The sequence below is a fragment of the Vulpes lagopus genome, chromosome 9, assembly GCF_018345385.1.
Source record: "Vulpes lagopus strain Blue_001 chromosome 9, ASM1834538v1, whole genome shotgun sequence".
In the NCBI taxonomy this organism is placed as follows: domain Eukaryota; kingdom Metazoa; phylum Chordata; class Mammalia; order Carnivora; family Canidae; genus Vulpes; species Vulpes lagopus.
Window position 1 is genome coordinate 43,157,369 of NC_054832.1, and position 144,179 is coordinate 43,301,547.

Here is a 144,179-nt window from a genome sequence, read left to right on the forward strand (position 1 = left end):
TGGCACACCTGCTGGAGCGGAGCTGCCCTTGTCCACCACCCTTTTTTAATTAAAAAAAAAAGCCAATAGTTTCACCCTGGCCTTTGTCCTCTGTTAAGGTCGCCTGTGACAGTCTCCAGCTCCTCCAGGAGGCCAGAGTCTTCCCCTCGGACGTAGGTGTTTTCACATGCTCTAGTTAGAGGTTGGTCAGAGTTTGAAGCCCCAACCCTTGTCCCCCCCCACCCCCCACATGACCCCTGCTCATTTTTGTTTGTGGTTTTCAGAACCATAGGATTTTAGTTTTGGTTGTGTTTTTGGTTTGGTTTGGCTTGGTTTTTTGTTGTTTTTAGTGATGTATGTACTACACCGTAGCAGCCATTTCCTTTCCCTGTGAACCTTCTCACTTTCATGGGCCCAAAAAATAGTTGCAAAGGACAGGAAGACCGATCCTGGGCAAAAGGCCGTGTCGGGACAGAGGGCGTTAAGGTCGATGCTGCTGAAGGGGGGGAGGGGGTGGTGGCTTGGGACCATCCATTCAGCTTCCTCCGTGTACCAGCTGGGCTCCTGTCCCAGGGCCTGGCTTCTCCAACTGGTCTTCCTGGGAAATGTGACTTTTTTTTCTCACCTTTCTAACTCTAGAAACTGGAAACAGATATTTGAATAAGTCCTGGACACCTCGAAACCCTCTCATTTGTAATAAGGGCGAGACTGAATGATTTATTTTCACAAAAGACAAGCTGGCCTGACCTCAGTTGCCTATCCTTTAATGTGTTCATGTCTCTTTCTCTCTCTCTCTCTCTCTCTCTCTCTCTCTTTTTCTGGAACAGGCCAGAAACTAGCAGACGAGAACAGAAATGGGACGCACTGAAGTAATTCCCTTATAAGTAGTTCTTGAAAACACCTCTGTGACATTTTCGTGCAAATGGATATGTTGGGCAAAATGAGAAATGCTTTGTAGTTTGTATGAAAAATATGAACAAATCCAGAGACTTCCAGGGGGTGAACCTCATTTTTTCTAGAAGTGTTAATGATGTATTGATACCATAAAAGAATGTGTCTGTCGTGAAAGAACATACAGCTATTTCTCTTCAATGGGTGGGGAGGGAATGAGCCCAGGGGCGCTGTGCTGTGTGGGTGTACATACCCTTACCCCAAGGTGAAGAAATAAAGTTGTGTTTGCTCAAATCTGTCCCTGGTCAGTCTGTTCTCAGTCATACTGGGGAAACTGAGTCAGACAAATGCAGACAGTGGTTTTGTTTCCCCTACCCCCCATCTCACCACTCCATCCATATAAGCAGGGCTGTGGGGCCAAGTTAACTACTTTGCTTTGGGAACTTTCAGGTTCACGTAGCATTTGTGGAGGACTCTTCAACCTTGCACGCGGGGCGTCACACACAAGAACTTAAGATCCACACAATAAAATGGTCTATTTTACTATGATAAAAGATAACAGTTGAATGGGGAGAAGACCTCTGACAGGTAAGAGGAGGAGTATTTGCTCTCAGTCCATAATGCCAAAGTGCTGCTGTTGGACTTGTGTGCTGCACTGTCGAGTAAGCGAGAAATCGCACAGTGGGAATCTGAGCCTCGGGAGACAACATGGCGGCCTGGACACCATGAGGGTCCCTACATAAATCAATGGCACCAGGAGCCCCTTTGGGTGCCCCATGCAAGGCCAAGGACCCAGTCAGCACTCAATAAACACTCATTGTAAATGCAACTGTGAGTCTGCAGCTGGAATCAGGTGGTGCCAGTTTTCCCAGAAATGAACACATTGGCTGGAGGAGCAGAGAGCAGGGGAATGACTCGAACACTCCAAGGAGTGACAAGGGAAGATCAAGCCATTCGCAGCTGATTGGACGGTGGTAGGAGGCAGTGTGACTGCTGCTCACTCACCTCAGAGGACACGAATGCCAAAGGGGTGAGGGAACCACTCGAGGGGGCGAGATGACTGTGGTTATTGGGGAGCAACACGCAGTTAGTTGTTATGATTCTCTCAATTTCTTTGTGTAGGACACACCAGCCCAGGCATTAGGAAATATTTTGGGGGTGTGAGCGATCAGCCTGCAATGGAAACCTGGGTAGCCAGGACCTCACAGGCTCTGGCCTGATCCCTTAGGACACCTCTAGGATCTGGATTCCCACCTCTGCCCCATTTGCCTTGGGTTTCTCTCCTCTCTTGGGGTCTTCTCTCTCTCTCTCCTCTCCTCTGTCTACACACAACAGACTTTTTTCTTTCTTTTTTTAATGTTTGGGACAATTTGCCTTCTTTTATCTTAGTGCTTTCTTCATCAGACCATACCTGCCTGCTTTCCTTGCAACCAGGAAGTTTCCTCATCCTGAACTGAGGGCAAGAGGCCAGCTTAGCCTTGTTCTCCCAGAACCCAAGCCGAAGCAACATGGCCCCCACATGCCAGCGAGCCTGACAGCAACTTGCTGCCCCTAAGAGGCGCTTACGAGGAAGTGGTGACCATAACACAGACATGGAAGGTGGGGAAGACTAGGGGATGTGCCACATAAATGTTATGTGACAGGAGCCGAGAAGGAAAATAGGCCACATGTGATCATGATAACACTTCCAACACTGGGGTTCGGCCAATTAGGAGCATCTACTGTCTTCAACATACAATCATGTCTCAATTATTGAGAGAGTGTCCCATCTCTCTAGGGAGTTCTCACTTTCCATTTCCCTCTGCAGTTCTCCTTATTACTATTTAAACGATTCCTGGCAGATCACAACATTGAGTCACGGTTCTTTCTGGGCTTGGGAAAGAAAGAAGTTTCTCTTTAAAACAACAACAACAACAACAGCTAAACAAATGAACAACGAAATAAACCTCAACGACCACCACCACCTTGGGAAAGTTTGATGTCAATGAATACCCTCCGAATGCAGGTCTACTTAGTTGCTTCAGAATGACCTGGGCTGTCTAAAAATTGATATCTGGGCCTCCCTGCTGACCTACAGAGTCAGATTCTCTGTGGAGACATTTATAAATAAGATAAATTATCTGTCCTCCTGGGGCTTATATTCTGGTAGGAGAGAAAGCTAAACAAGTAATTCCATAAAATATTTAGCTACTGACAAGTGCTAGTGAGAAGCATGAAGCAGGACAGGACCTCAAGCAGTGGGGGGCGTACGGTGGCACTGTGTGCATTAGGAAGGCCACTCCAAGGAAGTGCCACGGGAGAGGGAACTTGGATGTGGGATGGGTCATGAACTCCTGAGGGGGGAGCATGCCAGGTAGGCAGAGGGACGAAGGGTGGGGGCTTGGAAATAGGAGCCAACTAGAGGGCTTGAGGAGCTGTTAATGGTAGGACATGGAAGAGGGCAGTAGGGCTGAGGTCAAGATAAGCAGAGGGAAGGTTCTGCGGGGCCTTATAGGGAACACGAGACATTTTTGTTTTCTTGTAAGCGAGATCTGCAGCCACGGTTCGGTGATGCTAGGCTTATTGAAGGACTCCACGCTAGTGACCCAAGGGCTGGGAGAGTGGTCACCACAGGATGGGAGCAGAGGCTACACGGTTTCCAAACCAGTTGAGTTAATAACTCGATTCTGGGGGTGGGGAATCTTCATTTACTTCAGGGAACGCTCTCAGAGGAGCAACACAGGAATGAGGGCAAGGGGATGCCACAAAACAGGAGGCTGAAGGTGCTGTGGTCTGACTGTGTTCCCCTCAAACTGATATGTTGGAAATGGACGTCCACGGTGATGCTGTTGGAGGTGGGGCCTTCAGGAAGTGATTAGGTCACAGGATGGGGCCATCATGATAGGCTCCGTGTTCTTATAAAAGCAACTCCACAGACATCCCCAGCTCTCCCACAGGGTGAGGATTCAGTAGCCTGCTCTCACCTGATCATGATGACCCCCTGCTCTTGGACTTCCAACCTCCAGAACCGTGAGCATGCATTTCTGCTGTTCATAAGCCCACCAAGCCTGTGGTATTTTGTTGTAGCTGCCCTAACGGACTAAGACAGAACGTTCCTTGCGGAGGTGACTCCAGGAGTACAAGCACAGATGCCAAAACCAACATGGCACACCTGGGAAGAAACCCACTCTGGAACTTGGCTGAAACGTAAGAAATATAGGCCGTGTTGGTTGGTCCCCCCACAGCCCCGACGGGAGGGAGAGTTTCACAACGATAGCCTTTCTTGGGAGACTGATGATGGCTGGACTTCCTTCTAGTGTGCAAAAAGTAAATAAATCATTGATTTCCTGGCTTACTTGAAAATGAAGTCGGGGGATCCCTGGGTGGCGCAGCAGTTTGGTGCCTGCCTTTAGCCCAGGGCACGATCCTGGAGACCCGGGATTGAATCCCACGTCGGGCTCCCGGTGCATGGAGCCTGCTTCTCCCTCTGCCTATGTCTCTGCCTCTCTCTCTCTCTGTGTGACTATCATAAATTAAAAAAAAAAAAAAAAAAGAAAGAAAATGAAGTCGGTATCGTCTTTGACAAAGAGCAAGACTTTTGCATTCCCAATTAAACCTGTTGCAAATGTGTCTTAGATGGTGGATACTGCTATTTAAAACCTGTCTTCTGAGCATGTGATGAAGGATAGAGTCGGCAAGAAACCGGCGGCAGCCTTTTACAATTCCACTTATTACGATTGTGCATTTTGCTGACAAAGTCACAGACAGTAAAATTAAGGGAAGCGCAAACTGCCCATTTGGATGGTTCAAGTAATACATTTTTTTTTGCCCCGTTAGCAAAGACTTTGAAAGATGTTAGCACGGTACTCCTTCCTACTAGTCTACCGTTTAGTATGTTCTCCATCCAGCAGGCACAAGGCCCCACCGTGGAGCTGAGCTGAGTATCAGGAATATGCACACACACACCCTCTTGTGCGATACACCTACGTGCGTGCACGCTGCGCACGCTGTAGAGAATATCCACATCGGTTGTGGTCTGAGTCCTGCTTTCATGAACTGTTGTTACCACGCTGTCCTCTGAGTTACATTCAGCAACTTGCTCACCTGTGATTCTGGGTCAAAATACAAAATATGCTTGTAAGAGGTCTTCGGTTAATAATCCAAGGCTGAAATAAGAAACAACTACTCGCAAGAGAGCTGCGGCGTGGTCCATGAGGAGCTGAGAATTTCTCAAACTGTGCTCACTGGCACCCTGGTTGCAGAAGTCGTTACCAGCACCACCACCACCCCCACTCCCCAACCGGGGACAAATGTAAAAAGCATTCAATGCTCCACACACGGGTAATGTTATAACTAATACCCCTTAAAAGATCTGCCGAGTCTCGCAGTGGAATAATAAGGTGGTTTCGTGCTGACATTTCCCAAACTGATTTGAACGCCTTCACCAGACGTCTACTCAGATGAGCTCCTGTTATACCTTTGCCCCTCTCATCTATCACATTTCCCACAAACAAGACTTCAACCAGAAATACATCTTAGCAGAGGTCTCTTCCGTTCTCTTTAATTTACAAAGGTCGACCCCTTACCCTCTCCGACTGCACACCTACCACAAACAGCCTAAGTGATGGCCTTCCCCGCACTCAACGTTGAAGTCCTGATGAGTTGGGAGAGACCTTCCCTGGCAGCTCAGTAGTCTCCAGAATCAAGGCTGCTCATCATGGTCAGCCTGCAGGCTCTCCATGGTTCACCCCCCCCCCCTTCCACTTCTAGATCCCACCACTCTCCTCAGCAAACCTCCTTGCCAGCCGTGCTTATTTATTTATGAGTAAATTAGCTTTCCTCCTCCAGCCTCTGCGCCTTTGTCCACAACCTCTTCACTGCTGGAGTGCTCTCGATGTTTCTCTCGAGTGGAAAAAGTCCCTGTGGGCTGCCCGACCCCACTTCATTCCTTTCTGTAGCACAAACAAGATCACTTCCTTCACGACCGCTTCAGGCTTGGACCTGTGCTGCTGCTTTCCCTCCCCTGGGCGGGTGGAAGGTTACCAGAGGGACCGCGAGCAGCACTGGGGCGGAATCCACGGATTTCCCAGGCCTCTCTAACCCAACTAAGTCTGTCTTTCCCAAGTCTGTTCTAACAGAGGAACTGGGACAAAAATACTTAAACTCTCTTTGGCCCAAATCATTTCTGGAAGTAGATGAGACAATATTATAATTGAAAATGAGCTCATTTACACTTCGGGTGTCTACCCACGTTACCAGTACCCTGATTATTGCCCCTCCCATGGCTCCTGGCCTACCTCAAGGTCCATGGGGCAATTGCTCTGTTGTCTCCACTGCCACCCAGCCTGGGAATTTTGTCTGCACACTCACAGGTGATGAGGGATCTGTCACCACTGCCTCCTGGCCAGCGGGGAATGGAAGATGCTGTCCACTGAAGACACCTCAACTTCCAGATATGTAAAAATGTAAAAGAAGGCATGTTTTGGAGTAAATGAGCTAGTACCTTATCCTCGTATTACAAATGAGAGTCAAACAAGTTAAATTACTTTTCCTTTGCTGTAAAGCCAATGAGCAAAAGAGCCTGGTAATGTCTCAGAATGGACGTTGAAGCTCTCGGGTCTAGCATACTACCTCTCTTCAGTCGAAGGCCTTCCAAATGAATGGAACCAGTAGGATCTACAGTGGCTTCTATAACTGTAGAGGACTTAGATAAAGGCACGGTTTTCAAAGGGGTGACTTTCTCTGAGTGACATTACTGCCCAGCCATGACCTCCAGGACTTAGCTTCAGGAGCTCTGAGGCAAACGCCTCATAGGCAAGCTCTTCCCCTTCTCCGGCATCAATTGAGAAAGCCAGCCTCTAAGAAGGATAGCCTCAGGTGCACACTTGCAACGGGGAGGGAATGTATGGCAAAGAATGGAGTCAGCCCATCTACACACCTGCTCGTCCAGCCCCTGTGTGCCCTGGACTCGGAACTTCAGGATAGGGAAAGTGGTTGGGAGTCTTGGGGTTGCTCGTGTGTTCTTATTTAGAGGTACTTTGCATAGTGGTTAGCCCCCAGCTTTGGATCCATTTGAAGTACTGATGAGCTCTTTACAGGCCTTGGGCAAGGACCTTTTTATGCTGTTTCCTCGTTCGTGATATTAGAAAAATGAACCGGCTTTCTCGTAGACCAGTTGTGGGGATTAAATGAGATCATACATGCACAGTACTCAGCAGAATGGCTGGCACAGGGTAAGGACCCAATAATTGATTCCTGTTATAATCATCAGTGCATTAAAAAAAAATCTAAATATAAAAGCAAGCAGAAGGCATAATTCAGGAGGAGTGCAAGGGGCTCTACTATTCCTCCCTTCTTGCCTGATCCCCTGGAAATTCATTGAAAATGACAGTCAGCCGTATTTTGAAAAAATGCAATCTAACTTGCATCTGCTGAGCTTTCCAGTTCCTAATGTCCTGCTTTTTGCTTATGAAGGGTCTATTTCTGTGGAGTTGGTAGATGCAGCCTTTACCAAGGATGTTAGTGATAATGCCTTTGTCCTTGTTCTTACTAATCATTTAAATTTCAGAAGCAACAAAAGCTACCCATTGTAGGCTGAATCCTCACCTAACGGTCCTGCTATTGTGAATATTTTAGGAGAAAGAAGGTGGCAAACTCCAGCCACCAAGAGATTGTCCTGTCTGCATGTTTGCCCTAAACGGCTATCGGCCTGGACCATCTCTGTATTTTGGTATTTCTTTTTCTCCAGAGAGACAAGTGATTTTTTTTTTCTTTTGCATCTCACATTCTCAGTGAAGGTTTTAGAAAATAAAAGTTTTGAGGCTTATTCATCTAATTACCAAAGATCGGGAAAGGTCATGGGAAGTTTCTTTGGTTCTCTTTTCACATTCTGTGCTTATGGGATGGAAATGCACAGAGTATCAAAAGTAAAAATAATGAACATGTATTGAGTGCTGAGTGTAGGATATATGTTATTATCTCCGTAAATCTTCACAAGGCCTCTGAGGTAGGTATGATTACAGTTGCGATATTTTGTTTTTTTTATGCATTTTAAATTTATTTTGGGTGTATTTTATTTTTTACTTTCATAAGAAGTCATCACTATAATTACCCTTATAAAGAAGGAACTATAGGGGTTTTCTAAATTGCTTAAGGTCACATAGCCAGGGTTTTAATCCAGCCCATCTGATTCCAAAGCCTGTGCTCCTGCTTTCTCGTGCTGCAAACGTTAAGGGTTTTTCTAGCTCTAAAATAAGATTCTATGTTGCTAACTCATTTAAATGCTATTCCTTATTTGGGTTTTAAAATGTTTAGTGAAAAAAACATGTTATAATTTGGGGGAACAGCTGTATACTTCATTTCTCTTTTGTAGCATGGATAACGGAGCGCTCTTTATAAGTAAAATCACGCTCTTTATTCTTCCCTGGGAAGAACTGGGTAAGTGGCTCTTTGCAAAGCAACGAAGTAAGAAATGTATTATCCCCCAATTGGGTGAAATGCATGCCATTAGAAGGAATAAGATCCATAATCTAAGTCATTCTCCATGGTAAAATGTTCTCGTGCCTTAATTAAGGAAGAGAGAACATGAGAGTTCAATACGAGTCAAAGTCTGTCCTGTTGTGAGGCATCTTAATGGATTTTCACACCTGATTTCCATCTGCAGATGCAATCAGTAAGAATGGAAGAGGTCTGAGGAGAGAGCTCTTACGGAGTTCAAGGAAGCAACGCTCCAGATATTTTAGTTAGAGATGAGGTTTACAAGAGCAAATCGATATTTTTTCATCATTTCTACCAGGAGTATTAATCAATATGATCAATATGACTACTTAAGAAACAATGTTTGGACACAAACATCGGAAAGGAAGAGTGGAAGTGAATACTCTATTATATGTTAACTAGCTCTGGACTTAGGAGAGCCAATGTCACAGTCAATGTGATATATAGCCACCATAATCATTATACAGCGTTTTGAGGCCAATTTGTGCATGGGTGGCAATTAAAAATGATACAAAATTGATTCTCTCAAGCAACCCTTCTAGAAATGATATATAAGAGCATGGGTTGTTGGAAACCCATATTGTCAATGCATTTATCTTCCCAGTTGCTAAGTAGCCACTTGTACGTTGTAGTTGATCTAAATAAATAAGATCCATCTTTTTGCTACTACCAGTTGAAAGAATTTATTCAACGAATATTAAGTGCTAAGTTCTGCGTCAAGGCAGGGCCTATAACTGGCTCAACTGTGAATGAGAATGCCTCATGATTTCATGGGATTTACAACACCGTGAGGCCATAAGAAAACCCATGTGGCCAGGATTCAAAGCAAGTGTGTAGGCTGCCAGAGTTCGCTAGTCTTACATACCACCTAAGAGTGCTTCCAAATCCATTAGAAACAGAATTCCTGGGGTGCCTGGGTCGCTCAGTCAATTGAGTGACTCTTGATTTCAGCTCAGGTCATGAGCTCAGGGTTGTGAGATCCAGCCCTCCGTTGGGCTCTATTCAGTGTGGAGTCTGCTTGAGATTCCCTCTCTGCCTTTCCCTCTGCCCCTCCCCCCTGTTCACTCTTCTTCTCTTTCAAATAAATAAGTAAACATTTAAAAAAAAAAGAAGAAAGAAAGAAAGAAAGAAAGAAAGAAAGAAAGAAAGAAAGAAATCGAATTCTCCCTCTGTTCTCTGAGAGTCTTATTATCAGATTTATTTATTCACGTCAACATTTTGAAGGTGTTTGCTCCTTGGCACATATTTACAAACTTACTATTTACGAGACCTTGCAAAGACCTTTGCCTTATGAAAATACGCAGAAACCTGTCTGAGCAAGGACAGCCAGACTTCACCAAAACTTAGAAGTCATCATACAGCACATTTGTCTTTCCTCAGGCTGCTTTTTTTCTGGACCCCTGCTCTGTTCTTTTCTGTGAACCAGCTTCCTCTAAAAGGACCATAGTTTCTGTTCCCCTGTAATCCTGGCTCCGTGTGATTTGGGGTTACCATTTTACTGGACATATGTCACCTTTGTAGCCACTGAGCATCTTATGAATAGACTTTTTGTGTCTGGGCTGTTTCCCAAATTGAAAAGCCAAAACTCTATTTTCCAGCCTTTGGTGGGGAGGGAATAGGCTTTTCCAAACAGAACCACTCTCTCGAAATGGTTTCATTCATGAAGAGATATCATGAAGAACTGGGCGTTGTTGCTGCATAGGCTCTGCATTCTCATGAGAATAAGAGAGCTAGCAGGGATTCCCAAGGCAGTAATGGTGGGTGTCCCAGGGGTAGTGATGATGCACAGAAATGCAGTGTCCACCATGTTACAGACATGGCTAATAGAAGGCCCTAGAAGGGCCTCTACTTGCAAGGCTTAGTGTACAATTTGGGGATTTTTCTTGGACGTAAGACTTCCAGCCTCTGAAGTTTCCATTAGTTTCCTAATGGCTTTAATAAACTCATTTTCTACTTAAATTAGCTTAAGGGGGTTATGTTGCTTGTAAGCAAGATCTTTGATTACAGATTTCAATTTCAAAGCTATGATTTTCAACAGATTCAGAATTCAGAACTATCAAGTGTAATGAGTCCTATCAAGCAATAGGCATACTCTAATGTGATAAAACAGATAGGTCAATCTGATTCTATGATTGTCAGAAGAGACAGGGAGAGTGTGAGAACTGAGAGCCTCGTGCCTTGCAGTACAGGATTTGTGGTCAAAGTGAGATTTGAGTCCTAGCTTTATTGCTCATTAGCTATCTTGATCCAGTTATTTAATCATCTGGCTTTTCATTTTCCTGATCTGTAAATATGGATAGTGAAATTATATTTTTCTTGGCATACAAGGAGTGGCCAGTAAAAGTAAGCTATCTTTATGGGGCTTATTAGGTATTCACTTTGATTTTTGTGATTTTGGATAATGAGTAATTATGTATTGGTTTATTGTTCAGGAATCTTAGTGGAGACGATATGATCAAGATCATCATTGGTCCCACATGTCATACTAACTGGATTAGTCAGAGTAGAATAACTGATGCAACAAACAACACTAAAATTTCAGACGCTTAACACATTTATTTAATGTGTTGCCTAAGATTATTCAATCTTTAGGCAACAGTCAACTCATTGTTGGTCACTTCTCATCCAAGTGGCAATTCTGGGACCTCGGTCTTTATGCCTTTCATCCCTCCCCTTTTCTAGGTTCTTGGGAGTCTCCTGCATTTAGCCAATGGATGGGGTGGGGAGGGGAAAAAAACAATGAATGGTTTTACATGGGAGATCTACAGGATAGGGCTGCCAAGTGTCATGCAGCACTTCTGCCCATATTCTGTTGAATAGAACAGTCTCATAAAGCAGTATGTAAATGAAAGGAAGGTTGAATATATATCCGTGTCTTAAATATATCATATAACTGTGTGCCCAGCAAGAAAGGAGATACAGTTTGGTGAACGACTAGCTGGTCCTCACCCTATTTTATTATTTCGATCTTGACAAATACAAGATAGTTCCGGAATTGGGATGGAACAGCATCCAGTATCTTGCTTAGAATTTTGTCATCTACATTGGTTTCCTCATTTCTTTCATTTGGACAATTGAATACAAATCCCAGCCTGAAGGTATATGTGAGAAGAGCAATCAGATAATTCACATTCTTGCTCATTCTGAATACATATAATAACTGGATTTGGCCATTGCCATACACTGGAGACAATTCTTGTCTTGAAATAAACAGAAAGACCCAGATTCTGTTTATTTATTAATTACCAGAAATACAAATCTTTATATCTGGAGATTAAGCTGACTTTTATGGTGGTTGTTTGATTAAAAGAAGCAAACTGGTTTAAAAAAAATCTACCTCAGCTCTTTGAGTTGGGATTGTTTCTTGGCCTTGTAAATTGTGCTGATGCAAGGCCTCCAAGTGGTCATAATTTTTATCTCTAACTATATACTACTGAGTTCTGAAATGTCAGCATGTAAATTTTTATTCTTAAAAATAAAAAAAGATTAAAAAATACTTAATGTAAAGTTAATGCCAATGCATTGCATTGTATAACTTTGAAGGGATAAATGTGAATTCTCATTAAATCAACAAAAATAATACCAGTCATCTCTTTTTAATGAAAGTGCCACAGACTATGTATTCCCTGTTCAAGGTAGAGTAAAACAACACTAAGCAATAATCTCAGATCCAATTTATGATACCTTATTGATCACTTATCATTCTTGCTCTGGATTTTGAGTTTTGACACATGGGGGATTGTCCACTTGTCTTCCAGGTATAAGAAACACAAAGGGACGAGTGGCAAGGTTGCTATGTTGCTGATGGAAGTTCCTCATGGAACCGGAAAGGCCTCAGGATGACAAATATGTGGCGTGTTCATGGCCATGCAGACATCGCTGATAAATGTACCCTTTCCTGCTGAATCTATTCTTGACCTCAGAATTCTATTCTTATTCCAAGTGGCATTCTCAATCTTTCAGAATCATCACTTCTGATGAAACCCTGTTATGATCTTCATGCTAAACGTTGGTGGCCTGATAACAGATGTTAAAAGGGATGGGAAGTAACAAACATCCAAGTGCCCATTGTCGACACTGGGTGAACTTAAGTGTCCAATTCTCAATATTATGTTGACTAGAGGATCTTTTGAATCATCAATAGCCAAATCAGACTTGGCAGGCCTCAGGGAACCGAAATGGAGTCCAGAGGCCACATAGCAGGTGGAGACATTGTGTATACACCAGCTGCATGGCTTTGGTTTGACCCCAGTAGCTTTGGGGGATAAATGAAGCTCCCCAGACTTGTAGAGAATGACTAGAGTCACACAGCAGACTCTGAAGCAGAAATGCCAGCCAGCACAGTTTTACATTCTAGAAAGAGTTTATTCTCTTTGTCCTTCAGAAGACAGACTAAAGCTAAGATTCCCATGGTTTGTCAAAGAAAGTGACCGGATTGGCTGCCTGACCTGCATTTGTCCTGTCCACACTGAGTGTGTCAAAGGTCTCATCTTGCCCGGCAATCAAGGTCTACTACAATGTCAAGGCTGAAGGGAACCTCAAAGAAAATATGCTCAAGAGGCAAAATATTTTTACCGCAGAACCCTTGGTACAGGCAAAATCAAATAAGAATTCTGAATATAAAAGGGAGATAAATCCAGAAGCAAGAGAGAAGAGGCCAGAAAAGCAAAACCCAGTCCAGCCTACTTGGCATCCTTTCCTTGGAGTCTTGGAACAAGCTCTGCTTTGGAAACCTCTGCCTTAGACTCACACATTTTAGAGACAAGGGAACAGATTGGTAGAGGTTTTAATGCTGTTTTTCACGGGGCTAATCAATGGTGAGTGGAGACCACCCTAATTCAGTGGTGACTGACACAAGCCACCTAGCTCCTCTCTGATGATAACATCAGAGACTATGGGACAGGGACCCACACAGAGACGTTTAGCAGAGGTAAGGTGCATTGGAACGCTGGCAGCAGGTGGGCGTATCACTGCTTTATGCTATTAGCACACCCACCGATTGGTAGGAAGCACCCACAAAGGACCAGTGGGTGTCTGAGTCACAGACAGGGCGGCAGCCCCACTGGAAAAGATTACACGCTGCAGCTGGTAATGCCAAGAGGCCAAGTTGGCAATGCTGACAGACCGGGTGAAACCCAGGAACACTCACTTGCCAGAAAGCGTTCATCTTGTAAATGTGTTTTGTTTTCTGAGCCACTGAGTAGCAGGCACTGAAACTGTTCTTGGGCCCAGTACCTTCCCACGTGTTTGCGGTGGTCCTGCTGTTCACCAAAACATGTTGCCTCTTGGTCTTTGAAGCACATAGAATTAGACTCCCATCTGACTTTGAAGTTGGACACGCCAATAGTATTTGCCTCGGCCAGTGAGATGGGACAGATTGAGAGCAATGTTACTTCCTGGAGGAAGTTTTAAAAGTAGGGCATGATTTGCTGAATTTCTTCCCCACTATTGTAGTAATGGTGAGAAAGGAAGCCAGCTTCACCTTGTTCTCGAAGTGGACACCACAGGGGGAGTGTGGTATGAGTGAGAGACAGATTTTATCATGTTATGTCACTAATATTCTGAGGTTGCTTCTTACTATGATGGAACCAAGCATGTCCTGACTATGGTTTTGCTGGGTGCGAAATGACACATGGCCAAATAAATTTAAGATATTCCAATTTAACCAAAGGTGTGTGTGTGTGTGTGTGTGTGTGTGTGTGTGTGTGTTTAGGACTTCTGGAAGCCTCCACTATGCTAAAATAAGATGCAAATTTCCAGGATGCAGCATAGCATGCAGCGCTTCTCAAACTTATGTGACTCCACCAGTCTTTGTGTTTTTTTCCTATGAAGCATTTCCAATAAAATGTTACCTTAGAAAAATCAATACATATGATACTTAGTGGAAAAACATAATGACACACTCAGCAAATGCATCTTTAAATAGGAAGTGCGTTTGCATGTGGGTGTTGGTGTGGAGTGTGTGTAAGAAAGAGAGAGAAAGAGAGAGAGAGATGAGAAAGGAAAGAATTCTTTTCTGCATCTATTTTCTGTTCTCCTTTATGTGAATGAAGACGATAGAATTTACATCTAAATTTAAGAACAGTTTTATTTGCTTTGGTGCACTCAGTTGAGTAGGAAGATTTCATGATTTTACCTGTTACAGGTAATTCTTAATAAATAATTTGAAAATAAAATAGAATTTCTCACCACGACCAAAACTCTATACTTCTTCCAGAGGTTTATGCTTAGATGAACTAAAATTTGGTGAAATGTTAGATTCAGAATGTTAAAATGCTTTTTCTAACCGAAAGATATACTTTTTCTGTCATTGAGATAGAGGATGTTAGAATAAAATTCCAGAACTCTGTAATGTTGGTATTAAAGAACGTTTTTTATTTGGTTACTTCTAAGGTTAAAGTGGCTTTGTTTTTATTTTATTTTTCAGATACCCAAATCTCTTTTATTGTGGGAGGGTGTGGTGGGGGGTGGGAGGGTACTGGGAGTGCACCCTGGTTTTTAAAGCCTCATGAAAAACCACAGCCCTGTGTTGTTTGCAGCTTCTAATTGTGCTGGAAGAATTTAGGAAGACACAGAACTATTTCAGAGTATTTCGGTTTTGTCTAACACGTGACTTCCCATGTGCATTGGGGGATATGGACAAAAACAAAGTTCTGTTGATTATTCATCTTTTTTCATGGATTTGTCTCTCTTGACTCTACTTCCAAAGCAATCACATTAGCCTATTTAATTCCCAGATCTAAGCTGGATGTGATTCTGGAAATTACTTCCATAACCCATAGATAGATACTCAGAGTCTCGTGTCTTAGGCTGTCTACAAAGGATCTGTCACACAACTGATAAGGTGACATCTAAGAAGGTCAATAGGAATTTCTCAAATATTGTGCTAGATACTAAGCATAATACAAAAGGCATTGGTGGTGTAGATAATCCTCCCCTTGAAGAGTCTAAAATACTATTGAGAAAAAGTGTTTTCCTACATAAAACAATTTGATAGTAATACAAAGCAGTATAAAGCCCGGCATGAATTTTTACTGGTATCTATACAATAACATAAACATTCAGAGAAGAAAGATGAAATGGGTCACTAGCAAAATGGCCTACCCAGGAATATATCAGCAAGAAACATTTAGAAAATTTAATAGAAGAAAGAGATTCAATTTGTGATAGAAAAGAAAGGAAGAAAGGAAGGAAGGAAGAGGAGGGAAAGGAAGGGGAGGGAATTGGAACCTTTATGTGTTGGTGGTGGAAATGTGAAGTGGTGCAGCCACTGTGGACAAGAATTTTGTGGTTTTGTCAATAAGTTAAGCATAGAATTGCTATATGACCTAGCAATTCTTCTCTCCAAAGAATTGGAAATAGGTGCTCAAATGAAAACTTGTACATGAATGTTCAGCAGTTCTATTCACACTAGGCAAAGGCTGGGAACGACCCAAATGCCCAGCAGCTGAAGAATGGACAGACTAAATGCATATTCATATGATGGCATATTACTCAGCCACAGGAAGAAGTGAAATACTGATGCACGCTGCATTGTCAACGAACCTGAGAAACATTCTGAGCATAACTCAAATGAGCCAAAGGACAGATGTGTAGGATTCCACTTACCTGAAATCCACCAGAGGCAGAAAGGAGATCTGTGGTTGCTAAGGACTCGGGGGTGAGAGGAGAAAGGAGAGACACCTTAATGGGTGCAGGGTTTCCTTACAAAGAGATGAAAAGTCTCAGAATGGCCTGGTGGTGATGGTTGCACGACATTTTGAATGTACTTAATGCCACCGAACTGTTCATTCCAAAATGGTTAAAATAACAAATTTTATGTTGTTTATTTAACCACAACATTTATTTTTTTTAAGATTTATTTATTTATTTGAGAGAGAGAAGGAAGGGGCAGAGAGGGAGAGGGAGAGGGAGCCTCAAGCAGACTCTGTGCCGAGTGTGGAGCCCGACACCGGGGCTCGATCCCAGGACCCTGAAGCCATGACCTGAGCCAAAACTAAGAGTCAGACACATGACAGCCCGAGCCACCCAGGCGCTGCTAGCCATGACATTTAAAAAGGCCAAGAAAGGGCACCTGGGTGGTTCAGTTGGTTAAGTGTCTGACTCTTAATTTCCACTCAGGTCATGATCTCACAGTCGTAAGATCAGATCCCATGTCAGGCTCCATGCCAGGTGTGGAGTCAGCTTAAGATTGTCTCTCTCTCTCTCTCTCTCTCTCTTTCTCTCGCCCTTTCCCCCACTGCTTGCACGTGTGTGCTCTAAAATAAGTAAAAAAAAAAAAAAAAACAAAAAAAATAAATTTTAAAAGTCAAAAAAATGTAAAGGCTAAGAAAAAAATTAAGAAGAATAATTATTTGGGAGGGTTTATAACACCAGGTAAGGTATTATAAAATTACAAAAATTAACTGAATATTGTACATGTGCTGGAATAAATGATAGATTAATGGAGCAGAATGTAAACCTTCCAAATTAAAGTCTGTAGTGTTTAAATATTGAGTATGAGGGACATTTGACTGGCTCATTTGGTAGAGCACACGACTCTTGATGTCCACGTTAGGCATAGAGCTTACTTAAGAAAAATTAAAAAAAAAACTTAGTACATAATAAAGGTGTTTTTAAAATTAGAGGGAATTTTTCCTTACTTTGTAAATGATTATGGGGTAAAGTGGTGGATAAAATCAACTGGTTAATAACTATAAAAATGAAATCTCAACACTAAAAATATAATCATACATAGAAAGGTTTGATGATCCAAAATGATGAAATGTATGATTATTTTAAAATGGAACCAAAAGGTAAAAGACATGAGAAAATATTTGAAACGTATATGACAAAGTCTTATTATCTTCAACAAATAACAAGATGCTTAGAAAAATAAATGTAAGACAGTTTGACGTGGGATACAAAATAAAATCTTTCTGATATTCTTTCAGAAACTACAACAAAAAAGTGAGTTGTTTTTCCATGACTGTTGGTTTCGCATGCACCACAAAGGTCACTCCAAATATCTTCCCTTTTCTCTCAATCCCACTAAACTCTGTCCTCAATGAGATGAGATATAGTCTCTTGTTATTTCTGCCCTTTCTCCAGGCTTCCTAGGTATGTCCTTCGTACCTCTCCTTGGTGCCATTTGGGTAGGTTTGTCCCTTCCAACCTCCTTGGCATGAGCGTTGGTCCTTACACAGGAGGACACGTCCACCTCCCCAGTGGTGTGACTACCTCAAGCCATTTTTCATAGAGCAAACACAGCAAAGTAGAAACTGAAACGAGAAAGGAAAAAAGCGTGGTAAACATCACGTGGAGACAGCAGCTCAAAGACTATTTTGAGCACTCTTTTATGATTTTCATAGTTCATTGGAAGGAGCTGGGCAGTGGAGGCAGTCTTGCAATGAAATAGGTATATACTCAGACCCGTTGCTTTTAGTTTAGTTTTTTTTGGGGGGGTGGGGAGAGGGGGAGTGGGTTTCCCCTTCTACTGCATCAAGAATTGATACCCATTCATGAGGTCAGGCCACCTATTTCAGACTGGTTAGACTTTTTACGAGACCATTTGCTTATGAGGAAATGGTGTTCCAGCAAGTGAAAGAATACTTCCCATTGCAAATCAAGAATGCAAGTCAAAACTCTAATATTAAGCAGAAAAATTATTTACATGAAAGCTGATTTAAGCAAGACTTGGGTAAACAATTGTATGAGTGGAGAACTATCTTATTCTGATATTCGTGTCGATGTGAGTGAATTAAAAGTAATACTTTCCTTACGAATCCTATCATAATCAGTACTTTCTGCATACCTCATAGCTCTATACTTTTGTGGACTAACATAGTGTCTTAAATTTAACTGCAGCATGATTGTGCCACCTGAATAGACTGGTAAGTGCTTTTAGGGCAGAGACATACGACAGCCTTCATACCGCATCTACAGCGAAGCCCTCTTTTCTTTTGGTCTCCAAATGTTTCCCTTGGTTGTAACCAACCGTGTCTAAAAAGCATTGGAAAATTCTTCTGGCAAACTGGAGCACTCGTGTTTCTGAAAAGCTTGATAAGAAAACTGATCTAGCAACATGTCTGTGCCAAGCAAAATCTATTCGGCATTTGTTTGATGTGTGTGCTGTTCGTGGTGGTGGTTACTAGATAGATCTATGACTCAACCTACAGATTTAGTGATTCAGTAGGTGCACTTTATTTATTTATTTTTTTTAGTAGGTGCACTTTAAATGAGTTCCATCAGGCACAAGTTGTTCTAGAAATTTTCCTTTAACAGGGTTGTGGAAAAAAAATATTTCTCCCCCAGGCTTTGTATTTAGTTATTATTATTCTGTCTCTTTTATTCTTCAGTCTGTCTTTTCTTTTGCATTTGATTGACTAATTTTTTTAATAGATGATGATTCTTCTAGGCAGTCGATTGTAGTTTAGAAGGCACAAAGCCACTAAAATGATCAACCTTCTATTTTCAACTTGTCTATGAGACTATATGCTTGAAAGTGTATCCCATTTAATTCAATAGGAATTGAGAAAGGAGAAGGTGGGGGATTACTTGCAGAAGCTGCAAAAACCATATGCCGCAATCTGTGAAAGAAATTCTATTGTAGTAAAAGGTTTAAGAAGAGGCCAGTTAGTAAAAGATGCAGATATCAGAAACATTGTAGAATCAGGAGCTGTTCCAAGAAGAAGGCTTTGAATATATTGTTTGCAAAAGTGTCCTGAACCTATTTTCAGAAACACAGCTATCACATAAAACAACCTGCAGTGAATTTTTCTTTTTTCCATTTTTATTGTGGGCAGATTATATCTCCTTTAAATTAAAAATATCCTGAAAGAAACCGTTTCACAACTGAAATGACAGAAGTAATTCACCTCCTAAAATTGTCTTATTTTATACCATTTTGTGTCTCATGCTAACAAACATGACTTAATATGCTTTAAGGCATCAACTGGTCAGGAAGATAAAATTAGTTTCTGAAGGTTAAAAATGAATGTGTTGCCTGTCCATTCCTGGGTAGATATGAACTAGTCTTCATAAAGCAAAGTAAAACTTGAACTTGTTAGTTTCAAAAAGTATTTTTTTAACATATATGCTATATTAAAAAAAAGACAACGCACTTGAATTCAGATCATGACAGACAGTTACATCTGAGATGTAAGAAAAATTCTGGCATTATGAGGGTGTCAACATAATCAGTAAAAAATTATTTTTGATGACATGAAGAGGAAAAGTGTTAGCAGAATGAGAAGAATTTTTGAACAGCAGATACACAGCAAAGTCCTTTCCCCTTGTCTGCCAAATGCACCCACACTTGTCATCAGTGAATGCAATTAAATTTTTTTTTTACAATACAGAAGAGACTTTTGGCAGTCAATGAGGGCTAATTTTTTTCTTCACTTGTACACCCCTTTTAGCCACTGTGAAGATGTGAGCTGAAAGATGCTCATAGCATTGACTTTGTCCCTTAAGTATGAATTTGTGAACAAATGGAGTCAGAACTTGGGAAATTGAAAGAGATCATACACCATTTACATACGAACACAGCTCAGCTGAAAGGTTAAATCACTTAAGGATAAAATACTCTCTTCTAGTATTCTCATGTGCATTTTTTAGACAAGTGAAATTCTAATTTTTAGAAGAAAAGTGACAAAAAAAACCCTCTTCATGACCTCCTCAGGCAACAAATAGCATAAAAGCTTGAGAGTTGTAATCTGTAAAGTGTACTCAAAAAAAAATTACATGGCAAGAATGTATAACACCCTTCAATACATATTCACATTTGTTAGCTTCCACGGATCTCAGATAAACATTGTGATAGATTTCAGTTTTGTAAATGTCGGGCGCCTCATGATCTCTGGATTCTAAATTGGTCTGTGGTCACTTCAATAAAAAAAAAAATGTGATGGTGTCAAATCCTTTCGGTGGCTTTCATTCCTAATACCTCACCACAGACACACAGACACATGCACACAATACTTTCCAAGTGATTCGGCAGAGAATGAGAATATTTTGAAACTATAAAATCATGGGATGCAGTGAAGCTGTCTGGTCTTCATAGTCAACTGATTTATCCATGTAGGGGAAAGGCTACATGTCATGTTTCCATGACATTGAAAGGCTACGCTAATGAAAGGCATTGTACGCTAATATATGAACCTATGTTTTTCTGCAACTCAGGTGATTACCAGATTATGTCTTCTAATACTGTTCGTATTATGGCAAAATAGAAAATATTTAGTTTGTACACCGGAGTTCAAATTTACCATTTAAAGGAACGATGCTGTCTCTCCCATCTCCTACCCCTGATTTTTCAAAACACTTTTGTGGCAAATGTTTTCATCTATTTACTTAAGTGCCTCAAAGCCAATCTTCGTTGAATTAACAGTGAAAATAAAATCCTGTATTGCTAACATTGTTAGGTCACACTCTTGTTAGAAAATACATTTCAATGAAATAATTTGCACCTATCTTCCCATCAACCGTATGATAGCACAGGGTCAACAGAATGCCCGTTCTAAATTAAGTACTCCTTTCACCTTTTCAAAGGCACCTGTGTCGAGCTGGGTGAGCATCGTTGGACATTGTACAAGTGAATCAAGCCAGATTCAGACAGGTAACTAGCCAATATGGGAACTGGGCACACGGCAATGAGGTCCTCGGGCTCCTAAGTACTGCCAGTAGCCTCATCGTGATGAGGTGTTTTGCGAACTAGAAAGAGTCGATATGGGTGGCATTATTGGCGGCCTCCTCTTTCCTCTTCTTGTTCTCGGTGGCACTGGTCTTAACAGTCTTGTTTCTCCCTTGTCTTACATATTGTATCAACACTGAATTATAAGACAGAGGTTTCACACAAGCTCCTCTCTGCTCTGTACCTTCTGGTAACAGAAATGGTGCCATGAACACCGCATGGTAAGGAGAGTATAGAACTGGGAGTCTTCACCAAGTAGGCCTACCATTATCATTGTTTGTTTGTTTTTTTTTCCCTGATTTTTGTTTGTTTGTTTTTTCCTCTAGCTCTACCATTTAGATGGAGGCCAGAAACAATGCAGGGGTCCTTAGGACATAGAAGAGAAAACTGAAAAAAAAAAAAAAAAAAAGAATGGTAGGAAGTGAAGATTTGAGGGTCTGTGAAAACCAAATGTTACCTAGAAAACTGAAAATGTACTCCTTCCTGTATATTGCTAGGTATTAATTACCTTCTGCAATATTGGATCTAATTACCCTGCATTTCCAATAAGGAACAATTGGAGAAGTGAAAAATAACAAATTTGATAGATTTGTTTTGTGTTCCTGTCTACTGCATAGTGATTTTTCTTTTTTTTATTTTATTTATTTATTTTCATTTCTTTCATATAAACAAGATGTTTTTGATAATTGTATCAGAAAAACACACAGAATTGTAGGACCTCAACTAGCTTTTGGCAAAGCTCAGCAAATCTGCCCTTTCTCTTAATCAGTTGCAGACATCCCATAATCATGGGATAGTATACCCAAAGTTAAGCAACACCATCTATCTATCTGATTGATTGTAACTTCATTAAAATTACTTGGCTATATTTTAGTCTTAACTTTTAACGAATGTCATTAGGGAAGGATAGAGTTAATTATCGAAATTACTTTAGAAAATGTTTGCAGATCTTTAAACCAAAAATTAATATTTGTATTCAATTAGTGAGTCACATGATTAGACATTGGCTCCTTTTTGCCCTGTAAATGAAGTAGTTGAGAGTTTCACCATCATACAATGAACATATGTACAGAGTTGAGGGACACTTAAAAACCTCATGTAATTATTTCTGCTTTTGAAGTGATAAATTCAGGTTCTCACCTGCTGGTTATTATCCCTCACCTCAAATAATCATTTAAAATGTATTAACAAGCATATTGTATGTTTGATGCTAGTCAAGGCATAGATTCATTCCTTTAGTGTGTAAATAAGACCTACAAATGAATCAGACAAAAATGACACATGCCAGACCCTGACAGGTGAGCAGTGATTAGGTTTATGTTAACATTACATTGCTTTTGCTGTTTTATGATGTAATTTTTCCTAATTATAAAAGCATGTGGGAAAACCTGGAAATAGAAATATAAAGAATGGGAAAGTAAATTACCCTAATCACATCACCTAGGTATAACTACTGTTAACATTTTGGTGTATTCCCTTTTATATTTTTTGTGTATATTTATAAATTGGCAACTTAATATATGCACAATTTTATTTTAGTTATTAATATTTAACTATTATGTATTAGTTATGTATGCAATTTATCGCGCCCTTAATTAGTATTCACTAAGAAAAAAATTTTAAATGGCCTATAAGCCAAAAGGCTCTTTTAGCTCTTAATGCATATTGTCTATTTGCTAGAAAGATTGCAGTAATTAAAAACCCTACCACTAACCTATGAGAGCAGTTGCCTCACTAAATCCTTACCAGCAATGGGTATTTCTAGTTTTATAAATCTTGCCAATTTGATACATGGAGAATGGTATTTTAGTACTGCTTGAATTTCTTTGAAAAAATAATGCTAAATTCCTTTAATTTCTTATTTTTTTAAAAGATTTATTTATTTATTTATTTAAGAGAAATAGTTGAGAGAGAGCGAGAGCACATGCACTCAAGAGTGAGCAAGCGTACATCACTGTGAGGAGAGGCGGAGCGAGAGAATCTCAAGCCGACTCTGCTCCACGGGCCAAAGGCCAAGGCAGGGCTCTATCCCACCACCCTGAGATCATGACCTGAGCTGAAATCTAGAGTTGGACACTTGACCAACGGAGCCACCCAGGGGCCCCTTCCTTTAATTTCATTTAAGAGTTTCTTTTTCTTTCTTTCTTTTGGCCTACATTTTATTGGGATGTAGGAGTATTTTTTATCAGTTTTTATAATCTCTCTATGTTAAGGGTATTAGTTAAATCCTGATCAAATTTACTTTTGCAGGTTTTCCAGTTTTTACTTTTATTTACATTTTTTAACATATAGAAATTAAAAAATTTTAAGCAGTGAAAATTTTTTTTAAGACTTTATTTATTCATGAGACACACAGAGAGGCAGAGACACAGGCAGAGGGAGAAGCAGGCTCTCTGTGGGGAGCCCGATGTAGGACTCAATCCCGGGACTCCGGGGTCACGCCCTGAGCGGAAGGGAGACGCTCAACCGCTGAGCCACCCAGGTGCCCCTATGCAGTGGAATTCATTGGCCTTTGCTTCTTCCATTTTTTCCTTTGCAACTGTGATGAATTGCTTATTTATTTATATATGCTTCTTTTAAGTTATTTTAAAGGGAAGGATTAAAACATTTGCACATTAAATTCCTGTTGTTTCAATTTTAGTCTATATGCTGCTGAAATGAGCACATAATCTAGTTTTCTTATAGTTTATTGTTCTATTTTTCTTTAAATTTAACTGTTATTCATTTGGAATTCATTTTGTTGAGAATCTATGTTGAGTTTTTCATAATTAGCCAACTTTGTTAAACATAATTTGTTAATCCATTTTTCCTTTGGTTTCAGTTCTTTCTTTTGCTATATATTAAATTCTTACCTATCTACGTGAAATATCTGATGTTGCCCTGTCCCATTCCAGTCATCCATCTGTAGGTCCTTGTGACCACACAATGCTGTTTTAATCACTGGATCTTTGTTATTTCAATACCTATCAAGGCAAGTCCATTTGATTAGTCTTCTTTTTCCTATCTATTGTTTGAGAATCTGAGGAATTATTTTACAGAAAATAAAATCATTGTGGATTTTGATTGGAATTGTGGTAGGCCTTTTAATTATGGTATTCAGGTCATCTCACTCAGGAAAATTGTACTTTTCTCCATTTGTTCATAACTTTTTATATGTCCCTCAGTAGAGTTTAATAGTTTTCTTCATATGGTTCTTCATAAAGTCAGAGTATGGAGAACACTAAACAGTTCAATCTTTAATATCCCGTTTAAGACCTCTTACTTTTAAAGCATTTTATAATTCAATCATTTTGGCCACCAGCAATCTCTGTCTTTCCACTTAGCTCATGGCTACATGTCTCCTTTATGTTTCCTAATTATTTCGTGTGACTTAATATTTTATCCTTCGGCTAAATTAAATACTTTTTATGGACCTAAGCAGTGCTGTATACTGTTTCTGTACTCCACATAATAATTTCGTTATTCATGACTTCATCAGCTGTTGTCTGGGACCCAACCATGTCCAAGCTATTATGCTAAGTGCAGGTATGTCAGCGAACAAGCCCGTAGGACGTAGCCATCGCAGAGCTTATCGTTTAGTGTGTGAGAGAGATCTTAAACAACTACTTGAAAACCTGAATTTGAAAAGTGATAACTAATAGAAAGGAGATCCTTGGGGTACAATGAAAAGACATAGAATGGAGGCCCTTGACTTAAGTCTGGGGTATCTAAGATGACTTCCTTTTAGAAGGGACATTTACCTGAGTTTTGGAGGATGAATATGTGTTAATTTAGCGGAGGAAATGAAGGATTCCAAACATAAAGAAGATAACAACTGAGAGCTTACATTGATTGAGCATTTATTATGTATCAGAAACTGTGCTTAGTGCCGTAGATATGTACTGCTTTTAAATCTAACCATCTCCAGGTGGTGATAGGGAAATTGAGGCACAGAGAAGCTAAGCAACCATGGCAAAGATTTTGTTCCTCTGTCCTCAAAGCCCTCAGAGATCGCTGATAGGGATTCATTAGGCAGAAGACAAGATGGTATTAGCACTTAAAAATATTTCTGCGGGTGTGGTCTGAAGAGTGGGTTATCTGGGGTGGAGCAGGTGCAGAGAAGGCAAGTGGGGGCTCTTTCAGCAGCACGAGCTAGAGACGAGGGTTGTAGAAAGTGGGCTGATAGGGTGAAGATGTAAGAATGTCTCTGAGATGTGTTCTGGAGCCTCACGGAAGGCACTTTTGAAAAGCTGGATACAGGAACGAGACAAAGGGACAGATGGAGCACATTGCGGCACAGACAGCAGTGTGGTTGGTGGTGACAGTCCCCACAGCGAGGGTCACTTACCTGTTCCAGGAATGGAAAGAATGCAGAAAAAAGAAACCTGCTCTCCCCCCATCCCAGGAAAATTTTTAGAAAATTTCTTCTTGGTGTCTGGTTTTCGGTCTCACTGTCGTGTCCCTCGGTGAGTGTTTCCAATGTTTGTCTCAGGCTTCTTGAGTCTGCTGTGGTGTCTTGTGCCAGCCTTGCAGAAGTCGCTGGTCCCTATTCCCTGCAGACATTGCTTCTGTGCTCTTCTCTTCTCTTTCTGGAACTCCAATTACATGTATTTTAGACCTTGACATTTATATCCTTCTCTGCATAATCTCTCTCTCTCTCTCTTTTTTTTTTTCCTTACAGCTTTTGTCGAGATGTTTTTTCTGGTCCCAGCCTCCAAGTAACAAATGCTGGCATTGGCTGAGGTTATCCCACCGTGACACCCACTGTGGCAATAATTACGGTAATGCCTCTCAGCTCCAAACCCCCCTCTGGACCCTGCTTTGGAGGCTCAACCCTGCTTTGGAGGCTCTGCAAACCACAGTTCTGTTTGGTCAGCTGGTTCTCTGCCTGCACTGGAGGGGGAGGCAAGTGTGGAGGAGGAGGGGACTCGCTTCTTCCTGCTTGTCTCTGGTGGGCTTCCTATGGGACTGTTTTCTCTAGCACATTCTTTGAGCATTACTCTGGGCCACGCTCCTAGAGGTGCCTTCCTGTAATATCGCTGAAACCCGTTGGCAGCTCTTCCATCTCTTGCAGAACTGGCCTCATCGTTCTCCCCCCAAGAGACCTCACAGTCTCAGAAGTTTCGGGCCGAGGCGGGGACACACCAGGCCAGCAGGCCAGGGTCTCCCCTTTGGAGGCCAGGGTTTCAGCTGCACCGGGCTCTTCCTCCGAGGTTGCTAAGTTTTAATCATTTCCAAGGCTTCCCTTGGTTGTCCTGGCCCCACTGGATGTGTCGTAGTCCATTCTTGAAGTCTCGTATTTCAGAGTTCCTATCCTGCTCTTTCACCTACTTCATAATTAGTAAATTATTAATTTAATCAACGATATAATATTATAAATTAGTAAATTTATACCTTGTTAACCAGTCTTCCTATTATTAAATTCCCTCTGCCCAGGGACCCCTGGGTGGCTCAGTGGTTGAGCGTGCCTGCCTTTGGCTCATAGCGTTATCTTGGGGTCCTGGGATCCAGTCCTGCATCGGGCTCTCCCCGCAGGGAGCCTACTTCCCCCTCTGTCTATGTCTCTGCCCCTTACTCTGTGTCTCTCATGAATAGTTTTTTTTTAAAAAAATAATTTAAAAAATTCTCTCGAAAAAAAAAAAATTCTCTCTGTCCAGATTACTGATGGCTATTTTCTTTCCCGGATCCAGACTGTTACATCCACCTACTAGGTTCTTGTTTTTGCATTTGGTTTTTTTAAAAAAATAATTTTCACTTTCCTGCTGAAATTTTTCATTTTGTCACCTAATCTCCTTGTACAAAATCATATATTTTTAAAGAGACTGTGTCTGGTGCTTATAATATCTCAATATCTAAATCACTCATGGGTCTACTACCTACTATTTCTACTACCTATTTTATTTGTATGCTTGTTTACCTTGTTTGTATTTGGCTATTAGCTCTTGTCTCCTGATACAATTTGTAATTTTTAACTTAATGATAATTTGAGTCTCTGTATGTGTTCTTTTCCAGATGTTTTATGCTACCGCATCTGGCAGTTAGAGTCAAGTGGATCATCTCAGTCCCATCAGGACTGAGCTCCAAGGCAGGCCTGAGCTTGTTGTGGTTTGCCTTTATTTCTGTGTAACCTTCAGGGGTCTCCACTAAAAGGTAGAGTATTTACATTGATGACCCTCCTTTCGTTGTGGGTCCTGAACTCCAGTTTTCCTACATCAGGCTTGTGAAAGATACAGGAATTTTGTTCACCTTCTCAGTTTCTCCTTGAGAATCAGCAACTTCCCTGTGGGGTGCTGAGTATGGGGCCCACTTCTCTGTGCTTTCCTTCCTTCCGAGATGTCAAGCTGTCACTGCCTTGCTAACTCTCTTCTGCCTGCAATCAGGTTTTTGAAAAATATATGCATTTCATCTAGTGTTGGGAATGTTCTCACCCTACTTAGTAGTTGTGTGTGTGTTTTATTTGTCTTTGTTTTGTGCAAAAGGGTCCTGTTATACTAACCAGGTCAAAGATATTCTCTCTTTGAACAAAAGGGTAAAGAGAACATTGGAACATTGTTTTACTAATGGAAAGAATAATTTTTCTTTCTTATCTCATTCTGATGGACTCGTGACTTATGGAAAGGAGAGGCCCTTCTTGGTCTTCTTACCATGGCTCACCTAATCTCCATGTTACCATCCAGAGTGAATCCTCAAGATACTTTTACTTCCAAGCAAAGATAATTTTTTTTTAGGGGCTGTGATATAATTTATTGGAAAGACATTTTTTCTTGCTACAACGGGAAGAGTCAACAATGATCACATTTGTTCTTGATTCTGGCTTTTAGTCAAAGGAAAGACCTATAAGAAATGATTTGAACGTGTGCAAGGTGATGATGCTGAGCCTTTATTTGCAACTCATCAATAACTTATTCCAGTTTTCCAAATATGCCTAAACATGAAAGTATGCCTCTCATTTTCTTGATAGAAACTCAGCCCTCCTCCCTGGAAATTGTGAATCAATAAGTCTGGACTGTCCTCTAGTGATTCTTCTGAAGAGTTAAATTTGGGAAATACTGATCAGGTTATTATTACATCACAAAAAAAGCCAATTAACAATTTTAGCAGCTTTAAAAAGTCACTAAGCATATTGGAGGAATGATACTGACTCCCATATTATTTTATTATTAGGCAAATTTTCAGTTTGGATGCGGCTGTGTTGCACATGCATATCTAATTTAAGAATTAAGGTAATTATTTTTTGTAATTTAAGTTACTGTCCTGCCCTGCCTGCACAACCCCTTTCACACACCACCAAAATCTATTAACACAAAAATATATTCTTAAAGGATTTGTTTGTTTGGGAAGGTGAAAATTTAGTACAAAAGTGACTGGCAAATAAAGATGGGAAGAAATTCTTTAAATAATTTAACTGAATATTTTTATGTCATGTAAACTGTACATGGAATAGTGTACCTCTCGAGTGAAAATATATGCATTTGAGATATTTGCAATCAATGCTGTTGCATGTTAAATCATATAAGATGAATTTGCATGTATTTCTAAGGTTGTATGAAAGAACTAACAATGCGGCATCATCAATTTTGAGCCACAGTAATAATTCATCAATTACATCTATCATGAAGATGTGAGTCTATTATAAAGTCTATTATAGTATTGATGCACATGTTTCCCAAAGAATTTAGAAATGTAAGTTGTAGTATTCACAGCAGGAGGAATCTTATTATTTAACCCATAAGTCAGACATTCTCACTGATAGGCAAAAGGAGACACAAATTCAACAGAGGTAGTTCTTTCCCTTCTTACTTACCGATCTGTTTGCAATGATACTTAATTATCTGGATAAAACAGGTTTATTTCAACCCTTGTCAACTCTTATTCAAGTTCAATTCCCTACAATCCTGCAAATACTTTTATAACCTTGCACATGGTTAGAAGTCTCCTTTAGAGAAATTGTATGTGTTTTGCAACTTAGAGCACTTCGGTGGAGACGTTTTAAAGAGTAACAGAGTGAGTGTAGCTGTTTTGAAATAACTCTATTCATATGAGCTTTATGTGAGTTTTCAAAGACAAAATTGGGTCAATGGAAAGACCTTGGTAACAAATAGTCAGTGAAGTGAGTGAGAAACATCAGGCTGGAAGATCATTTTACCCTCAATGGAGCCATGCAGCCTTAGGATATAGGAAGTATTGAAAAAGATGTAAGAGTTGGCCACGTGTAAGCTATTTAAGTTAGATCGAAAGGACTTTTACAAATTTTAGTGGCCAAATAAGTGAAATATCAACTCAAGTAACCTAGCCAATGTGGGTCAGGGTTCAAGCTTTTACGAATAGATAAAAGAAGTTTCTGGCATAAAAGGGCCATAGGCCACATAGCACCTTCTCTAAGTCACAGAGTCACTGACATAGCAATTATAAATAGAGTTCAGTGTGTTCCTGCAAGGTCATAGCTGAGAATCCAATTAGCGTTTGAGCTGAGATCTCTTGCCTGGTATGCTACCTTAGGCATCTGAGGTGGTCGCCCCTTCAACTGCTTGAGATGACAAAGTTGTTTCCCTAGTTTGTTAACATCTTCAAGCCTGGAAAAATTTAGAATTAAGCATAAAAGTGCTTTAGAGACCGAAACCCATCTGTCACTCCTTTACTTCATTCAGTTTTTTGCTCAAATAGTGTATCATAACAGATCTCGGATTTCCTGCTATAGGAAATCCTGCATATTCCTTCATTGAACTTTATTTCTCTGCATAGCTTGTATTACTACCTACATTATATTTTATATATTTATTTACATTATTTGACTACCTCTGCCTATTGGAATGTAAATTCCTCGAGGGTGTGGACTTTTATTTGGCTCATTGCTATATCCCCAGGACATAGACACAATAAATTGTTGAATGAATGAAGATACTCATTGGAGTCACTGAAAAAATGAGTCCACACTTGTCAGGTTTCTAAAGAAACCGGAAGAGGCTAACAAAGAAGAAATAGTTCCTTAGCACCATGATGTCTTTGAAATTGAAGAAGAGCATTTTCATTTTGAATTGTATTTATTCCAACAATTAGTCTTTCTTTTCTTACAGTATTTCAGTTCTAAAAGATACAGTAGAGATGGAACTAATTTTTTTAAAGAATTTATTTATTTTTTTATGATAGTCACACACACACACACACACACACACACACACACAGAGAGAGAGAGAGAGAGAGAGAGAGAGAGGCAGAGACATAGGCAGAAGGAGAAGCAGGCTCCATGCACCAGGAGCCCAACGTGAGATTCGATCCCAGGTCTCCAGGATCGCGCCCTGCGCCAAAGGCAGGCGCCAAACTGCTGGGCCACCCAGGGATCCTGAGATGGAACTTTTGTATTCTTGTCACCCACCAAACAAGTTAAACAAACTTATGGGAAACCTTATAGTGTTCCCGACACTTTGTTAGTTTGCCTTGGTGATCTAGATTTGAAGGTGAAAGACATATTCTTGTCCTCAGGGGGTTTCCAGTTCTGTAGGGAAGGCAGCAAGAAAATCTGCACTTAGAACAGGGGGCAAGAATACTGATAAGACATTTGCACAGGGTTCTAGGGGAGTTCAGGATAAAGTGCGCATAGTCTAGTTCAGAGGAGTCAGAAATTATTGCTGGAACAGAGGTCAAGTACACTCAGCATCGACTGATAAACATTATAAAAATAAAAATAATATTAGGAGTCATGATTCATTGAGCACTCATTATGTACTAGGCAATTTAAAACCCTGATGTCATTGTGTCTTTATAGGAAACCTCATATGTAAGTATTATCATTCTTAGTTATGGATGAGGAGAGTATATTTAGAAATATTTAGTGAGTAACTTGTCCAAGACTACACAGGCGGTAAGTGGCAGAATGGAGAGTTGGAGGGAGACGAAGAGATGAGCGCAAAGGAAGCATTTGCAAAATCCACAGCCTAAGAGTGGGGTGAGACAGCAACTAATGGGATTGAGTCAGGTCCGCTCTGGAAGGTGAAGGAAGGGGTTCGATGCAATGTTGGAGAAGAAGAGCAGAGTCCAATCATGATGGATGAGGGTCACATCAAGGATTTTGAAGTTTATACTGAAGTCTGACCCCCAATATTCCAAAGCATTGTTAATTATCTAACTTAATCTGCACAGAAATTTGTGGAAAAGTCCGAGATACAAGATTTCCCCTACTCTAGTAATTTCTCCCTCTTTAGAGTCGAAGACCAATGCAAACAAGTGTTTTGTCTCTAGGTTTGTGAACAAGACTGAGAAGGAAGGAAAGAGAAGTTTAAGAGAGTTTGAAAAGCAGTGTTTCTAAGAAAAATTTTCTCCCCATCCTGGTTTTGAAGATTTAATGAATTGTCGGGAACTAATATTTACTTTCTGTCCCCCGTGTGTCAGAGAATGGGCTTGGGTTTTCCCAGCATCTCATTGACCCTTACAATCATCCTGCAAAGTGGGAATATTATCTCTGTTTTCTGGATGAGGAAGCTGAGCACGCAGTGAGGTAACTTGCCAGAGGTCACATGGTTAATCAGTACTGAAGCCAGATTTTAAACCCATGTGGAGAAGTAAGCGTTTTCTAGCTTAAGCTGCTTTAATCTACAGATACACTGTTTTAAAACCCTTTAAGGTTATAACTTCATAAGGGATCATGTAATCAATTCCGTGGCTCTTACCCAGCATTTGGAAAAAAGAAAATAAAACACATAGAACAAAAGAAAAGAAAATAGAAAGTATCAGAGCTCCTCAGCATTGAAGTTGGCTTTGTTAGACATCTATTTCTGTGTATGGATTTGTGATGCAAAGTATATTTCTCACTATTGGTTGAGGTTTGAAAAGGCTTGAAAAAGCCATCCAGTGAAATAAAGATCCGTTCACACCTACCACTCCACCTCATCCCTACTGTCTTCCTGTGACAGCTGAATGTTCACGGGTAACTGATAGACCAGTTGCACCTCACAACAAGGGTAGTAAAGGAAAGAGAAGCAGAAAGCTCCTTGAGGGGTGAGGAAGGACAGCTGCCCAGTTCTTTAACCTCCCCATTCACTGGAGGGCCAGCTGTCAAGCCTTCTTTAATTTAACCCTTCATCTCCCATATTGAGGGGAAAATATTCGGTTGCAACTACTGTTTCAAGAGAAAATGTACGTGAGGATCATTTATTGAGGTGACAGAGTGAGGGACATTCTTTCCCCCTGGATTTTTGTCTGTCATGGGAGGGAAAAAGGAATAACATATGAATTAGAAGTGTATGTGTATGTTAATATTCATACTTATTGAACACATGTGCCTTTGCAGATTTATTATCTCTACTGTATATAATTATATATAAAATCCAACTAAACTTCATGTGTATGGTGTTAAGTCACAATCTGTTTCTCTTTGGAACCCCATTCTGTGTACAAACATTTTTACAACACATGTGGATTAGTGGTGGGAGTAGATAGTTTAAAAATGTTATGTTAAAGCAACAACTTAAGTCAGCATGTTAAAGGAATGTGAAAATCAAAATAGTACTGTAATTCCTCTGCTAGTGGAAATCCTAAAATGTGGGGACATATAGATTTCTTTATATGTATACAAATGTCCCATCTGTTGTTGATTTCTCCTGGAAGAATCTTAGAAATCCTAAACTTCTCAATAAATATTATTTTATTTTTTAGCAAAGAAAATTAACCACCTACCTAAAAGCAATGCTTGAATTTACCATTTTGCCCTTTCTAGCACTAATATTCGAATATTAGTGCTAGTGCTGCTTTGATGAACCTAGATTTTCTTCTGTAGCCTATTTAGACAAATTTTATAAGTCTAAATAAATTATTGCAACCAGCTAGCTGGATTAAGTGCATTTGGGTTTCTGACTAGTCAGATTTTAGAGTATTAAAAGACAGCAAATGTAATTGCACAGTGTCAACCATTTCCAAATGCACGATGACACCAATCAGAGTGGACTTAACTATGTTGAAATAAACAATTCCATATGTATGTCACTCACATCACAAGATATTTAAATATATTCAAACCAAAGCTTCCCACAGTGTTGCTTACTATAAATTAATACAGAAAGCCCTCAGGGTGCTTGGCCAGTGGCATGGAAACTGACATAGTAAACATTTGTTTACTGTTCTTAGAATGGTGTTCACTGCGCACTGGTGGTGGTCAGTCATTAGTGTTTGGCTAATTTTGCTTTTCTCAGAATGAAAATAAAGAATCATGTATCGGACCTGGCAGTCACGGCGCCTGTCAAACACATACCCTTTTTGGCTTATGCTGCCCTACCTTAAAGCCCTTGCTCAAAAGGCCAAGGTTATAATTTGTGCAGAGAAAAGAAATTTATTGTCTCAAATAACTGAAAATTAAAAAGTAGAACTAAATGCAAGTGTGGTTGGATTTAGAAGCTCACATGTTGGATTTAATAGCTGGTGTCTATCTGTTGGCCAGCTTGGCCATACTTTCTTCCACATTTTGGCTTCATTTTTTGGATCCATGTGGTCACAAGATGGCAGCAGCTGCTCCAGCCTCACACCTCCTTAAGTTAAAGCCAAACAGAGAGGGGAAATGTCCTTTCTGTTTAAATATCTCTTCTGGCTATTCAAATTAAAGTCCTGAGACTAGTTCTGATTTATTCTGACTTAGTTGGCTTGAGTTAAGTGCCTATTCCTGGTTCAAGCTCTGCAGCCAGGGGAATTCAAAATTCGGATTGGTTAGATCCAGGCCTTCTGTTCCATCCCTGGAACTTGGAATTGAGGCCCAATTTCAAAGCACATGGTTTAAAAATTGAGAAGGAGTATTGTTCTTAGAATAAAGAGGAGTGGGCTTCCAGAGAACCAAAAGAATCCACAATGCTCACAGCATTTTGATCTTCTTCAAGTGAATTCAACTTTTTGAGTGGGAATAGGACATTTATGGACATATACCACTTTCAGTCTGGGGGCGGGGGCGCAGTATATGGAGGAAGCTCTAATATTCCCACCGTGTCACTTACTAGCTGTGTGATCCTGGGAAGATTATATCTCTTTAAACTTTGTTCTCCCCAGTGGCAAAATGGGGATAATATCGTCTTTCACATTTCAAAGCTCGTTGTGAAAACTCAAACAGGTAGTGCTCATGGTAAAAATCTTAGTACCTAATATTTAATGAGTAGTTAATGCAGAAATTATATTGTTTAATCCTTACAACAATTCTGTATCATAGCTATTACTACAACACTCATTTTATTTTATTTATTTTTAATTTGAAACTCAAATTAAAACTCAAACAGGTAGTGCTCATGGTAAAAATCTTAGTACCTAATATTTAATGAGTAGTTAATGCAGAAATTATATTGTTTAATCCTTACAACAATTCTGTATCATAGCTATTACTACAACACTCATTTTATTTTATTTATTTTTAATTTGTTTTTATTGAAGTTTGATTTGCCAACATTATTATAACACCCAGTGCTCATTCCATCCAGTGCCCTCCTCAGTGCCCGTCACCCAGTTACCCCCCACCTCACCACCTCTCCTTCCGCAATCCTTTGTTTGTTTCCCAGAGTCAGAAGTCTCACATGGTTTGTCTCCCTCTCTAATTATTTCCCACTCAGTTCCCCTCCTTTCCCTTATAATCCCTTTCAGTATTTCTTATATTCTGTGTATGAGTGAGACCATATGATGATTGTCCTTCTCCGATTGACTTACTTCACTCAGCATAATACCCTCCAGTTCCATCCACGTCGAAGCAAATGGTGGGCATTCATCCTTTCTGATGGCTCAGTAAACAACACTCATTTTAAATGAGAAACCTAAGGTTTAGAGAGGTGAAGTAATTTACCCAGCATCACGTAGTAATTAAATGACTCAATCAGTACCCATGTCTACCTCATTACCAAGTTCATGCTATAGCCAGCGTGACACAGATATAAGGGATTTTACTGGATTCCATCAATTCTAAGATTCACCTGTCTTCTCATTTTAACATCTTGAAAATCAGCATGCACCTTACAATCGATAGTCAGGGGCCAATCATGACACAGTAGTTGTTGCTTGCTTATGTGTGAACTTGGTCATTGCCGATCTTCTTTCAATCGAGTCTGGTAAGTGCGTTGAGCATAAATGCTATGCAAAATGGTATCAAGCCTATTGCACTCTGATTTGGCATTGAAACAGAAAGACGCAGAAACAGGGTAGTGAAGCATAAATGTGATACAGTGAAGCAAATATTCATCTCTGAAGGAATACCCACAATTTCACACTTTCTTATTATCCAATAACCACATGCTTTGTGGTAATCTTAGAAAGGAAGATGCCTCAAAGAAGAAGCTGTGTTATGTTTGCTACTGGCGATGGATGTTACGGGACTGCCTGTCACATGCCTAGATTTACTAAAGCCATAATAGATTTATTTTGCTTATATTTTCCTTTCTGTGTAAGAATATGGTGATAAATATCTACATCCAAGTAAGTTTCAATGATATATTCGATTAAATATAAAATAGAAGTGTTACATTGTCAGAAGCACAATGCCACAATTTAACTGGTATTTTTTTTTAATGCATATACACATTTGTGTTTCTTGCAGTTTGTGGAGGCTTGGATTCTATGGAATACGATATTATTTTATTGAAGAAATAAGAGAAAGTTCTGTATTTTGAGGAGTTTTTCTTGCAGATCCATAGTGAACCAACCATCTTCAGGATTTTTAGTCTAAACATTAAGTCATTAATTCTAAAAATTTAATTGTTGAAAATTTGGAGAAGAGAACCTCAGAAAAATTACAAGTACTTATTATTCATCTAACAAAAATAAAAGAAAAATTACATGATGGTCTAAAACTGTAGACACGAGGAATTGTTCAACCTAGCCTTTGTTTGTTTGTTTTTTAACCACAAAGTGAACAGATAGGAGTATGTGGGCCTCAAAGTATTTTGAAATCAGTTTTTAGCTTGGGGCTTCCATAATTATTATCAGCTCTATTTCTACCTTTATATAAAATAGTAAGTTTTAAAAAGTCTTCTTAATCATTCGCAGCTATAAGTTCATAGGGAGGAAGAAGGGATCAGTTGAAATCCAGAAGCCCTTTTTAAAAATCTTTTTACCATTAAAGATTCCCTTTCTTCCAGATAATTGAACTTTAAGTTACTAAACCTTTTCCCAGAAAACAAATATTACAAAGAAAGGGCATTCATTCTCAACTTACTTAAAGCATTTACTTGAAAACCCCATTTTGATCACCCTGGTAGCTATTAAACTGCAGAAGTTTGCAAGAACTTTTTTATTCAGAGGCTGCAAAATCACTAAACGAAATAAAATCAAATTTGGCTCAGTATTGCATTAGGAAATCTCATTAGCAGAGGCTGGGCACCTTTCCTTGGGAGTGAACCTCTTTATCACTGTTTATTGATGATCTTCTAGGTCTCCGTAGGTTGAGCAGTGAAAGAATCTTTTACCACTAAATCATGTTGGAAAACAAAATATATTTTCTTTTCTAGGAAAATGGCAATGTGCTGTGGTTCCAAATCTGAGTAAATTTGATTTGATTTTGAATTTCATGTCTTTGGAACTCTATAGATTGACATGTTTGTCTTAAGAATTCCTTGACCCGGGGATCCCTGGGTGGCACAGCGGTTTGGCGCCTGCCTTTGGCCCAGGGCGCGATCCTAGAGACCCGGGATCGAATCCCACATCGGGCTCCCGGTGCATGGAGCCTGCTTCTCCCTCTGCCTGTGTCTCTGCCTCTCTCTCTCTCTCTGTGACTATCATAAGTAAATGAAAATTAAAAAAAAAAAAAAAAAGAATTCCTTGACCCATGCAGCTTGCAGACGAGTAACAATGGATATGTTCTCAGAAATTATTACTGTTAATATTACCAGTACTAACTACTCCTTGGATAATACCTTGCCATTTACAGGATCCTTTGGCCTCTATTATCTTGCTAAATTCTTTCATGTTCATGTTTTTCATCACAGAAGGGAAAATACAATATTTTATCTCATATACTGGTATTCATATATTGACTTAAATCTTTTCTATTACAAAGGAATATCTGTGCTCCACCTGGTAGAAACCTTCAAAGATTATGTACTGTGTCTGTGAGAACAATTTCCGTTCACTCACGATGCTTAATCTGCCTGGTATTAGAATGGTCCTGATACAATGTGTGAAAGTAAGGGTTGGAAATCTGGGACACTCTCAAAAATGGTGTGAAGTATAAATTATTGGAAGGGAAGTTGATTAATGCCTTGAAAACTTAAAAGGAAAACAAAAAAGGAGAAAACAAGCTCTTGACCGCACTTCAGAAATTGCCAATATTGTTAACCGAAATTATTAGGTGCCTGGCTATTTTTAAAAATTTATTTAAATAATCTGTCGTGCTGATACAAACACACCATTCATTCCTTTGGTTTTGGGACATTGGTTTGGGATTCTGGGTTCTGCTTGCATTCATCAATTTTTTAAAAAAAGGATTATCTTAAAATGCAGTCTTTCATGAGCTGAGCTTTCTATTTTGAATGGAGCTTTCCTTATTTGTTTTATTATGTATATATGTTTATGCTTTGTCTTATCAGGATGATGAAAACATTTAAATTCTCAAGATGGACTCCATACGTTACTGCCAGTTAAGGGCATGTTCATTCAAACCAGGGTCCCTGGCAAGCTCCAGGAAGCCGAGGCCCCTCAGCATGAATCAGCAGGAGGAAAAGATAGGTTGAGAGGCAGTCAGCAGAAGCTCATATTTGCACATGTTTATTTTCAATAATTAGGCGTAGTGTTAATAGAAACATCCATTTGAAGCAAAGGCTGCTTATTTGCACAAACAGTGGAAATATGTGGTACTGAAGTTTTACTACAAAGACTACAAAATTAACTAAGCAAGAAACAGTCAATTCAGTGGAAATTTAAGAACATGTTTTCAAGTAGAATTAGAAAATAGAACTTGGTGTCTGAACCTCAAAATGTCTAATAGATTTTATTTCAAGAAAATGTCCTTAACATTAGTAGTTCTCTTTTAAAAGCTTTAGTGACTTTTATTCTTTTAGAGTGTACAATTCAGCACCTTTCAGAATGTTCAGTTGTGTATCCATCACCACAATCAATTTTAGAACATTCTTATGGCCCTGAGAAGAAACCCCACACTCCTTAGCCATCACCCTACAATTCCCCAGACTCCTACCAACCTCCACCAGTCAACTTTAGGACTCTATACTTTTGCCGGTTCTAGACATTTCATATAAGTAGTCGCATAAGATATGTGATCCTTTGAGACTGATTCTTTAACCTAGTATCATGTTCTCAAGGTCCAACCATATTGTAGCAAGGTATCAATATTTTATTTATATTGCTGAATAATATTCCATTGTAGGAGTATATTGCATTTTATTTATTTATTCATTAGTTAATGGATATCTGGTTGTTCCCACCTTTTGGTTATTATGAATAATGCTGCTATCAACATTCTCGTAGAAGTTTTTGGGTGGACATATATTCTCATTCTCTTGGATAAATATCTAGGAATGAAATGCTGGCTCATATGGTAACTCAATGTTTAACCTCTCAAGAAACTTCCAGAGTGTTTCTCAAAGTGGCCGCAGCCTTTTAAATTCCCACCAGTGATGTATAATGGTTCTAATTTCTCCATATCCTTTCCAATACTTGTTATTCTCTCTCTCTCTCTCTCTCTCTCTCTCTCTGCTGTGTGTGTGGTGTGTATTTTAACTGTTGCCATCCCAGTGACTGTGAAGTGGTATCTCACTGTGGTTTTGATTTTCATCTCCCTGTTGGGTGACGATGCTAAGTATCTTCTCGTGTCCTTATTGGATATTTGGAGAACTATCTACACAGATCCTTTGCCCATTTTTAATTGGGTTATTTGTCTTTTTATTATTGAGTTTTAGTAGCTATCTGTATACTCAAGACACACGTCCTTTATCAGATATATGATTTGCGAAAATTTCCTCCTGTGAGTGGTCTTTTCACTTTCCCATAGTGCCCTTTGAAGCACAAAAGCTTTTAGTTTTGAGGACATCCAGTTTATCTAATTTTTCTTTTGTTGTTGTCTATAGCTAAGAAACCCTTGCCTGATCCAAGGTTACAAAAATTTACACCTAACTTTTCTTCTAATATTTTCATAATTTTTACCTCTTAGGTTTAGTTCTTTGATCCATTTTGAGTTAATGCTTGTATATGGTGTGAGGTAGAGGTCCAGTTGTATTATTTGCCATGAGAATGCCCAGCAGTTCCAGCACCATTTGTTAAAAAGACTATTTAATTGTCTTTCTATCTTTGTCAAAATCCGTTGACTGTAAATATGAGGGTTTATCTCTGGATTGTCAATTATATTCCATTATTCTATATGTCTCTTCTTATGCTAGTACCACATTCTTTTGTTTACTGTAGACTTCTAGTAAGTTTTGAAATTGGGAAATGTGAATCCTCCGACATTGTTCTTGCCTCCAAAATTTTTTGGCTATTTTGGTTCTTTTGCATTTCCACATGAGCTTTAGGGTTAATTTGCTAACTTCTTCAAAGAAGTGAGATGGCTCTTCTGAGCCAGTTTATTAGTAGGTAGTTCTTACAATAAACTTTCCATGGCATATTTAAGACTTATGGGTTTGATCACATTCTCAAAACTTTTTGATAAGATTTGAACATTCTGGGTTATGACAATACATTGTTTGAAAAACACATGTAGGGCATCCCGGGTGGCTCAGTGGTTTAGTGCTGCCTTTGGTGTGATCCTGAGACCCGGGATTGAGTCCCACGTTGGACTCCCTGCATGGAGCCTGCTTCTCCCTCTGCCTGTGTCTCTGCCTCTCTCTCTCTCTCTCTCTCTCTCTGTGTGTCTCTCGTGGATAAATAAATAAAATCCTTAAAAAAAAAAAAGAAAAACAGATGTAAATATCTTGTCATTCTTCATTTAGGTAAATTGATAGTATGGGGGAATAACCAGCAATACAATCCATTCTGTGGTAATGAAATTCCATTACACTGTATTTTATCGATTTAATTAATAATCTAGATCTGAACTTGAAAGCCACAAATTAACTACATAAAATTCTTGAAAGCATTTTTGTTTTCCTCAAAATGAGGTCCCCAAACCAACTGTAACAACATCACTTGGAAAAATTGTTAGACATTCTTGAGTCCCACCTCAGACTTAGTGATTCCAAAACTCTGGAGTTGGGGCCCCGCACTGTCTTTCAACAAGCCCTCCAGCTGATTCTGATGCATGTTAACGTATGCAACCCCCCACTGCAAGTCACCAGTTCTCCCGTTTGAACATTAGAATAACATTAACTCTAACAATAAAAAACATATTTCCGGTTTTATTTTAGGAATAAATGAATCAGAATTTCTGGGGCCTAAGAATCTGTATTTTTCCAAAAGCATCCTAGGTAAATCTGATTTGTGATTGCTCCAAATTACAGTATATGCCCTTATTTAGATGGGTCTACTAGGAGTTTTGAAACTGGTGAAAAATTTAGTGAAATTGTTAGAGTGTTAGGTGTCATAATTTTTTTTTTTTATTGGTGTTTAATTTACCAACATACAGAAAAACACCCAGTGCTCATCCCGTCAAGTGTCCACCTCAGTGCCCGTCACCCATTCCCCTCCAACACCCGCCCTCCTCCCCTTCCACCACCCCTAGTTCGTTTCCCCGAGTTAGGAGTCTTTATGTTCTGTCTCCCTTCCTGATATTTCCCAACATTTCTTTTCCCTTCCTTTATATTCCCTTTCACTATTATTCATATTCCCCAAATGAATGAGAACATAGACTGTTTGTCCTTCTCCGATTGACTTATTTCACTCAGCATAATACTCTCCAGTTCCATCCACGTTGAAGCAAATGGTGGGTATTTGTCGTTTCTAATTGCTGAGTAATATTCCATTGTATACATAAACCACATCTTCTTTATCCATTCATCTTTCGATGAACACCGAGGCCCCTTCCACAAGGTGTGATAATTTTAACCTTGGTAGCTAAAAGAAGCTAAATATACACTTATGCTTTAATTTTGTAACTTATTTTAATGATAGAACAATTAATTGCAAATGATTTAAAATACTGGCAATATAATTTTTAAAGAAAGTTTTCTTCTTTACTTAAACCCACAGTTGGCAAACTTATTCTATATAGTTTCAAAGAGTAAATAATTTGAGCCATTGAGTTCATATATAGAGATAAAATACAGGATACCCAGTTAAATTTGAATTTTAGATAAATGACTTTTTTTGTATGTCTTAATTACTGTATGGGTCATACTTATAATAAAAAATATTTTTTAACTTACTCCCAATTTAAATTTAACTGAGCTCCTTATATTTTTTATTTGCTAAATCTGGCAACCTAATCCATATGGCCTCTGACTCTATTGTAAGTACTCAATTTGGACATTGTGATAATAAACAGTCACTGACAGTATATATGCAAATAGCATGCATAGTTGTATTCCAATAAAACTCTATTTACAAAAATGGGTCCAGTGCATGGGTGGAGTCCTTTCCTAGACTAACAGGCACATGTAGTACGACTCAGGTATCTTCTTCAGTCCATCTCTTCTGGCCCCCACCTAACCCTCAAAGCCAAATTTGTCTTGCTACACTGTCCTGATTACTGAAGCTTTATAGTAAGTCTCAAAATTAGATATTGTGAATGCTTCAACTTTTTAATTTTCCCCTTAAAATTGTTCTGGTTATTCCATGTCCTTTCCATTTCTACATACATCTTAGGATTGGCCTTTCAGTTTCAACTGAAACCGTTTTTTGGTTACTGATTGAAATTACATTGAATCTATATAGATCAGTTTGGAAAGAATTGGCCTTTTGACAACTTTGATCCTTCTAATCCATGAACACCATATACATTGATTACTCTCATCAGTGTTTTTGTAGTTTTAACATACATGTCTTATTAGATTTATCATACAACTTTTGTTAGATTTATCTCTAGCTTACTTGTTTGTTTTATATATGCCTTTTATATAGTGCCTAAAATATTTAATTTCTGAGGTTTCAGTGCCTAAATAAAAAATACAACTGATGTTTGAATGCTGACCTTATAGCCACTCATTAGATCCAATAGTCTTTTTTTTTGGAGGGGGGGTGGTAAATTCTTTGGATTTTCTACATGGACAATTATATCAACTTCAAATAAAAAGTTTTATTTTTTTTTCCAATCTGCATGCTTTATAATTCTGTTTTTTCTCTAGTTGCCCTGGTTGGAATCTTCCATATAATGCTGAATGGAAATGATGAGAAGAGGGTTGTATCTTTTTAATTTTTAAAAGTGTTTTATATACAATGACATGATATTTGGTAAGGAGGGGTAGGGAAAATTACATATTCTTATGTTCTAATCATCAGGAAAAATCAATGAACAGATTTTAGAAAAGAATAGGTGTGCAAAGTTTTACACTACAATCTGACAACAGTAATAGGAGGGAGGACCTTGGAGATCAATTACCCAACTCTTATTCTACAGACAGGGAAACTGAGCTTCTCAGTTGATGTGACTGGCAAAGTTGGGGCTCATAATCAGGTCTCTAGACTCAGCCCCGTTCTCTTTTCCTTAAAATACAATCTCTTGGGAGAAGATGACATCTCTATAGGCGTTACCTTAAGTTTTAATTTTGGGAGTTGGGAGTTCAGAGTTCAGTCTCCACCTCTCCCAACTCATCACACTGAGAAAACACTCCAGGCCTTCTTTTAGGAGTGGTCCTTTCTGCCTGGGCCCTGCGCTCTGCAGAGGCTCCTTGGAGATAGGTGCTGATTCTTGGATCCACCCCCAGAGTTTTCGACTTAATTGGTTGAGGGTATAGCCTGGGTGGGCATTGTTTGTTTGTTTTTTTTTTTTAACAACTCCCCATGTGATTTTAATGTGCTAACATCCTTGTTCTTAGGGCTGATTCATGCTCAGAACCTTAGGTGGAAGCTTGTTATCATCTTAGAGTCAGATATGATTCAGGTGTTTGCGATTTTAATAGTCACCAGGCCCTGGATCCCCTTCTGGAGAGAGTCTAAGCATGTGGTATATGTTGCCCTTGGTCTACTGCCTATATGAGCCTGCATAGGTCTTACAGGGTAATTTCTGCTGCCGGGGAAACAGTCTTTCTGTGCATCGACTTTCAATGACCTTCCAGCCGTGATTCCCTCCCGGCCTTCACCTGCAGATGTCTGCCTGACTGTTCTCACCAGCTGGCTCGACAGAACCGCTCAGGCCATCTGCGCTGGGCTGTCTGGACCAAGAGGGTTTGGGAAGAGGGCGGACTTTCCTGTGGAGTCAAAGGTCAGCTGGGAGCAAAGATTTTTTAGCTGGTTGTACCTTGGGATGGCAACTTCTCACATCGTGCCTTAAAAGAGGTGTGGAATTGCTAGGTAAGTCCTCTATCTTTGGCTAATCTACCATCCTCCTGATATATATATTTCTTTTTTATATGCATAAATAATATGCATATCTATATATACACATATCTATTTACATGTAAAAAACAATACAAAGTGGCATATTTGCATGCCAGTGGGGGCATACAAATCTTATTTAATGAACGTTAATTATGGAATTTTACCCTCATTTCACTAACCATTTTATTGACTGTAGTAAGCACTACTCCAGGACCAAAGATTTAAAAAGCTAACAAATTAAAACCATCTCTGATGCAGAGAGAGCCTTCTAAGCTGAAGCATTCGTCCTGACTCTGTTTTCAAGATCTATAAACACCATATGTTGAGTGGACAATATTAGAGTGTTCTGGCTTCAACTATGGTCTGTTTTTCTTTCTTTCTTTTTCTTTTTTTTTATTCCCCTGAGACTGACCTAATTGATTCAAAAGAAAAGACCAAGGACATTACAAGAGAAACAGGAATCAAATACTAACAGTTCATGTACATATGGAATTACTTATTTTATCATCAAAAAATATTCACTTCACACAGCAAATGGCCAGAGCAATTCTTTTACCATCTGATTGTTCAGTTAAAGCAGAGAGTCCTGGGCTGCATTCTGAGCCTGGAAAGACCTACAGCAAATTAACTATATAGAAAGTTCTCTTACCTTGGCAAAATGGCAATTACAACGGGATGAAGAACAAGTTTTGCTACTGAGAAACTTAGGAGAAATTTACAGACACCCCATTTTGCGAGATGGTAGGTCCTTTTTTCTCTGGGAAAAAAGTCAAGTTGTATGGATGATGAACCCCAATAATAGTAAAAGTTCCTCGGGGAATTGCTTTCTACTGAAATCTAGCTCCGCAGCTAGGTTTCTACTGAAATCCGGCTCCTTCCTTATTCAAGCCACTTCACTCCCTCCTCACACATACACAGACCTGTCTATTTTTCAGGATGTCCTTGAGTCATGCGTGAGAAAGGCTGACATTTCCGTAAGTTGCTCATCATATTGAAACAGCTGAAGCTATGAGTTCAAGGGCTCAATAGGCCACGATTCAAAACGCTGTATTGCCAACCACGTGTGTTTTTTAAAGAGATAAATATTACTGACAGCAAGCACATGCTTTATTACACTGGTAACACACCCTGCAGGATTGTCTCATCTCAGGACTGCTACACCTGGCTGTACCTCAAACCCTATCCACTTACAGACAATAGAGTTGTTAGCTGTAGCATTCAGCAAGATTCATCATCTGGTAAAATCACCTTTGTCAAGTGCCGAGCCACAGATGACTGCGCACCAGCAGCAGGGACCACACCTGTTGACTCCATGAATAAAGATGAAAGTCTAAGTAAGACCTCTTCGACATAGTCCAGGCAAAAGACGGCCCTTCAACATACTGTGCAGGAAAACGCATGTGCCTGCAACCATCTGATCTCCCAGCTTGCAGGGCGATGTGCACCACATTCCCAAGGTGTGGCTACACGGATGGGTCAGGATGGGTCAGGAATCCCCGTTCCCCCACAGCCAAAGTGAGCACACCCCCTTCCTCCTCGGAGCAGGGCAAATAAGGTTTAGACAAGAAGGGGCACTGATAGAAAGGCGGGGAGGATGTTCCTCTTGCCCTTTGCTGTGGGAACGAGGTACGCAAATGCTTGAACGTGAACACTGTGTCTCTGGCCCTGGAGGCTTTCCAGCCAACGTTTTCAGGAACTCTAATAATAACAGCTAATATTTTTGAGCACTTACCATGCATTAAGCCCTTTTCTAAGTGCTTTATGTAAATTAGCTACTGGAATCCATGCAACAATGCTATTATTATTTACCATCTCCATGTTCCTAAAGAGGAAACTGAGGCTGGAATTTAAGAGACTTGCACAGATAGTAAATAGTAGGTTTATGTTGAAAAGTTGGGCACTCTGAGGCTAGAGTCTGTCTTTGTAACTACTATTTCATAAGGCTGTCTCTGAGTAAGAACTTTATGTACGCTTCTTATTCAATCTCAACAACTCTATGAGGTGGCTGTGATTGTTTTCCTATTTCACAGATGAGGCTACTGACACTAAGAAATCTCCTGTTTAAGAGAAGATCATTTGTACACTTGAGGAGCTGAGTTCAAACCCACACAAGCTCCCCAGAGATAGCTCCCTTAACCTTCTTGCAAAACACCCAAGATTTCTCATAAACCAGGGCCAGCGAAGACTGTATCCCTGTGGTGTCCTCCCACTTCTCTCGTCTGCCCGTGGCATCACCATCTCCACCTCTGTCCTGGGAGGAGCTCGTGTGGGCACCATTAATGACACCCGCTCGTTTCCACCATTCTCAACTCCAGATCATGGCAGGCTACATTTTCTAATCACTTAATCTGCATATGACACCACAGGATTCCTAATAAAACTGTGCACAGTACCTTCATCTATCTTTAATCTCGTGATGGAGGAGACTTAGGCGAAGCAAATCCATCTTGAGACATTGGAGTATCCTTCAAAGTACTGCTTAGACGTTCAGTCCGATCAGGTGCATTTGGAAGGCAAACTGTCTTTTGTTCAATATACATCTGATATGAAGAAGCAAAAGTTTTTCCCCAGAGCCCATAAAAATCACATAGCTTGCAATAGAACATCATAAATTTACTTAGGCCTTTTCATATGTGGAACTGAACATATCAAATATAAAATATACACGTATATCTTTCACCTGCACATGTTTATGGTAGCTGGTCCCTGCAGAATTTCTCTTCTCATTATATAACGGCTGTAAATGCTTTGAGAGACAGAACAAAAACAAAAACAAAAACAAAAACGTTGCTTTCAGTATCTCCCAATGAAAAAAGATAGACATCTTTTGTTTGATGAGAACTATAGTCAAAATAACCATTTAAAGGGTACATAAAAAGAAAGCACAGAGCAAAGTACAATTGAACAAAACCAGACCCTGAGTTTCTTTGGCAGAGAGAGTCCAGATATTGCACAGATGGATCCAGAAAAAGGCCAGAACTATTAGACTTTTAAAATTAGGGACACGATCTCTGATAGGAGGTAGGGGAGAAAGCCTTGGCTGTTGTTCACTTTGGAAGTCTTTATCAGAGAACGAGAGGAGTCTCCTTTTGATACCAGCCCCTTGGGTGGATTTAATCCTTTAATTTTGGATTCCTTCTGTTCTCTCTTGCCAGCCACGGATACTTAAAACAACTCTCAGGTTCCTAATGTCTATGTAAATGCAACTGCAAACTGTGTGAATGGGATATGGGCATTTAACTACATTATGAACTATTTTTTTTCCATTATTTGTTCTTGAAAACCCAAATCTACACTTTTTTGTTTGAACAACATCAAAAAGGAACCGTTGTTTAGAAATCTTGCAGGCCTGTGAAAGGGTCAGAGTGGGAGGAAGGGAAGTCTTACCTTCACGGTTTCTAGTGACATTCTCGTGGAGGATGGGACTCCAGCCATCCAGTCTGTCAAAGATGAGAGTCAGAACCATTGCCCTGAAACATTAGAGGCGCCTGACCCAAGCGGCATCCTGGGATAGTGGAGAGAATATTAAACAGAGAATCAGAAATTATAGATTCACCTTAGCCTGACACTAATTTAACTTGCCTAACTACCCTGCATCTCCACTGTTAAACTAAAACACTGGGTACTCTCCATGGGCCTCTTCTTGAAAGTCTAAGATATAAACGGCTGGTCGTCAGTAGGAGCTATTATTTTTCTTATCACTGTTTGCTTATAACCCACCTTGTTAAAAAAGTTTGAGGTCATGGCTTCAAAAAGCACTTCATCCATAACTGGATACACTAGTTAGATAAACAGGTCAAAGGAAGAAGAGCTAATTACAATAACAATTAGAGCCACTCGCTGATATCAAGGTGGCCTGAAGTACAGGTTGGCAAGGTTTGGGTTCAACTTGATCTTTTATGACCATGGCCCATTGAGGTTCCAAAGCCCAATTCTGTACCAATCCCATACCAATTTATTTTGGAGGATTTTCCGATGAAGCATTGCCAGCTGCCTGTGGTAGCTCGAAGATAGTTTCAGTGTAATGCACACGGGTTAACTAATTCAAAGACATTTAGCTCCTTATAAAAATCAGATGAAGATTAGTGAGAAAAAGGCAACCCTGCATAATGGAAAGATTGGATTCCATATGGAGAATTGACAGATCCTTGCCAATTAAATATTGGAGGCCACCTGTCAAAAATGATTATTTTTGGTTTTAGAATAATTAATTTTGACTCACTTTTTTTAAAAATGAAAATTACATAGAATCTCAGCTACGGTTGATTTGCAAATTAGCCCCTGTACACCGAGGGCAGGGAGAGACCAAAGAAAGAGCAGGCCCCTCCACATTGGTAGGTGGTAGGTTTGATAAGCAAGGGAACTTGCTTAGGAGGCTTGTCTTGGATGGCTGTAAGACAAGCAAATCTCCACACTCACCTGCCAGAATTTTTTTTTAAAGATTTTATCTATTTCTTAAAGAGAGAGAGAGAGAGAGAGAAAGAAACATAAGCAGGGGAGTTTCAGGCAGAGGGAGAGGGAGAAGTAGGGGCTCAATCTCAGGACCCTGGGATCATGACCTGAGCCAAAAGCAGATGGACTGAGCCACCCAGGAGCCCCCAACAAGTACCCTTTTTCACTTTATTCTTAGCTATTTAGGATGGTCATTGTCTTGGAGCCAGCATGTAACTATTGTAACTGGTTGATTAGATCAACCTCGATGAGCATTGAGATGACAGGTAGCAGCACCAGATTATTTAATTATCCATCTGAAAACAATGAAAGGGGGAACGTGTAGCTCCTTACATTTGGTAGCAGACAGGTCTAGTTCCTGCTTTTTAAGCATTGCCTTCAAATCGTTAAGATGGCAGAGAAGGAACCTGAAGCTCATCTCCGTTTTGAGTACCTTAAATGTGATATCCAGTACGTACGCTAATGACGATGAATCTAGGTGAATTCACACATAATCAGCTTCTCTCCGTAGTCCAAGGTGGAGTGGTTATCAATAAGAGTTGCCAATCTTCTGTTGCATCTCTAAGTTTCTAAAAAGTTGTCAGTGTGAAAGAAACATCAGTTGTGGAAGAGCCTGCCTGCTACTTCTATAGCACACTAAAAGTTATAACTTGTCAAAAAAAAACTGATATGAAATTTGGCAAAATCTTTAACAAATTGACATATTGATAATTCGCTGAGACTATAGGATTTTCTCTTTTTTTCTCCTTTCTTAGTTTTATTGAAATAGTTGACGTGCAGCCCCATGTAAGCTGAGAGTGTACAACATAACTACTTGACCTACCTCTATTGTGAAATGAGTACCACAATGAGTTAATGTCGATCTTCTCAGAAAGCTATAGTATTTTTTCCTTGTGATGAAAACTTTAGGATTTACTCTCTCAGCAACTTGCAGATACCAGACAGCAATGTTATCATGCCATAGATCACGTCCCCAGTACTTATTTATCTTACGACTGTTAAGTTCATATCTTTTTATCACCTTCATGCAATTCTCATTCCTCACCCCCAGCATTTGGAAACCACAAGTCTGATATTTTTTCTGTGAATTTGTTTTAGATTTCATGTATAAGCAGATCATGTAGTACTTGTCTTTCTCTGAGTTATTTCACTTAGCATAATTGCTCAAGGTCCATCCATGTTATTGCAAGTGGCAGGATTGCCTTCTTTTCTTAATAGCTGGGAAGTATTTCATTATATATGTCATATAAAAATTATACATACTCATATATACAAATCATATATGTCATTACATACATATATCTTACATTTTATTTATCCATTCATCTGCCAATTGTTTCTATGTCTTGGCTGTTGTACATAATGCTGTGATGAACATGGGGGTGCAGTTATCTCTTCAACATAGTGATTTTATTTCCCAGAAGTGGAATTTCTGGATAGGATTTCTTCTTTTAGAAAAGTCATAGTCTCAGGGCACCTGGTGGCTCAGTTTGTTGAGCACTGGACTCTTGATTTTGGCTCAGGTCATGGTCTCAGGGTCATGGGATGAAGCCTCACATGTGGCTCTTTGCTCAGCATGGAGTCTGCTGGCACTGGGGTGGGGGGCACTTGATGGGATGAGCACTAGGTGTTATTCTATACATTGGCAAGTCGAACTTCAATAAAATATATATGTATATATATAAATAAATAAAAATTTAAAAAAGAGATTCTTTCTCCCTTCTTCTGCCCCTCCCCCTACTTGTTCCCTCTCCCAATAAATTAATAAATAAAATCTTTTAAAAAGAGATTTGATAGAGAGAAAGAGTGAGGATGAGAGCAAGTCAGGGAGGGAGAAGGACAAGCAGACTCCACACTGAGCATGGAACCCAATGTGGAACTCTGTCTCAGGGCCCCGAGATCATGACCTGAACCAAAATCAAGAGTCAGGCACTTAACCAACTGAGCTGCTCAGTCATCTCAATAAATAAAATATTTTCAAAAATAAAACAAAAAAGAAAAGACAAGCGATAATCTCTACTTTGGGCCCCTGCAAAATACCCTTGGGGGGCACACCCATAGAGTTAACAGGGAAAATGAAAAATCAATAATCAAGGCCTACCAAAAGAATGAATTTGATGAACTTGTAGCTGCAGAAAGACAGGGATTCTACAAAAGTCTATGATTTCTTTCGTGAGAAAAACAGCCTTTCTAGATGCCAACAAAGACTGGCACTTCTATAATTGTGTTCACTGTTTGCCACATTTATAAGGAAGAACATATCGTAGAATCTGGCTTCGTCCTTTTCTGATTGCCCAAATCATGTCTTACTATCAAGAGTATTAACTTTGAATTTTATAAGGGATGTAAAAGGCTCATAGTATGACTTAAATGAAATAATCACCCACATGAGTATGTCCAAGTTCTGTTTCTTATGTTACTTTTCTCACTTGGTCAAGAGTTAGTTTAGCTTTTTGGCAGCTTTCTTCAAACAAAGGACTGGAAGGGTGAGCCACATCATCGACAATGATCTATGTGCCAGTTTTAGTTTACCAACAATATACTGAAGCAACCATCAGATGGGGACAGTCTATCCACTGAGTGCTGTCGACTGAATGTCGTGTCTCTCCCTAACTCCCCCACTCCAAATTCATGGTTGGAAGCTAGTCCACAATGTGATGGCGTAAGGGGGTGGGGCCTTTGAAGGGTGATTAGGTCATGAGGATGGAGCCATCATGAATGGGATTAGTGCCTTAAAAAAGTGACTCTGGAGAATTCCCTTGCCACTTCTGTCATGTGAAAACATAGCAAAAAGACAGTCCTCTGTGAACCAGGAATGGGCTCTCAGCAGGCACTGAATCTGCCAGGACCTCGGTCTTGGAATTTCCAGCCTCTAGAGCTGTGAGAAATGATTTCTGTTGTTTACCTCCAATCTATGGTATTCTGTTATAGAGGCCCGAACAGATTAAGACACCAAAACATGACTGATAAAATTTTAAAAAGATCCCAGTCTGAAAAGGTCACTAATGAAGTTTAAGAAATTCTTATCACGTTCCATTTTTCTAAAAATTTTAAGTCTTACTGGTCCAGTCTTATGAACAGAACAGTATGACATATTCCTCTTAAGGATTAGTGAAGGGAGTACTATTGTGTTCTACTTGGTTTTACATAGCCATCCTAAATACGCTGGTAAGCAAAGAGGATAACCATAACAGTCTATAATGTTGGCCCACCAGGAAGCGACTCAAAGAAAATTACCTCCAGATTTATCATATGTGCTACCATTTAGGACTTTTGTATGGGATATTTCACATGTATTTACCACATTTAGTTCTCATTTGCATAAGGTAATTTTACAGATGAGGAAACTGAGCATAGAAGAAAAATAATGTTTTCCAAATTTAGTTAGTATGTCTTAGCCATGTCTGAGGTCATCTTTTTAGGATAGGAAAGCATTTCTTTCTTTCCTTTTTTTTTTTTTTAAGTATCTATCTATCTATCTATCTATCTATTTATTTATTTATTTATTTGAATGAGTGAGTGAGAAAGAGAGAGAGCATGAGCTAGGGGAGGGGTAGAGGGAGAGGGAAAAGCTCCCCACTGAGCAGGGAGCCTGATGTGGGCCTCAATTCTGGATTTCCAGGATCAAGACCTGAACCAGACAGATGCTCAACTGACTGAGCCACCCAGGCACCCCAGGAAAACATTTCTTAATAATGATTTCATTAAAAGTTAATGTTAAAGCTTTTACTGTCCTGGTAGTTTATGGTTGATAGAAATCTTTAAGGAGTAAGTTTAGGAAAGGTAGACAAGAGACAACCAAACAAGGTGGACTAGAGACATTTAAGGAAAAATTATTTAAGTATCACATATGTTCTCTCTCTTGAAAAGTGAATGGTATCGGCTTTCTGTTGGTTGAAATGGTTACCCACTTCTGTTTAAGATATGACTAAAGTAATTTTACCCCCCCAAATCTGAGTACACCATACCAAGACCTGGTTTCATGTTTCTTACAATACAGCCTGATTTCTAATTTCATAATTTATTTTCATTTTCATAAATAATATTTCCCTTGAACTTACTTCCAAAGGGAATTGCAATTATTATATGAGTTTTCAATGAGTTGATTTTCATCTAAATCTGGCATCTCAGAGAAAATTGCTTTGCATTAAAAATGTTGCGGCAGATCAACTATTTGCCTTTCAGCAAGTATTTGGCAAAGCTCTCCCACTGAGTTCCCACAGAGCAGTCTCAAGAGGTGAACATGTCTTGCACATGATTTGTCTTTAGGGATGTGAGAGCCTGACTTTCAACAGGTCAAAGCCTAACTGAGGGATGATGTTTTTAAAGTATGTATCAGAAAACCCTTCAAGAAAAGAAAAATGAAACAGATAAAAATCTCAAATACATCTGGAAAATGACATACTCTACTGTACTTTCCATATGGTGAGTGAAAGAACAAATTACATTATTGATTAACATATTTCATAGATGGATTTTATCTGTTCAGTACTTCTGGAGGAGGTTACTACTAAATAGTGCTATATCCAATAGCTGGAAGTCACAGCAATTACGCATGTCAATTGATCACAGGTGCCACTTTTTAGGATGGCCTTGAAGAAAATGAAGAACACCACATGGATTTCATGTACTTCTATAAAAACCACTCAGCCTTTGTTAACTACCAGAGACTGAACCTGTAGAGGTGTATTTGATAATATCATCACCTTTCTCCACTAGAAATGTTATCACTTCTATGACTCTGGAAATCTCAAGCTACAAGGTACCAAACTTCAGAGAAAGCCTCTGACTTTCAAGCCCATCTCATGCCTCACTCGTACACAGGTACAAGTGTGTGTGTGTGTTTTTTTTTCATAGATACCTCTAATCCCTAACCTCTCCTTGTTCTCCCAGTTTGTTGCTCACTTCATTCTCCAATGGTATGGATGGTGTGGTCATTATACTACTTTCCTCCTTTCATGGTCAGCACCCTAGGCCCTCAACCTATCAGCCTCATCTGGCCTGCAAATCCTCAGTTATGGATCAGTCTACCCATATGTCAATATCTATCTATCTATCTATCTATCTATCATCTATCATCTAGATATTGGGCTACTGGTTGTGCTGGAGGAGATCACTCAAACATAGGACTCTGCTTTTTGAACCCAAACCCAACAATATATAAAAATTAATGTTCTAATTTTCTCCTGAGCCCCAGTGCAATGTTAATGGATGATACATCACCCAATCAGTTTAGCATCCCTTGTCTATCACATCTATGCATTCACTGAGTCTTGTTGATTCTCTAATTACCTTGTACTAAATTATTACAGTTCTCTGAGTATGTAGGCTTTTTTATATATTCCTCTGTGCTTAGAATGCCTTTATCAACTTCTTTCACTCACAAAAACATGATATTTTCTCTAAGACTGAGCTCAGATACTACCTCATCCTGAATCCTGACTTGTCTTTCTTCCCTTACTCTTGGGTTCTTTTATGAGATCAGTCCCCTACACCAGTCGGTTGTGGCCATAGAGCCTTGTAAAACTGAGTCATGGAGGGAAAAGTGTTTTACAAATGGCTTTGCAAGAGGTCAAGTGTTCCCAAGTTCAATCAAAATGGCCAGTGCCTCCCTAAAAAACATTACTGTATTCCAACCGATAGGATGAAAACTATCATTTTTACAGTTGTAGTGGGAAAAGTCTGAGGCTAATTGCAAAATAATGAAAAGATAATGATTCACATGAAAGTGGAAAGCAAAAGATTTTGTGTGCCTTTTGAAGACTGCCCAAGATAGAAGTGTCCTGATACTCATAAACATTCTGTCTCATAGTAATATGGTTACCAGTCTAGACATTCTTATAGGGGAGACAGTGTCTGTAGCTAGCTAACATGAGTATTCTGGGCTGCTCCATTCATATTTTTCACTGTAAGTTAATAAATGTACTGCATGATCTCTGTATAGTATCCCTTTGTAGTCTTATAGAACTATTTTCATATCCTGACTTTCTGGCTGACTTTGGGCCAGGTTATTGAATATCCCAGATGCTCAGATTCTTCATCTGGAAAGCAGAGATAAAGTACCTTCCTCAGTGTTGTTATGGAAATTAAATTAGCAATACATCAAAAGCACTTTCCATAGTGTCTGGCTCATGGGTAGTACTCCGTGAATGGTAACTACTTATTATGAATATTACTATAGCTTTGGGTAATTCCCAGAAACTTCTTTAACCATGAGTGACCATTTTCTTGATGTGACAGCAGACAAATAAACAAATGTCTGTGTGTGTGTGTGCCATCATACAAATAATTGTCTATGTGACATCATGCCAATAAATAGACTTTGTTTAGAAATGGTGCCATTGACAATTATTTCGGATTGATTTGTAAAAACAATATTTCTTGGTGAAATAAATCATTTAACTATGGGTCTGTGCTGTTCCTTAAGTCCCAGGACCCCCCCCCCCCCCGCCCCAGTGTTGTAGACATGATGGGAACTCAATAAAATATAAACTCTCCTTGATTTATTGCTCAGTCAGCCTTCTGGTCAAAGAAAATAAAAATATTGGTTTATACTCTCATGCTCAGAATTTTCATCCTGAATCTTTCACTGAAAATCAGATTTTTATGAATGTTGACCAAAAAAAAAAGTAAAAAATGAGGCAAAGTATAGTTTATCCTTCGTAGGACATCTGTTAATTGTCACTGTGCCTGGGCCTTTTACATCCTAGCCAGGTGGATAATGAATTAACTATAGAAAATAGTCACTAAGAGACTTCACAGAACACTAAGTAAGAGAACAATCTCTGGGGTAAACTTGTAGGGAGTTGGCTTCTCTGTTTCCTAGCTCTGTGATCTTGAGCAAGATACTTCAACTTACTGTGAAATGAGGATGATAGCAGCTAGAATCTCAGAAGAGGAGAAAAATGGAGCCAAAAAGAGAGGAGAGAGTATCAGATTGTCAGAGAGTAGTAGAGGGATTTTAAATAGGGTAGTCAAGGAAGGCCTCACTGAGGAGGCGACTAAAGAGGGTGAACAAGGATGGGAGGTAGAGAAGAGCTATATCAGGAAATAAAGTACCAGGCAGTAGGAACAGAGCTTGTTCAGGGTGCTGAGGAGAGAGCATGAACATTCAGAGAATAATTCAGAGAGGTCATAGAAGGAAAGTGTGTGAGCCTGTAGTAGTCAGTTTGAGTAAGGAGAGCAATGAAAGGTGGTGTGGGTTTAACTATCCTCCAAAATCTATGTTGAAGTCCTTACCTACTATGGGACTGCAAACATGACCTTATTTGGAAACAGGGTCCTTGTTGGTGTAATGAAGCTAAGACGAGGTCATATTCAGCTACGGAGGGCCCTAATCCAATGACTAGTGTCCTGCTAGGAAAAGGGAAGTTGAACATAGACACCCAGGGAGGGAACACCATGTGAAGATGGGGGCAGAGATTAAAGCAATGCATCTACAAGTCAAGGAATGCCATGGATTGCTGTCAACCACCAGAAAGTAGGAGAAAGCAAGGGAGGATCCTCCCCTCGAGTTTTCAGAGAAAGCATGACCATGCTGACACCTTGATTTTGGATTTAGAGCTTCCAGCATTGTGAGGAAATACAGCTTTGTTGTTCTCATTCTGTTTTTGTTCCGGGAGTCGTGTTTATTTGGGGCCTCACATGTGTTTGCTGTCAGATAGTAGCAGGGCCGGACATTCAAAATGGCTTTCTCACTCTCATGTCTGGTGTGTGGTCTGGATGGCTGCACCTTTCTCTTTCTCTCTACCTATGGCCTCTCACATGGCTAACTTGGCTTCCTCATAACATGGACATCTTAAGGTAGATTCTTCTCACGTGTCTTCTTACGCGACAAGTGGCTCCCTTCAAAACAGTGTTCCAAAGAGAGCACTTGCAGAAGAATCTGCACGGCTTCCTACATACTAGCCTTAGATGTCATACTGCATCTTACTGGTCAGTCCAGGTGAGACCTAGGGGCAGCCTGGACTCAAGGGGAGCGGACTGTGCAGGAGTCGCATACCAGGGGGGATGGTTCATCAGGGTGACCTTCCTCAGAGACTAGTCATACTTAAGAAGAGCTGCTGAAACAATCAACCTCTCTTTTTTTCCTCCCCACTCCTAGTCCAGTCGAACAGACATACTTCAGGTCAGACGTGCTTTAGTTGTTGCATTTTCATAAGAGCTAGTACTACCTCCAGAGAATGGAAATGTGGCATCCTAGCGCTGAAATCTTAAAGCTCCTAGAGCTGGAATCCCAGAACCCACAAAGATCAATCCCATGTACCTTTTAGACAATAAGGGGAAAACCCTTGATACATCAAACTGAGTGCTATTTTCCCACTGACTTTTTTTTTTTTTAATAAAACTGGAGGGGGAAACTTGGAAAATACTTCCATAAAAGTGCATAAAATTATAATAGAGACTAGGGAAGCACAAAATATATACGCGGAAAGGAAAACTCTTTACCAGATATTTAACACTAGTATAAAATTGTAACACTTGAGAAATACCCTAGCCCCCAAATCTTTTGCTCATGGCAGCCATCTTTACAGACTCAGAAACTTGATTATTTTTCACTAGTTCTAAACTAACTTAAATCTAACTTTACGTTTTAGGATGTCCTGAGTTTTGTAAAACTGTTCTTTTTACTTGAGCGCTCTTGCCTCCTTCTGGATGGCTTCGTGTAGTCTAACCTTGATGTTAGTCACAGAATTCCAGGATAGGAGGAAGTAATAGCGCCACAAGCCAGTGACCAGAACATCCACATCTGGATTTCACAATTGCAATTCCATCGATCCCAATATAAGTTGACTAAAGAACACTGTGTCATGGAAGCCAACATACTCGCTGCCTGGGAAGAGTGAAGTACATTCTGAGTACAAACTATCCTAGTCTCCGACTAAATATATATTTGACCGATGATGAGCCTATCTTCAGTGTCATTAGGCTTTTAAACTATTATCTGCACATGTGTTCACAATTTTCACATTGTAAACATACAATATATAGGATAGAGAGTACCCCGAGTAGAGGGCAGACCCCAGTAGTCCACTACGTTACCCACTCCTTCCCCCACCCCACTCCCCCCACACTGGGAGAATTCCAGTTTTGTCTAGGATGGCAAAGTGCCTGGGTAAAAATACTTAATGTCTCAGCCTCCCTTATGGCTAGGGTTGGTCATGTGATACAGTTCTGGCAAATGTTTGTGGGGTTTTTGTTATTTTGGGATCTCTCTCTCTCTCTCTCTCTTTGTAAAAATATTTTCCTGACCTTTCCGCATCAAAAGTAAAAACCTTGTTAAGATAAAGACCTTTTCCTCTCTTCTGTCTCTCCTTGTTCCTGGCTGGACTTACGAGAACCGGGAAGTAAAGCTTATATCAAGCAACCATGAGGTACATCTGGACTTTTTGCAATAGGAGTTAAATAGTCCTTTTCTTTCTTTAGGCCACACAACAGCTGGTGTTTCTAATGTTGGCAACCATAGATATTCCCTGTATGTATATAGATGGCAAAGTGGTAGAAATAAGTGCATTTCTAAGTTGATTCACCAATTCCAGACAAATGAAACCCCTTTCAGCAAAGCGTTAAGCGAAGTGGCACTCATAGACTCCACTGCAGTCTGCCAACGTGCTCAGCTACTCCCATCTTCCAATCTTTGCTCCCTAAAATCCATTCTCCACACAGCGAACAGAACAACCTTTTAAAGAAGATTAATCAGGTCATGTCACTCTTCTACTTCAAATTCAAGTGGTTTTCTACAGCAATTAGAAAAAAGGAAATCACTGAACCCCTACGAAGCCTACCAGGTCTGGCCCCTGGGTGCTCTTCGTCTCCTTGATCTGGCCCCTCCCTGCCTCTCTGACCTCATCTCATATTCCAAGACTGCTGTGGGAGGCCAAGCAGGCCACGCATGGCCTGTTGCCAGGGGCCGCCACCCACGGTAGTTCAGGGAAGTAGGAACAGCTATTTCTAGCCAACTTGCAGGACTTCTAATCTTTCTGAGGCTAAGATTCATCATATCTATTTTTCTTTTGGGCACAAAAGAAAAATGTGGTATATGGCCACTGCCTATCTCTATAAAATGGCTTATATTAATGCCATTATATAGACATTTTAAAATTTCCATTCATATTTCACATGGGACCAAATTCTGAAGTGACGTGATAAAATCGGGTCAAACAAGTGCATAAGTGATCCAGTTGAAATCTTACAGAGCAGTAGGTGGCTTTACTCTTTGCAGCACCGCCTTATATTTCTCCCAATGTGCAGGGCACGCGTACAGTTTTTTCTTTGTCAGCAGGTTGACTTTGCCACTCAAGAATCTAATTATTTAATTGAGCCATTTTAATCCCCAAGAAGAGTAGTTTGAAATTGTCATAGCCTTTATGTTTCTGTAGTTAATACCGCAAGCATCAACTGAAACAATCCTTGGGCGGCCCAAAGAGAGTTGAAACGAGCATCTGTTTCCAGCCCACACGACTCTTCACAGAAACCAGGTAGTTTCTGTAATTTGCCAAAGCCAGGAATCCTAATCCAAATTTGTTGAAACCGTTTTGATTTCATAACTATTCTTTCCTACCCAGATTTTTCTTGGCAAAATAAATTCATGGCAAGCGTTGGGATGGTTATTTTTCAGTTTTCCCTCTGACTGCAAAACAAATTCTCTAGAAATCTGAATTCTCGGGACCAGAAACTGTTTCTTAGGGTCAAATATACCAAGCTGGAAGAGGTAAGGAGAGTAGGGAAGCTCTGTGATATGACCTGTTTCAACCTGTCTGGAGGGGAAAAAACCCCACTAACATTGATCAGAAACTTTCACTTCCCCCTTTTCTTCTCTAGTCTGTTTGAAGAAACTTCTTAATGGTTTCTGTTAAGAGAAAAGGCCTGGTCTTCCTCTCTTCTAAGATTTGATTTCCAGATGTACTCAATGATGGTTTAACAAGAAATGCATATGTTTTCATCATAAATTCAGTTCGAAAGGTCTTGCTACTCTGAAATGCAAAGTTGCTGGGTGATTATCTCTGACCAGCAGACTTTTAAAGGATGCTCCAGAGATTATCCTGCCCTGTTTTAATCTTTCCTGTCATCTTCCCTTAATCAAGCACCCTTCACTGAAAGAAACTATATGCATTACGCACGTGTATGGCTTTGCGTTATGATTTGCACTTGTCCGTATGAGTCTTCCAATCAAGGGAAAAGTGTAGAGATTGGATATAAGTGATTTTGAAAGAAGGGCAATTTATTTTATCCACTCAGTGCTGAGGACTGCCTGTCTGATTACATCATTATAGGGCTAAATTTTTAGTAATTAACATTCATGTAAATTGAAGTGCTGTTGGAAGGAGAGGACATTTAGTAATAGGGAATCATGGTTCATCTCCAAGGACCAGACCACTTAGCTGGCTTTTCAGTGCCACCGAAAATGGAAATGTCCTCCCTCCCCGACCATGGCAGCATCACCTGGGGAGTCTTCTTCCCTCTGCATACACAGGACCCGTTTTGTTGCTTGACCCTTGTGTACTCAGTACTTTCTTTGTGTCAAGAAGTAGTGTGCTGAACAGGCTGCATGCAGTATCAGCTGCTTTGTAGCTTCTCAGTCTCTCTTTTCCACTGGCCACTGTTTCAGCAGCAGTTTTGTGGCTTCTACCTTCCTAATCAGGTACAACCTGACGTCTCCTTCTTTCAGGCCTGTAGGGAATACCACTAGCTTTTGGGCTTGGAGCTTCTCTGCTGGGGGAGGTTCTCACAACTACAGAGTGAAAGGGAAGCTAATGCCCATGGAGCCACTCTTGACCATAGATGGATGGAAGATTATGCACCTTCCTTATAGCTGCTGGGAGGACATCTTTGAGAACATTTTATAAGATTCCTCAGAAGCTGTCCATAGTGGTGGCCAACTCAATAACTTGTTCTAGTATTTAGGCTTTCCCTATTGCCCTAAGACCACTTCTCAAATGTCCTACTTGTTCAAAAGCCTTCAACCTGAGGCTCTGCTTTCAGGGCAGTCTAGGCCAAGACACAGAGATGACATAACTCAAGATTCACAGTAGCACTAGAAGGAAGGTTCTCTTATCTCCAGCCTTATTATTATTCCATGAGCTACCTGGTATTATTCTGAAGAATCAATTATTTGTTTAAGTTAATCAGAATTGCTTTTTGTTGCGTAGAACCCAAATAAATCTACTGGATAGGGATACAGGTACTAACCAAAGCAAATACATATTTTTCCAAGGTAATAATTTTTCATTCTCTGTTGGTTTAAATACCACAGAACTCTGCTGTAAGTTATAAGTTCTGTGTAAAAATAATACTGTCTGCTGTGTTGTTAGCTTCCACACAGCTCTTCATGCTTTTAAAACCCAGCTGTGAGAGGCCAGCCAAGAGGAGACTGTTGCCTACTGGTTAAGCACATGGGCTCCTGAATTTGAATCCTGACTCTGTTACTTACTAACTTGGACAAGTTACTTAATCTCCCTGTGCCTTCATTTTTCCATCTGTAGAGGAAGTAATGATACTTATTTTACAGAGTTATTGCCAAGGTTAGATAAATTAAGATATAAACTACTTTTTTTTAATTTATTAAAATTTCACTTTTACTTTAAAAGGAGTCTGTCTGACATGACTCATGCACCAAGTATCTCTTCTAACTGAGGTTTCTTACTTGCCCGACAATGCTAACTTCATTCCTTCTGGTCCTTTATTTCTCTAACTTGGAGTTTGCATCCTCAGCCTTTCAATGGTAAGTGGCTGCCATGTGTTCACCAAAACCCCATGTCCTCTCCCTGCTGGTCACACATCTGCTGCATTTCCCAGCCTGACAATTCAGGGTGGCCAAGTGTCTGAGCTGCGGCCAACAGCATTTGGGCAGAAGGAATGTACCCTACTTTTAGGCAGGGCCTGTGGACACCTCCCGTGAGATCCTCTGAAAACTTGTTTTCCCATTAACCAGCCATATGCAAAGGATTCAGAGGGGACTGTGGTCCCCAGAGGGGGCAGAGTCTTAGAAGGGGCCTGGGTCCCTGAAAGACCCTATGGAATTCCACCTCCCAATCAGGAATATCCTCATTGGTTTTTCCTGAGAAATAAACTTCTATGGGATTAAATCTGTGGGGTTTCAGAATTTATTTGTCACATCATTGCCTTATCCAATACACTGAACAGCATAGAGAGTATGTCTGTCTTGTTCTTCAGTATCAGATTAGTGTCTGGCGTGTGGTAGACCCCGGACAGATATTTATTGCATCAGTTAATGAATATATATGTACAACTTCTATCAGTTATTTCTCTCTCATCTTAAAAGAAGGGATCCCCTTTTCTTGTGTATAATAAATCCTTTTCTAATTCCCTCAGTATTTATCTTCTAGAACCAAGACTTCTCAAACTTTAATATGCCTATGATTCACCTGGGGTCAGTGAAAATGAAAATTCAGATCAAGTGGGTCTGGGGTGGGGCCTGAGATTCTGAATTTCTGACAAGCTTCCAGGTGATGCTGGTGCTACTCCATGGGTCTACTTTGAGCATCAGGGTTCTAGATGAGTATTTCATAAAGTGTATCAGAATTACCTGGGAATGTTTAAAATGCAACCTCCTGGATTTCTATGTACCTCTTACAAGGTCTGATAGGTAGTTCTAGTATAGGGTCCAGAAATCTGTATTTATTAAGTTCTATAGAAGAGTCTAATATAGATCATTTGGGAATCACACCATAAAAAGCATTGTTATAAGACATTTTTGAAAGAAGACATACAGATGGTCAACAGATACATGAAAAGATGCTCAACATCATTTACCATCAGGGAAATGTAAATCAAAACTACAATGAGATATCACCTCACACCTGTCAGAATGGCTAAATAAAAACCACAAGAAACAGCAAGGGTTGGCGAGGATGTGGAGAAAAAGGAAACTTCTTGCACTTGCACTGTTGGGGGGAATGCAAACTGGTACAGCCACTGTGGAAAATAGTATGGAGTTTCCTCAGAAAGTTAAAAAGAGGACTACCTTACAATCCAATAACCACCCTACTGGATATTCGCCCCCAAATTACAAAAACGCTAATTCAAAGGGATGCATGCACCCCTGTGTTTACAGCAGCATTATTTACAATAGCCAAATTATGGAAGCAGCCCAAGTGTCCATGGATAAATGAATGGATAAAGAAGATGTAGGATATATATACAATGGAATATTATTCAGCCATAAGAAAGAATGAAATCTTGCCATTGGCAGCAACATGGATGAAGCTTGAGAGCATAAAGCGAAGCAAAGTAAGTCCGAAAAAGACAAGTACCACATGATTTCATTCAGAGGTGGAGCTTAAGAAACAAAACGAAGAAGAAAAAGGAAAACAGAGACAAACTAAGAAACAGACTCTTAACTATAGAGAACAAACTGATGGTTACCAGAGGGGAGAGGGGTGGGGTGGGGGGGTGGGTGAAACGGGTGATGGAGATTAAGGAGTACACTTGCTGTGATGAGCACTGGGTGTCGTATAGAATGGTTGAATCACTACATTATACACCTGAAACTAGGATATTGGAATTATAATGAAAACGTAATGAAAAAGCACGGTTATAGATCTTTGCTTCATCAATTATCATCTTTTGTCTGTGTTTTGACTCTTCCTTTTCCTAGGGAGTATCTGTAAGATGCATGTCCTTTATTTGTTTATAAACACTTACACAGCACGTGGGTGTGCCTGGCCCCATCCTCTGTGCTTCACCTACCTCAGGTCACTTATTCCTCACACAAAGGCCACCCTTAGCTTGCAGATGATGTAAACAGAGGTCCAGGTGTTTGCCCCAGGGCCCCAAGGCAGGAACTGGTAGAGTCAAAAATCAAACTTGGGTGGTGTGGTTCCAGAACCTCTGCACCCAACTTTTAGTCCATGTTGCCTTCCGTCCCTGGTGTCGCCACACCTTCTTGAAAACAGGGCAGCTCAGTGAAGTCAATTTGTGTAACTCCTTCCAGGACCGTCTTTGATCTTCTTTTGGCATCTGTTCATATTAGCTGCTTTGCAAGTAGGCAAACTTCCTGAGTTCTGTTAGCGTTGAGTGCCACTGCTTCGGAGCTCATGTTAATATCTCTCATCATAATCAGTTGAAAAATGGAAAAACAGATTTCCCTTATTGCGGTGCCTATTTAATGTCAAATAAGTAATTTCAATGCAGCAGCTTCCCAGGATGCATTCATTATGAGTGAAGCTGTCTGTGAAATGTTGGGAAGAATGCAAAGAGAAGCAAGACACCACCTTTGCCTCCGAGAAAGCTTTAGTACTCTTAGGAAGATAGACACTTGTACAAAAATATTTAGTGTTAGGCAGAGTACTTTTAGTTCATACAAGAAATAAAAATAATGTTAAGGGAGGTAAGGGGAAAAGAGTGAGCGCAAGCACAGATGGTGGAAAGTGAGACTGGGGAATGAGGTAGGTACCCAGGGTGCTTGCAGCAGAGGACAGGTGTCTGAGGAGGAGAAGGCTCTGGTGGTTGTGCTAGAGAAGGCTTGTGGTTTGGGACCAGATGTGGGACCATGTACCTGCTAACCAGTGTGGAACTCATTATGCAGGCAACGGGTGAGCCATGCCAGTTGTTTTTTTAAATTAAATTAAATTAATTATTTTTTAAAGATTTTATTTATTTATTCATGAGAGACACACAGAGAGAGGCAGAGACACAGGCAGAGGGAGAAGCAGGCTCCCTGCAGGGAGCAGGGACTGGATCGCAGGACCCCGGGGTCACACCCTAAGCTGAAGACAGATGCTAGGCCGCTGAGCCACCCAGGCGTCTCTCTCGCTCTCTTTTTTTAAATCAGTGGTTGACATAGTGAGAATTGAGCTCAAGGAGTTTGCTTTTCTGTTTTGTTTGTTTTTTTTGTGGGTTCTTTCTTACTTTTTTTTTTTTTTGCAAGAGAAAAGACATTTTTTATTCACGTACTTAGGTAGATGTTCACAGAAAAAATGGTAGTCGAGGAAGAAGTTAGGATTTGGGCCCTATATACTATCTTAATAGAAGGGGAGGGGAGGAAGGGCACTTAAGGGAAAACAAATGACTTTTAGGAAAGATAAATGGGCCCTTCGGAGAAGAGACAGGAGATAGGATGGTTTTGTGACAACGACTGTTAAGGCAATTCCTTATCCCGGTGCCAGCTTCTTGTCTGCAGTGATAGAAGTCAGTCTGTACTGATTTTGAAACTTCCAGGGAGGGCATTTGTGACACGTGAGTTCTTTTGATGGCTCTGCTTTTAGGCAGATAAGGAGAGTTCAGAAAAAACAAAATATCCAGTGGTATATTCTGGATCCCTTCACTTCCAAAGAACACTGCTCTCTGGAAGGGAAGCTACTGTGGATAAACCATGTGACACGGTACAGTTTGGTTGTGGAGTAGAATGGAAGGAGCTTGTTCTTGAAGGGAACATCGTATTTATGGGACATCTATATTGCTTCAAGTGTTCTCACGTGATAGATGATTAAGTTAATCAATTACGTAAATTAAAATAAAATTCACGATACACAATTAAATCATTAATGAAACTCTCATAATATCCCAAGAGGTAAATCCTAATATCTCTCTTTTACAGGTGAGTAAGCCAGGATGAGCTTGCTTACTTACATGACATGCCCAGGATAACACAGCCAGTAGGCATTAGAGGCTAGACGCAAATCTGGATCTGTCGGCGATTTTTCCAAAATACCTTGTTGGGAGTATATCAAGTAAACAAAGGAGGCAGAAACCATATGTACATGCCTTGACCCTGTTGATGGAAAACAAAGAGCATGCACAGAGAAAGATTTAAAAATAATTACAGGATTTATGTGAGAAAGTTAAAGCATGAGTGACTTTTTTCTCTTTATGTAATTTCAGTTAATTTAAGACAATTATCTCGGTAAGTCATATTAAATACCTATTTATCTCAGATGAAAAGTGCTTTCAGGCTGAAAATTTAAACATTTTAAAATCTTCACTTAAATACATAGACTGTCTATAAACTCAAAGAAAGTCTTCATGTGAGGCCATTGTAAAGGTTTTATTGTCCTATTCTTCACAGAATGTTATTAAAAACTGAATTTTTTTTCCTTCAGATGAAATGAATGTGATAGATACTCTCAAAAACTGTTATTTATTCACAGGTTTGGTTTAACAGTTATTTGCATCTTACTAAGCTTCTGATTGTGTCACTTCTAGCACCTTATACTATTATTTAAGAGAAAAAACACGATGGGTAGTAAGGGTATTATTATAGGAGCTCTTGAAATAAGATGCTATCGTCTTATTACAATTGTTATTATTTAACAACTATTGAGCCAATTCTTAGCACAGGAAAAGAAGAGAGGAAAGACATAATTTTTTTCCCCCCAAGATGTGGTTGCAGCTCAATAGAGGGGCCTGTGTTTTATTCATCTTCATAGCCCCAGTGCTTACCAGAGACCACAGCACATGCTAAGTGATAAAATCACTGGCTACTGGCTCCGGATGGAGAAATCAAGCCCTCAAATAGTTAGAGAATTGCCCATGTCCACACAGCTAGTAAGTGACAGAGGCACAGTTCAAACCCTGGTCTTTGGTTTTCATTCCCATCATCCTTTGCACCCGACTATGCCACTTGTTTAAATTCATCTATCCAATTATCCGCCCATCCACTCAACAAATCCCAACTGGTTGTCTTCAGTGGACCAAATCCTACACTGGACACTAGGAATAGAGAAAGTCATGGTTGTGTCTGCCTGGAATTTATAAAGCCAGGGAAGAAATCAGATAATAAATACTGACACAATATGATTTGGGATGTAACTGAATTATATATTAATAATAGTGATTGCTAGCACTTGAAAAAATGTTTATTGTTTAAAATGCTTTTTAAGCCAGATTTTATCTAGGCTTCCACATACTTTCAATAATATAGACACCTTTATTATCCCCATTTTACAGACCAGAAGCCTTTGTAAGATGGAGTAGCATCTGCCTGCATTCAGAGCTCTCCATCAATGGGGTGGACACAGTATAAGCCACTAGTTCCCAAATTACTACATGTTAGAATCATCTGGAAAGCTTTTAAAAGTCCCAATGCTCAGGTGACAAATCACAATTCTGGAGGTAGGAGCCAGGCATCCGTATTTTAAGATTTCCAGGTGATTTTAATCGATAATAAAATTGAGAGCCACAGTTATAAACTATAAAGTGCTATAGCAATGCAAGATTTTTTTTCCCTTGCCCCAACTTTTTCAATGAGCTCAGTTTCCAGAAGATCAAAATCAGAAGACGTGTGGACACCCAATTTCAGTTAGCCCAGCTGTCCCTTTTGCATCAGACATGGGCTTGGTACAGTGTTTGTTGAGTAGGTCTCTGACCAAGCAGACAGTTATTATTACACAGAGTGAGCATTCCACCTTAGCTTAGGGATTGGTTATAGAAACAATGCTCAGGTTTTGTCAGAATGCCAAAGGCATGAGGGAAAGGGAAACTCATTCCAGCATGTGGACCCTGGGAGTCAGGGGAACCTGCTGGAGGGAATGAATTGAGTGTTTATGGCGACCTCTGCCACCAGCAGCTGGTGTCAACAAGGCTCCAAGAGGTGGATTTGATTGTTTTTAAAAGAGGAGGTAAGACAAAAGAAATCAATTATGTGTAGGGCAAAAAAGCAAAGAATTTGGAATTAGATCACGATTAGCAGTTCAGGCCTGCCATGTCCTAACTTTGTGACTGTAGGCATGTTTTTAACCAATCTCATTTTAGAATAAGATTAGTATGGGAATAATACTTTCCGATAAGGTAGTTGTGAACACTAAATGACACATAAAGTGGCCTATGCATATGAACACTTAAAAATAGAGGCAGTTGTTGCCACTGTTGTTACACTTCTTGCATTAAAACAACTTGATGGTTTTCTCTGATCTTTACTCACATATTCAGGTCATCAAACTCCATACCCAGCACAAAGAGGCATGAAACGAATAATTGTCTGTACCCAGTTCTAAGTTTTTAAAAAGTAATCTCTGGGCCCAACGTGGGGCTTGGATTCATGACTCCAAGATCAAGAGTCACATGTTGTATCAGCTGAGCCCGCCAGGTGCAAGCCACCAACCATTCTAATTTTTAAATGGAGAGAGCTGTGTTTCCTTTTATGCAACATCTGAATAGGTACTCCCAGGTAAATTCTGAATGCGTGCTTAGTTCTTATGATGATCTCTTTTCTCTTTTAAAATTTTCTTGAAAAAGAATCAGTGCATGGAAGGATAGGCATGGGATAGATCCAGAAAGGCTGGGATGCTTAGTGCTGGTTGTAGAGGAATTATGAATATAAAAGCAAAGCTGGAGAGCGTGTGTTTGATAGTAACCTCAGAAGAAAATGAGCCCACAGGAGGTCCCAAAGAGAATAGGAGAGATGAGACTTATGGGAAGAAACAACGCGAGACTGAGTTTAAGAGTTCAGGGCATCATCCAAGATCTGCCTCTTCTGGTTAGCCTGGTTTGATGTTATAATTGCAGAAACCCCTCCCCTGACAAAGACTGGTGTAGACGATGGAACCCTATCTAATTGCTTACAAGGGATATTATCGAAACTCCACCAGATTTTTGCATTCTAAAGGAGTTTACATTATGAGGTACATAGTCATCAAAAGACTCATTTAGGCACTTGGTTTTGAGTGCCGTACACCCTCCAAGAAAACTCAGTTAAAGAGGGGTGATTGTTGGGATATATATGGAGTAAAAAGAAAAATCTTGAGAAGAGCCAAGAACAGAGGACTCAGAAGGTCCTGGGTCATGAAGATGGACCCACGGCATTATTCTGGATGTCTAAGGATGTCAGGGTCATGGACCACTGTCTAGCACTTTGTCACTAACATGATCCAATCACCCTTGTCTCCTTGTTTCTATGTCATGGATACCTGTGCTTCCTTGTGAAATCATGACTCCATATATTTTAGGTTATCGTGTGTTTTTCAACTGTAGCTGTACATCATGATTTCTAGTAATGGCTCCCAGTACTGACAAGCAGATTATCAAGAGAATGAGGAAGAGAGAAAGAGAGAGTCTTATTGAGTTAGGCTCGTAGATCACTGGATTTCCCAGCAGTTGGTTGCCATTGGATCAGATATACACTTCTGATCCAATCAACTGTGTTCAGGAAGAAGGTATTTTATAGAGTCCAATATGGCTGCTTAACCTCCAGGGTCTTTGGTTAGGGACAGCTTCCCTTTGAGAAAAATGTGAGTGAGGGATGGAAATATGACAAACAGACACTCAGCACTTTCCCAAGGCTTCATAATTAGATAGAAATGTGATTTGAACTCTGACCCCTGGGGGGTAAGCACAAGACTCTTCATTACATCACAGGTTCCTCTGAGGTAAAAAAAAAATAATGAGTTACCCTTTGGTTATGTAAATCATTTCCCATCCCTTCCTCCCACATACACTCACACAAACACATTCTCTCTCTCCCTCTCTCTCCCCTTTTTCTTCCTTTCTTCTCTCTTCCTTTCACACTCACACTCAAGGCCACATGTGAAAACCATTCATCCCTAGAGTCCCACAATCTCTGGCATGGTGTAACCATGTAGACTTGTAAGTTGGAAATTCTGGGCCAAGAGGTCAAGCAGTAGGTCTGATAAACTCATCTGCTCTGATAACCAATGGATGAGATGAGGGCCCATTAGCAGTTGTCGTAGGAGCAATTTCTCTAAAGGACATCCCTTTGAGTTGTATTGTTACTCAGGGCATTTGAGGTTCTCCTCATACAAATTTCAAACCATACAGAAAGAGATGGAAAACTTAACTGTGACCATTATGGACACCTCTGACTGCAGGCAGCATTTAGGTCTGTCACTAATCCTTGATCATCTAAATTATAAGAATTATAATTATATAAATCGTAAGAAAAGTCACCCATTTTTTCTACATGTAGCTCCAATGCTTACTCAAAATTTCTTAGGGTCACTAATGTTTTCTTCCTTAATAATGAAAAGATAGAAAAGTGAAATGTCTTTCCTTCTTTCCCCAAAGCCATAATTACAGATATTTTATTTTTGACTCAAACTTGCAGGTGTGAAAAAAGATAATAATGGTCCAAAGCATTGGCAGATATGATTTTGAGTTAGTAAATAAGCAGTTACTCCCTGTCATTCCTCAAAAGGAAGACATCTTTTAGGGGTTATGAGAAATCCAATGGCTTTTGAAAAATCCTTGGCAAGTGTCTAAAAATATGTTTCAAATGTTTTCAACTCAAACAAATTAAAAGCATATTTTTTTCCTGGCACTTTCCTCCTTCATTTTAAAGGATATGTGTATTTTTTCAGAGAAATTTTAGGCATGTGGCTCTAATTTTCACTTAACTCATCATGATATTGTTTCATAAGAGCTATTCAATGGCTTAAAAAATCCTTATGAGTCTTTTTTTTTTTTTTAAGTAAGCCTTTAAAAATCTTTATTCCTTAGAAATAGGAAGTCAGAGAAATCAGAGCTGGAAAAGGACAAGTCAGTCCTGCAAGTTTTTCCCTGACAGGACAGGATCAACCCTGCTTCATTTTCTTTAAGTGAGACGTAACTCTCCGAAGTCAAGTACTTTTCTGGAAAACCGTCCCAGCTGGAAGGGGACTTCTTTCATTATGTGTCATGGATTGACCTTCTTTTCACACCTGCAGCCATTAGGACCCTCACTGGCCTCTTAGATCATCTCCCATCAAGTCCTTGCCAAGGGCACCCCATTACTAACAGCATTACTCTTCTCCTGTTCTACGGTTTCCATGTTGCTTGCTCTTGACTCCTCTCCAAAGAGTCTGTTATGTATATGAGAGGTGGGATGGGCTGTCAATACCCATCTCCCATGACATTGATTTTTGTAAGAGATTCATACCCCTTGGCACTCACATTCTATGACATTTACTTCGTTCTGGTATTCTCTGTTTTTCTTATCATTGCCTCTGAGTTTTGGATATTTGATATGAATTCTGTTTCTAATAACATTTGCAATAAAATAACACTAGTTTGTACTAGTATTGACATACTTACATTATGGTTACATATCCTAAAACCACGATCATTATTTTCACCCTTCACCTTTTTTAAACATTTATTTTCAGCAATCTGGGGTAATTCCAACATTCTCCACTGCATTATCTCCAAACACCTCCACCCCCACTGCTGCCTTATATACACAAAATGCAAAAACACTTACTGTTTCCATGACTTTTTTGGAATTGAACTTAATCCTGCTTTATGAAATGCATCTCACATCATTTCATTGTTGTCTTGTTGGGTGTTTCCCAAGGAGGTATTTTTATGTCTTCCTTTATCACCCAAAGTACCCAGTTTGGTAATAGGAACAAAGCTAAGGACTCAATCACTGTTAAATCAAATGAATGGATAAACATTATTCTCCGCAGGATTTTGGAAGCTGCAGTAATTTGGATATTCGAGTCAGATAGATCTGGATTCAAATTCCTTCTCAATTGTTTAGCCCATCTATGTTATTTAACTTCCAAAAGCCTCAGTTTCCCCATCTAGAAGTGGAGCTATTATAAATGGCAACTGTACTAGTAATAACAAGAATGACATGCTTAACATGCCCTAGTCTAAAAACTCAACATGTATTAATTCAGGTGATCTCCATGAAAATCTTATAATTTAGTTACTGTTCTTATCCTTATTTTCCAGACAAAGTCACAGAGCAAGTAAGTGACTTGATCAAAGCTCCTTCACAGACCTAATATAAGGATTTAATAAGGCAACACATGTAAAGTCCACCACAGGGATTGACACACTTTAATTGTCAATGTGTGTCAGTTCCTGTCCTCCATCTTGCCCATCCGATTCATTCGTGAAGCTCAGAGGGCTGGTTGTAGAGATCGAGTCAAGCAGTTGAGACAGGATTTTGAAAATAAAAGAATTCTGTATTCAAATTAATTAAAATTATTAACACGATTACTCATCAATCCCACATCAGACCTGTGACTGAGGAACTTAGTTTTATAATAGCAGAATGAAGACTGCAAAATACATTTTTAAAATAAGATTCAAATTTATGACATCACAGTTTCAACTAATGCTTAAGAGCCTTTTTTTTTTTTTTTTTTAAATAAAAAAGTCACGATCTAGTGCCCTCTGAATGGACTTGGTATTGTGGTATTTAGAATGGATTAATCTTTCTTGTCCTGGCAGCATTGAAAATTGGAAGAGAAAAGTCAAACAAAAGTTCTTAGGTTCACCATGAAATCAACATACGCAATCATTCTTTTCAAAGTGTTTCTACTTGAGGTTTGAAGGAGACAGATCCAAGAAATGGGGAGATAAAGGCCTTTACTCGACACAAGACTAATCTTAACACTGTTTCAGCATATTTTTGTCTTATGAGCAAATTTATAATTATTTTGTGTTTCATCTCTTTTTAAGTCAAGTCATCTGTATGTCATAAAGTAACTTTGAACTAAATTCACATTTTATCTCTCCCTGTCTTTCCATATGTATTTCATTTCCTTTAACCACTGGTTTTGAAATCCTTTTGCCTAAAGCTTTCGAGCTCGTTTGGGGAGAGCTTCCCACACATGCCCTCTAACTTGTCTTCTATGTCCCCAGTGTCTTGAACATTGACTGATGATTAATACAAGTTAAAAGATTCCTCTCCAAAATGTTTAATTCTTTGCAACAATCCACCCATTGTCCTTCTCGTGGTACAGGCTTCATGAGCCTGTGCATCTTACTCTGTGTGCCTTTAGCACTCCTTTTTTTCCTTCTCTTTCCAGAAGATGAGTGGTAAGTTCAGTGGTCCCAGGTGAAGACAGAAGGAAAGACATTAGGATGGAAAGGAGTGCAGAGAGACATGCACACATGCACAGAGGGCCTTGCCTCTGGATCCCAGGATTCTGCAAACTCTTGGTCTGTTACCAGCATATGTGGGGAGATATCAATAAACAAACAACAACACACTGAAAAATTGCTCCTCCCAAAGCAAACTAAAACAAAACAAAAACCAAAGTTTGAACAACACAGATATCAAGCAATTTGGGAGATTTAGAAACTTCTAAACACTCAAAATTTATGTACCGTTCAATGGCCCTTGGGGATTGAGTACTGGTCCTCATTTTCTTTCTTTCTTTTTTTTTAAGATTTTATTTATTTATGATAGACATAGAGAGAGGCAGAGACACAGGCAGAGGGAAAGGCAGAGGGAGAGGGAGAGGCAGGCTCCATGCCAGGAGCCCGACGTGGGACTCGATCCCGGGACTCCACGATCACGCACTGGGCCAAAGGCAGGCGCTAAACTGCTGAGCCACCCAGGGATCCCCTGGTCCTCATTTTCTTAAATTTTCATTTAAAACAATCCTTTTTTAAGGGTGGAAATCATGGCTTATATTTCTCTCTTTATAATGTTGAGGCCTGGTCCGTGGTAGGCTTTCGATAAATGCTTATTTGCTAAATGAGCAAGTAAGCAAACTTTCTTTCTTCACAAGTTATTGACAATTATCATAGGAAAAAACTGAAACCAATATCTAGGCAGCAAACTCTTCTCCTAAGGGTTCTAAACAGAATCCTTATCCTATTTCCAAGATACTAAAGAACATCTGTAAGTAATCAGATATTGACATCTCTTTTATTAATATCAAAAGCAAAAATACATATTTGATACCTTAAATAAAATTGGAAATAAAGAGACTTCTCAGCATCAAGAGGAAGAGAAAGAGAAATGAAATAAATGGAAAGCCCAAGGAAAAAAGCTCTTGTTTATGGAGAAATATTAACCTTACTCTATACATTATTCATACCAATTATTTGGCAAATATGTATAAACCACTTCGTGATCCTTTTTATTTCAGTGTCTTCTATTCTCATCTAACTTTTCATATATTTGTTACTTTCTTTCCAACCTTATCAGAAGCTCCTGAAAGCAGAGACTATTGAATGTTTTATCACACACACAGCACTCTTTTATACAGTGTGCGTGGGAGTCTGTGTACATTTCTGTGTATATGTGTACGGAGATATTTTTTAAATCACATTTTAGGAAAGGTGAGCACCAAGAGGAAAAGCCAAGAACTAATGATGCAGGTGGTATAATCTTCAGGTGGCATAATCACGTTTACCAATCACTGGTACTTACTTGCATGTTCATTCATATGCATAGGGCTTTCTGTCTTAACTCCTCATATATCACTGGCCTTATATGGAGTCTTGTCCCTTTGCAGATGGGCACATATATCTACAAACGTGTGGTCATGTCCGACTTTCGAGAGATATTTAGTAGCATTCAAAATCGATGATAGTGTTAGTATATTTTGCTAGACAGTATCAGTGCCTGAGTCTTTCCTCCTGGCAATAGTATGTAGATGAATTTTTTGGATCTGGACACCGGCTTTTGACGCTAGGAGCTGAGGCTAATGAGCTCAAAAGTTTGCATAGCATCTGGCGTCTGCTCTTGAGTTGATCATTATTGTGTTTCACATCAGCCAAGATAACCATTTACCTGGGAATGTTTTTGGTTATGTTAGTTTTTAGTTTTTGTCCCCTTCTTTTGTGCGTTTAATGTTGGGAGGACAGAAGGCACAGTCCATCACAGAAAAAAAAATATCTTACAGAAGATTCAGCACATATCAAGAATCCAGAGAATGAATTTAAAACACTTTTCTCCTGAGTCACCTGTAAGTTCCTATGAGCCTCCTGGGATTGGCACGGGGAGTATCTGCCTGTGGTGCCCCCAACAATTTGCCCTTTCCTTTTACCTGGGCCCGAGAGTTCCATTTCTTTTTTCTCAGCCTCAAGCCAGAGCCTCACTCCTTTGGTTTCACTTAGTTCCCCTTAAGCAGATAAGAGTGTCCTCCTGCCTCTGAGAGTAGAGGGTAAAGGACAGCAGGCTTTCAAGATCCAGTCTCAAACTGAAGGCTCTAAAAAACGCTTTTTATTGCTGAAATGACCTCTGAACACAACTGTGGGAAGTCATTTTGCTTTAAAGCATCCCAGCTTCTTTTTATGTTCTACAAAGACTCCCTTCTATTAGCCTGGCTCGTTTCAGCCCAGGAAGGAGGTGGTGGTGGAAGGAACCCAAAGTTTGCTATAGAACATTAGATGATGCCATCACTTTGTCCGCCTCTTCTGCCTCTATCAACCACCTGTCCTTTCATTTTATTTCCATCAAGTTGTTTTATCCCAATGTAACTTTTCCTGTGATCATTCAATACAGTGAATCATCGGCTGGACTTTATGATTCGCTCCCCACGTTGCAGCAACTTGTGTTTGTGAACAGAAAGCAAAAATTAGTGGTGCTTCAATAGTCATTTTTTGAAAGGCTAGGAGGCTTAATAGAAGAGTCATAATGATGATAATTGTAATAATAACGACCGTGAGGATAGATACTCCAGGCACTGTTTAGGTGCTTTACATATTGTAACTCATTTCATCCTCACAGCCACCTTGAGATGTGAGTGCTGTTAGCCTCCTTTTATAGGTGAGAAAATTGAGGCAGAGCGAGATTGGGTAACTTGCCCAATGCCACATAGCTGGCAAGTGGTGGAGTGGAGATTCAGTCTGGCTTTGGAGACTCAATTCATAATCCTCACACTATTAATAAAGATATGGTGCGCCGTGCGTCTATCACGCTTATCAAAATATAAGCAATTGGTTCATAAAAGGCATGCTTTACTAGGGCCAAGAATTACGACGTGCTGGAAGGAGAATTGGCTTGCTGATTCCATAGATATAAGCCCTAATCTCCTCTCTGTTGCCTACCAGTATAAGGTCTATACTCGGGAATGCCCTTGGGTCTCCCTTGATTTCTGGAATAACCCAGGGAGGGAAAAGACCAGCCTGTCTTGCAAAATCTTAGGGTTTATTGATTCGCTCATGGCCACTGGCTTCAAGAAATCAGGCACTCTGGGCATGGAAAAGTGTCCTTTCTGTTTCTGCTGTGTTCGATCATGACCCATTCCAAATACTTCTTAGCTCAATGCGCCGAAAGCCATTTGCCATCCACGATTTTAATTATTAATGTAAAAGTGTTTAAGATATGTCCATTAAAGCTGATAAAGTTGCGTCTGATTAACGGGCTTTTCATAAATGCACTGACACAAACTTTTTTTTTTTAAATTAATTCAGCCTGCAAATGAACATCATCCATTTTGCTATCATATTTTATCAGTCTGTAAAGTGCATTCTCACTTCAGTTTTCAGCTCTGAATGCAGAACACTGTGAAAAATGACAGAATTTTAATGAGAAAGTGAACAACATGCCATCAACACCCTTTTGCCAGTAAAAATGGCACAACATCAAAGCTTTAAATCATGTTCCCTCCACACCTTTGGACATCTGTGATTCTGTCTGAGTCCTCAAAATCTGCTACATCCATCACCAGGTGCAGCCTTTAAACACGGACGTGCTGTCTACTTCACTGGTTGGCATGGCAACAGTTGTCAAATCATCCCTTGATAATGCTCTTTAATTGATTGTATAAATTATTCTGAGATATGTGATTGCAAAATGATGTACTGAAGCTCTTAAGTGCGTGCATCAGCCTAGCTGCATTTAAAGATGCAGGGCATCCCCTGCCTTTGCCCGGGAAACGGACCCCCTCAGACTGCTGGAACGCTCAAGATGAAGCATAAATATTAAACCTTAAGGAAAAGTTTAAAGCAATGGCACAGTTAATTGCTACTCCGAGTGCATGTCAACTTACTAAAAACCAACAGGCTGCATGCTGCATGCAGATGTAAAGATATTTCTTAACATCACATATAGAAGGCGGCCTATTCAAAGATGGCATTATTAGTAGACTCGAGTTTATGATTGCATTGATAGAGAAGTTAGAGGCTATTTGGAGACACATGGCACCGTCTTTCTTCGTCAGCGTGCTGTAGGCCTTGTCTTCTCGTGATTCTTTATATACAATTAGCGCAGCGTGTGTTGCCAACGTATTGGCCGTCCTGGTGCCTCCATCCCTCAGCTGAATGCCATTCTGTGACTTCTGGCGTCTCCACTCAGTTGTGAGCAACATGGAAGTGATTAGCTTGGAAACTATGCCCAAAACATCCTGTTATTTGCATTTCGAGCCTTCTTTGTTTCTCTCCATGAGAGTCAAGCCCAGTGCAATCTACCTGAGAGGATAGACTGCTGATTCTCAAAGTGTGGTTCCCAGCCCAGCGGCATCAGCGTCACCTAAGGAGGACTCACTAGAAATGCCCACTCATTAGAAACTCTAGGAATGGGATCCCAAACTCTATGTTTTATTGATTTACTTACAATTTTGTAATATTTTAACAAGCTCTCCAGGATTCCAATGCAGTTCGCGTTCGAGAGCCCCTGGAATAGGCAAGAGTTAGTTACACATTAGAATTACCTAGAGAACTTTTACAACTACCAAAACATGGTGTGCATCCCCTGGAGCTTCAGATTTAATTGCTTTGAGATGAAGCCTATGCACCTGGTATTTAAAAAAAAAAATCCCCATGTGATTCTAAGAAGTTGAGAAGCTTAAGGAACTCTGGTATGGGACAGTGATGTTGAATAGAAGATCTTTAAATATTTAGGAGATGGTTCCTACCAGACATATTGCTATATCATTCTTTCTGTTTCCCCTTTTCAGTTCCTATTTCACATTTGTCCATTTCGTTGTGCTTTAAACATTCATGTACCAAGTGCCTATTACATGCCGTGGACTGTACTTGGAGGTAGAATGAGAAACAGGAATCATCTTTTAAGCTGGGGGAGGGAGTGCAGACCATAAATAAAGGGAATATATACAATTTTGGGATTTTATATATATACATATATATACATTTAAGATGCACATATAATTATAAATTTTGATACATGTGATAAGAACAAGTCTGCTGTGATAATGAATTCAGTGGACCTACTTTTATAGGGTGGCTAGGAAAAGTCTAAAGGGATGACACTTAAGCTTAACATTAAAGAGCAATTGCCAACAAGTCTACAGTCAGGTGAGGTCTGGTGGTGGGGTGCAGGTGCATGTGTGGGAATTCGTAGGGAAATGTCCTGTGTGGGAGCAAGCTGCCCTGAAGGAAAGCACTCGATGCACCCAGGAAACTAAAAGAAGGCCACCATAGCTGACAGTAAAGAGCTGGAAGTGATAAAGACCCAGATGAGCTTGGAGAGGAAAGTATGAGGGCTAAGGTTTGATACGAGGTGCCGTGAAGAGCCACCGTGTGGTCTGAAAAAGAGCAGTTAGGTGAATAGACGTCCTTGTGTGATTTCAACTCTGTCATGTCAAAGCATCTCTTTAATTACATACTTTCCAGCAAGGTTTCTAGTTGCTTAAATAGGTTGCGGCAACCTCACCCCTGTGTTTTGCCTCCTACGTTCTTGGGAATTGTTGGCCTTATTGACTGGAGCAGTTCTGGATGGAAAGCCTACCTGTGTTGACTGGAATTTAGTAGAGACTTTAAGGTCTAGAGCGATAACAAAGAGCTTAGGGTGCAGGTAAGTTTTCCTGGGGTGGCTTGGAATCTTAGCTTCATCTTCAATTATTAGCAGTGGTGGAAAAGAGTTTTTTTTTTTTTTTTTTTACTGTCTATGTAGTAGAAAGAACTATTTATGTAAGTTATAAGTTATGTAAGTAAGGGAGGAATTACAGATTTTTCTTTAAGAACATGCGTGAATTTGTTTTGGCAGATTTCTTTGTGCCTCTTATGTTCCTCAAATTCACACGCTAAATGTTCAATATCTTTTACAAAGTCCTTCTGCGAACTAATTTCCAAAGTATATATATTCTGGTTTATTATTGCCACAAGTTATTTCTGTCTTTGAATTTTAGTGTCTTATAAACATCAAAACTTCCTTTGGAACTAGTCCCAGTAGAGACGAGACTCTTCTAGCCAAGTTACCTATCAAAAGGCACATCAGATGGCCCCATAACTAAGTGCCCATCTGCCATACAAGAGGTCCAAAAGTTCAAAATAATTAAATTAGATCATATCAAGCCTAAGGTTTATATTAACTCTGTAAGGAAGGAGAGCATGACAGAAACCGTGCAATTTTAAAGGAGAGCCTGGGAAATACTACCTGTAAAAATTTGCTTAAAAAGTTAATACTCTGATGATTCATAGGAACAGGGCTTTTTTTAAAGATTTTATTTATTTATTCATAGGACACACAGAGAGAGAGAGAGGCAGAGACATAGGCAGAGGGAGAAGCAGGCTCCCTGCAGGGAGCCTGATGTGGGACTCGATCCCAGGATCCCGGAGTCCCGCCCTGAGCCGAAGGAAGACCCTCAACCACTGAGCCACTCAGGTGTCCCAGAACAGAGCTTCTTAAAAAAAACATTTTCACTACAAAGCTTAGGATACCTGTGGATAGAAAGGGTCAGGAGAGTGAGCACACTGAAATGGAGACTGGAAGCTTTACTGGTTTCTGCGGGGGAAGGTCACTGGTGAGAATGGCCCACGAGCTCTATCAGACACCTGATCGTCCAGTGCTTGTGTGAGATCCAGAATGAGGACAAGTCCATTGACACCCAGCAGAGTTTAGGCGGATTGCTCATCCCATTCTTTAGAGGGCATGAGGGGACAAGGACAGATGAGTAACCGAGCCATGGGAAAGGACATTGAGTCAACTGAGAGAAACAGGAAAAGACAAGGGCTGGAAAAAAAAGGAGTCTCTCTTTGATCTTGTCCCACTTTAGAGATCTGGTTTAAAAGTAACATTAAGATGATGGCTTCTCACTGTTCTCAACTTGTTATAAAAAGCTCTAGACCTACTATCTCACATAATTTTCCCTAGGGCAATATCACTCCTCTTTGAAAACATTTAAATATATATACAGAAAAAAATAGCATTTTTCCCCTAAAATTACATTTATTGACAAGCAGATCATGAAAAAAAAAAGAAAGAACTTCACTTTATGTATACATCTGGAATGGAATGAAGGAATTATCATTTCTATTCCACAAAATAATATACCAAATTATCTCCATTCACTCTGCATTTTCAGACTGTACCCACCAGGCTCATCGTACAGGGAACACGGGCGGTGAGAGAGAAATCGTGGAGGAAGCAACAGTCTGGGGTTCATGTAGTGCAGACCCAGTGCGTGCTGTGGGGTCAGCCCTGTGTCACTGTTGCCCCTGGGAAAATCAAGAGTGACACTGGAAAAAAAAAAAGAGTGACACTGTGAGCTCAGAGGGAGAGATGAACTTCTAAAAGAAGGACTATCTCAGGAGGAGGAATGAGGGCATGATTCACTGAATGAATATTCCCTTGGCTCTTGGGAACACGGGTGCTATGAGATGCCTATGGTATCTTGGGGGACAGAGGGGGTGAAGAGATGTAATCACAAAGGGGTGCGACAGCGAGATAAAGAATGCTAAGTTGATGGAGAGCTTGCTGCTATGTAGATGTTTTTCTGTCTTATTCAATTTAAACTTGATGAAAACCTACAGCATTTTGGCAGTTGACTATTTCCATTACTATTATGTTTTGCAGTTATTATTGATGCCCCGGTTTACAGCCGAGGACACTGAGGCCCAGACAGTCAAAATATGTCCCTAAGCTTACTCGGCTGGCAGGTGGGAGAGTGGAGATGCAAACCCGACTTTGTGTGGCTTCAGAGGCTGTGATCTGAGCTGTTACACCGTCTGGGGGAGAGGAGGGCGGGCAGGGGGCACAGGGATGGGGCTCACATCTGGGCTCATTGGGGGAAAGGAGGGAGGCTCCCTATTCTTTCCTCTCCCACTAGGGCTCATCTAGTCTTCTAGGGCTCATCTTCTCGTCACTTTCCCACCAAGCGACGTCTGTAGGGAGGTTGCTGCAGGGCCTGGTGGTGAAGAGCACAACCCCCAGCAGGACCACCGGCAGTGGGGGCAGCGGGGGAGGGGGGCGCCACCTCTCACCTCTTCCAAGCTATCGACCTTAGGCGAGATGCTGTAAAATGGAGATAAAGGTTTTCACCTCATAGGTTTATTATGGGAATTGAATTAAATGAGCTTATCTCGGTCAAACATTTACACCAAACACACACTACATAAGTATTTAAATAAATAGATTTGCAGAGGCTGCATTACCAAAAATATCTGTGGAGATTCTTCTTTGGGAGAGTGGATCACCATGTCCTTGCTTGAGGAATGCCTCCTGGTTCATAAACATGCCCCATCTCAAGCAGAGTGTCCAGGTTCTTTGAGGAGGGAGGAGGGCCTCAGGATGGAGGGCTGGAGCCCCTTTCTGGGCTTCAGGAGGAGTTTGAGGTTTGGGTTCCGACATTCCTGGAACTCCATCCTGCCTCTGCCTCTTGGATCTTGGACACATCATTCAGTAACTTCATTCGCAGCTCCCTTATTGGTGAGATGAGAAAAATAGAGCTTACAATTAAGTGACGTATGTTTTTTTGTGACAAAGCTTGACCGAGACGAGGGATTAAACTGTTGTCTGTTATACATATTCCCTCTTGTGAGCGGAAAACCAATTTATGTCCAAGTCTCACTTTCCTAGCATATAGATCAAAACCTATGGAAGTGATTGTTTTTCTATACGTAGCACTAAAGTAGCTAGGAGGGTAATTTTGATTCAGGAAAGAGGAGGAAATGAATGGGACAGAAAAGAAAGCCCATCCAATTGTCTTTTCTTTGATTGTTTATGGGAGGCAGCGGTCGACTTCTACTTAGAGGTCACGTGCACTGTTGAGAGACAGGCTGAATGCCTCTGGAGGCTGATTTTCTCCTTGCTTCTGGTAGCTCAGCAGAGAGCTGGCTTAGCTGGACTGAGCCCGTCTGTGAAGACACAGCAAGGCTCTTGGCTGGCATCAACATTACGTACAGGTGGGCGAGGCTCTCCCTCGGGCTCTCCTGCGTAGACTTTGGCCTTAACTGGATGTGACTACTACCACTGTTCCTGAGCTTGAGGATCCCTTGAAATACTTTCCGGTTCTCAGAGAAACTACGAGTTCTCTAGCCTGTCTTAGGCTAAGGGCTACAGTGATGTGGGGACAGGGCACATTCTCCCTCGGTTCATGGCCACATGCCCAGCCTACAAGCCCGGGCAGGCCCCTCTCTCCTGGAGTCTTGGTCATGGAACCTCTGCTTGGCTGTAGGATACTGACGGTACAATGCACATGCTCTCTTCTAAGTTTTTTTCCCAATAATATTTGCACCCTGTCATACTACTGACATGGATCCATGATCCCCTTGCATAATGTTCCCAAGATACATGCCTTTAAATTATACTCCAAGCTGTGAAATATTCTTACAATAAGTGGCATGAGGGCCTGAGACTAACCTTTGGCGAATAGTCTGATTGAAAGAAATTGTGGACAGAATGCCCCATACTTCATTATTGCAATGGTCTCTTCCCCTCCCCCTACCCCTTACCTCGCTCTTTTCTTGGTGCTGAGTAACGGCAGTTGATTCATGATTCATATAAGGTAGGTGCACATAATGCACATGCCTGATGCACCCAATTTATTTTATGAGGGGGTTGACGATTTTTGGAAAGGACCCATCCCACACTTGGGAAGAAGCAGACAAGCGGTGAGTAGTGTCTTCCATCCAGAGGCCGGGAGGATGGCAGTGGTGGTGGTGGTGGGCACTGATGGAGGACAGCTTTGGGCATTGTAGTGATGAGTTCACAGGTCTCCATGTCAAAGACACCTTCCTGAGAAGCCCTGCGTTGGGCAGGAATGGGCCTATGCTTATACTCCTACTGTGCTCAGCCATGGATGGGGGACAACTTAGAGGTAGCATGGCCTTGGCATGAATGTAGGAGTGACTCCAGTGGGATTTGTCAGGCAACCATGCTCCAATACAGTAGACCCAAGTCCTATTTTCCTATGACCCCTGCAGCCATAATAAGACCTTATAGGATCTAGTCTCTGATTACTTTTGAGCTGGGGATACCCAACCACTTTCCTGTTGGCTTTTCTGCTCCTGTCCTGCTGGCCTTCTTGCTGTTTCCTGAACACATGGAATATTCTCCTGCCTTTGCATCGACTATTTTATCTTCCCAGAAATTCTCATATATATCTGCATGGTTTGCTCCCTCAATTTGGTTTCCCATTCAAGAGTTCCCTTTTCAGAGTGGCCGTCCCTGACCATCTGTCCAGAATAGCACATGCCGTCTTACCCCATCTTACTCTCATTTATTTTTCTGCATCGTGTTTGTTTGTTTTCCGATTAAGGTCATTACAATATAAGCTGAGAGCAGACTTTACTTTTGTTTACTAATAAATGATATGCACCTAGATAAGTATCTATCATATAGTAAGTGCTTAATAAATATCTGTTGAATGCCTGGATATTTCTTGACGTGTCCATCAACCCACACAATCTTTCCTATTGTGCCTTATTATATACCTAGAGGGAGATCTATTACTTTAAGACCGATGACAGTCAGAATTACTTTTATAATCTGCAGAGGAATCTCTATCAGGGAGCTGAGAAAGATCCTCACTGATATTTAATTTCATGACACAACTCAGTGGGTTAAAACCACTTCCTTCAACTTCAGTTATAATCACAGTATCAGACCCAAGTGAGCTTTTCGGACAATGCAGCACATTCCGGCCTCTAAATCCATATGCAGTTTTTTGTTCAGGCTTTAATGCCACCGTGTTATGTTTTACCCATCATTGTGGAGTTATTCTCTGGATGCTCTAACCCCTCCCACCACCATCCTTACCCCGTAGGCCTTCATCATTCTCTCTCTCCTTTCTTAATGGCAAAATTCATTTTATATACAGCCTACATTATTGTCCTGTGTTGACCCCATTGGATTACTAGCTTCCATCCCGTTCAAGGACTCCACAAATCAGTATCCTGTACTATTTTAATGACCACATGGAAGGTAATCCACTTTTCTAGATTATTACAGTTGATGTTCAATGGAACTCAGTCTAAGCCTGATTCTTTTGACTCACCACTGGATGCCTCTTTCATGTACTCAGTCTGTTGCTGTTTATCATTATTCCTTGTTTATATTCCTCTCACCTGTTTCCATTTGTGTGAATGTGTTTGTGTGTAGGCCAATTTTACTTCAATTTTAAAGCAGGATTTCATGAGATCCAATTAAGTATTTTTCTAATGCTCAAATATATACAGTGTCTACTACAAGATTCCCTTTGTGCTCTAATTTTGTAATGAAACTGAAAGGAAATCAATCAAGTTCCTCTGGCATGGGTTGGTTGTTATAAACTCATGCTGTTTATTGCTTATTCTGAGTTCCTCTGGATTTTACAGAAATATTTTTCAGTATGGTTCTACTACTTTAGTAGATTATTACTAAACCTAAATCACATTGTTTGTTTGTTTGTTTTCAGGAAATCAATACTAGGTTTACATTTTCAGATTTCTTTCTTCTACCTCAGTTCTTCCTGATTTTAAAACCAGCATTTAACAAAAGATGATTAAGCAGTTCTCCTGGCAAATATATGTGTATCCACACTACTAGTTACTTATAATATATGAAGTTTTCCAAATAATTTTACTCATAAAAATACCATATTACATAAGCATTCCTTTAGAAGACAATGTTTTGTTTTATAGAGTATAGGAAAGGAGATAGTTATAAACGATGGTTTTAGATTTGGTAATCTATTAGTTTCATAATGAAAAAAAGACATAGAGATGTCAATGTATCAACTTCCTAGGCTGCTATAGTAAAGTACCACAAATTTGGTGGCTTAAAACAACAGAAATTTATAGTTCTGGAAGCCTAAAGTCCAAAATCAAGGTGTTATTGGGTCATGCTCTCTCTGAAGTCCCTAAGAAAAAGTAAGTCCTTTCTTGCCTTTTCCTAATTTCCAGTGGTTGCCAGCAATTCTGGACTTAAACCTGCCTTCATACAATCTCTGTCTCTACCATCACAAGGCCTGCCTTTTGGTGTCTCCTTTACATCTCTCTGTTTAAGTATCCCTCTCCTTTGTCATATAAAGAAACTGGTCATTGGATTTAGTGTCCTCTCTAATTCAGTATGACCTCATCTAAATTTGATTGCATCTGCCAAGATGCTACTTCTAAAAAAAAAAAAAAAAGTTACGTCTTTTGGAGAGGTAGGGTGGAACTTATTTTCCTGGTGGACACAATTCCACTCACTACAGCCAAGTTCTCAAGCTCTGAATCACTGGCCAGTCACCACACTGAAAATACACCAGGAGAATTGTCTGAGTCCATTTGGGCTGCTACAAAAACAAAATCCCATAGGCTGGGTAGCTTAAATAGCAAACATTTATTTCTCACAGTTCTGGAGACCAGGAAGTCCAAGATCAAGATGTTGCCATATTGAGTATCTGGTGAGGGCCCGTTTCTTGGTTCATAGGTAGCCACCTTCACATAGTATACTCACATGGCAGAAGGGGCTAGGAGCCTTGTGCAACCCCTTCCATAAAGATACTAATCCCATTCTTGAAGGCTCCACCCTCATGACCTAATCACCTCCCAAAGCCCCACCTCCTAATACCATCACATCTGTTAGGATGTCAACACATGAATGTGGGGGGATACAGACATTCCATCCATAACAAGGAAAATTGGGGCAGTGGTTCTCAGTCTTTGTTTGCTCTCCTACTAAGTGACCTGGAGGGGCACTTGAGTGATTCTTTGACCTAGATCAAAGGCAGGCCCAGTGTCTTGCTCATTTTACTTCTTTATTCTTTTTTTTTGCTTCGAGTCCCATCCTGGTTCTAAAAGATACTGAGAGACAAAATCCAAAAAGGCAACATATCTCCCAAATGGCAATGGCAGGGGGACAGAGAGAAAGAGAAAGAGAGAAAATTTCTCAAAAGGAAACCACATACTGAACCAGGATCTTTTAACCTCTATCCCTCTTTGCTTCCCCTGTGAAAAATCTTACTTCTATCATGGCTACTATTGGGCTGGATCCCTTTCAGAGACATTCGAGGGAAGCACTGAGCTCCTCTTGGTAGAGGTTTGGATGCCTCAAATAATTCCCAGAGGCAAAAATTTTGTATTTTGTAATTTAAGAGATTGCTTAAACCAGTGGTGTGCTGGTAAGCTGGTTCTACTAAAAAAAAAAAAAAAAAAAAAGTCTTGATTTGTAGCATTTGCTAATTTACATGGTGTGAATACTTCCACCATGGTCAATTTCATGCTACCAATTGTTTAACAACTGGCTTGCGAAACTCCTGAAAATTTCACAATTGGATCTTGTGAGCCAGTATGAGTTGGCCCAAGCACATCACTGAATCAGTTCATCAATTCACTATATGACAGTGCCAGAGAGCTTGCAATGCCACAGAAAGAGCAGACACGAATATGGTCACATTATGGTTTGGGATCTGGAAAATATGCAAAAGAGAGCATTGATTATCACAAAAATTTAGCTATTTTTAATTTCAAAATGCAAATTAAAACAATGAAGGCAGCACATGTGACACGATCAGTTATTTCAAAAGTTATAGTCCTGCATGTTGGTGAGGATACACTGTGTTGGCAATACTTACACACTGCAGGTGGATATTCAAATTGCTATTGACTTCATAGAAGCCAATTTGATAGCTTTTACCTGGACAAATCTCATGTCTTTTTGTAGTGTAGTGTTTTTCGTTATACTTTTTCTAAATGATATTTTTGTTTAAAAAAAAGATGTCAAACCCTATAAAATAAATTAAATATTTAGCTTCCTCCTTTACTGTTCTCCTGTCTTACCAGCTCCAAGCACACTGCCCTTTCTGCTATTTCTCAAACGTAGACAGGTACCATCCCTACCTCTGGTCTTTGCACTGACTGTTCTCCATCCTGCACTGTCTTCCCACTGACATTTTCATGGCCTCCCTCCTCCTTTCACTCTGGTGCCTTATCTTTTCAGAGAGGACTTTCCAGAAGATGCAATCCTGAATAGTTCTGCCTCCACTATTCTCTGTCCCTTGCTCAGTATTATTATTTTTTCTTCTAGTGCTTATTATCATATAATATTATATTATTTATTAATTTATTTTCTATTTTTCCCTCCTGTAAGCTCTATGGTGGCAAAGATCACATTTATCTCATTCATTGGGAATTGCCATACATAGGGCAGTGCCTATCATGCAAGTAGGCACTTAGTATTTGTTGAAATAACAAATGGATGAATAAAGGAATGTGTGAATGAATCTTAAAAATCTTTTCTGATTTGCATATTTGCTGGAACCTGTTCCTCTAAAGGTCTGTTTAATAGTCTCTCCTAGGTATGTACCACAGTTTGTTTAATCAATCTCCTGTTGAAGGATGCTTAGATTATTTTGAATGTTTCTTCTTATATTGAATATATTTCTATGTATATTTTTATACATTTGCATAGCTGTAGGTTAAATACTTGGAACTAGATTTGTTGACCTAAAGGATATATACTTAAAATTTGGTAATTATTACCAAATTGCCCCCCAAAGGAGCAATACATGTATATACTCTTTTAAATATTAAAAAAAAATCTTTAAAAATCTTATTTTGAATTAAAAAAAGAGACCTGTTAACAAACAGGCCTAGATGGATATTTCAAATTTATGATGAAAACTACACGTAGTTGAAACCAAGAGGCAGTGTCAAGATTCATGAAGAGACACTAAAAGAATTTCCATTTCTACTAAGAACAAGACAAAGATGTTCACCAAAGACAGAGGGTTGGATGGAGCAGGATTTTGGAGAAGCTGAGAGGCATGAGATAAAGGGTTGGGTGATGGGGTCCACGGGGCATTGCACAGATGATGTGCAGGCACACGCTGCACAAGGGGGCACATTTAAGACACTGCCATTCACATGATAGACAGCACAGATTTGTGTATTCGATATGACAATTTTCCGGAGCTAGCAGAAGACCATCTTGTTCCAACAAAATCAGGATATTATGACAATTTTCTGACAGATAAAAGGAAACTGTCTTGAGGAAGAGTGCCTTGTTCTAATTTGTTCAGAGGTACAAATGGTCTAGGGTTGGCTCTGAAAGATAGTGTCAGAGGATGGCCCAGCTCAGCCCATCCACTACGTCAGGAACTGAGTGGAGCAAAGTTGCCAGTGGAACATTGATTCCTTGAGAATGAGCTCTGTATGTGGCCTGCACTGAGGAGCCACAAGTTCAGTTTTCTCACTACAGTGTGGGAAGGACCATCCATTGACACCTGTCTGTCAGTTGACAGCTAAAGATCATCTGAAAGACGTGAGACCCACCCAGGTTCTGGGATTTGTTGAAACCTATTGCTTTATCTGCCCAGAGCATACACAAGCCTCTTTAAACAGAAGGTGGTTTCTCTGATACCAGAGCGTTGGTTGATGTGGGAAGGAAGGCTCCCAGCACCTGTTATCAAGTGGACATATGTGTATATATTAATGACAGCATTGTTGGATAAATTCAAGCAATTGTAAATGTGTGGTATCTCTATACACATTACTCTGAATGAGTGTGTGGAAATTAATCCAAATACAGAATTCTCTAGAGCAAATTCAAGCTTTTTAAAAGAAAAAACTGCTTAGGGGCACCTAGGTGGCTCAGTCGGTTAATCGTCTGCTTTTGGCTCAGGTCATGATCCTGGGGTCCTGGAATAGAGCCCTACATTAGGCTCCCTGCTCTGTGGGAGGATGGATTCTCCTCCTCTCTCTCTGCCCCTCCTCCCTGCTTATGCTCTTTTTCTTTCAAATAGATAGAATCTTTAAAAAAGAAAAAGAAAAAGACTGCTTAGTTAGAGAAACAGAATAATTATGTAATAACTAGGGAAAAAAAAGGAAAGTTGAGTCAGATTGGACTGAAGATTACCAAAGAACACATATACCCATTTTTTATATCAAAATTTATTTTCTACATCCTCAAGTCCCCTGAACTTGTCTACTTTCTGTACAAACAAATGCCTGATTGATACTATACCAACGTGAGGAGATTCTTCTCATAATTGTAGGGAAGGGGAGGTGTTTTGGGAACTCTGAACCTCCAAATACTTGGAGCTAATCCCATAGGAACAAACTTTCTCAACTTTTGGTTATTTCTAGAGCAGACTGCTTCCTTATTAATATATACTTTGCAGCATGTTTCTCTGCCTTAAAATGTTGTTAATGATACTACTATTGTCTATAAGAACATTTCAAGACCGTATCGTAGTTGTATCCTTTATTTGTTATTCTTATTTAGTGCTCTCATCTAACACTATAAAACACAATTATGTTGTTAAATAACACTTAGGAAAATATGCAAGAGGATTATAAAATGATTTAAAGGCATCATCTGAATATAAGACTCAAGAGAATATGGATCAAGTACTGAAAAAGTTCTTAGATCTTTTTACTCATTCATTCAACAGCCATTTATTAAGTACCCCCTATGTGAAGGATATTGCAAGCTACTGTAAAAGGTTGAAAAGAAACAGGAAATATGCCCCCAAGTTGACTTGAAACACACAGGGCAATAGGAAGGATGCAGCATACTTATGTGGAGCCAATAAGATGGTAAGGAGTCAAATAACAAAGCGCCAATGCATTCTACAAGCCCAGTCTACAAGTGGTAAAGAAGAAACAAATGTGAACTGAAGTCTAGAGAAGATTTCTTGGAAAAAGTAAAATTTAAGCTGTACTTTAGACCAGGTTGGATTTTTCAATTCATTAAACAGTATGAACAATGACTTGTAGGCTGAAATAAACATGGGGTTTGTTTCTATAACAAGCACCTCAAATGGAGCAGAGGGTTCATGCGTTGTGAAGTCTAGATAGCTGGGAGGGAGGGCAGGGGGTGGGGAGCATTGGAGGTGCCAGATTAAGGAATGCCTTAAAATCTTGGCATAGACATTGATTTTAGCTTTGCAGACAATGAGAAATTTTTGTCAGTTGTTGTACTAGCCAATGTTCTCTAGAGAAACAGAGCCAGTGTGTATATATGTATGCCTATCTTTATCCATAATATTATATATACATATATAAATATAATCTATCTATATCTAATGAGATTTATTATAAGGAATTGGTTCATGTGATTATGGAATCTGAGGAGTCCCATGACTTGCTATTTGAAAGCTGGCAAACCAGGAAAGCTGGTGGTGTAAGTCCCAGTCATGCAAGGACAGAAGACTGATGTCCCAGTTCAAAATCAGAGAGAGAAAGCCTCTTCTCCTTTCCTCCACCTTGTTTGTTTTGTTTAGCAGGCTGAGTGATGCCTACCCACAATCAGGAGGGCCATTTGCTTTGCTCAGTCTACTATTCAGATGCTAATCTCTTACAAAAAAACGTCTTCACAGACACACTCGGAAATGATGTTTAACCAGATATATGGGCATCCTGTGGCCCAGTCAAGTTAACATATAAAACTAACCATTACAGTTCTCGAATAAGGGAGTAACACAATTCAAAAAAAAAAAAATTAAAAAGCTTCCCTTTAGGAAAATTGACTCGTGGTAATGGGTTCGGTGGTCAGAGGGAAGACGGATGAGAAGCCATCAGACATACATAGGCTCTTGCAAGAATATAGATGAAGTTATAGAGGCCGGATAGGAACAATGGCAGAGGGGAGAAAAGTCAAAGGTTTATTTTATAGGAGGAATCTTCCAGTATTTGGTGATTGACCTAGAGGTGAATAGGTGAGTCAAACATTTTTTTTGTCTGGATGTAGCCTAAGCAAAAGTAAAAAATTTAAGGGAAAAATCTGGCCTCAAAAGGATGATTAGTGCTAATTTAGCATACAGACTCTCATGTATTCAAGTGCAAATCTAGGTAACTGGCGGGAGGCACAGATCTAGAACTTGGCTGTGAGACCATGACTGAGTGTTACACCTTGGTGAAGGTGAGAGACAAAGGACCTTTGCTCTTCCTGATAACCAAAGATTATTATAAAGGCTGATCAGAGCATAGAGACACGTGAATGTACATAATAGTCACATAGCATAGTTTCAATAAGCCTTAGAATCTATGGGGTTGGAGTTCATAATGGCACTGAAGAGAGGGGGTCGTAGAATAGAGCACTGAAGAAGTGGAGAAAGAGAAGATATTTAGAGTCAAAGAAAGACCTGAGACCAGCCCTGTGAGAGGCAGTGTTGGTGGTAGGTGAGGGAACCTTTGGCAGGTGGTTGGGTGTAGAGCAACCCAGAGAAGCAGGGAAGGTGGGAAGACCAACAAACAGACCTCGGGTGGAAGAGGTGGCTACACACATTTTCTCAAGTTTGTTGTCCACTTGTATAATAAAAATAAATTGAGTAGCACCAAGTAGTGCCTGACATTAAATGTTTACAATTCTTAGCTATTATTATTATTATCATTAGTAGTAGTAGTAGTAATAGTAGATTATTTAAAAAAGTAATTACTCTTTTTTTTTCTCCTTACATGGTATAGTTTATATTCTGACTCCCCTAAAGTGGGTTTTTTGAGGGCTAGGAATCTTCTTTGTCCCTGATCCTTGGATATGAGAAAATTAATGTGCCTGGTTATATGAGGTCCTCAATGATATTTACAGAATAAATATAAGTCAATGAGTGAAAGAATGAAATGTGAATGAATGGAAGGAGGGAAGAGGGAAAAGAATGTAGTTTTTCATATTTTAGTCCAGGATCTTAGAAACTCTTCAGCCAGAGGATATGATCTAACTACAAAATGTAACCTAAGGTGCTTTTATCCTAACCTACCAGATTTGAATCAGGAAAATTCTGCATGCGTGCCTTGCCTCCAAGGACTCTACATTAGATAATGAGGTAAATCTCCAGAATGACTTTTCTACATCACAGATTCAGTTATACTTTGGGTAGGATCATGTTTCCCAATCATAGTACTCATAACATCTATCTTTAAAAAAAAAAAAAAAAAAGAGCAAACTTGGAATGTGGGCTTCCCTGGCATTGTGTTATTATATAGCATCTTTTATAATGAGAGATTGTACAAAAAACATTAAGTTTATTTATTTTAAAACATTAGGTTTAAACCTTAAGTATACTCTCTTTTTTTTTTTTAATTTTTTTTTCTTTTAATTTTTTTTTTTTTTAAATTTATTTATGATAGTCACAGAGAGAGAGAGAGAGAGGCAGAGACACAGGCTGAGGAAGAAGCAGGCTCCATGCACCGGGAGCCTGATGTGGGATTCGATCCCGGGTCTCCAGGATCCCGCCCTGGGCCAAAGGCAGGCGCCAAACCGTTGCGCCACCCAGGGATCCCTATACTCTCCTTTCTTAATCACTGAAATGAATGCAATTAGTTCCTTTGTTAGACATGAGTGCTCACCAGGATTCCTGGATCTCCTTCTGGGAACAGACCCCCTTGGAATTAGGTGTGGCCATGTGATTTGTTTGGGTCAATGTAATTCAGTAGAAGTGATGAAGCTCACTTCTGGGTCAAAGTATGTTCCAGATTGGTGGGCATGCTCCTCACGCTCTCATTCCTTCCCTCGTAGATTCCAAAGCATCGGATTGAAAAGGTGGTGCTGTAAGATGATGGAGCCTTGGTCATTCTGTGTCCCTGAACATTTATTATTTTTTTAAAGATTTTATTTATTTATTTATTTATTTTATCATGAGAGACACTGAAAGAGGGAGGCAGAGACACAGAGGAAGAAGCAGGCTCCCTGCAGGGAGCCCGATGCGGGACTCGATCCCAGGACCTCAGGGGTCACGACCTGAGCCAAAGGCAGATGCTCAACCACTGAACCACCCGGGGTCCCCTTGAACATTTATGATGAGGGTTCACCCTGCTGACCCCTATTGGACACAATGTGAATGAAAAATAAATGTTTTAAACCACTGAGATTTGTGTGGTTGGTTGTGACCACAATATAATCTAGCATATCCTGACAAAGTCCTTCTATCAAAAAAGAAAAAAAAAGGGTATTTCTCCCCATAATTCTGTGATTGCTAGAGAGAAGATACTGTATGGCTATATTATTGCCTTTATATAAAGTTAAAATCCACTAAAACCTATAAGGCTTACGGATCTTTTTCTTCACAGCCGAAGGATTAAAGCTGCATTTCATAATTTGTTTTTGTTTTCCTACTCCATCGACACCAACAGTGTCTCTATATTTTTAGTTTGCCTAAGGGAAATTATTGATAGTTCCACTTTTACTATTTTATGTCTTCTTGAGAAAGGTGATTGGTTTTTATTTTGTATTTATTTGCTCTGGGTTCAACATTAAGAAAAGGATATAAAGATCTACGGTATGAAACGAAAAGGTTTGCATTATGCCAACACAGAAGCGAAAAGCCAATTTAAAATTTTTGTTTCTGAAGGTTGAAGTCCAGGAAAAAGTGATAGGAAGACCAACCTGTTTACCAGTTGCCATATTTTTTTTTTTTTTACCAGTTGCCATATTATTCGTTACTTCCCTAAAATCTTCTTTTAAATGTTCATCTTATGTGCAAATGCATAATGTTTTTTTTTTCACTCTGTCTCACACACATCCTGGAATCCCCTGTGAGCTATCAGCCTGAGAGAACAGCCCTTTAAGATTTTGCTGTCTCTATTCATTGCATATACTGTAGCTTTGTACGTGTTTATTTTGCTAGTTATATGTGTTCAGGCAGGAATTCAAATATGTGATTCTCATTCTTGCTTTCCAAGAGAATTCTCCTGAGGGGAGAAAAACAATGTACATGTTTCTCTTCTTATTTGACAAAACCAAAAACAATCCTGGATTTAGACCTTACAAGGAAATATGTTCCACACAAAGTCAGAGCACAGGCCTATCTTTGTTTCTCTTCTGGCTTTCGAATCCGGCCCACTTTTATTAAGAGAAAATAGAGACAGCATAGCATTAGCTCTACAACCAGGAGGTCTTTCCTGCTCCATTATGAGCAGGAGGGACAGAGCATTTACGGAGAAGTACAATTTTTTCAGCGGAGGGACGATGGGGCCATGGTCATGCTGTGTGTCTGAGAACCACTGATACAATCTTTTCACGTTGGGGCTCAGTGAAGAAAAGTATGTGCGTCACTGAGGGCAGGAAATGCTTAAAATGTTTAAATGGAAAAAAATAAACAGTTTAAAACCCAGTGTAGGGAAAATGGTGTGACTCATGGAAAAACATCCAACTCCAAGTCAGAGCTCTCATAACATAAGGTTTCCCTGGGCCCAGAAGTGCATGAAGTTCATAAAATGTCCCCACCAACCAATTATGATTACTCTCTGCCTTTAATTACTTTTCAACTGATGTGGAACTCAAGATATTCTTAGCCTCTGCTTTGCTGGGGTAGACCGTCGAGCAATCCAGTAGAGGGCTGAAAAGGAACAACAACAACAAAAAATCAGAATGATGAATAGAGAATGCTGCTTGGAAAAAAAAAAAACTACAAAAAAATTTTTGATATGGTCTTTGTTGGACATTTCCTCCCCTTATCTGCTTGTATTTTCACTTTCGAGTCGATAACGCCCAGACAGAGTTGAAACACGGTGATGGCTCTGCCATTTTCTTCGGAGTTCATTGTGACTTTTTTTTTTTTTTTTATCATCAGCAGAAATAGAGGGAGAAGGAATTAAATGGGAGCCGCAGAACTTGTGAGTGTGATAACAATACAAATGGATTTTCTCTAACAGAGAAAAACAGCTGTCTCCATTATTTGAATGCTTCACCTTTCTCCATTCCATTAATTGGGTCTTTGATCACAAGCTGAGGTGGAGAGGCCCTGATAAGGAATAGGTTATTAGTAAAGTAGCCTAAAGGAATGAATCGGCCCTGGCACTTGCTGCAGAAGATGAGATAAACTCATAATGCCTATGTATGTGAGTGGTGGAGACTGATAGGGCCCTCCAACCGCCCTGAGCTGCTTGCAAAGGGAGAAGACTAATACTCCAGTGCTATGATAGCTAAGGCAGGATATAAATTGAGCTCCCGGGAATGGCATAGGATACAAATTCCATAAAGAGTTTTCTGTAAATGGCTTACACTTTTATATCAAACTGTGACAGAGTAGTCACTAAAAAAAAAAAATAAATAAAAAATAAAATAAAATAAAATAAATAATAATAATAAAATAAAATAAAAAAATAAAAACAGTTTCTTGATCTCACTATAGGTCGAACACAACTGGAGGCTTTCGTCTGAGAGGGAGGAAAAATGACTGTTAAATTTGTTCACCAAGACATTAATAAGAGCACCCTTTGAAGTGCGGTAAAGCTAAATTGGAGGAATTAAATTTGATTGAATCTAAGCCTGTTTATTTTTCATTTCTGCAGAGCGGGTGTTGAGTGATTTGTAATACTTCATTGGAAATCTTCAGAAACTTGCTATCATGTAATCCATTTTTTTGCTGAAGAATACGACCGCAGGGGACAAGGCCATATTGGTTTGTTGTTAATGTACTGGAAAGAGGTACTATGGAGAAAACAGTTAATATTAAATTACGAACACAAGGTTATCTTTCTGGCACACATGCTCCACTGCCCTAGGCAGGGGTAATCTGTTAATAGCATTCAGCCAAAATGACACCATTAAGGAACTGAAGCTACACATCTTTTGCAAGCTGAATGATGTATAAAGCTGGTTTTCTATCATCCTAGATGCAATAAATTATCCATGCTGCTAAAAATTGATACAAGACAGAAGTTTGATAGAACCAGCACCCAGACATAAATGGAAGGCCAGGCTGGCAGGAAACGACACGACGATGGGAACACTGCCACCAGGGTCTTTATATTTGGGTCCTTCTCTCTCCCCCAGCTCTGATTTCTCAGGCATCGGGGCCGTGGTGGCAAATGCGTTACTGTGGCATTTTCGTGGTGGAGAGTGAGGAGTGACTGAGCACGGGAGAAAATGAGTAACACATACAATTATGCAGATGAGAGCCTCGGAAAGGTTTGGATGTCAGGTCTCTGAATGAATCATTGCATTTTGGCTTCGGTGTCAGATCGTCAGGGCCTGAACACCAGGCGAAGGACGTTACAAATGGCTTGCGTGGAGTCATCCCATTGGTGTGTGGCACATTAGGAAACCTCCTCATACTCAGCACCCTTCATATTACTGGTGCCATCAACATGCAGAGTGAATAGCTGGGGAAACAGTGCAGGATTGTTTCCCCTGATAGTTTTTCGCATTTTCAATTAATACAAATGCTTAATAGACTTAAGAGGCACAGAGCATCCATTTGTTAGAGCCAAGTCCTCACTGCTGTCAGGAGAAGGCTTGCTAAATGGCAACGGCAGTCCTGGTGAGACAAAGTAATATGTTCAATCAGCACGCACTAAATTGGTACCATGTTCTCCAACGTTCTGTTGGGCACTGGGGTTGTAGAACTAATGAGATGCCGTCGTTTCTATCCTTGCAATCTGGTGGTAAACCGGTACAGGGCAACAAAGTGTCATGATGGAGTTTATGCTTAGGATCATCAGAGCTTGGAGGACGCACATCCTACACCCTACGTCAGCCAGGTCACTCGGGGCTGGTTGCACAGAGGAAGTGACTGGCACAAACATATCCAAGAAGCCCAACCACGGTCCTCAACATATTTCATGTGATGTCAAGGGTGGAGCTCGCAATGTACACATAGATGGATTAGAGCACAGAATTCAGGGCACAGACCAAGTGAGAACGGCATGTGGGGTGTTTACAGATGCCCAGAAGTGAGACGATTCATGTTGGACTGGGTTAACCAGATGGAGGGATTTCCAGGGGGAGGGTCCCAGGCATCCTCTCCCACCTCTGTCTTTTGACTCCCAATTATTCACCAATTCCAGCGTGTCCCGTACATTCAATACCTGCCATTTGATCTTCTTCAGTCCATCTTTATCAACATAACTTCAGAAAACCCAGAATTCTCAACTGGTACCACCACCCCAGCCTCTTCGCTGCTATCTCCGCCTCAGCTCTGTCCCTCTCCAATCCTCCCTCCGGAAGGAGACTGGAGTGATCTTTCCAAACAAAAATTGGCCTGTCACCCCAGTTTAAATCCTCTGCTGTGGTCTAGCTATGACAAAAACCACCCCCCTCGGTCTGGTGTCCAAGTCTCAGCATGTTTTGGCCACTCTGATCACATTCCCTGCCTCTGGGCTCCAAATACAGGAACTACCCTCAGTGTCTCAGTTTGCCAACCCCTACGCACCTCGGAACCATCAAGTTCTGGTTGCCTTTACTTACCTTTTCTCCAAAACCCATCATCTCATCCCTCTCCTTTTCCCAGCTAACCTGACTCTATCATTTGGATGCCCAAACTTCCCCTGAAGTTGGGATGAAGTGCCCTTGTCTCTGACCTTGTAGCACCTGTATTTCTCCTGTCTTATATTTTTTCATTCCCTTGGGGAGTGTATGTTCTGTGAGGGTCGGGTCTGTGGTTCTCTCCTCCACTTCATACCTTCAGTTCCCAGCACAGTGCCTGGAACGCTGAGCAGATGTTTGCTGAACACTGAATAAATGAGGGTGACAGCAAACAAATAATGACCTGGAGGAATGGCTGGGGATTATCACAGGCAGATACTGGGACAGTGGCGGATGCCTTCAGATCATTCGGATCCTGGGAGACATTTCTCATGGGCTGAGCTCGGGAGAACTGAGTGGCAGACTTAGTTGGAGGCTGAATAAAGAAGGAAGAGCAGTGTGGAGTTTTTAAACCACAGCGTGTTGACAGGAAATAGGGCTTTATTGGAAAAGAAGGAAGAAAAGATTGGGCTGTAAACCTCAGATGGCTAGGCTATTTTCTTTTGTGCTAAATTGTTCAAACTGAATGTGGATGCTCCATGCATTTGCCATGGAGTTACTTACCTTTGCACTTTATTTTGTACTGTGTGGACATTTTGATGTCGTAAGTAGTAGTCTTGAGGTAGATGCTATGGGGAGAATCAGGGAAGTTATTTTTAATGTCTTATACCAAGACTATGTAGAGATGCCACGGGGAAGCAACTGCAAATTAGCAAGTAAATGGACAGTTCATTAAAAACTAGGTTAACAATGTACTGATTGAACAGCATTTACTTCTTATCTTGTTCGCAAAACCGGCCACCAAGGGAATGAAGGGTAGGCTGGCTGCGCAGTGTCCACAGCCTGGAAGGAAAGAGTGAAAAGGCAGGTGAACAGGGAGTTACAACAAAATGTCACATCACAACGGAGTGCTCAGTAGGCCAGACACTGGGCCAGAGGGGAGAGAAAATTTGGTAAAGGAGTTGACATTGAAGCTGCATTTCAAAGACCTGGGAGTAATGAGGAAAGAAAAATAGGAAGAGAAAGGAGGCAAAAGATGTAGCAAAGACTTGAAGTAAAGGAAGGATATCTAAAAGTTTCATGGGCAACGACTTGATCATAGCCAGGATTTTTCAAAACAGCCCTGTTCTCAAATATTTTGTCTTTTTGTCCCCATTAGAACACTGGGATAGGTCCAAGCCATCAAGGCCCTGGTTTCCCAGACTACGACCTCGGGTGATTTGCTTAACTTTACGTATGTTCCAGCTTCGTCATCTGTGAAATCAAGATGATCATAACACCTGTCTTACAGGATTTGAGGACAGAGCACATGAAATGATGCTTTTGAAAGTATCTGTATATATTAATGATTGACAATATTCAGCCATGTAATATTAATACTGCTCAACTATTAGTATGAGCCAAACTTAAAGACACAAAACTGCATAAAACACAGTTGCTGCCATCAAGGATTTCACAATCCGCTGGAAAGCAGGCATATAACCAGATAGTCTGAAAAGAGTATGGATTGTTCCATGATAAAGTGATGCTAGACTTTTTGAAAAAGCAGCCATCTCATACATTACCAGAACAATTGAGATGGATATTTTAATCTGTTTGAAATCTACTGAAAGGACTCCTAACTATTTTTGCACCCAGTCTGCGTAAATTTGGCATTTGGGTGTTCACATAAGTCAGAGGAACCTAGTATAAAATGATAGAGCTGAGCATTCGATTTAGCTGAGAATAAGCCCTCTTAGAAGTGAGAAGAAGCCCCTCATATCCACTCAGTTCTACTCTTTATGTGACAGATGAGGAAACTGTGAGCCCTGCCCCCAGCCTAGGGCTAAAGTCCTCAGACTGGAGTCACACAGTGTATTTGTGGCCACGTGAAGGGTAGGACCCACGTTTCCCAGGCTCGGTTCAGCACCCATAATGGCATGGATAGCTCTTTGATTTTGTCTTTTGTATTGTATTTTGTTCCAAAACCTATACAAACCTGTTTTCCTGAGAAAAGTTAAACATAGCTTTCCAATTGAATGTGCTTTATCTGGTAGTCTGCTGTACTTCCCTTCTGGGCCTAGACCAGCCCCAGTGCATCCTCTGGAGCCTAGAAGACATCTCCTATGCTCTGCATAGCCAGCCCTGAGGACACCAGTACAAAATGACTTCTTTTTCTTTTCTTTCTTTATTATTTATTTATTTATTTATTTATTTATTTATTTATTTATTATTTATGAGAGAGAGAGGAGGGGTGGGAGGGTCAGAGGGAGAGAGAGTCTTAAGCAGAGTCCACTCTCAGTGCAGATCCCAACCTGGGGTTCTCACAACCCTAAGATCACAACCTGAACAGAAACCAAGAGTCTGGCACTTGGCCAACTGTGCTACCCAGGTGCCCTTCCCCCTACCTTCTTCCTTTTTTAATGTCATTGCACAGAGTTTTCTAAACCTCTACCTTTTGTATCACATTGTAGTCTGTATCGTTTCATGTTTCATGTGTCTCTCTCGGATTGTTTCGCATACAAATGTTTTCTTCTTTATTTAAATTCAATTAGCCAACATATAGTACATCATTAGTTTCAGTAATCCATCAACTGCGTACAACACCCAGTGCTCATCCCATCATGTGCCCTCCTTAGTGCCCGTCACCCACTTACCCCATTCCCCTACTCACCACCCCTCCAGCAACCCTCAGTTTATTCCCTATAGTTAAGGTTCTTTCATGGCTTGTCTCCTGATTTCTTCCCACTCAGTTTTCCCTCCCTTCCCCTATGATCCTCTGTGCTATTTCTCATATTCCACATATGAGTGAAGCCATATGATAATTGTCTTTCTCTGATTGATTTATTTTGCTCAGTATAGTACCCTCTAGCTCCATCCACGTCGATGTAAATGGTGATATTTCATTCTTTCTGATGGCTGAGTAATATTCCATTGTATATATAACCACATCTTTTTTAATAGAAATCACTGATCACAAGGCATTTCTAAATTGCCTACCACTACGCTACTTGGTATATAGGGATACTCAAACACTTTGGAATGCAACTGACTGAAATTTAAGTACTCTTCCTCCAAGCTCCATGTCGTCTGGGAGGAAAGTACATCCGTTGTATTGTCTGTGCTTTTTGGAGGATATATTCGAAGGTCTTGCTTTGCTGGTTTTTAAATAAACTGTCTATTTAAAGTCTATACTCCATACGCTCTACTTTTTTCTCATGTCTGCACAAGCCATTTGTTGTGTCCAGAACAGTCTTCCTCCTAACTCACCTGGATAACATTTCTTCATCTGTAAAGTCTCTACTAAGAATGTTACTTCCAGGGGCCTCTGCTACAAACTATGAGCATCATCTATACTTCACAGCACCAGAGACATGGAACTAGACTCCTATGCTCAGGGATCTAGTAGAAACTAGTCTGTAAGCTTCTCAAAGGCAGATGCAGCATCTTATTCACTGTCCTGTCCCTTGTATCCTATAAGAAGTTGGACACATTCTGTATGTTCAGTAAATGTTTGATAAGAGTGTGAATCAAGTTGTTAATTTATGGCATATGGATAGAGACTGTAGAAGAGTGTGACCAGCCTACATACAACTTTGCTGTAGGAAATTGAAAGTCCTCTCACCATATTTCTGCTTCTTAGAATGTCACATTATAAGACAGATGGCTGTAAAATTGTGGTTTGTTAAAAGGTAGCTTTGAATAGCAATCAAATAGCAGTAGATTTGATTGCTTTATTAGGAGACAGTAAATACTGTTGCTCTTTCAAGCACTAGAGTATGTATTAAAATAAAAATCATTGGAATGGTAAAGTTCTTGGGGTCTAAATCAATATTCAAATAAAGATTGGCTTGGTAAAAATGTGATTCGCATAACTGTGGATGCCGTATAGATGTTGTGTGCACCTTGCGTACTTTCCCAAGATTTATGAAAGGCAGATCATAGGTTGAAGGCAGGCCGTGGTGAGGAGGTAGTGTCCAGAGCAAGTTATATACCTACTATAGTCATCATTCTATGCATCCTTAGCAGCTCCTGCTAATCCCACCTGGTATCTAGCTTTATTGATTTTATCAAGCAATAAAGTCACAATTGTATATGGTAAACAGGATGCTTATATATCCATTTGCCATGTTTAATTTTAAACATTACCTTCTTCAAAGTTTGTCCTAAGATAAACTGATGAGTAGAGAAAGACTTCTGGAAATCCCCAACTTATTTTTTCTTCATTTCTCCTACCCAACAGTATTCTCAATTTCCTAATCTACTTCACTTGCCCCACTGTCAAAACTGTCTACAGCCCTTCATATTCTTAATTAAAATCAAAACTCAGAAGAATTTTACAGAATCATTCATAACAAAATACAAAATATGAAATCAATATTTTGTTATTCTCAAGAACACTTATAATCAAGCACAAGAAACCTTCTGGCAATTTGTAATGATTCTCTGACCATGGCTTTCTAAGAATCAAGGAATGGATATATCGATATTTTGAGGGTAGGAATAATCTTTGCAATCCCCTTTATATTATACCTCAATGAACTCAACTAATTATGTTAAATGTGTGTAACAACTTTTGACATTTTTTCTAAGCCAACATTTTCTTCAGGGAATTTTTAGAATCTCATAATAGTCATCTTATTTAATAGTCAGACCACTAATGACTAGTTAAGTTTGGTTAAGATATGGACTCTGAAGATGGACTTGCTGCATTTGATTTCCAGCTCTCCCACCATGCTAATTTGGCTTATAACTCTAAGTCATATAGCTTCTTGGAAGAACTTATAATAATACTTATCTCTCTATAAATGTCAATTAGGTCAAGTGGTTGATAGTGCTGTTCAAGTTTTCTATGTTTTTTTCTTTTTTAGTTTTTGTTTAGTTGTTTCAGTGTCTAGGGAAGAGTGTTAAAATCTCCTACTATGATCTTGGTATTATCCGCTGTCCCCCTTTTAATTCTGTCAATTTATGCTTTATGTATTTTGAGGCACCTCAAAATTGTATACACATTGATTACACATTGTGTAATTGTATACACATTGATTTTTTTCTGATGAACTGTCCTTTTTACATTGAAAATTATCTTTCTTTATATGTGGTAATATATTTTGTTTCCAAGTCCCTTTATACTGATATCAAAATAGCCACCTCAACTTTTTATGCTTACCAAGTGCATGGTATATTTTGCTCTGTCCATTTACTTTCAACCTATCTCTGTCTTTACATTTTATGTGTTTGTTCATAGGTAGAATTTAATAGTCTTGCTTTTGAAAAGTTTATTCTGTCAATCTCTGCATTTTAATTAGTTTTTAGATTATTTAATGTCTCTATTGGCACATGGTCATCTTGTCTCTTTGTGTCTATGTCTTCACATGGCATTCTTCTTTCTGAGTGTGTCTTTCTTGGTGTTTCTTGGTGTCCCATCTCCTCTTCTTGTAAGGACACGAGTAGTATAGGTTAAGAGCTCCCGCACCTCCAGCTTGACCATATCTTGAAATATCTGCAAAGACCTGATTTCCAACACTCAAAGGTAACAGGGGTTAGGACTTCACCACATCTTTTGAAGGAACATAATTCAAGCCACAACACCTCACTATTTAGTATTTCTGTTGCTCTTTATTCCTAAAGATCCAATTTTTCTCTGGTGTAATTTTCCTTCATCTCAGAGAACTTCTTTTATAGAGCAAGTCATAAGAAGCTAAGTGCCTTTAAGTTTACTTTACCTGAAAATATCTTCATTTTTCTTTCATTCTTGTAAAGTAATTTCATTGGATTTGCAAATATAAGTTGACAGTTCCTTTATCTCTTCATTTTAAAGATATTCTATCTTATGGCCTCCATGGTTTTCAATGAGAAATTCAAGGTCATTTGAATTGTTGTTGTTCCACTGTAGGTAGGTACCTTATAATTTTTCTCTAGCTACTTCTAAGATTTGTTTCTTTGCCTTTGTTTTCTAATCATTTGCCACATGTTGTGGTGTGATTTTCTTTGAACTTATCCCATTTATGGTTTGTTGAATGTCTTGAATCTGTAAACTTATGTCTTTTAATAAATCTGAGATGATTTCAGTCCTTATCTTTTCAAATACTTTTGCTATCTCCTTTTCTTTTTCACATGAACCTCTAATTACCTTTATATTAGAACTTGCAATATTGTCCCACAGATGATTTAAGTTCTATTTTTTCAATCATCTTTTTTCTCCTTTTTTTTCAGATGGGATCATTTCTATTTGAGAATCTATCACATCAAAAAATCTTTTTGGTATGTTAATGGTAGCATTGTGACTCTTAGATTTTGTAGACTCTGGTACTGGTTATTCTCTGGAGAATGTTGTTTGTATTTATTTATTTATTTATTTATGAGAGACACACAGAGAGAGGCAGAAACATAAACAGAGGGAGAATCAGGCTCCCTGCAGGGAGCTTGATGTGGACTCCATCCCAGGACCCTGGGATCATGACCTGAGCCAAAGGAAGATGTTCAACCACTGAGCCACCCAGGTCCCCACCCTGCCACCCCACACCCTCCAGCCCCCAGCCTCGTCCTTTTATTTTTTTTAAATTAGGCATTCTATGTGGGAGGGGCAGACAGATGCCCTGAAGGGACCAAGAGTATAATGTTACATGATGAGGGAGCAGTGCTTTTCCACAGAGGACTTTAGTGCTATCCAGACTCTAAATGCCTCCAATAAGACGACTGCAAAGAGATCCAATCTAGAGATAGCTGTTAGAATGCCTGTTGAAATAGCAGCAATGCCTGGAAGGAAACTCTTCTTGGTGAAAGGACCTATATGAAACTCTGGGGACTCTTACTGGGGGAGGGTGGCCTGCCCAGGAAACCTAAGGTCGCATAAAGAGTACTTAGTGACAGAGACCCGTTATATATGATTAGTTACTGTTATCATGGCTCATTAGAATATATACACTGATGACACTTGCTAAACTAGGGTTATAGTAAGGTGATATTGAATAGTTTTGCTATTTTAGTGTGTGTTTAATTCCTTCCCCCACTTTTAAATAGTTAATAATCTCACTGCTGTGGTTCTCACTTTAAATTACCTTTTTCTAAAAGATTTATCTATTTTGATTTGAGAGAGAGAGAGAAAGACAGAGAGAGTGTGTGAGTTGGGTGGTGGGTGCTGCGGAGAGGCAAAGGGAGAGAACCTTCAAGCAGACTCCCTGCTGAGTCCCACACAGAGCTTGATGCCAGGACCCGAGATCATGACCTGAGCCCAAACCAAGAGTTAGATGCCCAACAGACTGAGCCACCCAGAGGCCCCTTCAAATTCTCTTACTGAATTCTTACTACAAGTGGCTGATACCGAGAACATTTACTTGACAAAATCAGATTCATGTCCTTTGTTATTAATTATTGATCTGTGCTATATCTGCCCTAGAGCCTAAATAATTGACTAATTCTGGAAAGTAATAAACCTAAAAATCAGAAGAGGCCCATTGAGATGACCTCATTTAACCTCTGACCTATCTAGGGAGAGAACTCCATTGAATGGAGCATTTTTGGCTTCTCAATATGTTTACTCTTAGGGAGCATTTTTGGTATGTCGATTATGGTTGTTGTGTCTGCTCCAAGGGCTTCCAGGAAGAGGGAGTGAAGTCAGTGAGCTACTTCACTAAACAAGAGATGTGCCCATTCTAGAACTTGCTGTGTCTTTTTCATTTAGGCCTGAGTTTATGTTGTCCTGGCTCCTTTGACTCTAGTTCTTGAATAATCTAAAAGGGGCTTCTTATTAGCAGTCTCTTAACTAGAGAACATACTGATGGTCACCAGAAGGGAGGTGGGTGGGAGGATGGGTGAAATAGGTAATGGGGATTAAGGAGAGCACTACTTATGATGAGCACTGGGTGTTATATGTAGATGGTGAATCACTAAGTTCACCTGGAACTAATAGCGCACTGTATGTTAACCAACAGGATTTAAGTAAAAACTTAAAAAAATAAAAGGGGCTTCTTCCATAAGGACTGGGTGTGCATTGATTTTTATCTGTATATTTGCCACACACATACTTACTCTCTTCCCTTCACTCCTTTCTCTTTAGTTTTCTTCACCCTGCTCAACTAGATCATCCCGTTATTCGAGTTCTTACTACTGCCTGACTTAATGAGATACATTGCATTGCACTCATAGTGTTAAAAAAAAAATGTGATTAAGACATACTGTAGCAGATGTGTCAGAGAGAATACTATTTCTAAGGCTGTGGGAAGCCATTGGAAGTTTCCCAAAGAATTATTTAATAAATTCTGCTGCTCATAAAACTAAGAATGAGATTATTACTGATATATTCATTCAAGACAAAAACTAACAGAGAAAAGAGAAGATTGTTTAGAGAAAGAAAATGAAAGCAAAAAGAAAAAGATTTTAAGACGTAATTCTAAAATGAGCTTATAGATAGTCTAAAGAACATCTGGGTAGCCTTTAGTGAACAGTTAAACTCTTTTAAAAAAATTGCGAAATGCAAAAGGATAAAAAGAAAAAAAAATGACTTTTCAAATAGCTTCCATGCTGTCGGCGACTGGATCAGTGTGACTGCTGGAGGAAACTGCAGAGATGCTTTTGTGTAAATAATACAGGTACTTGAGGTTTTAAAGCATGTCATTCTAAAGTTCCCAAGGGAAGATCTTACTTGATAAGTAATAATAAAATAAACAGAACATTTAGGTTTTTAGTCGCAACTCTACTTTTGACCAATGGTGTTCAGGCTTCTTCTAAACCAGTGACACAACTAGCATTTGGCATTCGGGTTTTGTTCTATAGAGTTCTGCTTGTTAAGCCTCAGGTTAGGCTCTGTTCTCAGTGGGGAATCTGCTTTAGATTCTCTCTCCCTCTTCCCCTGCCCACCCCCCTACACACTCTCTCTCTAAAATAAAGTCTTTTAAAAAAAGATACTGTTTTCTTTGACTATCCCCTGCATCTCCTGCCAATAAATAAAAAATACATAAATGAATGAATAATCAAACAAACCCTAAAAACTCTAATAGTCTGAAATTTGTCTAACTTGGTCAAAGCCTCTTCCTATTCATATTACATACTCTATTTATAAGCTTGGCTCAAACCACAGTATATGCTTAATAAGGTTCAGGTTTAAGAGGGCTTGGAAAAATACCTAGAAAACCTACAAGAAGATGTATATTTCAGACAAACTGGTTGAGAACAGCTCTAACAAGTAGGAGGCACAATCTGAGAGAGAGAGAGAGAGAGAGAGAAAGAATGCCCTATTTGGAGTGATAAAAACAGGGTGTGTAGGCTGGTGGTCAGAGCTTTCATCATTATTTGGGTGGACTGATGAAATGGGGCAAGGGAGATGGTACAGTGGGGATAGTGAGGAAAACAACAGACATCCTATCTTTGCAGAGAATTTGTAGTTGAGGCACAGTGGAAGAGGACATTTTTGAGTTGGTAGCAGCTCTATACTGATAATGCAGTGAGGAGGAATTGTGAAAACTAAAACAGTTCACTCACATGCACAGTCCTCTTTATTCAAATTAACTGTCCCTGGCACATTTTCTGCTCTCCTAGGCCTCTGACCTCTCTTTCTACAGATGTCTTCCAAATTGCTGGTCCAGGGAGAACTACTGTCATTACAAAAAGGATATAAACAAGACAAAACCATTGGACCTCTACAAAAATACTACAGCTAAAAGAGAAGAAAGGAATAAGGAAAACAAATGACAGATGAACATTCACTAGAAAAATGTTACTAAAGAGTATATAAAAATTGAGACCAAATGTATTGTTGTGACTTATAAAACAAATATAAATCTCTGACAAGTCTAAGCGTAGAGTAGAAATTTGGGGGTGTTGGGAAGATATGATGTCAACCAAAGGAGATAAGCAGAAGCAGCTATAATTCAGGAATGAAGGAGAAGAAAAAAAAGAATACCATTTATACGAGTTATAAAGGCCATTTTGTAAGTAGCACAGGAGAGACAAAGCTCTGCTGAAAATGCAGTTAGACGTAAAGACAGGATTGAGGAAACCATGTCAGATGAAATGATAATGAACAACGGATAGATAGAAAAATAGATATTGGGTATAAAGAAAATTCAACCCATGTGTGATAGGTGGTTTTGAAGAAAAGAATGAAACATAAAAGAAATACTTTAAAATTGTCTTTATTTTCCATTGCTGCAGAACATTTTTAAAACATATTTAGCAGCTTAAAACAATACTCATTATCTTATAGTTTCTGCAGATTAGAAATACAGCATAGCTCAACTGAATTCCCCTGCTTAGAGCTTCACAAAGCCAAAATCAAGTTGACCAACTATGTTCTTATCTGAAGGGCCTGGGAAAGAACTTGCTTCTGAGCTTATTCAGGTTGATGCAAAATTTAGTTTTTTTTGCAGCTTTAGGACTGATGTCTCTGTTTCCTGGCTGTTACCTGTGGGCCACTCTCACCTGTTGGAGGGCTGCCTGCATTCCTTGTCATGGGGTCCCATCCATCTGCAAAGCCAGCAACACCACATCCAATTTTTCTTTCTGACATCTTCTATCAACCTGAGAAAACTTTCTGCTTTTAAAAGGGCTCATGTGATTACATTTTGACCCAAATTTCTTGTGAAATCGACTGTGACATTAGTGCAACATAATCATGGGAAAGATAACTCATCCAAATCCCAGGATCCAGAGATTAGAACATGGAGTATTGGAGATGATTTTTAGAATCCTGCCTATCATGAAGACATAATCATAGGAAATTCCCCCAAAACAAAGGAGTAATTAAACCTAAAGATGCAGAAGGTATGCTGTCCTTAAAAATAAATGCAGATACCACATGATAGATACATATCATTTTACATTTGTCCAAACCCACAGAGTGTTGGGCAATGGGCACAAACTGTCATTTACACAAGATAAGATAAATTCTTGAGATCAAATGCACAAGGTAATAACTACAGTTAAGAATTCCATATTGTATATTTGAAACTTGCTTAGAGGATAGTTTTAAATAAGTCTTCTCACTACACAGAGAAAGAGAAAACAGTAACTATATAGAAGTGATTGGCACATTTATTATCTTGATTGGCGATCATTTCACAATGTATACATATCAAAACGTCATGTTGTACACCTTAAACATACACAATGTTTCTATGTCAATAGTACTTTAATGAAGGTGTTAAAAAAATAATTATTGGGTCCCTGAGTGGCCCAGTCCATTAGGTATCTGCCTTCAGCTCAGGTCATGATCCTGGGGTCTAAAGGGGTCCTGAGATCGAACCCTGTGTCTGACTTCCTGCTCAGTGGGGAGCCTGCTTCTCCCACTTCTCCTCCCCCTACTTGTGGTCCCTTGTTTCTAATACATAAATACAATCTTAAAAAAAAAAAAAAGGATTCTCTTTGCCTACAGTATTAAAGAAAGATCAATTCACCCAAAAAGCATAAAAATTCAAACTGGCCTCAAATTTCTCCCTGGTGACATTAAATGCCAGAACAGAATTTAATGCTGCCTATGAAGTTCTCAGGGAAAGGAAATATAAACAAACAAAGAATTTTATACCCAATAAAACTATTGTTTAAGCATAAAAGCTGCAGGGAAACACTTTTAAATAGGACAGAGAACAAGTAATATAGTTTCAGTTAAATCTCCTTGAATAAAGTATTAGAAAGAGGACTTCAGTCAACCAGGTAATGAATAGAAATATTCCAAAAAAGGGTTTGTGCTCACATAATCAATGTTATCTGCTACAACAAATATCCTCCCCCAAACTTCAATGGCTTAACACAATAAAAGTTTATTTATTGCTCATATTCTTGTTCACATTGCAGTGACAGGGACTCCAGACTGTTCCATGCTCTGGCACTGCTACCCCCAGATACCCCCCACCCCGCCCCAACCAGAGACCCTCCTGGGTAGGCTGCATTCTGATGACTAACAAGTGCAGTGAGAGAGGGAAGGCTAATGTGACACAGTTAGTGCCTAGGCCAGGAAGTGTACATCTCACCCCCTCCAAAGGTACATTGGGGCCTGTACTCTTCTGTGTGTCCAGGAAGACCAGATGGAATAAAACACCATCTAGTACTCATACTAGATTTCATACCTTTCTCTGCCTGTCACAGTGTTTCTATTTCATTTTTCCTCCCTCATAAAGAATATATTCATCCTCCAATGGAGACATTTCCAAATCCCCTCCACCTGCTGTGTCTAGTTCTAAGTTAAGGCGATATACAGTCTTCTCATTAGGTTCAGATGTGGCTCCTTGTGGGCTAAATAGAAACACACAAAATAAATAGTAAAGAAATTAAAATAAAGAGCAAATTAAAAATGTCTAAATAAATAAAAATAGTTTTTTTAAAATGCTCCCTTCCATCCACTCATTAAATATATAACAGTGAATTGGTTCCATCGTGGCTCCTTGTTAAGACATGACATGTTGAAATCTTGGCCCAAGTATACCTTCTAGTTGGCCAGATGATCATTTTCAGAGTTCCTTGTAAGCATATTTGGGAGGGGTACACTTGGCAATAGGCAGTTCTCCCACATTGGTTCTCAGACTAGTAGAATAAGAACTGAATATCAGGAAAAACCAAACCAAACCAAACCAAACCAAAACAAAACAGTGGCTCCCTCTCCAAACAACCAGTAAATATATTAAGTGAACCATTAGAAGCCATGCCTTATTCTGAGTGCAGTGGCTTCATAAAAGCTCATCTAAGGCACTAACTTGGAGACAATATCCTGTACTTTTGGGATAACTCTTTTTTTTTTTTTTTTAAGATTTTATTTATTTATTTATAGAGACACACAGAGAGAGAGAGAGACAGAAACACAGGCAGAGGGAGAAGCAGGCTCCATGCAGGGAGCCTGACATGGGATTCGATCCTGGATCCCCAGGATCATGCCCTAGACTGAAGGTGGCACTAAACCGCTGAGCCACCAGGGCTGCCCTGGGCCTATGAAAACAATAGCCACTACATGTTGTTTCTCTGCTTACAGAATACTCAATGCCTGACTTTGGAACATTTAATGATGTGACCACAAAACTTATCCTGTTCTGAGTATTGTCAGACTGACAGTCATATGGTAAAGTGGGTGAAGCAATCGTCCACTGAACAAATAGAAATGGTATGTTTGGGATCAAGCCCAAACAGGCCTAGAGGTACAAATAAGTCACACACATGGGTGTCCAAGAGCCCTAACTCATCTACATTTGGTGCACCTGCATCACATTTATGCCCTTCCTTTGAAGTATTGTCCCATTAGGACATTAAATCCAGTGGTGACAGTTGATTGTCTCAGACCCTCTTCACCGTGGAGGTATGCTTTAATCCCTCAAGAAAATCGACCAGCCACTTGGCAGGCTCATCCCATTGTCCTTTTGCCCTGGAGGGGAAGTGATTCAACATCATGGTTTGCTTTGCAAGCCACAGTGCTTTGGCCAGCACTGCTATTCAAGCATGCACGGAGTGTCTGATTTATTGTTATGAGATCCTGTTATCTCAGACTAAGGAAACCACTTTAAGGTGAAGAAGATGCAACACATGATCACAGAATCCACTAGCAGTTTGATATAGATATATACCATATGTCTTAAACTGCCAGCCCGATAGAACATTGAACTGGCCTCTTGAAGTCTCAGCTAAGGCGCCAACTTGCCAATGAGAACCTGTGATTTGAGATTGGCAAGTAGTATGTGTGTTGAAGCCAAGCAATTATATAGAGCTTGATCTATGATCAGTGAAAGACACAGAATTAGGAACCAAGAAGTAGAAGTAAGAGTGGCCTCTGTTACTCAGTGACCCTCATTAGTGAGTTTCTGGCCTCCTCAACTTTATTGTCTGTTCGACTAGAGATCCTGGTTCTTAGAAGAATTCCCTCCTACTGGGAACAAAACAAGTATTATTTTATTTTATTATTATTTTGGGGGGGGGGGAGATGTGGTGAGCACATTTAAGACCTTTATTTACTCTTTTAGTTTTTTCATTTTTCCCAGCTTTATTGACCTATAATTGACATGTACTTTGTGTAAGCATAAGGGGCACAACATGTTGATTTAATACATTTGTAAATTGCAAAATGAATACCATCCTAGTATGAGCTAGTGCTTCCATCACTTCACCTAGTTACCATTTTTTTTGTGTGTGCATGATAAGAACATTTGAGATCTACTTTCTTAGCAACTTCCAAGTATCTGATACAATATAATCATACTGTACATTTTTGATCCCCAGAACCTATTGGGGGATAACCTATCTTATAAATGGAAGTTGTACCCTTTTACCTGTATTTCTGCATTTCCCCCAACTCCCATTGTTGTCGTGAATGAGATTGCTTTCTTTATTTCTTTTTCAGGTGTTCTGTTGTTAGTGAATATAAACCCAACTGATTTCTATATGTTGATTTTGCATATGCAATTTTACTGAACTTGTTGATCAGGGTTAATCATTTTTGGTAGAGTCTTTAGGATTTTCTATATATAAGATCACATCATCTGCAAATAAAAAAAGCCAAAATTTTTAGTAAACCTAAACTTATAGCAAGCATCCCTGGTCATTTTGGGGTCTTCATGTCAGTAGGTCAGCAAACAGAGAAAGGACCCTGATTCTAAGAGACAGAGTTTCCTCTAATAATGGTGTCAGGGTGGAGTATGTCTGGAACTCAGGGGATTCAGTAGGGCATCTCTCGCTGCTTCCATATTTGGTAAAAACTTCAAATGGGTAATTGAAGCATCTATGACCTGACAAAGGCCTGGAAACTAGGGGCACAGACATGATAATCTGGGCTTCCTCATCAGGTGAGTAACCAAGACTTGTAGAAATGCTGGCTGAGAGAGAAAGGATAAAGGAGAGGTAAGTGGGGAGGGACTGACTGTAACAACATGGCCTGAGATTTAACCCACTAAACCTCCTGGGTCTTTTTTTTTTAATATTTTTGTTTTTGTTTTAGAACTTGTGATGAGCTATCAGTTTGAACAATCAGGTGCAAGGGGTGGACTGAACAGGTAAGTTAATGCTTCTCTCACATCCTTTGGATCCCCCCGCTTGGGTGTGCTCCAGCCCACTTCCAGGTATCCATGTCTGCATTTCTGTGCCTGAAGATTTCTCAGGCTCTTTCCAGAGCTGTAGTGTACACTTGAAAGTTGCCAAGAGAGTAGAGCTTTAATGGTCTCATCATAACAACAACGAAAGAGTAACTATGTGAGGTAAAGGAAGTGTTATTTAATCTTATTGTGGTAAATATTTCAAAATATATATGTGTAACAAATCATCATAATATATCTTTCACCCTTAAACAAAGATGTATGTCAGTCATATTTTGATAAAGCTAAAAAAAAGTATATATGTACAATAGAAAAAGGATGTTTTACTGTCTATGTAACAGGCTTTACAACCCCTGGGTACAGTTCTCAATCAATAATTGGATGGAGCAGGTGTATCACCAACTCATCATTTTTAGCCATTATGAAAGAGATAGGGAGGTTGAGATTTTTTTTTTAAGAATTGGCTCATGGAGGGGCTGCAGGTATATAATTTACAAGGAAGACTGGAAATTGAGGTGAGTTGATGTTTCAGTCTTGAGTCCAAAATTTGCAGGGCAGACCAGCAGGCTAGAAAGTCAGGCAGGGTTTTTATTTTGAGGCAGATCTCTATCTTCTTCAGGAAACCTCAGTCTTTGCTTTTAAGGATGGGATGAAGTCCCTGCACATTACCAAGGGTGATCTGCATAAACTGAAGTTCCGGTGAGGGTAAATGATAATCACGTCTAAAATACATCTACAGGGCAACATCTAGACTAGCGCTTGACCAAACAACTGGATACCATAGCTCAGGCAAAGTGATACATAAAATACGAGCTATGATATGTGGCTTGTATGCTACTCTGTTCCACAGCATTTCCCCGCAGGATTTAGCCTGGGCCACGCACCCTGATGACTAAGCCTGCTGTTGATTGGCCTCCTTCCCCTCCCTGTGTCACTATATCACTTCAGTAATGTTCTCCACAGCTCCCAAATAAATTGTGTGTTATTTGAGTCCTTGGAAGAGTATTTGTTATTAAATATCGAAAGATTTATGAGAATCAAATGCTCTGTAATAGATTAAATAAGTAAATTAGGTAATCTATTGGATGTTTCTTAAAAACTATACCAGTTTTCAAATACTATTACGGATGCCATTTTAGGGCAACTGAAGAGTCCTATGGGCAAAGGGAAGAAAAGGGGCTCACTGAGGTTGGCATGAGAAGGTGGAGAACCACATACCATCAGGTCCCATGCGGACGTCCTGCAAGCTCTTGCACGAGCCTGGAGAAGAAGTTGAGAAACTGGCAGATACTTCGATGTGGCTTCTGAAGGAGGCCAGGCAGCAAATTGGCACCAGCACAGTGGCACTCGCAGCGATTCCCTGGCATCGTGGGGCTGGTGCTGACAGCGCTGCTGCAGGCTGTGTTGATGCTATCTTGAGACAAACAACACAACCTTTATTTGTCTTGCTATAGCCGCTACCTGGGGAGGGAAGGCAGGCTGCCGAGGCACCAACTCATTCCAACTTCTCTTTTGTCCTGGAGCTGGGGGGCCGGGGGTTGCAGAAAGGGCAGGCAAAGCAACATGGGGTATCAATCCATTGCCTTATATTAAAACCATTTTTAAGACTTCATATGCCTCAATGTATGGACAAGCAATAGAGAACTCAGACCCTATGAAAATCAAGGTAAACACCCAGATAAAGGAGTTAGTGATATTAAAATCTTCCCTTTTGCCATATTTCAATTTGGAAACCCTAGTGCAGAGACTATAAATTGGATAGATTGTGGGATTGCCCTGATATATCCACTCACATTCCTGTATGTAGAAAAATAATATTATTTAACAATAATTAAATATCACCAGTGGTGCTAAAGATATTATAACTGCTGATTCCGTTAAGCCTCTCAGGGATCCTATGTATGTGCTAATGTATGTGCTATTTTTATACCCATTTTATAGGTGAGAAAACTGAGAGAGGGAGAGAGAGAGAGAGAGAGAGAGAGATGAAGTAAGCTTGTGAAAAGCTCATGTGGCCTGTAATTAGAATAGAGAGTTCTGAAACTTAGATTGTTCTCCTCCAAAGCTCTTAATTCATGAAGACATTATTTATCTACGAATGAGACTATTATATAGCTATTGATACTCCTCTGGCCAAAAGAAATAATAAATCATCCTATATGGACAATTTGTTAGGAGGGTGTAACTCAGGCATTGGACAAGTTCAGCTCTCATGGTGAAGAGATTTTCCTTGAGGGTAAACTTCATTTTAACTTTGTGAAAGACCATGTTGTCCTCTGACAGTTATAGGCAGTAAATCTACTCTCATGTTGAACATTTTAGTCTAAAGTGCTTCATATGCAGAGTAGCACAAATTTACGGTGGCATTATTTTAGTCGATATTTTACCTCCGTCCATGGGGTTTCCTTATCTTAGTCATCCTGGTGCAAGGAACAGTTCAGATGGGGAAGTCGAACAACTTTATCCGGACAATCTGTAGTGGGCCCTTTATAATCAGACATTACTGTTTGGTCTCAGCTACAATCAGACCACATTAAGTATTTTTAATTTTGCATTATCTGTGATTCATACTGTCATCTGGGCAGCTGTGAATTATCATAGGTATGATCCCTTTGATCGTCACTGAAATACATACATCCACTTTTAGACATGGCTCACCTCTCCCCAGCAACTAAGAGATTCCCAATGTTTTTCACTTTTTAAATTATTGAAATACGATTAATATACTATGTTATACTAGCTTGAGATTGATTTTCATAAAAGGAACCCAAAAGCATAAATGTGAGATTTAGCCAAAGATACTGACATGCAAAAATACTGTGCTACTCCTTCTCTTGAACAGTTCGTGTGTCTGTGGCTGAGACTTGTGCTGAGCTAGCTTGAGTGAGCCTGGAGAGTCTTATGGCCTCTAGCTCTGTCCCTTGCTTCCCAGCAGCCCAGAAAGTGCAGGCCAGTTGTTTGGCTTCCATGCTCTGTGTGTCCCGTGCTTGTTTTGGTATCTCTGAGACAGTGACTACAGTGGATGTGGGAGCGAATGTCAAGTTGTGAATGCTTTTGTTTGAGCCTATATCGAAAGATGTTTTCCAAGTGCTAATAGCTGCCAACCATTTACTTGGGATATAATTAGAAGAAGAGTGGTTTTCTTCCTATGAACATAATTAAGACAAACACCATTTCATTGTGGTGTACGTGTACTAGACACAGCGTCAGTGTGTTGGCCAACAGCAAACAGACAAAAAACTATCAAGGCTTCAACAAAATAATCACCGGCTGGGGCAAAAAGTTATTTTCATGTGCTCTCATCCTACATCAGTGAAGTATATACCCTAAGAAATGCAAATAAGCCAACAAAACTTTCAAGCATTAATATCATCTCTTTACCCCCGAGACCTACATAAATCTTTAAAGGATTCTTATTTTGAAATAATTTGAAATGCATAGAAAAGTCAGAAGGACAGCACGAAGAACTCCTTTATACTTTTTCTGCAGTTTCACCAGTTGTTAACATTTTGGCACATTTGCCGTATCTCATCTCTGCCTTCCCTCTTCTCGTGTGTGTGTGCACCTATGCTCGTGTGTGTTTCTTTTCTAAGCCATTTGAGAATAAGTTGCAGGTCATGCTCTTTTACTCTTAAATATTTCAAGGTCTATTCCCTAACATCAAGGATACTCACTTATATAACCACAGTACATGAACAAAAACAGGAAACTTAACATTGATATAATTATTTAATCTAAAGACCTTATTCAAAATTTTCCAGTTGTTATACATTCTTTGGTGTTTTCATTTTGCTTTGTTTCGGTTCAGCATCCAATCCTGGGGTATACATTGCATTTAGTTGTTGTGTCTTTCATGACATTGGTTTTTGAATACCATATGCCACGGATTTTGTAGTCTGTCTCTCAATCTGTATTTGTCTGATGTATCCCCGTGAGTGGGTTCAGGTTACGCGTTTTGGGCAGGAATGCCACGTAAGTTATGCATGTCTTCCCTAGAGTCTCACACCAGGAGCTGCACGATAGCACTTTGTCCATCAACAGATTTCTCCCCTGCATAGTTACTACTTTTCCTCTTTCACTAATGCATTTCATTTCAGGGGGTGCTTCTATGATAGGTCAGGTGTACAAATAAGAAAAAAGGCTATTTGAGTTGAAGCCTGAGGAGAGTACCTGGGCTTCTCACTTTGGACTTGATGGTGCATAACATGGAATTCTGTCTTTTTTTTTTTTTTTTCCCTAGGAGGTGATGAAGTAATTCAACATGGATTTTCTTCCCTGGGAGAAAAAAACTGATGGACCTTAAGTTGCCCCAAGAGAGTTTGCTTTGCTTCCCATTTAGCTAAATCAGGGGGTATACTAACTTTATTATAGCTGGGGGTGCTAGCTAGCAACAATTGACATGGTAATCAAGGAACAGCGTAGGAAAACTTCTAACTTTTCATTCATTTTAGTTTATTGGAACAGATGTATTAAAATGTTATAGGGTTTTCACACATACCTATCATTTTATCTTCTGATATTGTTAGAACATCTTCAACATAGAGTCACCCTTAGAATCCTCGAAAGTGGGTTCCATCCCTGGAAAGCAGAAGATTCAAGAAGTATTGGAAATTGGGACTTATGTTCCAAAATTCAAAGAATTAACAATTATTCTGGAGTCTTCAAAAGCGTTGTAAATGAATGTACCCTGATAAACTTGAGTAACATCAAATATTGCATATTGCTCATCCCAGCAAAAAACAGCAACAAAAAAGAGTGCTTTATGTAAGTGCCTCAGCCATCAGAATTTCTAGGCTCTGTGAAGTCTCTGTCATTAGGCTTTGGTACTAACTTACTGCTGGACCCCACTGGCTGGATTATATGCGCGCAGGTTATATTTTAGAATTCAAAATCTTCTTCAAAAACCTACTATTTGAAGTTTGGGGATAGTTATCTCCAAAGGGAATGAGTTGTACTTTTGCATTTTCTCAGAGAATAATTAATAGTCTTCCTATAGTTATGGTGTTCTAATGGGGGTACTACCTAAAAGGCTATTTTAGTGGTATAAAGTGTTCTAATCTAAAAGTTTTTGCCTTATGTTGCTAAACTTTAAAGAAAGAGTTTTATAAATATGTAAGGAAATGTAGCACAAACAGCTAAAAAAAAAAGAGAAATAGTGGGTATTTTTTTTTAATAGTGGGTATTTTTGAGGGGTATAAAGAGAGGGACAAGAAAGCAATATGCCAATTTGAGCCTAAAGTAAAATAATTTTCTATAGGTGTTCTACTTTTGTTGTCTGTGTGTGTGTGTGTGTGTGTGTGTGTGTGTGTGAATGAGTGAGAGAGAGAGGGAGGGAGGGAGAGAGGGAGAGAGAAAGAGAGAGAGGGAGACAGAGAGAGAGAGAAATAGATCTTGGACAATTTCTTATTTTTATGCTTCAAAATTTTCCAGCTAAAGATTTAGTATTAGGTTTGTCCTCCTACACTAGGACATAAGCATATTTAAGATTAATAAATTTTAGTGAGTTCTTTAATGGTCCTAAAGAAAAATTGCTGCATATATAAGGCATTATTACATATTAAACTAAAATAAATAAGGAAATAATCTATTCACAGTTTCTCAGTTATGTGGCATTTTCATGGGATAATGGAAACATACAAAGCAAGGAGCATCTCCTCTTGGGAATATGAGTCTGTTCACTAAACTCCATTCAAGCTTTAAGCACAAATCGACATCATCAGAGTTCAATGCCTGGATTGATGCAGTATAACATTTCAGTGACAGCAATAATTACTAAGCACTTGCTGCTGATGTGAAAGGAATGCAGAATCCATTTTATTTAGCATAAGCAATTTTAGAATATTCACATTTAAGGTTAGTTACTTGGTAAAATGAACAAAAATTGAAGAGCAGAAATACGATTCGGTTTGCATAAAACATCAAAATTCCATGGTGCATTCTAAGTAATTTGTGAATTTCATTTGTTTTATCCTAATGCTGTTTTCAAATTGCATTACCTTCCCATTACTGATAACATACTCTTGATGGATTGATTTTTTTTTTTAAATTGCTATCAGTTCCAAATAGACTCCTTTAATGTTTTGTAGGCATTTCAATGAATCCTTGGTCTTGATAAAAATCTATTTCAAACGAAATTACATTATATCCTATGTTTACTCAAATCTTAAGAAAGGCTTTATCATAAAACTCTAAATTAAAGAGAATAATCACTTTCTTGAGGGGCAAATTAGTATCATGACCAGCGATAGGTATCCAGAGACATTCTATTTCCTTTTATTCTTTTAGCCTTACTCAGTGAGTCTCAACTTCTTTTTGGCTTAAGAAATATCCATATGTGAAACCGACTCCATATGTAATATCTTTCAGGAAATGTAGTAATTCCTTAGTGTGTCTAAAGTAATTAGATTCCCCACCCTCACCTCAAGGGAGAAAATCTAAATTTCCAAGGACATTGGTGTGAAAATGAAATCCCAAAAAGTCTAGTATGAAAATCTCATTAGTTGTCTCTGAAGACTTAAATCACGATTAGCTTTGTTGTTTGTATACTATTGGAGGAAAACTGTGGACATGAGGATTAGCCCATCCTAATTCTCCAACCACAGTTGAGTTGTCAGCATTGTTATCAGTTATGACTTTTGTGCTTGGTCAGTTCTCTCTTTCTGTTCCTTTGAAGGAGTTAACTTGGCAGCCATTTGTAATTGATTGATTGGATATGGTCGATGCCCTGGTTTGTATCTAAGGTGTCTGGATGACACCTGAAAATGGAAAGAAATACAGGAGAGCATGTTTAAGATGATTGATGATGTGTTTCCTTGGGCCCTTGATGAGTCTGAAGTTTCCACAGGACATTTGGGAGGATGTGTCCACAGGCAGTTGTACATGTCCATTCTTGCTGATTTAGTTTAGGGATTGTCTCTTCTGGAAAGTCCTCTATGATCACCCAGTGTAAGTGGATTGCTCCTTCTTTGTGTTCCTACAATACTCTGTTTCTCTATTACTGCTTTTATCACATAGTATTCCCTTTCCTGCTTATGTTTCTGCCTCTGCGGCTATCTGTGTTTCTCCAAGACAGAGATTGTGTCCTATTCATTTTTGAAATCTATAAACCAAACATAGTGCCTGACCTGCAGTAGGCACAGAATACATGTTTGACAAATGAATCAATAGAGGAATGTGTCCCTTTAACTTTGAAGATTTGTTTTTATATTCCGTAGGTACAAAGGTTATTGCCATGACTACTCCAGGGTCAGTTGAGAGATTCAAAGCAACTGACAGATAAGAATTATCAAAAATTTCTGTACCATAAGACATGTTTTTCACCTAGAACACATTAGTCTCAAGTGACAAAGCCACTTTCACATTAGCACTCATTTGCATATAGCACTACTTGTGTTATCAAGGCCACTTGCGACTAGCAAGTCACTTATGCCGTTTGCAGTTTATGTTCACAGAGAATTTTGAGTCTTTGTAATTCTTTTGGCTGTATTATATATTTTTTATTTTTTATATTCAGAAAACTCAACTATGATTACAGCTAGAGCAGAAATAATGTGACTCATGCTAATATGATGCATTGGATAAAAAGAGAGTTGACCATAGCCTTTTGGAAAGTGGGAAAATGTTAAAGGCAAAAAGGTAAAGATTAGTAGGTTTAACCCAAGAATTAAACAAACAAACAAACAAACAAACAAAAACTCTTTGGCAAAAGGATGGTGGAGAAGGCAGACACGTAACAAATCTAGGGCTGTTATATGTCTGGTGGTGGGGGTGGGGGAGGAGGGGATGTTTCTTTCAGTCAGCATTCCAAAAGAAAACAAATGGTGCCTTCCTTCAAGAGGGATAATTCAGTGAGGAGTTCTTTACAGTGGGTGGTTTTCAAGTGTGTAAGTGGAAGTTACCACAGGGGAAAATGTTGGAGCTGGGAGGTGTCTGTCATCAGTCCTCAGCCTTAAGGAATGAGAGAGAAGAGCCAGTTGCCTGAACCTGAAAGGACAAAGACCTACCTTCATTCAAGGGACATAGACACCCCAAGACAATTCTTCATGGAGAAAGCCAAAAGCACAAACACTCAGCCCTCCTACTTCTCCCTCCTCTGGTCTCCTAATGGTTCTCCCCATTGGCGTTCAGAAGCCAGAAGTCATGGGAACTCTGGTGATGTAAAATATAATCTCTATCGTGTCCCATAAATTGTCATCTCCATAAAAACCTCATGTTTGGCTTTCTAGTCTAACATGTCTACAAAATAGATCTTTCTTGGCAGAAGTTAACTGTCCAAATTGTGAAAGGAAATCTAGTTCATCAAATCGTGATAGAATAATTTTATTAAGTCTTGTCCCAGATATCCTAACTTTCCAGATTTGAGAATTGAGTGGTCCTCATTTCATCCATCCTGATGTGAATGGACAGTTCAGGATCTTTTTATAAGGTATGCCATTCCCCTCGACCGGGTGTTCCAACAACTGCCTGAACTTACCCTGGATGAGCCTCCATTTAAAGCACCGCGAGAGACCTAAGTGTGAACGATTCGTAGTCCCTGTCCTCCAGGAGTCACAACTGTGCAGAACTGGCAGTTGTTCCTCACTTCTGTGGATTTGTGGGGGCCGTTTCAGTGTAGCAGTTGGCTCTGATAAAGACATCATCAAGGAAATGTGTAAGCCATTCCCCTGTGAGCACACATTAGGTTAGTTGACATGGGAAAGATTTACTAATTTGCTGATTGCTCTTGGATATTAGCCAGTTGCCAGACATAACTCGTCTGTTAAGTTTTTCTTTCCATTCTAACCTGAAGGTTTTTCAAAAATCTCTGCTTGTCTCATCCTACCTACCCAACCTACCTACAACCCCCTGGAAATTCGGGATAGCGTATCTCCTCGTAGGATTGTCCTAAGGTTAAATACTTTAATGTGTTTAGCGTTAGACACAGCGTGTAAGAGGTAGCCACTCGGTATCTTATTAATTTAATGCTACTATTACTGTTATTATACTATTACTGTTATTATTAGCTAAATATTAGTCTCCTTGTTTAATCACGTGTACTTCCATCTCTTTACTGTTGTGCCTTTTTTTCATATAAGGAACCCCTCGTATGAGTCCTTTGAGTCTGCATGTACCAGTTTTTAACTCAGCAATGAGAGGCAGGCAGCCTGTGAACTGGTGTGTGATGCTTGTGGCTGAGGAGGCAGGGTGATCATGGGCCTGAACCTACTTCTTGGGCATCCAAAGGCCCAACACTGGTTATTTCAAAGTCATAGGGAGCCCAAGTAGACAAGGAACTTTAACGCTCTATCAACAGAAGACATGACTAAGCCTTTTTTTTTTTTTTTTTTTGTTAACTTTTTTTATTTATTTATGATAGTCACAGAGAGAGAGAGAGGCAGAGACATAGGCAGAGGGAGAAGCAGGCTCCATGCACTGGGAGCCCGACGTGGGATTCGATCCCGGGTCTCCAGGATCACGCCCTGGGCCAAAGGCAGGCGCTAAACCGCTGCGCCCCCCAATGATCCCATGACTAAGCCTTAAATGCAAGGGAGACCAGGCCCTTCACGAGTGACTGTGCTATCTAACGTGCTGACATTCCTGGTTGATGTTCACAGGCACAAGGGGAATGGTCTGGGGGGTAGGTATAGAACCCAGCTACTATCGCACTAGAGCTGGACATGTAAGACGGATGCAATTTGGTTCCCCAGAGAAATGTGAGGTGCTGAAACTTGCTAGTAAGTGGCAAGTATGAGGCAAAACCAAGGGCCAGAAAGAAGCAGGCCCTGAGGAGTACATGTACCCCCATTATCCCTAAGTGTTCACAATCATGGTGGCTACCCCTGAGAGAATCCTATTCTAGAGGTTGTGAGAAGGGTACTAGTTTGCTCAAGAATATAGTCATGTGGTTCTTATAGGTACCTGTACATGAGGAGATGCCGCACGTTATGGTTACCCTCTCCTATGTGTGACCCACTGGGGCTGGACCTACATGCATGACCCATTGGTGGCTTGGAGAATTTCAGCAATGCTTTTTTATTGTTGTTGTTGTTGTTGTTTGTTTTTTGGTCATTGTTGTCTACGGTTTCCCGAAACTCAGATAGTCTATAGGAAGGGCTTCTCAGCAAGAAAGAGGCACCAATTGTTCCTCTTCAGAATGAAGCTCCAACCCCCCCCAATCTCCCCTCCCCCGCCCCCCACCCATATCTTAGTAGGATTACTGGATTCTTGGGGGCCTGAGTTTCCTGAAAAGAAAAAAAAATACTGGAATAGTAAAAGGTATAGTTTCTATTTTACAGTTATCTTCTTATTTCTTAAAATCTATTTTTATTTAGATCCAAAGGCAGCCAGCCAATGTCATGAAAATTGATTTAAAAACGTAAATGACTTTGTTCTAGATGTGTGTATGCATGGATAAAAATAAATGGCTGTTTTTTTCTTGAGATAACAATGGATAATCATCTTTGCATTATATTAATTTAACACAGTGGAAGATGAAAGTTTTTACTATTTGGTAATCCAAATAGTTGTTTCAAGTCGCTGATGTAAAAAAAAATTTTAATAACTCTTCATCAAGACCTTCAAAGGTTGCTGGTTCTTCTCCCTATATTTATATTCCCCAGGACAATAGCTTCTAATATTTACAGGGATGCTTTTTCTACACTAAATATATATAAGATGTTTAAGCATGATACAGTCATGTTTTCACTTAAGAATATATAGCATATATTTGTATTTATTTGTTCAATTTTCCCAAACTAGAAAGTCTCTATTGGTGAAGATAGGAAATGTGTGAGTCTATTGAATCATTCTACCTACGATCTGCCTCAGTTTTAAAGATAACCCTTGATTTTAGCGACTTAGCCAAGAAATTTCCAAGTGAAACTATGATTGTGATAATGTTCTAAGGATATTTTTAAGGCTTGTATTACCAAGGAATCAAAAGCATTGGGGCCACATTAACAAAATGGAGATAAATAGCTCTAGGAGCATTATTCCATCCTGAGCAGGAAAGCTGCTGTGATCTATTATAGTGCAGAGAGCTCTGTGATGTTTTTTGGCCTCCTGGTTTTAAAAATAAGAACTGAGGTTCAGAAAAGTGAAATATCAAGATCACGGAACTGGGTAGTGATTCTGGGAACAATTAATGCAAGATTTTCCATGTTTCAGCTCACTATTCCCTCCATGATCAGAAGCTAAGGAGTTCTAGGACTTGAGTGCTACTTTGTAGAGGAAAATACCTTATGGTTTCTGAATTCAGAATCAATGGATGAAGGTTTTCAGAATTTGGGGGCTTTGATTAATTTCTTCAGTGCCATTATTATAACTGAGGACTTCAGAGAAAGAAACCAATTGCAATTGGTTTAAAGATAATTGCTTTTTCTTGAGTGGAGTGGTAGCTCTGTGGCTAGGTTGTAACTTCTTGAAAGAAATGGACTATTTTATACCACTTTGCATCTTTCTGAGCACCCAGCAGAGTTCAGTACACATTGTAGGGAGTCAACAAATATTTGACTGATGAGTCAGGAAGAACTGAAAAGTGAGGACCTAATGTCAGTGTGCTTTGCCCAGTAAACAATTCACAGCCTCCTAGAATCCCTTTGGGAACACCTTGTCTATCTGAAGCCAAATAGCATTACCATATTCTGTGTGTGTGTGTGTGTGTATTAAACTGGCATTTATGAGAGTTTACAATGTGTCAGGCACTTTGCTAAGGATAGATATGGTCTATTTTACTGAATTCTTATTACAATCCTACGAATTAAGTTCTAAAAAACAAAAACAAAACCACAGAATGTGCATGGCTGATATCCTCTGCACTGAGGAAGAAAGACATAGGTGGCCATTGAGCCAACATAGAGTCGGGAAATCCAAGAGAAATTCTCCACTAATAAGTTTGAAACAAATTGTCCAATTTACAATGATCTAAAATGTTATAAATGATCGGAAAGCCTCTAAACTTGCCCTAAGCATAAAACTGAAGAAGCTACGCATTTTAGTTAAGAGGTAACACGTTTCAGAAATAAGTGTATATACTGGTTCATGCAAATTTGGAAGTGATAGCCACTGAAAAGAAGCACACAGCATGATTTCCTAAGATGCTGGCAAAAGTCAAGCAGGAGAAGATATTTGTAGCCCATAATTGGTACCAGTAAAACTGTTATCCAACGCATTTCAGCAATTATAACAATAATGAAAGCCACCTAGATACCAAGGTGAGCTAGTTAGTTTTTAAAAATATGAGCACCGTAAATAGAAAAATTCAATTACAATGAAAATATTTATGCCGAAACACTTCCACAGGAAGATGTTTATTTAGTAAATGCGCCTTTCACTAAATGATCTCTCCTGTTGCACTGAGCAAAATGCACGCAATTTTCTTTTAACGATACCAAAAATGGGACCTAACCATCTGTCTTGTGGCATCTCCTATCACTCACTTTTCTGTAATGAAAGAAAAACGACTTAAATGTCCTATCTGATAATATAGAATTTAAAATATGGAAAGCAGAACCTTTACCTTTTTTTCTTACAGGGTGGCCCTGTTTAGGGAGCACCCACATTCGCAAGTGTCTTCAGTCTAATGTGTCTGAGGGGCAGGGGGAGATACCATTGGCGGGCTTTTCCTCTGATGCCATCCGTGTCTTGTTGTGGTAAGCACTACCCAAAAAGTTTTTATTGAGTACTGCGAGAACAGATCTTTCACAAAAGAATCACAACACTCTTTCTATTTTGCCTGAAACTCATTCATTGCCGTATGGACCAGAGCCCTGGGGACTTCACAGGCCTAGTGTTAAACAGCCTTATGCAGATAGTATTACACAGCACGCTGGCATCTGCTCTGGGAGCACGTAAGAGGAGCCAGGAGTCAGAGGCAGATTGGTTTCTTAGTTATTTGAACAGTAGAGCTTGTGCCTGAAAGAAGAAATTATCCGCCTACGGAAAGCGTCAGCCAGCCAGCCCTAGACTGGCCCTGGCACACAGTAGGTCCTCAGTACATGCATGGTGCTGCCCCGACGAAGAGGAGGGTTGGGAACTGTGAAGGCTAATTAAGCAAACTCACTTGTGAAATCTAATCTCTAATAATCTTTATACCATTTCACAATGTACTTAGCAGAAACCAAAATTACTATTTCAAAGGCAATGAAATTGTGTTCGTTTCTTTATATAAATAGCTTTTCAAACATAGGAGTGGGTCCATCAGCAGCAATATTAATGTGGATCTTATTAATTTAATGTCGCGATTTTATTTTACCTCCAACTCCACCTCCAGTAATTAAGCACTTGGTGCTTTTCTCTATCTCTCCAGGCGCTCGGGGCTCCTTGGGCGCTGGAATGCCCCCGTGAACTCTATAATGACTCATCGCCAGTAGGGTCCATACAGCAACTTCTTTAATTGCCTCCACGTCTCCCTCTCTCTCCAAAAATCGAATTCATAAATGCAGGTGTGGGAACATAATTAAGGACATAATGTTTTCCATCTCTTCCTAACAACTGCTTTACTTCATTCACATTTCAGCTTGTAAAGCCTTACTCTCAATGGAGTAACCCACAGGAGAACTTCACAGATGCTAAAAACACATACACACTATAAATTAATTGTTGCCAATTGAAGGAACTGAAGGAAAAAAAAAAGAACTCTCACAGTCTAATGTAATGTATTAGGTATCTAGTGACATAGCTTTACATTTAAATTCAACTTAATGTGCAGATTTAGATGCCAATTACCAGTGAACATACAACTGGTTCTTTTTGATAAATATAGTCCAATGGTTAACAGGTTATTGTGTTGTTTCTGGGAAATGGCCACCGTGTATTAAATAAACAAGACCCTATAACCAACCTATCTGAGAAAGGATGCATTGTGATTTTTCTATCCATCGAGGTTGAAATATCACCCTATTACTTGGGTATGAAAACAAGCGTTCATATAAGATACCATATTTATATGGTCCAATCAATTGCATTAGGCTTGTCATATTGCGTGGGAAAACAGAGCAGTGGAAGGAAATGTGGTGAGCAACATGTGGGGGTATTTGATCAGTGCAAGTTTACTCACATTTCCATAAAGCAAAAGTTCTTTTCATTAGGGCACTGGTACCTCCTTCCTTCAACATGTGGCACAACATCTACCGTCAGGGAACACCATGAACACTATTTGTATGCATTGAATCTTATGGACATGAAACTAAAAAGGCTAAAGGAGGTCCTAGAGAAGTACCTATTTTTTTTTTTTCCTTCTGACAATGAGGTAACAACCATGGCACCACGTTTGAGCAACCCCATGCATGTCACAGCCTAGGCAGGTCTGAAGAAACTCTTTTCAGCACTGTTCTCCACCCACTGCCCCCCCCCAACACACACATAAGAAATATAGTTTTGTTTATTATTTTCTCAGTGCAGATAAAGATACTTAAAATCTCACAACTCTATATTATTTTGCCTTATTTATGTATTTTTGGATTCATTTCATTGATTGCACTGTAATGGGATGCGGGGATTCCAAAAATGGGAGAGAAATTTGGATACGTACATGTAAGAGAAAACCAGTGGGCCATTTGTTCTACATTCTAAACAGTCACTGTGATTGTGTGTGTGTGTGTGTGTGTGTGTGTGTGTGTGTGTGAGAGAGAGAGAGAGAGAGAGAGAGAGAGAGATTTGTAAATAATTTAGGACCATGATAAGCAACATACATCATGTTTTTCCAGATGTAATTTGGAAGAATCTTTTTTTTCTTTTGACACATTTTTATGAATAGGATAAAATATGTTAACAAATTCACTTACTTTCATGTATAAAACCTTAGTTCTCAGATCTCAGAAAATGTTCATCATGAATCACACATAATTGAGTCATCCAATAGTTCAGGCACTCAAAAAACTGGTTCCTAGCTTCAGCGTTTATATTTTATTAATGTGTCTGTGCCTTGATTTCTTCCCCTGAAAACAAATCCACATCTTGTTTATTGTATGAACATATTGAAACTTTGAGGAGGTTAAGATGTAACCTGAATGAAACTTGGTAAGTTGGGATTTCCATGTCAATGGCAAATGACAGTGTTTTTCTCCTTAGTGTTATGGCTTAATGGGATTATTCAATGTTTTACCAACTTTCTACCTTCTCTGAAAATAGATGGTTTTGGATACCACTCCTGTTCTGTGGTTGTTTTTAGCGAAAGCAGAATTTCCTGGAGTACAAGGGGAGTCTCTGCCATTCTTGAACTATAGCACTGGTAGCTGCTCTACATCCTAACATTTATTTCAATTGCTAATAAAGCAATTTATTGCTTAATTTCTTTTTCATCTTCCTTTTTCTCTTGTTACTAAAATTATCAGTTTTGATACTTAATTGTTTCTTTTTTGTGTGGGGATAAACAAGGCAATAATACACATTCGACTGCCCAAGCTTTTAAATATTTGTGTGGCTTATCCCAGATCTTCTGGTTGGAATATGAAGACTTATGCCTACAACCTGTTTGGGTTAAAATGGAAGACCCTTTCTTTGGCCTCTGCCAAATTCTTCTAAAATTGTAAAAATTTCAAATCTATAAAGCAATAATCTGAGCTTCACATTCCACAATGTGCACAAATATTGGCACATAATCAGTTTATGGCGCAAAAAAGAAAAAGAAGAAAAAAGAGAAAAACCTTTCTGTTATTGATTTCTACTTTAATTCAGTTGTGGTCAGATTTTGTATGGCCTGTGCCCTTGGTTTTATGGCCCAGAATATAGTCTTAGTAAGACCATATTTTGCTTTGTTTGCAATTAAAAAGTGTGCATTCTGTTATTATTGGGTGGAATATTCTATAAATGTCAATTAGATGAAGTTGCTTGATAATGTTGTTTATGCTTATATATCTGCATTGGTTTTCTGGGACTTCAGTAACACAGTACCATAAACTGTCTTTTTTTTTTTCCCAATAATGTGATTTTTAAAAATTGTGTTAAGAACTCTTATCCTGGGATCCCTGGGTGGCACAGCGGTTTAGCGCCTGCCTTTGGCCCAGGGCGCCATCCTGGAGACCCGGGATCGAATCCCACGTCAGGCTCCCTATATGGAGCCTGCTTCTCCTTCTGCCTGTGTCTCTGCGTCTCTCTCTCTCTCTCCCTCTCTCTATCATGAATAAATAAATAAACAAAATCTTTTTTTTTTTTTTTTTAAAGAACTCTTATCCTGAGATTTACCCTCCTCACACATTTTTAAGTGCAGGACACTGTATTGTCAACTAGACTATAGGCATAACATTGCACATCAGATCTTTAGAAGGTTTCATCTTGCATAACTGAAACCTTATACTTATTGAATAGCAATTCTGTTCCCCCCTCTCTCCAGCCCTTGGCAACCCCAGTTCTGCTTTCTGTTTCTATGAGTTTAACTGTTTTAGATACCTCATATAAATGGAATCATGGGGTATTTGTCCTTCTGTGATTGCCTTATTTCATTCAACACAACATAAAGTCCTCTGGGCTCATGTGTGTTGTAACATGTGGCAGGATTTCCTTTTTTTAAGACTAACATTATAGTGTATGTATATATCACATTTTTATCCATTCATCTGTCAACAAACATTTAAGCCATCTCCATATCTTGGCTATCGTGAATGATGCTGCAATTGACATGGGTGCATTTATCTCTTCGAAATCCTGACTTCACTTCTTTTGGGTATATACCCAGAAGTGGGGTTGCGGAATCATATGATAGTTCGATTTTTAATTCTTCGAGGAACTACTGTACTGTTTTCTGTAGTTGATGTGTCACTTTACATCCCCACCAACAATGTGCAAGCATTCAGATCTCTCCATTTCCTTGCCAACATTTGTTACCTCTTGACTGTTTAGTAATAGCCATCTTAACAGGTGTCAGGTGATATCTCGTTGTAATTTTGATTTGCTTTCCCCTGATAGTTAGCCACAGTAATATTTTCATATAATTGTTGGCTATTTATATGTCTTCTTTGGAAAAATAGATATTCAAACCCTTTGCCTATTTTTTAAATTTTTCATTATTTTCTTTCTATTCAGTTATATAAGTTCCTTATATATTTTTGACAGTAATCTCTTAGCAGATAGTTTTTGCAGTATTTTCTTCCAATCCGTAGGTTGCCTTTCACTCTGTTGTTTAACTGTGCAGAAGTGGCTTTTTTAGTTTGATATAGTCCTCCTTCTTTATTTTTACTTTTGCTGCTTGTGCCTTCAGTGTCATATCCAAGAAGTCAATGATAAGACCAATGTCAAGGCACTTACTGCCTACATTTTCTTCTAAGGGTTTTACGGTTCCAGGTCTTATTTTACATCTTTAATTAGGTTTGAGTTGATTTTTGTGTATGGTGTAAAGTAAGGGTCCCTTTTTGTTCTTTTGCATGTGGATATTTATTCAGTTTTCTCAAACACTTTTTTTCTGCAGCTGTTGAGATGATCGTGGAACTTTTAGCCTTTATTCTGTCAACCTGGTGAACCACATTAATTGATTTTTATATGTTGAATCATTCTTGCATCCAAGGAATAAATATCACTTGTTCATACTGTATAATCCTTCTAACGTGTGGTTGAATTCAGTTTGGTAGTATTTTGTTTGTATTTAGGACTTTTGCATGTACATTCATCAGGGATACTGGTCTGTAGTTTTCTTTTCTTGTAGTGTCTTTGTCTGGCTTTTGGTATCAGAGTAATGCTGGCTTCATAAAATAAATTTGACCTACTATACCAAAATACCACAGACTGGTGACTTATATACAATTGAAATTTCTTTTTCACAGTTCTATAGGCTGGGATTGAGGTCAAAGTGCTTGCAGATTTGGTGTCTGGGAGAACCTGCTTCCTGGTTCATACGCGACCTACTTTTCACTGTGTCCTCAAATGGTGGAAGGGCTAAGGCAGCCCTCTGAGGTCTCTTTTAGAAGTACTAACCCCATTCATGACAGATCTGCCCTCATTATCTACTCACCTCCGAAAGGCCCCCATTCCTAATATCATTACATAGGGGGTTAGGATTGCAACATATGAGTGAGTGGGAGGGATACAAATATTTAGTGTATAGGACTCACCCCTTGGAGAGGGTACTGAAAGGCTGAGGACATTGAAACCATGCTCCACGTCTTCCATCATCCTGCAGGACAGGCCTCAGTTCTGCACTTTCTAGAAGACTCGCAGAACCTGGCTGGCTACAGGAAGGTGCCCATTTCTCTAACCATTGTTGGGACAATGGCAGCTCTTTGCACTCTGTGTGAGCTGAGACAGAAACCAGCCCCTCAGAGATTACACGGAAAGTCCAGGGAAGCTGTCCACTGTCCTCCACCCCAGGGAGAAGTAACAATTCTTCTTGGCACTGAACTGTGTCAACTCGGGGGAGGGGCTGAGGTGAGTAAAGAGAAATTGTTCTTACCATTTCAGTGTGATCTCAGATCTGTGTCATCTGATGTACTGCAAATTCTTAACTGGACTTTAGACTTCACTTACAGGTACTGTGTCACTTATATCATTGTTAGATCTGTGTTTCTTGGGAGAACGAGGGCTGGAACTTTCTCTGCCATCATCTATCTTGCTGCCTTCATTCCTTCCTTCCCACCACCTGACAATCTCAGTAATATTTCTAAGCGAGGGATAAATAAATTGATTCAATCATTAGAACTGTCAATCCAGCATATACATGCTCCAATTAACCAAGCAACCAAGAAGATATTTAAAAATAGTCTTGAAGAGTTCAGTTTTTATTCTCTGAGCAGGTTTTTCAAATTAGAAATTAACATTTAAGAGAAAACAAACAGAGGGTTGTGGCAAACCAGGGCTAAAAAAACTCACATTAGCACATGGTCATGTGGGTTCTTTTTTCAGGAAAAACATTCCAGATTCCACAGATTGTCGTTGGGAAAACAAAAACAGAATTCCCATCCATTTTCACTATGGCAAAGTCTGCATAAAGCTTGTGTGTTTCTGCCTTATTCTCTGAAAAACACAAATTGTCACCCGAATAAAGCACTCCCCATGAGCAAGGACGAAGGCTATATAACACGGGAAAGATATTGGGGAAAGTCACAGAAACATTTGATTTTAGCCTCAACACTACTCTTACCAGTATCTGGTGTCTCAGTTTATCTGTAAAATAAGTTAATGAATAATATCTTCTCCACTGCTTCCATAGGCTTTTTGTGAAGATTAAATGAGATAATATATGAGAACCTCGTATATATTTCTCACGAAAAATATATAAAGAACATTTATTATTCTTCACTTTATTGTTCTTGTTTAATTGCTTTTGCCACGTCACCTACAAAAAAAAAATCATCTCTAGTAATCAATGTGGTTAACATCTAGTGGTGTGCTCATAAACATGCTCTGAGACGAAATGGTACTGACCTGAGATATCTGTGGTGTAAATACTCTCATGATGGCCAATTTTTAAGCTACCAATTCACAAAATTTCTGATTAACAACTGGCTTTTAGGAGCGGGTGCTGACTCCAATAGAGCACTGAAGCATTCAAGAATGTTTAACCAGAAGAGAGGGAGTTTGGAGGAAAATTTTTTTTTTTTTTTGTCAGAACCTTTGCTTACTCTCTTTGCAGTTGTTCTAGATTCTTGTTCTCCCCTCCAAGCGTCTTTCTACATCTTCCTTATCTGCTAACTCAGCTATCACTGCCTCTGGCTGTTATGAAAATTGAAAACTGGCTGAGTATTTATTTGTTTGTGACAAATACTCAAATACTATAATGTGAATATCAAATACTGTGACAGTTACCCCAACAATATGAAAAATCTCATGTCATAAACCACACTAGAGATTAAATAATCAAACAACTTCTAAAAATCTGGTGAAAATATACATCAGGGAAGGGAGAAAAATCACACACGACATTCTTTCTCCAACAGGTTGCAGGTAGTAACATGCAAATTTAATGGAATTGGTCCAGAAGCTCCAAATCCAAGTTTTAGTGCAGCCCTTGCTCCGTGTTTGGCCATAGGCAAGTCTCCCCCGTGCTTTCAAGTTCAGCTTTATCTTCTATTCAGTGGAAGTGGTAGCATTCACCCATCTATCATACGAATGAGTTTTGAGGTTTATGTGAGATAAAAACATGTGATAATCTTTTGTAAACTGTAAAGCACAAAACAAAAGTTGATCACTGCCACGAGGAAGCTGCTACTTGATACAAGGGGAAGAGGAAATGTGCAAAGCTGACTTAAGGGAGCTCAAAATTAAGGGAGATCAAGAATATTGGTTAGTGGGATTGTGATCTAGATCGGCGGTTGTTGAAGGCTCCTCTACTGTAATGATATCAGAGCTATAATCTGAAGGAGAAACATGAGTTGGTTGGGGGGAAAGTTGGGAAAGCACATCCAGGGCAGTAGGAGAGGTGTGTGCAAGGATCCTGTAAAGATCCTGTAAAGAAAAGACACAGGGCAACTACAAGGAACTGCAAGATTATGCGTAAACTGCCACCCTGTCTTGCCACCATTATCATTAAGCACGTATATTTTATACACAACGGGGAAAACAAAAGCAACTTTGCATCCTGAGATAACCACAGACCCCAGAAACATCCTAACTCAAGTCCCCGAGTCAAATAAAGCTTTGAATCCTTCCAGAAAGTTAATAGCGACTTTATCCTTGACTTTGTATAACCTTGATATCTGCAGATACACAATGATCCTCGAAGATATGGTAATCAAGTGGGGAACTGCATTTTATTGAGCAATGAAAATAATAAACAGACTACTTTTTTTTTTAAAAAAAGAAATACTGGCTAGCATATGTAAAAAGTATAAGTTAGTTTTTTAATAGGGTTCCGTCTTTCTGGTTAAATATCTCCTAATATATTTATGTGGTAAGTAAAAAGAACTTCAAGTACTTTGGGAACTTGGTAAACTATATATAAACAATATATATTTGAAAAAGTCATCTGGGGCCAATGAAGAATCACACTCCAAAATATCTGGAGGAGTTTCTGAGACTCCCAACAGGGATAGAGAATCTCACGCCCAACACCTCTTTTGATATAAAGGAAGATTTGGGATACTGGGAAGCAGATGGTTGTTCCCACTCATCTTTGGAACATTTGGGTATCCAGTGTTTAAGTATAACTAAGGTTCTACAGACAGGCACGAAGGCAAAGAGCACTACGAGCTCTCTTCCCCACGTTAGTACCCCACTTTGAAATATGGAGGATTCCATTTTGTCTTTTTCTCTTGAGGAGTGGAGTGATGAGGCCGGGGGAAAATGAGCGGGGAGGGGAAGAGTCCTGTATCTCCCCCAGAGTGAATGACCTGCAATCTTACCTCACTACCAGTTTATTTGACATATAGATAAGAAGAAATACAAATTAGGGATCCCTGGGTGGCGCAGCGGTTTGGCCCCTGCCTTTGGCCCAGGGCGCGATCCTGGAGACCCGGGATTGAATCCCACGTCGGGCTCCCGGTGCACGGAGCCTGCTTCTCCCTCTGCCTGTGTCTCTGCCTCTCTCTCTCTCTCTCTCTCTGTATGACTATCAAAAATAAATAATTAAAAAAAAAAAAGAAAAAAAAAAGAAAAAAAAAAAAAAAGAAGAAGAAATACAAATTGGCCACAATCCCCTTTTCCTGGATAGTCAATAATATGGAACCCATACCTGTGCAGCATTTTTATGCTGACAAAAATCATGACGTGTATTTGAATTTGAATTTAATACTAGAAGAAGTTGCCTGAGAAACTAAAACTAAAGGCATGATTTTATGTCTTTAGCATAATTATTAATATGCTCTGTGATATTCGGCAAATGAAGACCTGTAGTCACTTCATCATTCAAATAAAAATAGATACATACCAGGGGATGAACATCCGGATGTTAATATTACATAGTTTATAAGACTTTCATGAGAAAGAACTAGTCAAGAAAAAAAAAAAGAAGAGAAAAAGAGAAATCAAGCATTTGAGTGAAAGTCTTCTACATTTCTAAATTACAGAAATATATACCATAGACATGTACACAAAATATAGATGAATTTTTCACTTCAACAAATACATATACTCAAGGAATTTAAGAATTTAACAATTATCTTGTGGATTACAGAGATATTGGGGGAGTCATAATATGCTATAGTAACTGGATGAAGAACTTGACAGAAGAATTACAAAATTTCAACAGTTCACAAACGTGCCAAATGAAAAAGAAAATGTCTTGCTCCACGAGCCCTATCCCCTTTCTGGGGTAACGCGAGAGAATATGAAGCTCCATTAAACCCAGGAGCCTCTTCTTTCAGGTTAACTCACTCCCATGGATTGAGCTAATTCAAACTTCAAGCTCACTATTAGAGGGGTTGTCTCTCTATCAGGTTTTTCTGTCCTCCTCTTTCTCAAGTTGGTGCCTGGTCCAGTGTTCTCTGCTAGTGACTTTCACACACCAATGGCTTCAGGAGAGGTGCCTGGTCCAAGTGTTCTCCTTTGCCTATGGACAGTTGCCCTTGGGTGTGCTGTGCTTGGCTGTGTCTTGCCTCCAAGCCTCCTGCCCTGTGCTCCTTATGTAGAGCTGGCCCTTCCTCTTCGTTTCGGGTGCTGGATGGGACTGGCTGCAACCCAGCCCCTCTCTGCTCGAGAGGCATGTGCTTCCCCTGGCCATCGTTGGCAACCCGAGGCCTCTTCTGGTCCACTAGTGCTCTTAGCATCCACATAGCTCAGCCATTACAACTTTACGCAAAGTATATTGTTAGCGAAAGAGTGTGAAGGCTAAACGGATGGCCTGTGGGTTCCGAGAGGATCAGATGGGTGTATATCTGAGCTCCCTCACTTTCCAGCTGGGTGGACTGGAGCTTTCAGTTGCTTAAACTTTCCCAGGATCATGGTCTCTTTTCTAAGGAGGGCTAGCTGGTTTATTTAGCAAGGGCTGGGTTAGTGCCCTGCTATTTGGGGACCTCATCGAGGATTGAGGCTACCAAGGTGAACAAGAGACACACAGTGTCTGTCCTCACAGGGCTGGTCGAGTGGTAAGGAAGGCCAGCGTTACCTGTGCTGAGAAGACAGCAACATCAATGGTGTGTGGTGAAGACCCTGCTACTGTGCCACTTGAGAGGGGGGACTTGTGACAACTGGTTGGAATCACAGTGAGGCTGTTTGGAGTTTAGTAAGGGGAAGCTCTAAAAATCACTGCTTTCTAATTACAGAAGAAGGGAACTTCTGGAATCATAAGCCATCACTGGATGCGACAGGCCTGAGGCCTCCACCGGATGGGAAGCTGGGCTAGGGGACCTGCGGCATCAAGCCTTGTCCCCATGTGGTGGTTGGACACCTCAGCAGGACCACAGCATAATTCACGGGTGACAGATTAAGGGTTCATGTCACAATTTTTGCCCCACTGGCCTGTCAAGCCCGCCTTGGCCTCTCCGTGGAGCCAGCTCTGGATGATGTATGCCTTTCTCCCCTTCTTCTCTGTTGTCAAGCAAGAGTTAATGTGGATTTTTCCTACTGTCATCACCAATTTACTATGCAGAGTGGAGGCCTGGGACGGAAGGGATGTTAGAAAAAGAAAAAAACAAAACAAAACAAAACAAAACAAAAAAAGGAGCAGCTGCCTTTGTGCTCCTAGGCACGGAGAAAAAGCAGGCCAGACCAGTCAAAGGCAGGGGAAGAGGTGAACCCGGGGACAAAGAACAGATGGAATATGATGAGGGCACAGAGAAGCAGATTTGTGAGAAATACAAACGGGATGAAGGAAATGCGAGGTAATGAGGAGGCTGGAGGGGAAGACAAGGGGGAGAACACAACAGAACCTGTGGAAACGATGAGATACAATCCGAGGGAGATCACGGAAAACAAAGAAAACAATAATGCAAAGCCAAGAGGGACGAACCCAGTTTATGAAGTAATAGTTTGGTTTCCGCTGAGGGTCCTCATTCCCGAGGAGAGGACAGAGCCAGAGGAGAAGTCCTGCTGCTGTGTGGGCCCTCCGCCCTCCAGTGTCACCATGTGGATGGTTCTAGACAGGCCCAGGCCCCGGCAGGCGGCCCACCTCCCTGGGGGGCATGGCTCCCTCTCTCTGCTTCCTCAGCCAGAGCCTGAGCGACACCTTCCCCCACGTTGGGCAAACATCTTCTCCCTAGAGCACGACTTTTTAGGAGTAGATATTTCTTAGCCTCTGGTTATTCCCCCCGGAAGAGAGCATGTGACCTTCCTACTGGTGGTCATTGGGTTGCCTCCAAGTTCTGTTCAATAGAAAGCCATGTAAGAAGTGCAGAGGTGATTACTCTGTTTTGCAACAATGAGGGTTGCTTGTTCTACTCGACAGGGATGAATTAATCACGAGGAGGCCAAGGTAACTCCGAGGCCTTGGCCTCTGGGGTTCTCATGAGCCCTTCTCTTGAGCAATGGGTTCCAGGGTTGGCCTTCTCCCTGGGTGTCATCGGCTCCAGGCCTGCGAGGCCTGAACTGAGAAAATCAGAAAGAACAGCTGTGGCCGTCACCGGGAAGTGAAAAATAAATCTGATGGGATATTATCCTAGCTGGAGTGGTAACTTTTTTAAACACGCAGATTTCTCTGTTGTCTCTCTTGTCCTCATAACTCACGAGCAGCATTTTGTTCAGCATCTTGCCTTGAGCCTCTTTGTTCTTTAATCCTCATATTTCATCTATGTCAGAGTCTCTGACACACGGACCTGTGATAAAAACTCATCAAAGTCCTTCTTACGCTGTGTTTAGATCACTGAGCTGTTGTCATCTGTTACTCTGTAAGTGATCTCTCTCCGTATCTCACTTCACCAACTCCAACCCCCCCCCCCCATTATCATTTCTTTCTGGCTCAATAGCTACTACTTTTTGTGCTTTTTGTTTTGAGGAAATGATCTTATCGGCTTATTAGCAAAATCCACTCGGCAGATCTTTAGGAATTTTAGGATGCGTTGAGAATAGTTGTTTGAAACATTATATTCTATCACAAATATCACTGACAAGTTTCATATGTTGGAACGAGATGGATAAAAGCACATCTAGATTCTCGGTGTCTGGGGCTTAAAAAATCAAACGACGTTATGCTAGGGCCAAGAGAACTCATTTTTGCGAGTAACTCACAAAGTGTCCTGGCCGTCAGTTTTGGACCGAATGTGAACCTTTGGGGGTTGAAATTCATTTATTCCTGGCAAAATGTGACTTCCTGCTTCTAAGAATAAAGGCTTGAAAAGACTTATTAAAGGAAGGCTCCAGAAAGACTTCTTAAACTTCAAACAGGTCTTACAAAACAACATTCTGATGAGTTAAGTGCACATGAATTAGAAGCATATGTATTAAATTTCCCTTAAAATACACATGGGTTTAAAAATTAAGGGAGGGAAAGACTCTTGGCAAAAATCTATTTTAGGTTTAGCTAAATCCAAACCATTTGAAAAGTAATTCTAAGGAATGGGACAAAAGACAGATTAAAATTCTTAAACACTTTTGGGCATTGAAGACGCTTAGGGTTTTTGTTTTTTGTTTTTTTTTTTTTTAATGATTTAAGCTTCCTTGAATAAGAAATATTGTATTTGTTTAAATTTCTCCTAGAATGAAGGAAAACTGCCTGGGAGCAATATCTATCTTTTGGATAGTCCAAATGCCTGGGGAAAAGTTTGAAGATCTTGACAATCTCTTAAATCAAGGCCAGAACTGCTTGGAAGAAAAATAAAACTTTACTCAAGGGAGTTGTGGCTTTTGTCCTGTTTTGCCACTCACATCCTCCCAGACCCTTGTTTCTTCATCTCTCACACTGGTGATGTCATGAGGTTTTTTTCCTCCAAATACACACATATACATGCACATAGGACACACTGAGAATTAAACTTGATAATGCTTACCAGCAGTGTGAGTGTAGGAGAAAAAAAAAAAAAAAAGGAATCAGTCTTAAATATCCTAGACTTAGGTCAACCATGGTGCCATTGTCCTCAGTTAAATGGCATGACAACAAAAATTGGATGGTTTCTAAGTGATTGGTGTCGTTGATATGAACCTAGGAAGGCTGGACCAGGGTTAGATACTTAAGAAGTCCCATGTAAGAGAGAGACTGGTGTTTATAGTTTCTACCTGTATATCGTCCTTGAAATATTCTTTAAAAATAAATATCAAGGTCTTAGTATCTAAGTGAGTCATAGAAATATCTGGTCATTCAAAATTCATTACAGTGTGACTATTATAGGAGGGGTGTTAAACCAAAGTGAAAAACCTAAAAGTGGAAGGGACCTGTGGAAGCCGTTGGAAAGGAGACTATAGTTCAGGATACTGGGGGCCATAAAAATGTCATTTTCATCCTTCTGGGTTTTTTGTTTGTTTAGTTGGTTGATTGTTTTTTGTTGTTGTTGCTGTTGTTTGTTCATTTGTTTTTGTTTTTGTTTTAATGAAGTGGTAAGTAAAAAATTGAACAAACCAGACTTGGGAAGATAGGCATAACGTCAAAGGTCAATTCATCTAAATAAGTATTTATTAAGCAGCTGTGTTATTCCCAGAATTATGCCCACCCAGTATCTGTTTGAAAAGACAATCAAAAATTGTCTTGAATCTCGAGGTACCCAGAATCTACAGTGTATTCAAATACTGCGTCTACTGTGAGCACTACTGGTGTGACGTTGAGCAATTCATATAACCTCTTTAAGGCTCAGTATCCATGTCTATAAAATGGGATACTGTTATACTTCCTACAGATGTGCTGAGTATTAGTATTAAGCTACAATAATGATATCTCTTGTTAGTGTTGTGAATATAGTACTTTGGAAGAACCAAGAGAGGGTGGTGTGTGCTCTGGGGTGGAGATAGGTGAAGAAAAAAATTCCTTTTAAGCTAAACCTTTGGCTAAGTTTGGTTTTACTCTGAAATAAACTACCTCAAAACACAGTGGATTAAAATAATGAATACTTATCATACTTTCTAACTCTGTGGTTTGGTTCTATGGCTCTTCTAGCTTGGGTTGATTCAGCTAGGGATGGGTGATTTAAATGGGCTCAGTATCTGGGGCCATATTTGTCTTAGTTGGGGCCTAAGATGCCTGGGGGTTTTGGAACAGCTAGGAAGTTGCTTGAACCTCTCTAAGGCAGTCTCTCTTCATCCAACAGGATAGCTTGGGCTGATTTGTATGGGGAAAGGGCTTCCAGAAGCAAGAGAGTGTGAATTCCAACACACAAGCCCTCCATCTACACCATTTGTTATTATCTATTGGTCGAAGCAAGTCACAAAGCTAAGACCAGATTGAAGAAATGGAGAAATAGATTCTATTTTTGGTGGGAGAAATGGGAGAAGTCACATGGCAAAGGGGCATGTTAACAGGGAGGTATGAGCACATGGGGCCCATCATTGCAGCAATCTATGGAGACCTAAAAACTTCTTGAACTTTTGTGTGCATAAGAATCATCAGAGATGCTGATATAAGAGACTTCTTTGGTTCAAGTATTGACAAAAATGATAATTAGATCCTGCATGAAGTCATTTTCGTTATATTTAAACGTAGAAGAAGCATTGAAGAGTGCATAGGATAAACTCTAAATTAAGATCTCTGTTGAGTGGAGAAGCTCCCCATTGCTTCTTTTCAGTGCTTAATAAAAGTACATGGAGGTAGTGGCAACAGTCAGCTGTCTATGTGGAGCAAGGAGCCACCAGGTCTGGGGAGACCCAAATAATTCCAAGACATTTGTGTCCTCCACCTCTATTCTGAGAAAATTAACTACAAAAGCACAAAATCTGAGGTTGCAGGCCTAACAAAATATATGTAGCAATTACTGAGCATCCCGTGTGTGGTCAGACTGTAGGTATGTATCTGAGACCAGCCAATGGCATGAGCAATTGCTTATCTGCTGCAACACAGTGCTGAGGGTGGGGTGGGGGGAACTAGTCATCACATGCCCAGAAAAGATCTTGTATAGGTGTTTGTTAAAAATGAAAATTCTTGGATAGAAACTGACATTTCTCCTAAATTATTTAACTCAAGTGTTTTAGGTGACTCTGACCACACTTGGAGAAACATGGCTTTCGAGTAGAGGTAGGAGTTCTCTGGGTGAAAAGGAAGGAGGGGCATCCACACAGAGAGACTAGGATACGGCATGAATGAATGGATGAATGAATGAAACGGTAAAGATAGTGAACAACATGGCCCCGGGGACATGGAAGGAAGGGGCAGGATGGGTGAAGAAAAAGGTAAAGGAGAAAATTGGAGAGCAAGGAAGCTGGGGAAAGAAGCCAGATGGTGGACCGATTTCTGGAATGGAAAGCAGACTATCCACAATTGTGGAGATTTGTGGATGGAATAAAACTTGAGGTTATAAAATTGGCACTGCAAATGGGACAGTTGTAAATATATGGCCTATTGTAGAACAGTCTTTCCATGTTCACTTGATAAAAAGAGCGAGTTGTGATCTTCGGGGAGTCAGGAGGTCAGCTGCTTGGTCTCTACTGGAAGTCCTACATCGAAGGCCTTCTTCTCATTCATGTGTATAAACCCCAGGGTCTAATCAATGCTCTCAATCACTAAGAAACCATTCGTGTTTTGTTGTGACTTGGACTGGAATAGATCGATAGCTCCCTAACATGTTCATTATGTTTAATATTTTATGCATACATAAGATGATTGATCATCTAAACTGCTTGGATGTGATTACTCATCTTAAGTTCTGCTCACGGCCTGCTTGTTTGCAAAAGGGCTTTGTTATTAAGCAGCAATAATGAAGTACTCTAAGTTTATTTTCAGCCATAAAGATAAGATCCATTCAATTCTCGAGAGTTTTGAAGATGCTGAAGGTAGTAAATATCCCTGCTGGTCTATAACACATGAATTTCTGTGCTTGAGATATTCTAACATAATAGTTTCAGTAACGTTTGAATACTCTAAGTGTTCACTTGTGGGTCTCTAAAAGACATAAACTAGAGAAATAAATTGGACCTGGATTAAAACTGTTTGGTTTACCAATTTCTTTTTGATTCCACAGAGAGTTAGAAAATATGTCTCACTGGCATAAACCTGTGATATTCCTGATTAATTTAGAAATTTCCTCCACAACACTCCTCTGCTTCTTTTTTTTTTTTTTTTTTTCACTCCTCTGCTTCTAACTCCTGTGTTTTATCCCGAGGACTACAGCATTCCGGTTGGTTTGCCCAGGTAATTTTGGAAGGTGTTGAAATGCCTTGTCCCAAATTGAGCTTATCATCTCTTCCTTTTTTTTTTTTTTTTAAGATTTTATTTATTTATTTATTTATTTATTTATTTATTTATTTATTTGAGACACACAGAGAGAGGCAAAGAGACAGGCAGAGGCAGAAGCAGTCTCTGTGTGGGGAGTCCTATGTGGGACTCGATTCCAAGACCCCAGGATCACAACCTGAGCCAAAGGCAGATGCTCAACCATTGAGCCACCCGGGTGCCCCTTATCATCGCTCCTTAAGTGGGTTTCCAGACATCTCTAACTCTGCTGCTTCACAATTTCCTCAGGCACCCTGGTTGCTGAAGATGAAGATTTCATTAACATCTTCCTCATCACGTGGTTAGTTCCCCAATGGGTACTTAACCCAGTGGTTTCTATATAACTAGTAACTCAGTCGTGTACCATTTTCTTTCAGTTCCTCTTGTCACTAGTCTACTTGAAGTTTTGTTTTCTCTCCTTGAGTTAATTGCAATTTAATAGATTCTGTGGGCTCTTCTTATTGCATCCTGTGTATCCATCTAATGCATTCAGCCTACTGATTCATGTGTTTATTCAGTAAGCACCTCCGACGTGCTGCGCTGTTCGAATCCCAGCAGATAAAGCCAGGTAAAGCCATGAACAAGTGAGGGTGTAAATCTCTGCCTTCTTGAAGCTCACATTCTACTAAGGGAGACAGAAAATAAAGATGATAAGCATGTAAAATATATGGATTGCTGTGGTAATAAATGCTAAGGGGAATAAGAAAACAGTGAAGGGGGATATGAAATGTTAGGTGGGGGCTGAAATTACAGGTAGGGTGAATGGAGAAAGACTTAGTAGGAAAGGAATTTTGAGAAAAACCTGAAGGAAAGAGGGAGCTAACGGCAACGCAGTTGGGGTAACTAAAGACGTGATAACATATAAATCCCCCAAATTCATTAGCTTACTTTTTAAAAAAATGTGTGTCTCTTGTTCATATAACAGTTCAGTGCAGGGAGGGGCATAGGCTTCCATGGGGTGATTTAGGACAGAGGTTTGACATCATCTATTGGGAGTCAGGCTGAATTTCAAGGGGACAATCCTCTGCATGACTACTTTCATTTCAGATACCAGCTGCGAGTTTGAGGGCCCCTAGGCCACACTAACTTCTGACCAGCTGGCTACAAATTCAGGGGTTCTCACTACTCCTCTTGGGATTGATCATTCACTAGAACAACTCACAGTACACAATAAAGTGTTAATCCTTACAATTACAGTTTTATTTTTGTAAAATGGTATGAATTTGAACCAGCCAAAAGAAGAGATGCATGGAGCAAGATTTAGAAAGATCCAGGTGTAACAATGAGTGACATTCCACGGTATTGCCAAGCGGAGATGCTCCCTCAATCCTTGTGGCCCATAGTTTCAATTGGGGTCTCATTACGTCGGCATGATACACCGAACCATGGGCCATGTTACTCAGTCTCCAACACTCCTTCCCTCCACAGAGGTTAGACTGAGAGCACATGGCTCAAAGGCGAGACCCTTCATTCACATGGTTGGTAATTCTGGCATGATCAGCCCCCTTCCCGAGTCATCTTATTAATATAAACAGAGGCTCTACCAGGAATAACAAAGATACTCCCATCACTCCGGAAATTCCAAGGGTTCAGAGGCTTCCTCCAAGGAACAAAGAACAAAAGCCAACCAGATACTTTTTTTACACAAGTTCCTTCCATACTGTGCCTGCCATCATCAACACATGGCCAAGGTTGTCACCGAAGAAGAAAGAGAGGGGGGAAGCTGTACCCTTGGGAGGCCTAGAGTGACCACATCACTGTGTTGGCCACATAGTCATGGCTAGATGCAAAAGGGGGGTGGGGTGGGGAAATGCAGTCCTTGTCTAATGGCAGATTCCCAGCAATTAGCCTCACTATAGAGGTTGGGGGAAGGATGTTTGGTGCCGTTAACCACCTCCATCATGCTTGTCATGGGGTTACCTTGGGGAAGAGCACAGAGTTCCATCCTTAGTGCTTTTCACTTCTTTTTAGTAGAACAGCTTTCCAGGTGGTATTTTCTGCCTGCCTTTTCCCTTTTTATAAAAATATTTTTCGTAGTGCAGGTCTACTGGTGATAAATTCATTCAGATCTTTTGTACTTTTGATTTCAGATTTGCTTGGGGATAGAGAATTCTAACTGGACAGTCCTTTCTTTTTCTGCAAGTATTTAAAGATAATGGTGCATTTTTTCTTTTCACTTGGGTTATTTCTAGTAATAAATCTGTTTTAATCCTTACCCTGTTCCTCTTTCCATAATGTCCTTTTTTTTTTTTTTTTTTTGTCTAGCCACATTTGAGACTTGCCCTTTTTTATTGTCTTATAATATTTGGTGAGGATGATGTACCTTAATATAATTTTCTTCATGTTTTTCATGCTTGCAACTGTAAGTTTATGGTTTTTACCCAATTTTGAAAAAATCATTTTTTTCAGGTATTTTTTTTCTTTCCCTTTTCCTCAAATCAGGAACTCCTATTATGTGTATATTCAGCTTTGTTATCCCACAGTTCACTGATGCTATGATTTTAGTTATTGTTTTTGACATTTTTTCTCTCTGTAGTTTAATACTGTATGTTTCCAAGTTTACTATTTTTTCTTCTAAAATGTCTACTCTACTTTTAATCCCATCCAGCATACTTTATTTTATCTTATATATTATAGTTTTTATTTTTAGAAATTCAATTTGTATCTTTTAAAAAACCTTATACGCCTTTACTTAGCTTGTTCTAGCTTATTGAACGTATGCAATATAGTTTGGAAAAGACTTTTAAAGTCTTACTCTTCTAATGCTACTATCTATGTCAATTTGGGACCATTTTGTGTTAATTGCTTTTTCTCCTCATCAGGAGTCACATTCTCTTGCTTTGCCTATCTGATAGTCTTCAATTGGATGCCAAGCATGGCCAATTTTATTTTGTTATGTGTGGATATTATGTATTCTTATAAACACTCGAGCTTTGTTGTGGGATGCAGTTAAGTTCTTGGAATCAGATTGATTTTAATAAGTCTTTCTTTTAAAATTCATGCCATGTTTTATCTAGGGCTAATTATTACCCTCCTTCTGAGTTCTCTCCTTAATACATAGTGAATTTTCCACCTTGATTGTTGGGCACAGGCATTATTTCCAGCCTTGTGTGAACTCTAGGAGCTGATCTTTCTAATTATTTCAGGTGGTCCTTTTGAATGCCTTGAACATTTTTACAATTCACATGCTGATCAATATTCTTCTGACTACCCAAAGGAGACCTTGACAGATCTTTGGGTTTCTCTCTGTGTACAGATTTCCACTTTTCAGTATTCTGTTCTGTGGACATTAGCCTTCTTGGTTTCCCCAAATTCTTAGCTCTGTCTCCTCAACTTGAGATGTGTGCCAGGCTTCCTATAGATTCTCATTCTCTTTGCCATGTCCTGGAAATTCTCTCAAAACATAGTGTGTTTTTGTTATCATCTGGGATTATTACAGGCTTCAACCCTTTTGTTTCCTATCTCTCATGAACTATTCTGCTTTGCAGCCTAATGTTCCATAGCTTAAAAAATGCTTATTTCATATTTTCATCTGGTTTTTTTCTTTGTTTCAGGTGGGATGGTAAGCATATCACTTATTACTCCATCTTGATTAGAAGTAGAAGTGCTGTGTGGTTTTGATTTGTGTTTTGTTTTGCACTGTGCAGTATATAATATTATAGTATAATTATAATTATATAATATATAATCATATAATAATATATTATATAATTATAATATTATACTACACAGTGCAAAATATAAGGCCATATTTATAATGAATGTCTTCTAGATGGAAAGGAGGCTTATGTTTGAGAGGACTAGACAATTGTGAAGCTTTCTAGGATGGTTAAGAGTTGATTGTCCTCCAAAGGAAATAATTATTTGGAGACCTCTGATCACTCTTTTGTGTTTTATCTCATTTCAATCCATCTTGATTTTCTGAGTCTGTTTCAAATTTTACCTGTTCGATATATAAAATTAATTTTTTATTCACTATAATATCTGCTAGTCCATTATGTATATGCTACCCAAGGTTTTATTTCCTCTGTGTACTTTTTTGGGTGTAGATTTTGGCACTTTGTCAGTTAAAAAATTATAATGTGGCTTTAATATTTTTTCTTTGTATAATGCTTTCAGAGGTTCATAAGTGACACTGTTTTACTTGCCAAGAATCAAACAAGTAACCAAACAAAAGCCATCAAATCTTTGTCTTGAAGCAACCATCCTTTCAAGCATTCTATAAAGAGAAAGAACTTGTGGAAGCAGTTTGGAAGAGCCTGACCTACAAGAGTGTTTATGGAAGCATAT